Raw genomic sequence first — 144,179 nt, 5'->3', positions numbered from 1 at the left:
TATGAGAATTTTGGTAACTTTAGTAACCTTTTGGTTTTCGATATAAAATGATCGTACTTAGCGTGTGTATGAGGCTTGAGACTCATTCAGAGATCTCCCCACTAATTGGTGCAGTCATGTAGGTAAGATGTCCTTGGAAGTCAAAGGTTTACATGGAAATGATGATCTTACCGTAACTGATCTTCACAAGACCCACAGAAATTATCATCAGTAGGGCCAAAATCTTGGCATATGTAAAGATGTCTTGAACTCTTGTTCCCCATTTCACATTGACACAATTAATGAATGTTAAGGTGCCTAAAGAGAAACAAAAAAGTTGTATAATTTAAAAAAAAATTGTGTCTACATCCTGACATCCATAAGTGGTCTTCTTGAATTTTAATGGAGCACTTCTAGGTTTGGATTGCAAAGCCAAAGTGATGTGGTAATTATGGAAATAATATTACATTCAAATGATATTTTACACACTAAAAGGAACTCCTTAAAAATGACTAAATATACAGTTTCAATGCACACATGAAGATACTTTTTTTTTTTTTATTATGACTGTTCTTTGTGTTCCTAAAGATTCCATTATGCAATGCAAACTTTCAATTATTTCACTAGTGAACTGACAAGGGGTAGTGCTTAGTCTTAGTGGAGAGTCCTACGTTTCCACTATGGTTGCCAGGTGCTGAAGTCCATCTAGACTGATACCAGTCTAGGAATTGGCTGCTATAGTAGATCTGTACAGTGATGAATGAATGTAGTGTCACAAGAATCCTGTGTCATGTGTCCAGGTGTGTTGAAGCCCTGGATTAAGGTGGTACTATCACTGATCGTTATGTAGTAGTAGAGAAGGAGAGACTGGAGTACAGCTAAATGAGGCAAAATATGGTGCAGTAATAATAGGAACTTTGCTTTTCAAATATCCTATGTGTAATGATGTTTAAAAATTAGGAATACTCTTTGATCCTTTAAGCAGATGTTAGTTAACTTCAATTCATTGCATGTAACTGAAAACCCCAACATCCCAAGGATTTTAAATTAGAAAAAGGCTACACTGTGGAAAATATGTGGACAATCGTGTTATTGATGTATAGAGGGCAGTCACCCACCTGTAGAAAAGGATGGTTTAAATAACCAGTAAATCTATTATGCAGGGGTAACACTACAAACATAGCAGGACATGAGGCTACTACAGGGACCAGAAACATAGAAGGGATCCAGAGGATGGAAAAAAAGGATTGTGAAATTATAGGCTCAGGGGTTGAAAAGAACAACTTACTGTAAATGCAACAACAAAATTAAAGTGAATTTGAGGAGGAAACCTACACAAAATTAGACTGAAAATGTCAGAGCTTAGTTGCAGCTGAATGTGAAGTTCCTCTCTTTTGGTATGCTGCACAGCAGTGAGTCTCAGCACAGCAGTGATTAATAAGGAGCACAATTCCCTATAACATAAGACAGCTACAGATTAAACTTTTTATTTTCTGCTTTCCTCTGGCATCCAGCTTCATTTTTTTCTCTTAATTTCTTCTTATGTTGCTTATGATTTTAATTGATGTTTTTTAAAATATATGTAAAACTTAATGTAGAGCAGGAGTTTTGCCACCCAAGCTATCATGTTAAAGCGGAGTTCTACCCAAAAATGGAACCTCCTATTTAAGCACTCCTCGCTCCCTTACATGCCACATTTGGCATGTCATTTTTTTGGGGGGGGGGGGGGGGGGCTTCGTTAGGAGGGAGACTTCCTGTCCCACTTCCTCCTTCTGCCCAGGGTCCGCCAAGGTGATTCCTCCTTTCGCCTTAGGCGGCCCTTCCCTCTAGGCGATCTCCTGGGACACGTGACAGGTCCCAGGAGATCGCCTGTCCACTCCGGGAGCACAGCCGAAAACTGTCACGGCCGGGTGCCCAGAGTGGCAATGGAGGCGCCGGCGGAGAGGAGGGGGAGAGGAGCGACACTCTGTTCTGCCGCATCGCTGGACCATGGAACAGGTAAGTGTTTGTTTATTAAAAGTCAGCAACTATACGTTTTGTAGCTGCTGACTTTTAATAAACATAAAAAGCTTGGAATTCCGCTTTAATATGTTGTCCCTTAACCCCTTCCCGCCGAGCGTACGCAGATCTGCGTACTCGGCTTCCGGGGGGTATACCGGGATGATGCCCGCACCTGCAGGCATCATCCCGGTACCGTTTTTTACAGCGGGCGATTGGCTTTCCAGCCATAACAACCGATGCTGGTAAAAGCCGCTCGGCTGTTATGCCGGAGGAGCGGGAGGGGACGTCTCTCGCCGCTGTTACCGGTGCTCCTGCTCGATCGGGAGCACCGATTCCCTGTCCGACGCCTCCGGCTGCTGCGGAGGAACTGGAACGAAGCCGTAATCGGCTTCGTTCCAGTCTCCTCATCGTAAACACGGAAGCGACGTCATGACGTCACTTCCCGTTTACTCGGCTGCCAATGGCGCCGGTTTTAAAAAAATATCCGGTATTCAGAATCGCCGTTTTCGGCGATCTGAATACATTGAAGTGTAAAGGAGGGGTGGGGGGTCTTTTAGACCCCCGATCCCTCCATAAAGAGTACCTGTCACCACCTATTACTGTCACAAGGGATGTTTACATTTCTTGTGACAGCAATAAAAGTGATCAAATTTTTATTTATTTTTTAAAAACAATTTAGTCGTTTTAAAATAAATAAAATAAATAAAAAAATAAAAAAAAAATTTTCAAAGCACCCGCCGTCCCCGCGAGCTCGCGAAGCAAAGAAAACGCATACGGAAGTCGCGCCCGCGTATGTAAACGGTGTTCAAATCACATATGTGAGGTATCGCCGCGATCGTCAGAGCGAGAGCAATAATTCTAGCAGTAGACCTCCTCTGTAACGCTAACCTGGTAACCGTAAAAATTTTTTAAAGCGTCGCCTATTGAGATTTTTAGGTACCGTACTTTGTCGTCAATCTACAAGTGCGCGCAATTATAAAGTGTGACATGTTTGGTATCTATTTACTCGGCGTAACATTATCTTTCACATTACGCAAAAAAATTGGGCTAATTTTACTGTTTTGTTTTTTTTTTATTCATGAAAGTGTCCCTTTTCCCAAAAAGTTGCGTTTAAAACACCACTGCGCAAATACCGTGTGACATAAAATATTGCAACAATCGCCGTTTTATTCTCTAGAGCCTCTGCTAAAAAAATATATATAATGTTTGGGGGTTCCAAGTAATTTTCTAGCAAAAAATATGGATTTTAACTTGTAAACACCAAATTCCAAAAATAGGCTTAGTCATGAAAGGGTTAAATAAGAGTTTGGCTCCCTCTAGTGTCCTTTTGATGTTAATGCTGTTGGGACTTTTTTTTACAATTAATGAGAAACAGCGCTGCAAAGCATTAAAGAAAATGTAATTTAATGTTCAAGTGACTCATGTATTTAACCACTTTCAGACCGGACCATTTTGCTGGTAAATGACCAGAGGTCTTTTTACAATTTGGCACTGCGCTGCTTTAACTGGTAATTGCGCGGTCATGCAATGTTGTACCCAAACAAAATTTGCGTCCTTTTCTTCCCACAAATAGAGCTTTCTTTTGATGGTATTTGATTGCCTCTGCGATTTTTATTTTTTGCGATATAAACGTAAAAAGACCGAAAATTTTGAAAAAAAATGATATTTTCTACTTTTTGTTATTAGAAAAATCCAATAAACTCAATTTTAGTCATACATTTAGGCCAAACTGTATTCAGCCACATGTCTTTGGTAAAAAAAAAGTCAATAATTGTATATTTATTGGTTTGCGCAAAAGTTGTCACATCTACAAACTAAGGTACGTTTTCTGGAATTTACGCCGCTTTTAGTTTACGACTGCCTATCTCATTTCTTGAGGTGCTAAAATGGCAGGGCAGTACAAAACCCCCCCAAATGACCCCATTTTGGAAAGTAGACACCCTAAGGAAATTGATAAGTGGCATGTTGAGCCCATTGAATATTTTATTTTTTTGCCTCAAGCGATTGAATAATGACAAAAAATTTTATTTATTTTTTTTTTTACACAAAGTTGTCACTAAATGATATATTGCTCACACATGCTATGGGCATATGTGAAATGACACCCCAAAATAAATTCTGCTGCTTCTCCTGAGTACGGGGATACCACATATGTGGGACTTTTTGGGAGCCTAGCCGCGCACGGGGCCCCGAAAACCAAGCACCGCCTTCAGGCTTTCTAAGGGCGTAAATTTTTGATTTCACTTCTCACTACCTATTACAGTTTTGAAGGCCATAAAATGCCAAGATGGCACAAAACCCCCACAAATGACCCCATTTTAGAAAGTAGACACCCCAAGCTATTTGCTGAGAGGCATGTTGAGTCCATGGAATATTTTATATTTTGCCACAAGTTGCGGGAAAATTACAAACTTTTTTTTTTTTTTTTCACAAAGTTGTCACTAAATGATATATTGCTCACGCATGCCATGGGCATATGTGAAATGACGCCCCAAAATAAATTCTGCTGCTTCTCCTGAGTACGGGGATACCACATATGTGGGACTTTTTGGGAGCCTAGCCGCGTACGGGGCCCCGAAAACCAAGCACCGCCTTCAGGCTTTCTAAGGGCGTTACAGTTTTGAAGGCCATAAAATGCCAAGATGGCACAAACCCCCCCCAAATGACCCCATTTTGGAAAGTAGACACCCCTAAATTTAGGGGTACACTAGTGAGACTAGGTAATAAATGGCGGGTGCCCTGAAACTATAAAAAAATAACTAACCAACCAGCGTCACCTGTAACAGTTATATGGTGATCACTGGTGAAAGGGTTAACTAGGGGGCAATCAGGGGGCTTTATGCGGTAGTATATGGGGGTCCCTGGCGCTATAAAAAGCTGCGGCGAACCTAAATACCTACCTGCCTAACTAGCGTCACCTGTGACACTAATACAGCGATCAGAAAAACGATCGCTTATTAGGCTGGGTTCACACTGGAGCGATGCGGGAACGCCATGAATCCGCGGCGGGTTCCCGCATTGCATGCCTCCCGGCGGCAGTTCACACTGCCCTATGCGAACTGCTGGGAGTGTCAGTGAAATGTTAATGACACCCCCAGATCAGTTCGCATATCGCAGTGCGATCTGCAAACTCGGATCGCATGGTGTGAACACCCATGCGATCCGATTCTGCTGCGGACCAAAAAAAGGGTCCCGTGCGAGTTTGCGGCGGGTGCGACACGAATTCAGCCATACTATCTGTATGGCTGAACTCGAATCGCACAGAGATCGGATGTGATTTGCACTGCAGTGCGGTGCGAATCACATCCGTTCTCATAAACCGCTGCAATGTGAACCCAGCCTTAGTGACACTGGCGACGGGGGGTGATCACGGGGTTAAACCTTTATTGGGGGGGTTAGGGGGGTACCTTAGAACTAAAGGGGGCTAACCCTAACTGCCCTAACAGTTATTACAGTCACAAATGACACCCGCCGGGTGATCAGGGGGTTAAACCTTTATTAGGTAATAAATGGCGGGTGCCCTGAAACTATAAAAAAATAACTAACCAACCAGCGTCACCTGTAACAGTTATATGGTGATCACTGGTGAAAGGGTTAACTAGGGGGCAATCAGGGGGCTTTATGCGGTAGTATATGGGGGTCCCTGGCGCTATAAAAAGCTGCGGCGAACCTAAATACCTACCTGCCTAACTAGCGTCACCTGTGACACTAATACAGCGATCAGAAAAACGATCGCTTATTAGGCTGGGTTCACACTGGAGCGATGCGGGAACGCCACGAATCCGCGGCGGGTTCCCGCATCGCATGCCTCCCGGTGGCAGTTCACACTGCCCTATGCGAACTGCTGGGAGTGTCAGTGAAATGTTAATGACACCCCCAGATCAGTTCGCATATCGCAGTGCGATCTGCAAACTCGGATCGCATGGTGTGAACACCCATGCGATCCGATTCTGCTGCGGGCCAAAAAAAGGGTCCCGTGCGAATTTGCGGCGGGTGCGGCGGGTGCGATGCGAATTCAGCCATACTATCTGTATGGCTGAACTCGAATCGCACAGAGATCGGATGTGATTTGCACTGCAGTGCGGTGCGAATCACATTCGTTCTCATAAACCGCTGCAATGTGAACCCAGCCTTAGTGACACTGGCGACGGGGGGTGATCACGGGGTTAAACCTTTATTGGGGGGGGTTAGGGGGGTACATTAGAACTAAAGGGGGGCTAACCCTAACTGCCCTAACAGTTATTACAGTCACAAATAAAACCAATGCAAAAAAATAAAATAAATTACATTGGTGTCACTGTGACTGGGGGGCAGGGGTAATTGGGGGGGTGATCGGGGGGGTGTGAGTGTGCCTGGCATGTTCTACTGTGTAGTGTCGTGTTGGTGCAACTCATCGATCCTCTCTCCTCGGTGTCGGAACGAAAAATACCGACACGGAGGAGAGATTACATCACTTCCTCTCCTGTGTTTACATTACAGGAGAGGAAGTGATGTCACGGAGCATTTTCATTCGTCGGGAGCGATCGCGATTGGGTGGCCATGAATGAATGGCCGTCCCCTCGTCCGGGATCGCTCCCAAACGAATACCGACCGCCGCAGGCACCGGGCGGGGGCCCGATCGGGCCCCCGACCCGCGGGCAGGCAAGGACGTACATGTAAGCCCTTATGCCTGCCCGTGCCATTCTGTCGACGTACATCGTCGTGCGGCGGTCGGGAAGTGGTTAAATAAGCCTGGGAACAACCTACCCACAATGCCCAATTCACTTACCCACAAGGCCAAGCCACAGAACAGCCTGCTGGGTAAGCAAATAAAAGGGACGGGCTTGGCACGTTTTCTCTCTCTCCAGACGCCATTCAGCATACAGCAGGGGGCCTGTGTGGGGACCCAGGGCTGGGAGCGCCTGAGGCCTACAGCAGAGAGCGGATCGCCTGCCCAAGAGGGATCCTTATGAACTGCCCTGCTGATCGAGCAGGAGGATCGGTCTGTGTTTCAGAATATTCAAAGCCTGCCTGCAGTAAGGTCTGTGTGTGTGTGACAGACTGCGGCCTGGAAGGCGTGGAGCGGAATTGTTTGGCCTCGGAGGAGTTCCAGAACAAAGTCAGCTGGATCCAAAGCATCTAGAGGTTTCCTGCATTACAGTTACATCAGCCATCAGAAGGAGTGGTGCAGTGTGATGGCGCCAGCTTGGATCAGGACTGAGATACCAGGAAAGGAGCCTTGCAAGCATCTGGGCCTGTTGTTGTGAGCGGGCACCTGCCCAGATCAATATAGTGTACTGTTGCCGTGTTACTTTGTTACAGACTGCTGGTGAGATTTGTAGTCCCACAGAAGTTAATTAATCCATAGCTTGCATACAGTGGAATTATATGGTTGCCTTCCCTGTGCTATAACGTTAATGCTGCATCACAACCACTGCTAAGGATAAAGTATTACCAGTGCCTTCTGTTTTGTAAGTACACTATTATCAGCACATCACACAGTCTGCTGTCCACTTGTTTTTCCCTGTTGGATTTACAAATACTGCAGTCTAATAACTTGAGCTAGCTGAAGAAGAAGAAGACAACAGACTTTGTCATTTGCTATTGTAATGGAAATTTGTAAGTTCTGTATATAATTGTATTCTATTTTGGCCTTGGCACCCCAGATGTTTTAGAACTACATTTCCCATGATGATCAACTACACTGCAGAGTGCATGAGCATCATGGGAAATGTAGTTCCAAAACATCTGGGGTGCCAAGGTTTGCCAGCACGGGCCTAGGGTGTCAAAAATCCTTACACCAGCCCTGACGGTAAATATACAATACAGTGTGTTATTACTGTGTTTTTCTTTACCATTGGGTCTTACACTAACATTACCATACAGGTGTGCCAAAGGGGTTGAGTCTGTTCTTGGGATTTATAGGCAGAGTACAGGATTATACATTCATCAGCAGCTCCTACGGGGGTAGTGCTACATTAACAATTAACCTTTTTTCTCTGTTTTGATCTGTTAAAGGATTTGTTGTGTCCGCCCATGTGGCAGAGGCAAAAATATGATGACTCAGTTAGAGCAGGCCAATTTTGCAGCCCTTATGCAGGCTATCACAGGTTGCCAATCCACCCTCACTAATAAGATCGATACCCTGCAGCTGGAGATCGGTCTCATTAGGAAAGAGTTTGACAAGGTCCGTCATTGCCTCACAGAGAATGAGCACCAGCTGGGGGATACAGAGGATATGGTAAGATCCTTTCCACCCCCACTTCAGAATTTCTTTAATACCAGCTCTTATTGGGGTGTTGGTGACAATACCTGTGGGTAATGCATGGTCTCCCTAAATGTTTGCACAAGTGCTACGGCTGTACAGGATATACATAGACTGTGATTTTCCTCTTATGCTCTGAATGCACCTGCTCCTCCTATAACTGTACTGGACACGAGCCTCCTTGTCTTATGCTCTACTTTGAAGGAGAGGGAGAAGGGGCCAGCTGCCACTGATAACGCTTATGCTATATGCCTGTGCTTTTTGATTTTACTCTTACTCTGCTTTAGTCCTGTTGGTCTCTTTTTGACTATTTTATATGTTTCTATGCAACACTCTACCCAAGTTTGTGCTCCCAGCTTAGGCTGGGTGATATAACCTGCTACCCTCAGCTCGTTGGGAGCACCTCTTTTAGATTAGTATATCTGTACCTTGATTATACTGTTTCTACTGTCTGCTCTCTGTTCATAACCCCAGTTGGTTGATGACCACGTTAAGTTTTGAGATCCAAGCATGCCCTAGTTTAAGAGGGGGTGTGCAGGGTGGGAAGGGATGGGGGGACTGGCATGTACAAGTTTTCAAGTTTATTGTTTGAAGGAATGTGATTTATACCTTATCTATGGTGCTGCATATTGCTCTAAGTTTGTACATCAATTATTTTATACCTATGGTTGTATTTGCTTGATGTGATTCCCCAGCGTCCAGATGTCTCTTCCTTACAGAGCTTAATATTTTAACCCTTTTCTATGGCTCCCCGAGGACTCTAATTTCCTGGAATGTCAGGGGCTTAAATTCTAGAAATAAATGCTCCTTAGTATTTAATTTCATTTTGAAAATGTATCAGTCAGATATTTTCATTTTCCAGGAAATGCACCTCACTGGTAACCTGAGCCTTAAAATATCCTCGGCTGGGCCATTATTATCATACCACCTATTCTTCCAATGCTCTGGGAGTAAGTGTGCTTATATGCAAGAACCTCTCTTTCACACTCCTGGACTTACAACTGGACCCCAAAGGGAAATTTGTGGTTATTCACGCTGTTATTGCAAATGTGCTCCCGTCAGCCTCCCTTTCATTGTTAGCCAAGGTAACCCAGATTATAGCGACCTTTTCCACTGAAAATATAGTTTTGACTGGAAATTTTAACATGACACCTCCCCACTCTCTAGCTGGGCCTCTACATTTGGATTCACAGATGTTTGGAGATTAAAATATCCCCTCCTGAGTAGTTATACCTGTCACAAATCGATCTTATTTATGTCAGCAGCCCTGTTCTAGCCAAAGTACTAGAGGTCACTATACTACCCAGAGGGATATCTAATCATGTGCCTCTTTTGCTGTGCCTTATTGTGCTGCATGCCCCTACTGACTACCTGTGGCACCTGTCACGGTACTGGGTCTCAGATGACCGCATTGCACCGATTGCAGTATTGGCTCTTTGAGCTATAGGTTTGGCTCGGCGAGACTCTAAGGCTGCTCTGACCCAAGCTGAGAAGAGGGCCACTATACTGGAACCTCAATACTCTGCCGATAAGGGTAAGGCCAGGCATAGTGATCTGCAGAGTGCTGTCTGAGAGGTGAAGCTTCTCCAGGTTTCAGTTGGTAAAAAAAACAGTTGCTACACCAATTGCAATGGATTTTTGAGCAGGGTGACCGTACTGGCCGCCTGTTGGCGTGACTGTCTAGAGAGCAATCGATTATGACTTTTGTCGCCAACATTATAATTAGTGATGGACGAACGTTTCGCCCGGCGGTCGTTTCGCGGCGAATTTCCGACATTCGCGGTCCGCACGTTCGAACGCCTTTTTCCGTCGTTCGCCGCGGCGGACTTACGTGTTTAATGTATACAAGAACTTTAACCTTTGGTGACACGTTTATCATGTGATACAGGACAGCCAATTGAGACATGACAGCACATGGACACTTGTACATTCCCCCTAACCTATAAATACACCCGATCCGGTGGCCATTTTACATTCTTTCTTCTGTTACGATAGGGACAGGTTCCTGTGTGGAGTAGGGAGAGATAAACCACTAGCTATTTGGTACACAAAAGTTCTTTTCAGGACTGGTATAGGTGTTAGGTGTTGATAGGTTTGCTGTGCTGCTGATTCTTGCAGCAGCCTGAGTGTCTTTTGTTAGTTTAGAGAAAGGGAAAGGACGGTGTATGCTACAGGGACAGCCAGATTAGTCTTTCATCATCATCATCATCATCATCATCATTAGCTGTTACTATCAAGGTCCACAAAAGAGCTGTTCCAGTAACCACTAATCGTTCTCTTTTTTTGCCAATTTGTATAGGGACAGGAAGGAAGCAGTGTTGTCAGGCAGTGAGGGTAATTTTAAAGACTTGCTGTTATTATTAGTTCCACAAAGGTTCTTTTCAGGACTGGTATCAGTGGTACAGTAATAGGCTTGTACATGTATAATATTCTTTCTTCCAAATATAGAAAGGATATTATACTTGACTGCTGCCCTTCTGCTGCAGTCTGCTAAACATTCACAACTCACTTGTTCCACAAAAGTTCTTATAAGGACTGGTAACTTGGTATAGGGTGCTACGGTACATAGGCTTGAGTGCGGTACAGTCTGCTGTTCTGTAAGGACCGCTATCGGTCCACAATAGATAGGGTTGACGTGCACCACTGCTGACCGCTGCCCTATACTGCAGCAGTCCTTCAGCGGTATAGGGACTGACGTACAGTCTGCTAATCACTAACACACAACCTGCTTGTTCCACAAAAGTTCTTATAAGGACTGGTAACTTGGTATAGGGTGCTACGGTACATAGGCTTGAGTGCGGTACAGTCTGCTGTTCTGTAAGGACCGCTATCGGTCCACAATAGATAGGGTTGACGTGCACCACTGCTGACCGCTGCCCTATACTGCAGCAGTCCTTCAGCGGTATAGGGACTGACGTACAGTCTGCTAATCACTAACACACAACCTGCTTGTTCCACAAAAGTTCTTATAAGGACTGGTAACTTGGTATAGGGTGCTACGGTACATAGGCTTGAGTGCGGTACAGTCTGCTGTTCTGTAAGGACCGCTATCGGTCCACAATAGATAGGGTTGACGTGCACCACTGCTGACCGCTGCCCTATACTGCAGCAGTCCTTCAGCGGTATAGGGACTGACGTACAGTCTGCTAATCACTAACACACAACCTGCTTGTTCCACAAAAGTTCTTATAAGGACTGGTAACTTGGTATAGGGTGCTACGGTACATAGGCTTGAGTGCGGCACAGTCTGCTGTTCTGTAAGGACCGCTATCGGTCCACAATAGATAGGGTTGACGTGCACCACTGCTGACCGCTGCCCTATACTGCAGCAGTCCTTCATCGGTATAGGGACTAAGAGTTTTGTCACAGGGTCATTTAAAAAATGACAGGCAGAGGAAGAGGCAGGCCCTTCCGCAGGGGTGGTAGGGGTAGGGCAGGAGCAACAGGCTTGAGCCAAAGTGGGAAGTTGCAGAAGGTGCGTTCAATTACTTTAAAGGATGCACCAGACTTGGTTGAGTGGCTCGCTCAGCCTTACTCTTCTGCACCCTCCTCATCCTCTCGATCTGCACCCTCTTCTTCACTCTCTGCTATGTGCACCCCCAAAGACACTACCACCAACAACACGACCACCACCACCACCACCACATACCTTCCGCTTGAGTCACTGGAATTATTTTCCGATCCATATCAAGAGGACATTTCTGATGCGCAGCCACTCTTGGTATTGGATCAGGAAGAGGAGGTAGCAACAAGCGCTACTCAGCAGTCTGACGCCAGTACCCAGATCAGCCCAAGGAGGAGGTTGGTCCCCGGTGTTGCTGCCTACTCCGAGATCTCTACTTATAGCGGTGGGGAAGGTGACGTTGATGATGACGTGTCTAGTGATGTCACGTGGGTGCCCACAAGAGAGGAAGAGGAGGGGAGTTCAGAGGGAGATATGGACCAGCAGATAGGGAGGAGAAGCAGCAATGACTTACATTGCACAGCAGGGACAAAGCAGACTGCAAATGTATCAGGAGCGAGTCATCGACCATGTACGGTCACATCTGGCGCTCCCAGGACACCGGCACATGGCTCCGCAGTGTGGGCTTTTTTTAACGTGTCCGCTGCTGACAATAGCGTTGCCATCTGCAATCTTTGCAGTCAACGCGTTAGTCGCGGTAAGCCCAATACTCACCTAGGGACGACCGCCTTAAGAAGGCACATGAGCAGCCATCACCGAGCCCAGTGGGAGCAACGGAACACACAAAGCCACACTGCAGGCTCTCACCGTCCAGCCTCGTCTTCTACTTCTCCTTCTCCTCTCTCCTCACAATTGTCCTCCACTCCACCTTCCATCACGCCAAGCTCACATTTTTCTGCAAAAAGGCAGGCTTCCGTGGGCCTAATGTTTGAGCGTAAAAAAATGATGACGCCGGATAACCCTCTTGCCCAACGGTTGGCGGCTGGCTTGTCAGAACTCATAGCCCGCCAACTACTGCCATATAAACTGGTGGACTCGGAGGCCTTTCGCAAATTTGTGGCCATTGGAACACCACAATGGAAGGTCCCAGGAAGGAAGTATTTCTCAGAGAAGGGCATCCCAGAGCTATATGGCCATGTTCAGCGGCAAGTGAATGTATCTCTGGCACACAGTGTCGGTGCCAAGATACATCTGACCACAGACACGTGGTCTAGCAAACACGGGCAGGGAAGGTATATCAGTTTTACTGCCCACTGGGTGAACCTTCTGACGGCCGTCAAGCATGTAACCCGTGGCACCCGTGTAGATTTGGTTTTACCGCCACGGATTGCATGCAGGCCTGACTCTTCTTCTCCTCCTCCTACTCCATCCTCCTCCCTCTCCTCCTCAGCTGCCTCCTCCTTTTCCGCTGCTAGCGTCTCTTCCACTGCACCGCCCAAGCTCCCCAGAACCTATTCCACATGCCAGGTGAGACGTTGCCATGCCGTGCTGCGTCTGTTGTGCCTGGAAGCAAAGAGCCACACTGGCCCGGCACTCCTTTCAGCTTTGCGTTCACAGGCAGATGAGTGGCTAACACCGCTCAATTTGACAGTTGGTAAAGTGGTGTGTGACAACGGTGCCAATCTGCTTAGCGCATTGAAACAGGGCAAAATCACGCACGTGCCGTGCATGGCACACGTCTTAAACTTGGTCGTGCAGCGATTCCTTGTCAAATACCCTGGGGTCCAGGACATCTTGCGGCAGGCAAGGAAAATCTCGGCCCATTTCAGAAGATCTTACACGGCCATGGCTCGCCTTGCTGACATTCAGCGGCGACACCATCTGCCGGTCAGACGTCTTATTTGCGATTGCCCGACGCGATGGAACTCAACCTTCTATATGCTTGATAGGCTGCTCCAGCAGAAACGTGCAGTTAACGTCTACCTGTATGAACTCTGCGAAAGAAACGGTTCTGGGGAGCTGGGTTTTTTTTCACCGCGCCAGTGGCTGCTCATGCGCGACACATGCAGACTTCTGCGGCCATTTGAGGAGATCACCAAACTGGTCAGTCGCAGCCATGGCGCCATCAGTGACATGGTACCTTATGCCTTCTTTCTGGAGCGTGCATTGCGTCGTGTCATTGATCAGGCTGTGGAGGAGCAGGAGCGGGAAGATGAGGAAGTCGCAATGCTGGATGAATTCCCAGGGGGGGCTACTCTATCTGAGACAAGTCAACAACAGGAGTCTGATGAGGAGTCAGAGGAGGATGGTGCCGGGGCGGATGAGCAGGAGCAAGAAGAGCATGCTTTAAACCTTTCTGGGATCCCTGTTGTGCGAGGATGGGGAGAGGAGAATGAAGAGGACGACATTATCCTGGATGATGAGCAGGAGCCAGGCCACCACACCGCTTCCACTTTAGTGCAAATGGGGGCCTTCATGCTCCAGTGTTTTAATAGGGACCCCCGTATAAAAAGCATGAGGGTCAAGGACCAGTACTGGGTGGCAACGTACTTAGACCCCCGGTACAAACACAAAATGGCGGAAATGTTACCGCCGTCGCAGAGGGCTGTCAGAATGCAGCACTTCCAGGCCTTGCTTCGAGAAATGCTGCATTCTGCTTTTGCGTGCGCTGGCAGAGGAGCAATTCCCACTCCCAGAGAAGGATTTGCGGGTACCAATCCAACAGCGCCTGCAAGAAGAGGCCGGTTTGAAGATGTGTTGGTGACTTCGGATATGAGGTCATTCTTTCAGCCGACCCATCGACAGGTGTCATCCGGATCCAGCATCAGGGAACGCCTAGACCGTCAGGTGTCCGACTACATTGGGTTAACGGCCGATGTGGACGCTCTGAGGAGTGATGAACCCCTAGACTACTGGGTGGGCAGGCTTGACCTCTGGCCAGAGCTTGCCCAATTTGCAATCGAACTGTTGGCTTGCCCCTCATCCAGTGTCCTGTCCGAAAGGACGTTCAGCGCAGCAGGGGGGATTGTGACCGATAAGCGTACTCGCCTAGCTCACCACAGTGTTAACTACCTCACATTTCTAAAAATGAATGAGGCATGGATCTCGGAGGAATTCAACACATGTGACCAGTAGACCATGTATATGTCTATAAACTATTTTTTTAATCAAGCACACAGACCTTCTTAATTCATTTGGCTCACTTCCTTGACCCAAAAAAGCACACCGTACTATATGCCCCTACCCTCCTCTTTGAAGAGGTTGAGCGGTGTCATATTTCTACTGGGGCTGCTTATGATATCCCTGTGCTGTGCTGACTTCCTCCTGGGGGTTCTTATTATGAAGGGATCACACTATCCCTGTGCTGTGCTGACTTCCTCCTGGGGGTTCTTATTATGAGGGGATCACACCATCCCTGTGCTGTGCTGACTTCCTCCTGGGGCTGCTTACGGTGCTGCTGTCAGTGCTGTATGTCACGGTGCTGCTGTCAGCGCTGTATGTCACGGTGCTGCTGTCAGCGCTGTATGTCACGGTGCTGCTGTCAGCGCTGTATGTCACGGTGCTGCTGTCAGCGCTGTATGTCACGGTGCTGCTGTCAGCGCTGTATGTCACGGTGCTGCTGTCAGCGCTGTATGTCACGGTGCTGCTGTCAGCGCTGTATGTCACGGTGCTGCTGTCAGCGCTGTATGTCACGGTGCTGCTGTCAGCGCTGTATGTCACGGTGCTGCTGTCAGCGCTGTATGTCACGGTGCTGCTGTCAGCGCTGTATGTCACGGTGCTGCTGTCAGCGCTCTGTATTACGGTGCTGCTGTCAGATGCCTCTATCACGGTGCATGTGTCATTCCGGTATGTCACGCTGCTGGTGATCATCTCCTGCACCCTCTTCTTTGCCTACCCTGGTCCCTGACCTTCCCTCTCCTCCATTGCCTTCATTAGCTCCATAGTCCTGAATTGTTAGAACAATTTCCCAAATAAAATAAAAATGCTTGTAGTTATCGATCCCAAATTCACCTCATACATGTATTATGTCATTGTCCAGATGGTGGGACTACGTTTTACCCCCTAATAATTACCACGTGGCCGCAAATTCGACATGAAGGTTTGCAAAGTTCGCCTCCCATTGAAGTCAATGGGGCCCGCGGCGAACGTTCGGTTTCGCGAACGTTTGGGTCCGTTCGCATTTCGCTTTCGCGAAACGTCCCGTCGGAAGTTCGTCCATCACTAATTATAATATCTCAGGGAATTTCAAGCTATTACCTCTTTTATGTGGCTTGACTCCCTGGATAGCCAGGACTACACTACAGCTTTCATTATTGGAAGAGGATCTAGCTTTGCCAAATTTTAAGAAATACTATTGGGCAGCGTTAATGATCACTGTATGGTGGTGGTTTAACAGTGAACTGGGAGGCAGTGTTCCTTAGATACTTTTCAGAACTCAGTAATTTGGTGTATAGAGGCCTGAGATTTAGTACCCAGGTTACGAAGCCCATAAAGACCAGGATAGTTTGGAGACAGGTCACCGTATACCTTAATGATCCTGGCACCATGTCTCCACATACATATATACTTCTTTATCATTTAGGTTCCGTGCCAGATCCGCAGATCTGGGCTAGTTATGATATCAGAACATTGCAACACATTATGTCTGAGGAACGTCTTCTCTCATTTATAGAGATGAAGCTTCAATTTTGGTTTCTTCCCTGGATGTTCTTCAGGTATCTACAGCTTAGGCATGCTGTACAGGCACAATTTCCTGACACTGTGGTTCTTGCTACACACTCACTTGAAACTCTTCTCATAGCTAAGAATATAGACAGGACTCTGTCATCTATTTACCTCTGACTTACATGTAAAGACACTACAGAAATTACAATTGTTTCAAGCTTGGCTCTGTGATATACCAACCCTGACAGAAGAAGACTGGAGTGATAGTCTTCGACAATACATTCCACTTATGATCTTGACCAAGGACTATCCGTCATCTATACTAATGTAGACGTTATTTGCCCCAAGTGAAGGTAGTCGTGGGGAATTTTATTCACATGATATGGGCATGTTCGCTCATACAGACCTATTGGAAGGCAGTAGTGGGTTGGTGGAGTTACACTGGAAACAGATCCCTTAATCCTTCTTCTGGGCATTACTAATAACCTACCTACTAAAAAGCATACCAAACTATTTGCATTCTATGCTGCTTACTATGCTAGGAAGATTATCCTGTCCAAATGGAAAGTGCCAGATCCTTCCTTGATCTCAGCATGGGAATCTTTACAAAAATGCAACTCTGCCTTTGTACAAGTTGGCATATATGGGCTGTCCGAAGAAGTTTAACAGAATATGGTCCGCCTGGGTACAGGTTAAACATGTCACAATATAAGATAGCTAGTAAGTAACTCTGTTTTGTGATACAATGTATTTTAGGCATTCTATGTTCCATTACTCCCTCTCAATCTCATATTTGGTTATGCTTAATGTGTTTATCTGGCTCTGTCTATCCCTGCCCCCCTCAGTTTTCCCTCTTTCTGGATCTGGCCCTAGGAGCTATTATGCTGCTTTTTGCCCTAACCCCCTCCCCCCTTCTTATTTTCCACCCTTCCGAGATGGTATTATTATGTGACGGGGATAGAGGAACAGAGGGAGCCCCCATTATATACATGTTGCTGTTTTAATAAAGTATTGATAAAGAACTTTCACCAAACTAACCTATACATGAAGTTATGCGATTGCCTGTTTTTGCTCTTTTCTACTTATGTGAATTTATGTTAAAGTCTTGTCATAATGTGCACTATATTTATGTTCCCATTTACACATGTAATGTGCTGTAACTTGAATAAACATTCCTCCTGTTAAAAAATTTAAATAAAATATATAGGGTAGGTTTTCTGAATTCGTGATTACAGTGTATAAAGTATAGAACATAAAATGTGCAATAAAGGTAAATGGGGAAAAAAAACTGTATAAATGAATACTTACATACACAAGCTGCAGCTATTAATCTAACAGCTGCATATGGAGGTTCACAGAATGGGAAGATTGGCTGAACAATATAATTGGCAAATGTAATGGCAATAATTGCTTGCGTCGTAGGCTCTATGATTAATAAAGATGACCACAGTCTGATAAAGGCAGTAAATCCTCCAAATGCCTCCAGTATATAAGCATAGCTTGCTCCAGACTTTATGACAGATGTCCCAAGCTCTGCATAACACAGTGCTCCAAACATAGAAAAGATGCCCCCTAGTGTCCAGACAATCAGGGACAGTCCAAAAGATTCACTGTACATCAGAACTCCCTTTGGAGATACAAAAATCCCAGATCCAATCATGTTCCCAACTATTAAGGAAACTCCATTGAAAAGTGTGATCTCTTGTTTCATTTTCATTTTGTCCTTCTCATGATTTAGACTTTTTATGCTTTTTTTCGTTTTCTTGATTTCATTTTTTTCAACCTGCTGCTCACAGCAAAATAAAGTCCACGGCAGTGACATATTGATTTTAATCCAGGGTCAGCTTGAAATGAGAAAAGAAAGACAATAGTGATAATTAGGAGTGTCTTTAGGTACAAATAATGTAGAAAATATGTACTCTAATATGTAGCAGCATATAATCTAGCTGACTCCCACTAAAATATTTATTAACGGGACCTAGATTCACTAACCTTATCCTTCCTGTATTGGTAAACAAGTCAATTATGAATGTTATAGGATTTACAGTAGGCATCCTGTAGGTGCACTTTAGCTCAAGCCTATTTTCTCATTTATCATACAGTGGGGCTGATTTACAAACAGTTTGCGCCATGAGTTGCGGCGTACACCGATGCGCAACGGCCGTTTCTCGCATTCACAAAACATTTGCGCCTGTAACACAGCGCAATTCCCCATTTACTATCATGTTGCCGGTGCACGGGAGGCAGCGATCAGTGCGCCGCTATAGACATGGCGCACACATTATTCAACTCAACTCAGAATTAAAAGAAGGTGGAAGTGCCAATATTATGGGGGTGATGTGTGTGATGTGAGGAAGTATAGTCATAACTGTCCAAGTAACAAATATGCCCAAAATAGAATGGAAAAGTAACTTTCTGTGAACAAGCCTGCTGCGCCTGCAAATACAATTGGAACTGTGCGAGGTCAATTTATGCACTGCGCATGCGCAAGCGGCATTTGTGCTTTGGTTCACTGCGCCGGCAAAATCTTAGTAAATGTCAAGCCACGTAAATGCATTTGCATAAGTTGAACAGGCGCACCTCTCAACTTGACTTTTTTTTTTTTACGCTGGTTCACTTCTATGGTTTTTTTTTGCACACAGGTCATGTTAGCATTAAGAAAAAAAAATTAAGAAAAGAAAATGTGTGGGGGTCCCCCAAAATTCAATACCAGGCCCTTCAGGTCTGGTATGGATATTAAGGGGAACCCCACGCCAAAAAAAATGGCATGGGGGTCCCCCTCAAAATCCATACCAGACCCTTATCCGAGCATGCAATCTGGCAGGCCGCAGGAAAAGAGGGGAGGACGAGAGAGCGCCCCCCTCCTGAACCGTACCAGGCCACATGCCCTAAACTTTGGGAGGGTGCTTTGGGATACCTCCCCAAAGTAACTTGTCCCCATGTTGATGAGGACAAGGGCCTCATCCCCACAACCCTGGCCGGTGGTTGTGGGGGTCTGCGGGTGGGGGGCTTATCGGAATCTGGAAGCCCCCTTTAGCAAGGGGACCCCCAGATCCCAGCCTCCCCCCATGTGAAATGGTAAGGGGGTACAAAATTACCCCTACCATTTCACAAAAAAAGTGACAAAAATGTTAAAAATGGCAAGAGCCACTTTTTGACAAGTCCTTTATTAAAGTCTTCTTCTTTCCATCTTCTTCGAGTCTTCTTCCTTCTTCCTTTCTTCATCCTTCGGTTTCTTCCTCCATCTACTTCTTCCTTAGATCCTCTGCTTCTTGCTCCGGTGTTCTTGTCCAAGTTGCCTCTCAAAGTCACGCTGGAAGTCGTGTTGCCCCTGTGTGAATGGACTGTTAATGATATGGCATATAATCGCTGCGCTTATGTGTGCGCCGGTTCATACGCTCAATTAATAATTTATCTGGCGCACAAATTAAGGTATGAACCGGCGCAGCGCATTCATCTTAGTAAATTACCCCCTATGAGTAACTGGGCCCAGATTTTACCAATCAGTTAAAACTGTTACAGAGTCACCTAGAGTATTGTAAGGGCAGCTAGAAATGGTTAGCATAAGACCTACACTGTCTTAGACTCTGGAGTGACTTTGCTAGGTTCAAGTCTGCCTGCAGGACTTCAGTGTTCCAGGAAGGTGAACATTGCTAGAGTCTATGCAAATACTATAAAACAGGAAGGAATAGTCTCCAATAAAAAAGGAAAAATTTGTTATTTCTGTCCATTTCGTTGGAGCCCTTTTGGTGATGTACTAATGGCAATGCTGGGTGACTCCTAGATACTCCCAGTTCAAGAAAGTGGGTACTTGAGAAAGAGCTCTGTCAGGAAAAAAAGATCCATGCAAATCTTATTCTGCTCAATGGGGAATTTTTCATACCTAAAAATTTTGCTAACTGCAAAACCAAAATAGTAGTTTATCTCCTCTGTGATTGTTCCTGTTTTTATGTTGGCAAGACGAAAATGGAGCTTTGGCAAAGGGCATACCAACATGTTGTGAGTATGCGCACTTACATCCCAGAACTCCCATTGGGGAGACATGTGTCTTCCATTCATGTTTTTTTTTTGCCGAAAATCTCCTTTGTTGTCCTGGATCGGGTTCACCCCGGACAACGGGGAGCTGATTGGAATAAAACCCTCTTACAACATGAGCCATGCTGGATATTTAGGCTGAATGCCATATCTCCCCCAGGTTTGAACAAATCCATTTTTTTCAGACCATTTTTTGAGGGTTTTCCATCAGAGGCATCCGAAATTGCCATGCAAATCAATATTGGTCTATTTGATATCTGGTCTTTCTAGTTCCTTTTATCATAGGTTTCCATAATACATTTTCTCCTAAATATGTTTTGAGTTGTAATGGATAAGGATGAGCCGAACACCCCCCTGTTCGGTTCGCACCAGAACCTGCGAACAGACCTAAACTTTGTGTGAACTTTAGAACCCTATTAAAGTCTATGGGACTCGAACGTTCAAAATCTAAAGTGCTAATTTTAAAGGCTAATATGCAAGTTACTGTCCTAAAAAGTGTTTGGGGACCTGGGTCCTGCCCCAGGGGACATGGATCAATGCAAAAAAAGTTTTGAAAACTGATGTTTTTTCAGGAGCAGTGATTTTAATAATGATTAAAGTGTAACAATAAAAGTGTAATATTACTTTAAATTTCGTACTTGGGGGGTGTCTATAGTATGCCTGTGAAGGGGCGCATGTTTCCCATACTTAGAACTGTCCCCGCACAAAGTGTCATTTCTGCAGGAAAAAAAGTCTTTTAAAATCACTTGCGGCTGTGTGAATTGTCGGCTCCTGTAATACAGAGAACACTCAATGAGTGTTCTCTGTATTACGGGAGCCGACAGTTCATTCATTGATAAAAAAAAATGAAAAAAAACCTGGGGTTCTCCTAAATTCAATTACCAGGCCCTTCAGGTCTGGTATGCATATTAAGGGGAACCCCACGTCAAATAAAAAAAAAAAAATTGACGTGTGGTCCCCCTAAATATCCATACCAGACCCTTTATCCGAGCATGCAACCTGGCAGGCCGCAGGAAAAGCGGGAGGACGAGAGAGCGCCCCCCTGCTCCTGAACCGTACCAGGCCACATGCCCTCAACATTGGGAGGATGCTTTGGGGGTCTGTGACCCCTCAAAGCACCATGTCACCATGTTGATGGGGACAAGGGCTTCATCCCCACAACCCTGGCCGGTAGTTGTGGGGTCTGCGGGTGGGGGGGCTTATCAGAATGGTAAGGGGGTACTATTTCACAAAGAAAGTGTAAAAAATGGTTAAATAAGACAAACACACTTTTGATCATCTCTCCGGGGTCCAGCGATGGATGATCTGATCCAGCGACGGGTGATTTTCAGTCTAGCGCAGTCCACCCATGCATCCATCTTCTTTCTCCACAGAGGAGACACTGCGGGGATCCCAGTGCCTGACGTTTCTTATATTAGGAGGGTGTGGCCACCCATCACCTGACCTCACCCCCTCTGACGCTAGTGAGGGAAGCCAGGGGTCCCCAATGACATATGGGTGACCCCGCCCCCCTCTGATGTAATGGAAACCTGCGTTACATCAGAGGGGGGCGGGGTCACCCATACATCATTGGGGAACCCCTGGCTTCCCTCACTAGCGTCAGAGGGGGCGGAGTCAGGTGATGGGTGGCCCCGCCTTCCTAATATAAGAAACGTCAGTGTTGGGATCTTCGCAGTGTCTTCTCAGTGGAGACAGAAGACGGATGCATGGATGGACTGCGCTGGACTGAAAATCACCCGTCGCTGGATCAGATCATACATCGCTGGACCCCGGAGAGATGATCATCCATCGCTGGATAGCAAGAGTGGATTAGCACCGCTGGAATCTTTTTTTTATTTTTAATAAAGGAATTTTTCAAAAGTGTGTTTGTCTTATTTAACCATTTTTTACACTTTCTTTGTGAAATGATAGGTGTACTTTTGTACCCCCTTACCATTTCAAATGGGGGGCCGGGATCTGGGGGTCCCCTTGTTAAAGGGGGCTTCCAGATTCTGATAAGCCCCCTGCCCGCAGACCCCCAGAACCACCGGCCAGGGTTGTGGGGATGAGGTCCTTGTCCCCATCAACATGGAGACATGGTGCTTTGAGGGGTCACAGACCCCCAAAGCATCCTCCCAATGTTGAGGGCATGTGGCCTGGTACGGTTCAGGAGGGGGGGCGCTCTCTCTTTCCCCCTCTTTTCCTGCGGCCTGCCAGGTTGCGTACTCGGATAAAGGGTCTGGTATGGATTTTTAGGGGGATCCCCACGTCAATTTTGTTTTTAAATTTGATCCGGGGTTCCCCTTAATATCCATACCAGACCTGAAGGGCCTGGTAATTGAATTTAGGGGAACCCCACACTTTTAAAACATTTTTTTTTTTTATCAATGAATGAATTGTCGGCTCCCGTAATACAGAGAACACTTGCCTCCTGCTTGAGCCCATTATTTGCTTATATTAGTGGTTATAAACCTATACGTATATGTAATATATATTTTTCTAGACTAGACTGAGTCTATCATGAATTCACTCATCCCTCAGTGGCTGGGGAAGCTGGTATTCTGGTGCCTCCCCCCTGGTGTTCCATCCGAAACACAAAGCAGCAATAGGATAAGCATTTTCTTTTAACTGTTGATGCAGTTCAGTGCTGAAATTCCTCTCTACGGGTTAGTGGCTATTTACATATTTTCAACCGTAACCTTTGTTGCATATATATTACGGTTCTAATATTATCTTTTGTATTATAGATACTTTTTGACATTTATGTGCCCCTGAAAAAGATTGAGCTGCAATTTATGAATTCAAAACACATCGGACCATTATTGTCTTCTTTCAAACTGTATGGGGACTGTTTGCCCAGTCATCAATCATGTAAACTGCATGATTTTTAACTTTGTTTATGTTATTACTTTTTAACTTGTTTCAATAAAATATACCTTTTATGTACTTTGTTAGTTGTGGATGCTCTATAAAGTCCCATTCATGCCGCGTACACATGATCTTTTTTTCCCCAAAAGTCCGGACTTAGAAAGAAGTTTTGACTCAAAAATTGTCCGTCAGACTGTGAGTCCGGCGGACAATCCGGCCGTCTGTGTGCTAGTCCGCTGGACTTTTGAAATGAACGGACTTGCTTACACGGAGTAAAGACCGTTCATTTTGAACGCTGCTCCAGGTAGATGGGACTAGCGCAAGAGGTCAATGTCGCTGCCTCCATGGGCGAGATTGACACCTCGCTGGCCCCATCACCTGGTATGGACTTAAAGGGGAAACCCTACGCCGAAAAAACGGCGTGGGGGTCCCCCCAAGGTCCATATTAGACCCTTATCCGAGCACGCAGCCCGGCCGGTCAGGAAAGGGGGTGGGGACGAGCAAGCGCCCCCCCCCCTCTCCACAGCCGTACCAGGCCGCGTGCCCTCAACATGGGGGGGTGCTTTGATACCGGCCCCTCACCCTATGTGAATGAGTATTGGGGTACCATGTACCCCTACCCATTAACCTGGGGAAAAAAAGTGTAAAAAAACCACAACACATGTTTTTAAAATAATTTATTGCACAGCTCCGGTGGTCTTCTTCCGTCTTGGGGGGTCTTCTCGCGGACTCCTCTGCTATCTTCTGCTCTTTTACTAGCAGAGGAACCCGGCTTTCTTCTTCGTCGCTGCCGCCGTCCGGGGGTCTTCTTCCGACTTCGGGGGTCTTGTCCCCCTCTTTGGGGGTCTTTCCCCCCTCTTCAGTTCTTTTTGCCAGGCCTCCGCTTTCTTCTCCCAACTCTTTTACTAGCAGTGGCCCAGTCTTCTGTCGCCGCCGCCTTCTCTTCTTCCTTGAGATCTTGATTCGACGCTCTCTCTGCCCGCAATGACAGGGAGACGTTGTGCGCCGACTTATATAGGGACAAGGGGCGGGGACATCACCCGTGACGTTATGATGTCACAGTCCCATCATCCTCTGTGACTGTGACATCATAAGGGGGCGGGGTCACCATGTGACATCATCCGTTGACCCCGCCCATTGTCCCTATATAAGTTGCCGCAGAGCGCATCTCTGTCATTGCGGCCAGAGAGAGCGTTGAGTCAACATCTCAAGGAAGAAGAGAAGAAGAGAAGGCGGCGGTGGCGACAACAGAAGACCAGGCTACCGCTAGTAAAAGAGCTGGGAGAAGAAAGCGGAGGCCCGGCAAGAAGAACCGAAGAGGGGGGACAAGACCCCCGAAGTCAGAAGAAGACCCCCGGACGGCGGCGGTGACGAAGAAGAAAGCTGGGCTCCTCTGCTAGCAAAAAGAGCTAGTAAAAGAGCAGAAGATAGAGGAGGAGTCCGGCGAGAAGACCCCCCCCAAGATGGAAGAAGACCACCGGAGCTGTGTGATAAATTATTTTAAAAACATGTGTTGTGTTTTTTTTTTTACACTTTTTTCACCAGGTGAATAGGTAGGGGTACATGGTACCCCAATACTCATTCACATAGGTTGGGGAGCCGGTATCTAGGGGCCCCCTTCTTAAAGGGGGCTCCCGGATTCCGATAAGCCCCCTGCCCGCAGAGCCCGACAACCAACGGCCAGGGTTGTCGGGAAGAGGCCCTTGTCCTCATCAACATGGGGACAAGGTGCTTTGGGGAGGAGGCAGCAGGGCCCCCCCTTCCCCTCGCTCGTCCCCACCCCCTTTCCTGACTGGCCGGGCTGCGTGCTCGGATAAGGGTCTGATATGGACCTTGGGGTGGACCCCTATGCAATTTTTTTGGCGTAGGGCTTCCCCTTTAAGTCCATACCAGGTGACGGGGCCAGCGAGGTGTCAATCTTGCCCATGGAGGCGGCGACATTGACCTCCTTCACTAGTCCCATCTACCTGCAGCGCGTTTAAAATGAACTGACCTTTTTCCATGTGTGGGCAATCATTTCCAAAGTAGGCGGACTCCCTCCATAGTCAGGCGGACCTAGTCCGCCGGAAAAGTCCGGTTGCGTGTGGGCAGGTCCGCTCGTCCGGCGGATTTTCCGGTGGTTTGTCTGCCAGACTAAGTCCGTTGGATAGTCTGATTGTGTGCACGCGGCATTAGAGGGTCTGTTTTGTTTTTGAGCTCTGGCAGGAAGAACTTGAACAAGGCTTAATAGTGATATGAAGGGCAAGAAACAAGTGCAGGGAGGTGTTAAGTGGATCTGTGGCAAAAAATTATCCAGAACAGGTGATATGGCACCACTCAGTAGTATGCTGCACATGGAACAGGAGGGCAGAGTGTATTACCTAGAGTCTTGCTTTTTGTTGTGCAGAGTGTTTGGTTTGTAACTCTCTCACCAATCCTGAAATTCAGCTGTGAATATTGATGGTGAAGCAGCCCCTCATGGATCAATAGGTTGAGCTCAGGCAAGCCGATTCTGTTGGGCTGGAGATGCTGCTGCTTAGACCACACTGGAAAGCGAGTGTATGTGGGCCCAGCACTCTTGCCACGTCCTTCTGCTTCCTTCCCTCGTCTGGTGCCAAGTGCCCTGAACTTCCTCAGGCAGCCTGCTGAATATTCTTACACTCCTCCTCTCGGGCTGCATTGCTCCCTGTGAACTGTAGTTTCCCTACTATGCAGTGCCGCTTGCCGTTAACAACTCCTCTTTTTTCTATGCCTGGGTCAACCAATCCGGAGTTGGTATAGAGAATCAATAGAGGCATAGCTTCTAAACATGCTGGGACCTGTTGAGTACAGCCTGGCTGGATAATGTAGAGGGTGAATGACCAGGAACAGCTTGTTTTGTCTGGTCCCGGGGCTTCCCCAGTATATAGGGGGGAGGCTGTGCATGTTCAGTGCCGATCATCATTAGCTGTCCTTCTGCCAGATTTGTTGTCCCACAATAGCAAAGTGCATCTTTGCCTTGTGTTTGCTAGAGGGGAATCCTTGTGTCAGCTCCTGGCTACACACATTACGTCAACCATTCTCAACCATGGTTCTGTGGAACTATATGATACCTCCTGAGGTTGCCAGGGGTTCTTTGAGCAGTGAGAAAGGCAAATTGATCACCCATCTGCAATCAGCATCAATGCAATGGGACAATTTTCCACTTGTCGCCCAAGGGGCACTTCTATGCCAACCATTAAAAAGGGGAGACCCCAATTTTTTTCCCTGTCTTTGTTATTTTTCTGTTATTTTAATTTCACAATGATTATTAAAAAATCATTTTGTTGCATAGAACAAGGGGGTATAACTCTTAAAATGCATTGATTATGCTAATGTTCTTTGAGCTGTGTGCATAATAATTTCTAGCTGGGTTTCCTCACTAATACAGAATACAAATCCTATAGTGGCTGAGTGAGTATGATCAGCAAGCAAATAGCATTTATTGATAGTTTTTACTGATGTGGGTTCAACGTCATTTTAATAAATGCACCCACATTAAACTTATCTATCTATCTATCTATCTATCTATCTATCTATCTATCTATCTATCTATCTATCTATCATTCTATCTATCTATCTATTCTATTTTCTGCTCTTCTTGGTAATATAGCTGCAATGTGATCCTGCAGGTATGACTGGTACTTGGCATGTAACTCTCATGTTGCTTCACGTGCTTGCTTAACTGGACTTCACCTCCAACTGTAAACAAGTCTTCAGGTCTTTCAGGTTTAATTCCCATTGGGGGAATTTACAGTATGCCTTATTTCCAGAATATGTTTTTTTAGATTTTACTTGTCCAATTAGAATATAGATAATTGATTACATTGCTGATTTGCAATTGCTGGTATCATATAATTCATTTCTAATGATCTGATCTATTATAGTTTAGTTTCACTACTTTTAACATTTAAGAAGAACCTAATAATGTTTACCCCTGTATGGATAGAAATATGTCCTAAGCTACACAGGCGATTTTGCCTTGTTATTCACTGACACAAGTCATTCTGCAATCTCTTCCCCAGTCAGGTTCTGTGTGATCACTACACAATTGCAAAAAATATCAAACAAACATGAAGAGGTGCAGACTTTTCACTGCCCGGGAGTCTCTGCAGCCTGCGTTTACCATTATTTGTATCACAGTACAACACTCTGTCAATATCTGAATAAATACAAGTCAATTCTCTTTAGCAAGGTTTAGCTATATAGAAGACTATCAACTGGTTTACTTTAAATTACATAGTATATCTTGGTCTCTGGAGCTAATACCATTACTATATGCTAGTGGCTCTTTCGTATATATTACAACAGGGGTAGGCAACCTTTTGAGAACAGGGTGGCAAAAAATATTTTCAAAGAAATTGAGCGTGCCGATTTTATAACAAAAAAAGTCACACTCTCAATCACGAAAAGGATTTTTTATAAAGTAAATGCTGTAAACTACTCGAGCAGTAGTGAGAAATTAATATCCTGCACTCACGCCTCTGATCAGCCCCAATTCATGTACCTTCACACCTCAGATCACTGTCCCTCCTGCAAATCTGTTTCACCACTGTACCCCTCTGAACATCTGCCCCACCACTGTACCACCATTCACATCTGCCCCACTAATGTTCCCCCTTTCTCATCTACCCCACCACTGTACCTCCCTCCACATCTGCTCCACCGCCGTACCCCCATTCTCTGCTGTCTCCCCACTGAATCATCTTCTCATCTGTCCTAACACTGAACTTATCTGCTCATCTGCCCCACCACTGTAATCCACTTTCTCATCTGCCCCACCACTGTACCCCCTGCACATCTGTCCCACTTCTGTTCCTCCTGCTCATCTGTCCCACCATGGTACCTCCTTTCTCCTCTGCCCCGCCACTGTATCCCCTGTACATATGCCCCACCTCTGTACCCCCTGCTCTTCTGCCTAACCACTGAAACCCCCTGCTCATCTTTCCCACCAATGCATTTCCTTTCACATCTGCCCCATCGCTGTACCCCCTGCTCTTCTGTCCCACCGCTGAACCCCCTTCTCATCTGCCCCACAAATATACTTCCTGCGCATCTGTCTCACCTCGGTACCCCTTGCTCATCAGTCCCACTAATACATCTCCTTTCATATCTTCCCCACTGCTCTACCCCCCTGCTTTTCTGTCCCACCACCGAACCCCCTACTCATCTGTCCCAACACTGAACCCTCCTGCTCATCTGCCCAATCACTGTACCCCCTGCTCTTTTGCCCCACTGCAGGAGTCCCTTCTAATCTCTTCTGCCACTGTACCCTCCTGCTTTCATGTTCCACCTCTAAACCCCTTTTGCTCATTTTCCCCACCGCTGTTCCCTCCTGCTCATCTGCTGTACCCTCTTCTAATCTATGATATGCGTGATATGCAGAGTGGTGAAAGGAAGCAGAGATGAGATACATCTACCTGTCATGGCACACTCATCCTGCTGTTCCACCTTTCGCATCCAGCCCACGTGCTTGTATATGATGTATGTGATGTCACACACAAGCATCTGGAATGGATGCGCAATGACGAGCTCAAGTCAGAGGTATTTTCTGAAAGCAGTGGGCCTGTGTGCAGGTGCGGAGCTCAGCTGCAAAAGTTGGGTGTGATTTTCATTGCACTGAATACCGGCTGTGGCTTAAAGGGACACAGAGTGCAGGGTTCAGTGTTTCATGTGTGGTGATGTCACGATCTCCAATCCCGCCCTGCACATGTTTTGTCACAAATTACGTTGCCAGGTTGAAGTGTGTTAAAGAGCACTATAATTTAGAGAGGACTTCACACCTTGCATAGACGTTTATTCAATGTTGGACTTTATTTAGTTGATGAATATTTCATACTTGTTTATATTAGCATGGCATATGCTTTATATTTTTGTAAGTGTATGTCATGCTCTGTGCCTTTTGTGTGCTGCTGCTTCTTCTTTCACATTGTTTTGTTGTACCTTTTTGTATGGTCATTTTTTTCTGTTTTAATTTCACCCTAAACATTAGCCCCCTAATTCTTGACTCTTAAGCTGGCCATAGACAGTTACAGTAATTTATTTTTTCGTTTAGCCAAACAAGGTGGATGTAGGAATCCCTCCTACTGGAATGTTGTATTCTGACAGCAGGTCTCACTGCTGTCAGAATACATTGATCAGCGGCTGTAGCTCATTGACTGTAGCTACTGATTGAGAAAAGTTTTCCAGTATGTCCAACAATCAACTTTTGTCGAGCTGAGACGGCCACGCACACAGATCAAAAATCAGCCGGTCCCTGCTGAACTGGCCAAATTTTGATCAGTGTATAGCCAGCCTAAAACTATTCATCCAAGAACTAAGCTAATGCCTATGAATAATTAATCTCTGAAAAATGAAAACTTCTAATCATGCTCTAGGATCTTATAATCATAGCACCACAATTAGTAACCCATCCTGTAAAGCACTGTGGCCCACATTTCTGTACAGTACAGTTACAGTACTGACACCTGTGCTGATTTCCTATAGTAGTGGAGTCAATTTGATATTTTATTTAACTAAAGAATAAATAAGACTAATAAGTAAGATTGAGATTGCACTACCAGTGTACATGAACAAACAAATACACAAAACAGACGAAAAACGATAGATAGGTAGATCGATAGAGAGATAGGTAGACCGATAGATAGATAGATACATACATACATACATATAATATTACTAATGTTACAAATTATATTAACGTATTACAATCTGAATTTCAGTTTTAAAGAAGAGAAATAATTAAATACATATAATATTTAAAGACAAATGCCACCTTGTGTCTTGAGTGTTTATGATATTTTTTTTAAATTTTACAATATATGTTAAAATATGACAATCTGTATTTCAATATATTTTATAGAGCCAAAATATCATATTACAACTTTAATATAATATATATATATATAGATAGATAGATAGAAAACTTGATAGATTGATTGGATTAGATTACCGTATATACTCGAGTATAGGCCGACCCGAATATAAGCCGAGGCCCCCAATTTACCCCCAAAAAAACTGGCAAACTTATTGACTCGTGTATAAGCCGAGGGTAAGACATGCCTGTCCATCCCTGTGTGTGTGTCCGTCCATCCCTGTGTGTCCGTCCATCCCTGTGTGTCCGTCCATCCCTGTGTGTCCGTCCATCCATCCCTGTGTGTGTGTGTGTGTCCATCCATCCATCCATCCATCCATCCCTGTGTGTGTGTGTCTCCATCCATCCATCCATCCATCCCTGTGTGTGTGTGTCTCCATCCATCCGTGTGTGTGTGTGTGTGTGTGTGTGTGTGTGTGTGTGTGTGTGTGTGTGTGTGTGTGTGTGTGTGTCCAGCCTACCTGTGTCCTGAGCCTTTGTCCCGAGCCTCCGTCCCGTGCCGAGCCTCCTTGCCTCCGTGCCTCGCCGCCGTGCCTCGCCGCCATGCCTTGCCTCCGGTCCCGTCCCGTCCCGTCCCGTCCCGTGCCGTGCCGTGCCGTGCCGTCCTGTGCCTTGCCTCCGTCCCGTGCCCTCTTCGTTCGGCGGCCATTGTAAAATTCAAAAGCTGCGCCGCCGCCTTCGCCTGTGATAGGCGGAACACTGAATTTCCCAGCAGCCTGTGTTCCGCCTATCACGTACATCGTATCATCCTCGTCCGTAGTACGAGGATGATACGAAGTCCGTGATAGGCGGAACACAGGCTGCTGGGAAATTCAGTGTTCCGCCTATCACAGGCGAAGGGGGAGCCGGAGGCGCGGCTTTTGAATCAGAATGGCCGCTGTCTGTCTGCTCGACACGCTGATCGAGCGGGCAGACAGCGATGACTCGAGTATAAGCCGAGGGGGGCACTTTCAGCCTCAAAAAAGAGGCTGAAAATCTCGGCTTATACTCGAGTATATACGGTATATATATTCTATAGGAATTTAATATACAGTGCCTTGCAAAAGTATTTACCCCCCTTGGCATTTTTCATGTTTTGTTGCCTCACAACCTGGAATTAACATGGATTGTTTGAGGATTTGCATCATTTAATTTACAGAACATGCCCACAACTTTTGGGCAATTTTTTTTTTATAGTGAAGCAAACAACAAATAGGACAAAATAACAGAAAAAGTCAATGTGCATAACTATTCACCCCCCTAAAGTCAATACTTTGTAGAGCCACCTTTTGCGGCTATCATAGCTCCAAGTCACTTTGGATAAGTCTCTATGAGCTTGCCACATCTTACCACTGGGATTTTTGCCCATTCCTCCTTGCAAAACTGTTCCAGCTCCTTCAAGTTGGATGGTTTGCGCTTGTGAACACCAATCTTTAAGTCTGACCACAGATTTTCTATTGGATTAAGGTCTGGGCTTTGAATAAGCTATTCCAACACATTTACATGTTTCCCCTTAAACCATTCAAGTTTTGCTTTAGCAGTGTGTTTGGGGTCATTGTCCTGCTGGAAGATGAACCTCCGTCCTAGCCTAAAATCAAACACAGAGTGGTACAGGTTTTACTCAAGAATATTACTGTATTTAGCACCATCCATCTTTCCCTCAACTCTGACCAGTTTCCCAGTCCCGTCTGCTAGTGGGGATAGTGTTCTTTGGGTGATATGTTGGGTTTGTGCCAGACATAGCATTTTCTTTGATGGCCAAAAAGTAAAATTTTAGTCTCATCAGACCAGAGCACCTTCCTCAATACATTTTGGAAGTCTCCCACATGCTTTTTTCGCAAACTCAAAAGTGCCATTTTGTTTTTTGCTGAAAGTAATGTCTTTCTTTTGGCCACTCTGCCATAAAGCCCAACTCTATGGAGCATACGGCTTATTGTCATCCTATTTAACCACTTGCTTACTGGGCACTTAAACCCCCCTCAGTCCCAGACCAATTTTCAGCTTTCAGCGCTGATGCACTTTGAGTGACAATTGCGCGGTCATACAACACTGTACCCAAATGAAATTTTTATCATTTTTTTCCCACAAATAGAGCTTTCTTTTGGTGGTATTTAGTTACAGCTCGGAGTTTTATTTTTTGCTAAACAAACAAAAAAAGATGCAAAAAAAAAAAAAAAAAAAAATCATGTTTTAATAGTTTGTTATAAAATTTTGCAAACGGGTCATTTTTCTCCTTCATTGAAGTGCGCTGATTAGGCGGCACTGATAGGCTGCATTGGTGGGCACTGATGGGCTGCATTGGTGGGCACTGATGGGCTGCATTGGTGGGCACTGATGGGCTGCACTGGTGGGCACTGATAGGCATAGTTAAGGCGGCACTAATAGGCACAGATAAGGCGGCACCGATGGGCACAGATAAGGCGGCACTGATGGGCAAAGATGGGCACAGATAAGATGGCACGGATGGGTGGCACGGATAAGTGGCACGGATGGGTGGCACGGATGGGCACTGATAGGTACCACAGATAGATGGGACTGATGGGCACTGATAGGTGGCACTGATAGGTGGCTCTGATAGGTGGCACTGCTGGGCACTGATGGGCGGCACTGCTGGGCACTGATGGGCGGCACTGCTGGGCACTGATGGGCGGCACTGGGGTGCAGCACCTTTGAGGCAGATTGGGTGGCACTGTGGGTGGCACTGTGGGGTGGCACTGTGGGTGGCACTGTGGGTGGCACTGTGGGCACTATGGGCACTGACAGGGGGCACTGACGGGGGGCACTTACTTTTTCTTTTATTTTACTTCAGGATGGCACTGCGGGAGGCAGGTGGGCACAGGCAGGTGGCAGGTGGTCCCTTGTATTGATGGCCGTGATCGGGACTGATGTCCCGATCACGGCCGCCGGTGATCGGCTTTTTTTTTCTCTCCTCGCGCTGTCAGCGCGAGGAGGAATAATAGCCGATTACCGGCTCCGTTCTATCACATGATCAGCTGTCATTGGCTGACAGCTGATCACGTGATAAGGGGTCGGGATCGACCCCTTACACGGATCGGTGATCAGGCGAGTCTCACGGACTCGCCGATCACAGAGCGCGCCGCGCGCGCCCCTCAGGGGGCGCGCAGGCCGCTCGTAACCAGGACGACGTCAATAGACGTAGTCCTGAAAATGTAGGTCCGCGCTAATGCCGTCATTTGGCAATAGCGCGGATCTGAAGTGGTTAAAGGGGTTGTAAAGTAAAAATTTTTATTTTTTTAAAATAACAAACATGTCATACTTACCTCCACTGTGCAGCTCGTTTTGCACAGAGTGGCCCCGAACCTGCTCTTCTGGGGTCCCTCGGCGGCTGTCTCTGCTTCCTCCCGCAGGTGCTTCTCACGTTAATGCGAGCTCCCTCGCATTGGTGAGAAGCACTGCGGGCGCGCTCCCGTGATATAGCCGGCGGCTATAGCCGCTCGCTGTATCACAAGGCCCCGCCCCCCGGCACGCTGCGTCATTGGATGTGATTGACAGCAGCGCGAGCCAATGGCTGCGCTGCTTTCAATCTATCCACTCCAGCCAATCAGCGGCCAGGCTGAGCGGCGAAGAGGACGGCGGGGGCGAGCGCGGGATTTTCGAGGGGTCAGGTAAGTAAAACGGGGGGACTGGGGGCGCCGGCAGTGTGAGATGTTTTTTCCCCTTAATGCATAGAATGCATTAAGGTGAAAAAACATTTACCTTTACAACCCCTTTAAAGATAATCCAGTCTCTGCTGTGGAACTCTGAATACTTTTGCAAGGCACTGTAGATTTTAATATTACAATGTATGTTAAAATATTACAATCTGCATTTCAATACATTTTATAGAACCAAAATATCACATTATAACTCTAGTGTAGAATAGATAGATATATAGATAGATAGATAGTGTAATATACGATTTCTAATGTTACAAATTATATTCAATATTACAATCTGCATTTAAATACTATTTATAGGACCACATATCTATTTACCAATCCATTATAATGAGGTGTATAGAAAGATTTAAGAAGATGACATGGATTACACATGGATTACAGACATACTGTATATTTTGACAAACATGTAAATAGATAATGAAGCATATATGAAATAAGTAATATAATATTTTACTACATCTTTGAATTTCAGTGCATTTTATTAAACCCAAATATTGTATCAAAAATACATTACAGTGATGTCTATTGCATTTATATAAATTCAAAATGAATATATGTAAGTGAGAAGAACCTACCTTTATCGTTACTTATTCACAAATATATTCTTCTTTTACCAAACAGTGGAAGCTTCCATTGGAGAGGTAGAGGGGAGAAAGTTTGTTTAGCACAGCTTTCAAGTATCAGATGATTTGCACAGCAACAAACAGCTGAGGGTCTGCCTGATAAATGATATACCATTACCTTCTTGTCGAGAAGCCACCAGTCCTCTGGTTTATTTTAGTCCCATAGCATGTACTGTAAACTAAGCACAACGACACAAGAGAAAGACATTGGCTTCCTATTCTTAGTACATCCGCTCAGATTGTTCCTAGCTAGAGAAAGTTTATTCCTACTGCCAGACACACTGGGGCTGATTTAGTAAAGTCAAGTATCTATCACTTGGCGTAGGGATTTTCACCTAGCTTGTTGAATGTGGTGAAAATTCACTTTGCAAAGAATACTCATTCATGTGTGAGTAAAATATATATTTTTTGCTTTCACAAGATTGGATGATGGAAGTCAGCAGAGCTTTGCTTCATTCACTAGGCTAGGGGAAAATTCCCATGCAAAGTGAAAATTCCCTTGTAAAGTGAACAGTCTATTTGCCATTTGTACATAAACTTCACTATCCTAAATATGTATGTCCACCGGGACATTATGACATTATATATATATTATATTTATAGAGCATTAACAGTTTTCATTCACTGTAAAAAGTGAGGATATACAAAGGTGATAACAAATATACAACATACTTAATAAAGTAATAATAAGAACTATAGATAAAAAAGTTAAAAAAGATATATACAAAAAGTAAGAGAAGTTTGAAGTTTTGCTATAGACAATGATGTAGTGATGGGAAAATTCAGGCAAAATGGGGCAATATGCATAATATGATGTGACTCAAAGCGGTCTATTGATAAAGCAATGAATGGGACTTTGACCAAACATTTTCTGGTGTGGAAATGAATCACAATAGTTTAAACATATGCACTCAGATGATTCTCCATCCGAGAATATTAGGTGAAAATCCAATTCACTGCCTTGTAAATAGACAACAAAATGGTGCACTTTCTTCAAATGATGTGTAGTTAACAACTGATAAGCCCCGTACACACGATCAGACTTTCCGACGGGAAATGTTGGATGTGAGGTTGTTGGCGGACAATTCGACTGTATGTATGCTCCATCGGACAATTTTTGTCGGACTTTCCGCCAACAAATGTTGGCTAGCATGTTCTCAAATTTTCCGCCAACAAATGTGTGTTGTCGGACTTTCCGATCGTGTGTACACAAGTCTGTCAGAACAAAAGTCCACAGTACAAACATGTATGCTCGGAAGCGAGGACGAGCCAGAAGCGGTTGGTCTTGAAACTAGCGCTCGTAATGGAGAATTAACATTCGTGACGTGGCAAATTATGAAATCTCCAACTGCAGCGCACATTCTCTTCTTCTTTAATGGGATAATAATGAAGCTGCTTTGCTGTTGATACTGATGGAGTTATTGCAAACAGATTTTCAAAGGCTTTCTTTTTTTTTCTATTGATAGCAAGAATAATATTATTATGTTTTTTGTTTTTTTTTTATCTGTGCAAGTTACCACAAAACCATTATCCCCTAGTTTTTAACAACAAAGATATAACTATGTTGGTTTCCCTTTTACATTGGGAGTAGGCAGCTACATTTAAAAAAATACAAACTGTCATTTGAAGTAAAACACATAGCCAAGTATTATTCTCCACAATTTTTTAATTGTGCATTAAAAAAAACAAAAAAAAAAAACAATTAGACATGCTATTTGCCAATAGAACTTAACCGAAAAGTACATTCTATGCATCCAAAAATATGGAAAATTTACCAAATTATTATTATTTTTTTTACGAATTATGGTACCAAAAAAATAATGTCAAAGCAATAACTCCAAGGCCAATAATAAATAACGTGTTATCTTCTCCGATTCCGCAACATGGCTGGTTGATGACCAGCCATTCAGAAATTAACTGAAAAGCACGAAATGAAAAGCGATGAATGAAAAATGCTAAAAGAAAAGCGAGAATCAACACTCACCAAATTTCTCCTAACACGAAATTAGCAGAAGGAGCCCAAAGGGTGGTGCCAAAGAGCTCAAAAACCACGTAGTACGTCTAGTACATCACTGTGTTCATAATTGCTGGCCAACATTTGTGTGACTGTGTGTATGCAAGAGAAGTTTGAGCCAACACCCTTCAAACAAAATTCCACGTTTTTTTTGGTGGAAAGTCCGATCATGTGTACGAGGCAATACACTTCAATCTAAAGTAGAACTATAGGCAAAGCTTTTTTTATTTTCATTTTAGTGTAAGGGAAGGTCATAAAATTGTCAGTTTATTTTGTGTCCCATTGGGGAGTTTCCCTTTCACTTCCTACCCCATAGTCAAAACGGCAAATGAGATGAAATATCTGCAAATTGAGGAAATCCCTTGTGGACCCCCAGGTCACCAGAACTGGTGTCCCAATTGGAAGATTTCCCCCCTATTACCTTTCTGTGGACAACCCAAAATCCAGGATTTTTTTTCACGTTCACTTTTAGGCTCCATTGACACTTATATGACTCCAAAGTTGCACTGACTATGGGCTGCAACTTTGATGCAACTTTGGATGAGTGTGACTTGAATAAGACTTGGCTTGGACCAGTGATAATGGACAACTGTTGCACAACGCAACATTCAGGTACGACTTTCATGCAACTTCTGAGGGTTAACATTGATGTCTATGGCCCTCAAGTTGCATGAAAGTTGGACCTAAGTAGTGCATAATCTACTCTGAAGTGGCTGCAACTTTAAGTTGCACATACAGTATATGAATGGTTATTATTGGAAAATATGGGGTACAATTTGTCATGAAACTTTGATTTCCAAAGTTGCATGACAAGTCGCACAAGTGTGACTGTTGCCTAAATGATAATGGCAAACAGAACAAGTAGAGAGGGTGAAACTCTCTAAAGGGGACAGAGAAAGCTATAAAAGTGGATAGGTGTTCTAATCCATCTATACACAACTAAAAAAAAGTTTGGTTTTAGGTTTTAGTTTACTTTATTATAAAGAATATATAAAATGTTAAAGCTGAACTTCAGGCACAAACATTTTCATTTAAATATATTTCTCAATAGTCACAAGGGAAATAAATCCACTTTGTGTGTACCAAATGCACCTACAAACACAGATATTACCTTGTAAAAAAGGAGTAAAATGATCACACGATATGTGCCTAGAACAGAGCTATCGGAGGGACCCAGCAAGCCCCACGAACTACAGGCTGCCTGTTGAGAACTACAGGAGGAGGTGGAGACAAGACCAGTCACCCTGCACAAGGAGGGAGAGAGCAGTTGTGGCTGGTCTTTGTTTCTGGAAGCTCCTGCATAGAGGCAAAGTTACACATGGGATCAGTGCATAGATCTGGAAGAAATACACAAAGTAAAGGTTTAAAGTTGTTGTAAACCCTTTACAAGTAAGCCTAGATTAAGGCTTACCTGTAGGTGCTTGAAATATCTCCCAGACCTGCACGGTCTAGGAGATATTTGCAAATCGCTGTACGGCGATTTCTCCTGCGCATGCGCCAGAATTAGAAAGGGCATGTTGTGCCATTTCCAGCTTGGGTCATGCCGTTAAAGGTGGCTCCCGCGTGCATGCGCAGGAGTGATGTTACACGATTCCGGCCGGAGTTCGCTGCCTCGGAAGGAAGAGGGGTGAAGAATGGACGCTCGCTACTAGCGAGAAAGACGGGGACATCGCGGGCTTCTCCTGCAGGTAAGTAGCCCATTATGCTTTACCTTTGCAAGGAAACAAAGAGGAAGTAACACCCATCAGGGTTTACTTCCTCTTTAAGTAAGAATACACCTTGTATTTAGGCAATAGCTGTGTACCTGGAGTTCAGTTTTAACGGTTTTGTGCAGGTTGATAAATACAGAGTAAAGGAGGGGATGCAATTCCTTTTCTAGAGAATATGTTGGATCAATTTCTCTCCAATGCTTCTTATATGAACAGTAGGCTAGGAATTGGTCATGTGATTTCTAATGATTGGGATAATCAGAATTAAAACCTTATACAACCCCCAGTTTTAAGCACCTTTAATAGCTGATTTAGGCTGGGTTCACTCTATTGAGAATTGGATGTGGGTTTCTCCGCATCCAATTTGCATGTCTGGAGACTGTGACTGGCTTTCTATGGAGCCACTTCACATATCTCTGGGGCAGCTGCAGAGCGAATTGCACAAGATTCCTGTGCGTCCTCTGGTCTGTTTCAGGTCCGAATTCAGCCAAAATTGGGACCGAAATCGGACCTGAAATGGTGAAAAGGGACATCAGACCCTGCGGTGAGCCATGAACCTAGCCTTAATCACTTACTGTACTGAGTATGCAGCTTATTTATCTTTTAACCCTTGCTTAAGTTCCAGTTTTAGCTAGTACCATGACTGTTGCCCCAGGTTACCTGTTTAAGAGTGGCTCCTCTCTCTTGAAGTATCCTATGGAGCCACCTTTGCATGCAGAGACTAGAGTTGTGTCTCCCTACACTGTGTGCAATATAAGAAACACATAGCCCTGTAGCCTAGGATGGCAAGGCACTCCCCTGCTCCTTCATCTTCCTTCCCCCCCCCCTCCAATGAACAGACTGTCTGGAGACTGCAATGTCCATAACTCTTTCCTGTTCATTGAAGTTTAGGGAAGCAGCACTGAGAAAGCAGAAAGCAGCAACATTAAAACTGTGAGTGCTGGGGTAAGAATTGTACCTAATAGTTAACTGGGGAATCTTTATTTCACTGTTCTCAATGTGTTAACCCGAAAACCTGCTGAGGGTTTATTATTACTTTTAAATTGGGTAATCGACCGAGATCAGGTGACCAAAAACTTGCTAAACGGCTTCAAGTGGTTGTAAACCCTATTTATGAAAATTGAACTAAGCACATATATCTGCAGTGTTTACTTCTCTTTCTCCAAAGCTCTGAGTGTCATTTCTTTCTGGTGCTTCTTTCCTCTGTTATCAGCATGAGTCAGTTCTGACAAGTTCTCTGTAACATGAGCTAAAAATTTGTGTCAGGGAGGGAGGTTAGAGGGAGATAAACAGAGAGCTTGTCTATTCAGACTACAGCTCTGCATGTTCCTTTGCCTATGTGGAGTGGGATTGTGTCCCTTTCCTCCAATCAGATCTCACACAGTGTACAGTAAAATCAGTCTCCCCACCCACAAAGCAAGGTCCATAAAGACAAGGATGAGTGAGTTTGGGGAGGAGGAACTTGACTGTCCTGCACCTCATCCTGATAAAACACCTTTGGGATGAATAAGAGCAGGGCCTGCGAGCCAGGCCTTCTCGCCCAACATCAGTGCCTGATCTCACAAATGTGTTTCCAGAAGAATGTTTAAACATTCCCATAGACACACTTCTAAACCTTGTGGACAGTCTTCCCAGAAGAGCTGAAGCTGTTATAGCTGCAAAGGGTTGGTCAACCCAATATTGAACCCTAAGGACTAGGACTGGGATGTCATTAAAGTTCATGTGCGTGTAAAGGCAGGCATCCTAAATACTTTTGGTAATATAGTGTGGGTTCAGACTATAGACATTCAGGTATTTACATATTCCTAACAAACAGCAAATAAGCTTTCAGAGAAGTTGTCATTGACATATATAGCTACAAACACGCTGGAAAAAATGTATTCTCAAATTTCATTGCAGAAGCCCTGACATCTTCCAAGTCATTCTAATACCAGGCCAGTTCATCCTGCTCCCCCAACTCCCCAGAGAAGAAAGAATAAAGGATTGCAAGCCACAACTGTGCGAGGAGCACATAAGACAAACTGCGGAAAGAAGGACACAATTTTATTGTTTTTGCTGTAATCTTTGAAAATGAATTGCTCCATAGTGAATGCAGCTAAAAAGGTAATTTTTATTGGCTAGTTAAATTAAATCACAAAACCTTTTTTTTTTTTTTTTTTTTTTTTTTTACTTTTGGATACATTTTGGAAGGAATTGAATATCTATCTTGAAAAACAGCAGACTTGCTGGCTGGTTCACCAGATAAAAATAGAAGAAAGAAAGCCTAAAAATACGGAAACCAATGCAGCCATCACATCTAAGAATTGGCAAGATACAATATAATAAATGTTTACTGCTTTAACTTCTTGGCTTAGTTTGTAATTAAATTCTAATGGTTGTGGGGTCGGTTATGGGGTCGGTTATGGGGTCGGTTATGGGGTCGGTTATGGGGTCGGTTATGTACTAAGGGTTAATTTTGGAAGATAAGTTTAGTTAAAAGATTAGAAATTGATTATAAATATTAGTAATAGATGATTCTTAATGGGGAGACAAATAACAGAAAATTGTTATCAAATACTTATGCCCCGTACACACGAGCGGACTTTTCAACATCCAAAGTCTGACGGACTGATTCCGTCAGACTATTCGATCGTGTGTGGGCTGCAATGGACTTTTGATTCACCAAAGTCTGACGGACTTTAGAATATTGAACATGCTTCAAATTTTTCCGACGGAACTCCGCCGGACCCGGTCCCTTCGAAAAATTTGCTCGTGTGTATGCTATTCCGACAGACTAAAACCGGCGCTAGGGCAGCTATTGGCTACTGGCTATGAACTTCCTTATTCGAATCCAGTCGTACGTCATCACGTTCGAATCCGTCGGAGTTTAGTGTGATTGTGTGTGGCCAAGTCCGCTCAGCCGAAAAGTCCGTCAGAACTCTGTCGGAACTCCGGCAGAACTCCTTCGGAAGTCTCCCGTGGGAGTCTATGCCCGGAAGTGGGTGCAAATACATGTCTTAGACAGGTATCTGCACCCCCTCCCCCCTGAAAGGTGCCAACTGTGACAATGGAGGGGGGGAGGGTTCCGATGAGCGGAAGTTCCACTTTAGGGTGGAACACCGCTTTAACTGACTAGGCCCCTGTCCAAAATGTTACAGTCATCAAAACAAGAAGAGAGGGTGAACCTTCCAATGAGGACACCCGTTCTAGTAACAACTGTCCAAGCCCCTGTACACACGGTCGGAGATTCTGCCAACCAAATCCGTCGAATTTTGTCCGTCAGATTTAGTCTGACGGATTGTGTCCGAAACTGTTGCATACACACGGTCGGACTAAGTTGTCGAAAAATCCGATCTTTCAGAACGTGATGACGTAATTTCGTTACGATGGGACTAGATTCAGGCTAGTAGCCAATAGCTTTGATGTAGGAATTTGATCTGAGCATGCGTGGCACTTGGTCCGATCAAAATTCTCTACACACGATCGGATTACGTCCGACCAGTCCAGTTGGTCGGGAAATATTTCCAACATGTTGGAAAATTGGGTCCGACGGAGATTCGGACGGAATCAGTCCGATGCATACCACACACAGTCGGATTATCTGACGACGCGGTCCGATAAGACGCATTCCGACGGATTTTCCGACCGTGTGTATGCGGCATAAGTGGTTCTCTGCCCCACAAAAGGTTTTCTTTGCAAGATGTTACAAGGAAAGACTTGGTGTTCCCTTTGCAGGCAATGTAGGCTACTACTGTTTTGTTGTCAATCTTACTCAGCCCCCTTGAAGATCTTGAAAGGCTTGCAATGCTAGAAAAGGCTTTCTTTCATTCAAGATACTTGAGGAGTTTGCTCTTCACAGCGCTAAAATGGCCTTGCACTTGTTTCTTGAGATTGTGGACTCCCCAGCCCCAGAGACTGGCATCAGAATCATCCTATCTCCTGGGCTGAGAGGCATGCCTCTGAAAGAAGCACAGTGCCAAAGTCCAAAATTACATGACAAGGTAGCCAGATACCTTACTACGCCAATCCATACATGTACACCCCTTTTATACCTTTTCTTATAAAAAATGACACAGACACCTGCTGGATGTAAATGGCCTTTCCAGGCCTTTATTTAAACAATAAACCAAACTAAAACTTTTTCTTTAAAACTTCTGTAACCATTTTATTTTACCATATATTTTCTTGTAACCAAAACCAGCTCATCAGATAAACAGTTGTTGATCCCTGACGACCCCATTTCAACTTGAGCCTGTAATCCCAACTTTTTATGGCATTCGTCCCCAGCCGCCAACTTGCCTCGGGGACTTACCAATTGACCACAGACCCCCAACTTATTAGCCCGTCAGTCTGGCCAGCCGCCAGACCACCCGGGAGGACTCCATACCCATGATGGGTCCTAACTTTTCCAAAACCTAATTTGGAACAGATAAATTGCATACCAGCCGTCAAGGACCCTACCGCCACTCGTACTCATGGTCACCCCATATCCAACCAACCCTCCCCATTAACAGGGCGGGCGGGCGGGAACGTTCCTCCTGACCTGCTGCTCCAGACTGCTGACCCTCCTAGACTCACGTGCCTTCACATCAACTCTACTCCACCCCCTCTTACACCATCCTCCAATCAGGTAAGCCTTGTAACTTTCTTAACCCCTCGTACCATTCCCCTGCGTAAGCCTTGCACCCTTGTCATGTATGTCCTACGCTTACGTTGCACTACAGCTACGTACATGTCTGTTCTTGTCTGTTTTTGTTACTAGTTACCAGTTACTAGTCTGTGGCTACTGTCCAGACTTTTCCTCCTGTCATTCGCCTAATTGTGTTGCTCAGCGTTTCACTAAACAATAACCTCCCCTTATAGGAAATGTCAAAGGCTTGTGTAGAAGTTCCGCCTGCCCTCCAGTGGACGTAACCACAATGCTCTCATAGCAGTGACTGAGTGCGCCAGCATTTGTACTAGGTCTATCAAAAGCATCAACCAACAGTCAGTTCCAGTCTTTCCAGAAACTGTGCCAAAACATGTAGTTTCCAGTATTGAATGTAATGCCATTTCTGAAGTTTATATAGCGAAGTTAACTCTATTGCTGATTGGCAGGCAAAATCTGTCACTTAGATTCTGTGCAAGTCTGATGGCTAGATCACCACAATTTCTGTGTTCCAGATGTGTTTCTGCATGAGTGTTTTTGATGCATTCTTAATGCGTTTTGTCACGTTCCAGATGTGTTCCATACAGAACTAATGCAACATTCTACTTTTGTTGACTGCACTAGAATGCGCTGTACTAGTGTGAACTAGGTTATTGGAATCAAAGTTAGACACTGTCCATGCGTTCTTGATGCAGAATATAAATGCACTGGATTGTATCTGGTGTGAACAAGTCCACTTTCTCATCCATATGATCTCTGAAGGTAACTAAGTTATAAAAAGGCAAAGACACTAGCTGCCCCAGACACTAGAGGGCAGCATCCACCCTGCAGAAGTGCAGTGCATAAACATACATCAGCCATCCTATTTGGATAAAGCTTAGAGAACCTGTTATGCCCTGTACACACGGTCGGACTTTCCGACTGAAAATGTGCAATTGGATCGTGTTGTCGAAAAATCCGATTGTGTGTGGGCTCCAGCTGACTTTTTCCGTCGGAATTTCTGACACACAAAGTTTGAGAGCTGGATCTAAAATTTTCTGACAACAAAATCCGATTGTTTAAATTCCGATCGTGTGTAGATAATTCCGACGGACAAAGTGTCACGCATGCTCAGAATAAATTATGAGACAAAAGCTATTGACTGCCCTCTTTATAGTCCCATCGCACGTGGTTTATGTCACCTCGTTCTGAACGATCGGATTTTTCCACAACTTTGTGTGTATGCAAGACAAGTTTGGGCCAAAATCCGTCTGAAAAAATCTGATGGATTTTGTCATCGGAATGTCCGACCGTGTGCACACGGCATTACTGTAAATTGGTCTTCTGACAATGTCTCTGTCATCCTTCATCAATGAGCGCTTTACGCTCTATCATTGTAGGAAAAGATCATCCTTCATCAATAACTGCTTTTACGCTCTATCTTTATGGGTGTTGCTTGTGAAGCAACCTGTGCAATTTCATTGCTCTGCCACTGTAGACTGCATGCAGGCCCAAAATGTACCCTGAGCTTGGCGAGGCATTTTCTATCATGCTGGCATAAATGCATGTGCCAATTTCTTGGATCCTGTCCTTTCACAGAGTAAATGGAAACAACTCCTTTAGAGTGTATTGACCACATTCTTAATGAATTTGACAACCTGTTAGGTGTCGTCATCCTGTGATCATTGGCAGGTCTTATGTTTTTTGGAGAATTTGCGTTCAGGGTTTCTGTTTCTAACTTAATGCAAAACACATTAATTTGCATAATTTCCTTCAGCACTTATTTAAGAACCATGTCCCACGTCACCTCCTACTACCTTTGCTAATCTTCTGTGCCACTAACAGGTGTGGCAAGCTCATATTTGCACAAAATATATGGAGAAAAGCATATTACCGCTCACCAAAAAACAGGTACACTGTCTCTTTAAGAGCCAGCTGCTTTCATCCACTCACTTTCGAAGCAGCCGCAGGTGAGCCCAGACAGCACTTCCAAAGGCAGACAGCAGGCACAGTCACAGTCTGAGACAAAAACCAGTCAGACTGTCAAACCCACAGAAGTACACAGCATAGCAAGGGAGCCAGGACAGCACATCCAGAGGCAGACAGGAGACTCAGAATCTGAGGTAAGTCCTTTACCTGGCAGGACTGCAGAGAGAGAGTGAGAGAAGCCCTCCCAACTGCAGTCCTCAAAGACCATTTACACCATTGCATGCCATCTGGCAGTTCCCATCCTGTGCTGCCCATCTCCCTGTACCCTGTGACACCATTCACAGCCACTCTCAGACTGGTCAGAAGAAGGTTTGAGCAGTATGTAGAACAAGACAAGGAAGTCGATGTAGAACATCGAACCCGGTTGAAAAATTGTATACTTTCACTAGAACAAAAAAACATGTTGAATTGATACAAAAAATGTGTTCTATGTAGAAAATTGGACCAGTAAATATATAAAAACTTACTATGACAATCGGTTCTATTTTTTTTTAATATATAACATAAAAACACATATAAAATAACATTCTATATAATTCTAGAAGCCCCTACAAAGAAATATATATTGTTTACTATAAAAAAAAAAAAATGTACTAATATACATCTTTGAAAACTGTTTAAGTTAGAAATACAAATGTACAAATACCAGTCCAATCCACATATTAATAACACTGTAGATATACAGTACATCATAGGTCAAGTGAGAAAAATGTGGGTCAAAGAATATGATATAAATTTTACACAGTTAAAAACACATTCAACGGATTTCCAATATTTTGTTAAATTGACAGCAAATGTCACAGAAAAATTGACATATCTGGGCAAAGTAAAGAAGAAGCACCCGTGTTTTACATTTAGTAAACTCCAGTAACAGCAATCATGAGATATTTCTCAGCAGGACATATCATTAAAATGTTATACATTAGTGTGTCGGAAAAGGACAAGCTGAGGGAAAAGGATTAATTACCACTATGGCACGTAGCCTCCCTGCAGCTGCTTTTTCCTCCAATACTGAGTTGCTTTTCCTTGTATCACACTGTGTCTATGTTGCAGGGGGCAGCCCTATTGGCAGGACTTTGCTTCTGATGTGAGAACTGCAACCCACACTGGTAGGAGAATATTCAAAAATTGGAAAAGTGAGCTGGATGAAACATAATTCCACAGAATAAATAAAGCAGAAGCAGGAAGATCTTTTTACTGCAGGTCCTCGGATACAGCTTTTTTTTTCTTCCAGCAAACAGCACAATAGTGACATCACCAAATCATACTTCAAATCTTGTAAGTCAAGCAGTCATAGGCAGCATTTCCTTGGATGATCTCACACAGAAGACATATAGGTGTAAGGCTATAGGCACAGGAGTATCTACAGAATAGTCACACACTAGGAAATGAACTATTTTTTTAGAAGAATTCAATGGAAAAGGTATGTAGCGCTGACATGCTTGTTTATTAATATGTGTTTCCATGTAATAATCAAAAGTCTATGGACATTTCTATGGCTTAGTATTTGGCGCCATCTAGCGGCCAAATACTGGTACTGAACTTAAATGGTTATTGCTTTGAAGAAAGCACAAAAGACATATACAGGAAGTGACTGTTGTTTTGATCAGAAGGTTGACCCTTTTACCCAGGAGGCTTGATGACCTACCCATGAACACTTTCTCTGGCAGTGCATGCTGGGTAGGACATAAAAGGACCTTGAGTGGCTTTTTAGGTCTCTTGGGATCACATGGCCAGCCTGTGAGGATCTGTGTGAAGGTCCTCCCGGAGACAGGGCCCACAGCCTTTGCGGAACGCAAATCTCACTTGTTTGTGCAAGTGATCTGACGGTGCCAGAGAGATAGTGACCGGATTGGAGAGATCCAGAGACACTCGTTTGAGCATCGGAGGACCTGGCTCACCCAACGGAGCAGAACGGAGCAACGGGCCCAGCTGACGGAGAAGCAAGCTGCAGTCACCGGACCAAAGCTACTACACGGAGCTCCGATCCAGTTGGTGAGCGTGTCATGGCCCACAGTTTGTTAACTTTCACACACAGTTAGACTCATACACAGGCCTCACTGGGATTTATAGTTCCACGGAGGAGGAGCAGAGCAGCTGGCATTGAGCATGCTTGAGGCCTACCTACTCTGACATCCCACGCCTTGTAGTATAAGTACTAAAGTTATATCAGGAGAACCTTTACCTCAACTTAACCTACTTTAACCTGTGGATTACAAATCACAAGGAATTATTTTAGCTAGCAAAGACTAGAAGACCAAAGACCAAGTACTTTAAGTGAGATCTCACGCATAGCTTAAAAAGTAAGGGGAGCTCCCGGGTATTTACCTATATGTATATTGTTTGATATTGTTTATATTGAACCCCATTGTACCGTCGTCCTATGTTGGGATGAAAGCGCAATTACTGTAATCACCTCTTTGAATATTTTCACAGTAAAATACACTGTTGTTTAAGCATCCAGTTGTGTGACATACTGTTTTCTCCCAGCAGGTGGAGCCAGTGGATCCTGAGGTTATAATACAGGTACCGTGCATTGTATTATATTGTACTGTATTGTATTGCACCACAACTGTGTCAAGGGAATAGAGAGCCAAGTTAGTGGGGTGTTATTACCAGAGTGCAGGCCCAAATCAAACCAGCAGCTCCTTCGGGAGTCAGTGCTACAGGCAGGGGCATAACTATAGGGGGTGCAGCAGTCACGACCGCAACTGGGCCCTGTGCTGCAGGGGGCCCATGCAGCCCCCTCTACATATGGCCGGCAGCAGCATAGGCAGCTAGGGGTACCAGTGCACCATGCACACGGGTGGCTGGAGGTGGAGGGTGACTAGCAGAGCTCCATGTTCGACTATCGCACTGGCTGCTCTTTAGTTGTGCATTCCCCCTCATGGCCTGTGTCCTCGGCTGGCTCCTCAGAGTACCCCTTTCTTGCTCCATGCATTGCTGCGAGTCCGATGTCTGTTCTCCCCAGCCAGGGGCCCCTTCTCACGTGGGGACAGGGACCCCCATCTCCCCTGGGGACAGGGACCCCTTCTCACCTGGGGGCAGTAACTTCATCTGCTCTGGAGAAAAGGACCTCACCTCTTCTGGGGATGGGGAACCCCATCCTGCCTAGGGACAGTCCCCCAATGAGGCACCTAAAAATAAAATAAAATAATAATAAAAAAAAAAAACTACTGATGCCAGTGTTGGAACTACAGGGCTCACAAAGGTCATACCTGTGACCACGCCCTGGAGTTCCACCGCCAGACTCGGAGGGAAGGGCCCTGGCTGGGGTTCAGGGGGGCCCTTCATGGTTTCTTGAATCGGGGCCCTGAAGGTTCTAGTTACGCCACTGGCTACAGGTAAATCATTCAGGGGACTGCTTAGGCACAATTAACATTTCTAGAGATTCCATAAAACATAGCTAGCAAATCCTTAGTTTTTGTGTTCAGGTCCATGCTGCTACATTATAAATTGGGGCATATAGTAAAAAATAAAAAAATTCAGATATGGTTACCACCAAAAAAAGAGGATCTGTTTCACATTATACAAATTTCCTTTGACTCACCAAATAGCATTCATACAATTTGGTGACAGGATGATCTCTTGGGCATTTAAAGAAACCCCAGGCCCTTTAGAGACCACCACCTTATGCCGCATTCTATTTAGCCCACAATGTGCCGTAGCAAAGTGGAGCATCCTAAGCATCCTGTCACAACTCTGGAAAAGGCTGAAGGGAATTTTGTCGGTTTTCTTTCAACTTCAGCACAATAATCTTGGCAAATACTTCTCCTTGCATGTCACATGTGTCGATGAGTTTTCGAACTTTTGCACTCCTTGTGCGCTCTGATTTTACCAGCTCATAGTCTTCCTTTAGGATGATTGTGTTTGAAATGAGAGCATCCAGGCACTGGTTGAGGCAAGCCTCTGTCATCTGACTCACAATTTGATCTCGCTTGGTTAGAATCCACCTCAGGGCTGGACAGACAGTCTCTTGCTGAAGACGGGTACTCTTGACGGCTACGGATAAAGAGGAGCAAAACTAAGTGTTGTTATTACCCTGAACATTTTTCAAACATTGGGAGATTTCAGCAAAATGTCGATATTGGCAATGCATAAAACTGGTCATATAAATTTTTTTATTTTTAGCCAGCAAAAAAAAAAAAAAAAAGATTCCTTCATCCACAAACAAGGTGGATGAAGGAATTCCCCCTCACCAAAACATTGTATTCTGACAGCAGCACACCCATTACTGTCAGAATACACTGATCAGTGGCTGAAGCTGATTGGCTGCAGCCATAAGTCTGAAAATTTTCCAAAATACTTCTTTGACAGTGAATCAAACAATCAACTTCTGGTCGAAATTCAACAGGTCCCTGCTGAACTTATCAAATTTAATTTAGTATATTGCCAGCTTTAGAGTTGACAAGAAGGTGAACATAAGGTGAGTTGTTGTAGTTTCTAAGAGAGAGATGGGCATTAAATTGATTTTTAGGGTTACAGAAACTCCTATGACGTATCCTGGACCTGTTCTTGTTCTATTTAGAAAATTTAAATTCATTTAATTTAGTATTCTTTGTGTTTATTTTGGGTCTTTTTTTGTGTGCATTTGATAGTTTATTGTGTACTATCACTTTAATTGTTTTATTTTATTTTTTTGTTCTTTCTGTAAAAAAATTTAATAAATCAGAAGGAACAAAAAAATAAAAATGTAAAGTACACAAACTATCAAATACACAAAAAAGTATCCAAAAGAAAAACAAAGAATACTAAATTAAATAAACACAACTTTTCTAAATACACCATAAAAAAATAATAATAAAAAAACAAATGTATATAAAAAGATATTTGATTAAATTCCCCTTTGGAAGTTCAGTGAATTAAATTTGGCAAAATATCACTGATGGCAAAAATTGCAATTTTAGCAATTATGATAGACTGAGGGGGTAGTAATCTGTGTAAAGAGAGGCCAATAAAGAGGGAGTTGCGATAGCCAAGGTGAGAGGTAATAAGGCAGTGAATGGAAGCATTGTGGTGTAATTTGTTAAGTAGGGGCTACGTTTGGAAATGTTGCAGATGTTAAGGCAGCAAGACTTGGACAGTGTATGGATGTGGGGGCCAAAAGTATACATCAGATCCTTGAATTACACCTAGCTCCCTAGCCTGCGGAGATGGGCCTGATATGTGTGCTATTAATCTCAGTGGAGAAGATGGGGAGGGAAAGGGGGTAGAGGAAATATTATGAGCTCCGTTTTGGAAAGATTGAGTTCAAGGAAGTGGTGTCACATCTATGACTGATAGGTTAAAGTGGTTGTAAACCCTTACAAACCACTTTAACCTACAGGTAAGCCTAGATTAAGGCTTACCTGTAGGTCCAAGAAATATCTCCCAAACCTATACGGTTTAGGAGATATTTGCCCGAAGACGGGCACCGCTGTCTACGGCGCATGCACGGTAGACAGCGGCGCGCAGGTGCACTGAGCGTGGCATCCTTCGATGACGAAGATGCCGTGCAATGCTGCGTGTCTCGGCTCCCGTGCGCATGCGCGGGAGTGACGTCATCACGGCTTCGCCAAATGACAGCGGCGGAGCTGCGAGACCCCACCAAGAAGATGGATGCGCCGAACTACAGGGGACAGCGGTGACTTCGCTGGCTCCTGTGTCAGGTAAGTGACACATAATGGGCTACTATGCGATGCATAGTAGTCCATTATGCTTTGCCTTTGCAGGGAATGAAAGAGGACGTAAACTCATCAGGGTTTACTTCCTCTTTAATGAGTAAGTTAGTGATGAGTAATGTTCAGATAGTTCTTACTACCGCCATTTAAGAACCTGTGGCTTAAGACCAGCTCTGAGCTGTCGTACAGTGGTATGCCAATGCTCATTTGGAAGCTATCATGAATTTGACGGTTTCCCTCACAGAGCTGTATCCCTGGCACCAATCTGCTGTCAGAAAAATTTAGAATGTAGAAATTCTCTATCCAAAAGCTAAATGAAAACAAAGGGATTGGGGATAGTGGTAAATTTTTTACCCACTTATGGCAATGCCCAAATTTGGGAAACGATTTGGGTGGGTAAAGCCTTATTAGAAACAGAGAGATTAAATCCCTATCAGGTCTGCCTTTATTTGATTTACAGCAGTCAGCAGTTGGTGGATTTAAAAACTGCCACTACAAACTTCCCTCCAGTGTCTTTGGAGCGCTAAACCCTAAACACAAGGCGTCAGACCTGCCTGCCTTATATCTCATTGATTTCAAAGGACGCCTCCTCATACACAGCCCTCTCTCTTCATCTCCCCCTTCTTAATTTACCATTGCTTTTGCACAGGAAAATATCAGCTAACAAGATCTCTGGCAGAATCAACAGATCGTTTTTCACTTATCAAACAGCTATAACAAAACCTTTTCTTTGGTATAGTTAGAAAATAGCAAAGCAAAACTGAGCAAATAATACCTTTTATGGTTTATAACTCCTGTAGGCTGCATTGACACCTGAGCGCTTTGTAGCTTACAGCTTGAAGCTCCAACACTGGAGGAGAAAAAAACAATTATTCTCTATGGAGATGGTTCACATCTCCACTCCATGTCGCCGGAAGCCAAACGCCTGAAGCTCAAAAAAGTTCCATAGCTTTTTTTTTGTAATTCGAATCGGGCAGATTTGAGCATTTTTGGTGTGTTTTTATTCTCATAGAAATGAATGGAAATGCGCCATTCGCACATTTTTGTGTGCATTTGCACGCTTTGTCGCGCGTTTTTGTGTGCGATTTTTATATAGTAATATATGATTTTTAGTTATTTGTGTATTTATTTACATGTATTTCACATGTAAATAAATACACAAATAACTAAAAATCATCATAAATAAGTTAAATAAATTAATAATATATAACAATACATTAATAAATAATAATTACCCTCTAACCTTAAAAAATATACCCAACTCAGCATAGGGATTATGCTTAGAGTTTTTTTTTTCTTCTTTCTTTTCCCTTAGCTCCAGACAGAAGAACTGTTACTACTATTATATGGGCTCTTTCACATGGACATCTGCTTGCTCAGTGGGGATTGCTCCGTTGATCCCTGCTGAGCAGGAAGATGACAGGTCCGTCGCTGCACACTGTGCAGCGACGGACCTGTCAGAGCGCGGCTCTCCCCTATGGGAGATCGGATGACAAGGGACCGCTGAGTCCGTTGTCACACAATCCGATCCGATGACCGATGGGATAGTAGGTTTTTCCTCCGTCACACTTTTTCGGATCAGAGCAGGTCGGATGTCAGCAGACATGTCACCGCTGACCTCTATGGAGCATCCGTTCAGGTCCGCCTAAAAAACTGACAGGCGGACCTGAACGGATCGTCCGTGTGAAAATGCCTTTATGGTTTATGATAATCATCTCTAGTTTAACTGTTGATGTCCCGTTTGCCTTATCTTTTACTTGATTTCCCGTTAGATTTCAGGTTTAATAACTACTACACCCGTTTATGATTATGTACACTTATTGCAACTGTCTGATCTGTAATTCAGAATGCATACTGCTATGTCATGCTCTGTATGATACTGCTGTAACTCCTGATTATACCTTTCAATAAAAACATATAATTTTTTTTATTAAATACATTTTTTTTTTATATATATATTATTATTATTATTATTATTATTAATAATAATAAAATAACAAACTCTCAAACTCATACAAAAATACATTATTAGAAATAATAATAATAATTTATTTTGTGTCTTAGTTATTATTATTTTCTTTTTTAAGGGGTAAGGGTTCATTATTTATTTATTGCTACTTAGTATTCATTTATTGAATTTATTTATGTTTTATTTATGACTTTTATTTGTGTATTTATTTTACATTTATTTATTAATTTATTATTATTTGTATAATAATAAATAAATTAAAATAAAAAATAAATAAAATAATAATAAATAATCCTAAACCCAAATCCTAATCCTAACCCTAACCTAAACTGAACTCACACCCCTTACCCTAATGAAAAAACATTATAATAAATGAATAATAATAATAAAAAAGAAGAAATTAAAGCTAATTGAGAAGCTAAAAACGCTAAAATACCTAGCAAAAAATGATGCAACAAAGAATAGTTTTCTCTATTGGCTAATAAAAAAAATGCCAAAGCCCAAAAACGTTGCATACAAATACGCAAGTCGCACATAAAAATTTGCTCAGAGATGCTACGTTCAGGTGTGAATGCAGCCTAAGTGGTGGATGGTTGTAGGCCATGCATGCACAACTTTGAATGTTGGAATCTTTGAAGGTGGGAGGGGGCAGTGCTGTGGTTGCCAACTGGGGATAATAACAATGATCCTGAATAATAATAATAATAATAATGATCCACCAAGAAAATCCATCTTAACTGACCAACTTTACTCAACTTAGTAGTCAAGTTATGTCAGTCCACATTATAAAGCACCTACCAATTATGTGAAACAAACATATTGAACCTCAAAACATTTATCCTTAATATTCTATAGAAATAACATTAATTTGCACATACGAGATTCTGGTCTGCCAGGTGGGAGGCTAGTTAGTTGACTATATGATGGTGGTGGTAGACTCTCATTGCCTGTAAAAGAAAATATACATTATAGATATTTTTTTCCATTTCCTACTAAAAAAAATTATTTAAATTGGAGTCAAATGTGTTAAGAAAAAATTGTTGTATTCTTAGAGGCTCCAATCAGATAGATGATTAGGCTTGAGTTACTAAACTTTGCATTCAGATTCAGCAGGACTTGGTATAAGGCTCTTACCAAACTGGGCAATTAGCTTTGTCCAGTATACCGTATCTCAGAAAAGTAAGTACACCCCTCAACTTTTTGTAAATATTTTATTATATCTTTTCATGTGACAACACTGAAGAAATTACACTTTGCTACAATGTAATGTAGTGTACAGCTTGTATAACAGTGTAAGTTTGCTGTCCCTTCAAAATAACTCAACACGCAGCCATTAATGTCTAAACCACTGGCAATAAAAGTGAGTGCACCCCTAAGTGAAAAATAGCATAATTGGGCCCAAAGTGTCAATATTTTGTGTGGCTGACCCCCCACTCCTTCAACCTCTGTAGCAATGCTGGCAGCACTTATGTCAATTTTCCAAAGACAACCTCTGGATATGACGCTGAGCATGTTCGCTCAACTTCTTTGGTCAACCATGGCGAGGCCTGTTCTGAGTGGAACCTGTCTTGTTAAACCGCTGTATGGTCTTAGCCACTGTGCTGCAACTCAGTTTCAGGGTCTTGGTAATCTTCTTATAGCCTAGGCCAGTGATGGCGAACCTTGGCACTCCTGATGTTTTGAAACTACATTTCCCATGATGCTCCACTACACTGCAGAGTGCATGAGCATCATGGGAAATGTAGTTCCAAAACATCTGGGGTGCAAAGGTTCGCCATCACTGGCCTAGGCCATCTTTATGTAGAGCAACAATTCTTTTTTTCAGATCCTCAGACAGTTCTTTGCCATGAGGTGCCATATTGAACTTCCAGTGACCAGTATGAGAGAGTGAGAGCGATAACACCAAATTTAACACACCTGCTCCCCATTCACAGCTGAGACCTTGTAACACTAATGAGTCACATGACACCTTGGAAGGGAAATGGCTAATTGGGCCCAATTTGCACATATTCAGTTAGGGGTGTACTCAGTTTTGTTTCCAGCGGTTTAGACATTATTGGCATGTGAGTTATCTTGAGGGGACAGCAAATTTACACTGTTATACCAGCTGTACACTACTAATTTACATTGTAACAAAGTGTAATTTCTTCAGTGTTGTCACATGAAAAGTTATAATAAAATGTTTACAAAAATGTGAGGGGTGTACTCACTTTTGTGAGATACGGTGTATGCGGCCAGAAAACTGGCCCCGGATGTAGGCAGTTTGCATCCAGGACCAATGTATGGAACATCTGATGTGAGTGGTTACATGCAAATAGTGGTGACACCAACCACTGATTGGTACAGTGTACAGCTGCTGGCCTTGACTGTTCATACAGAATGTGAGCATGTTGCTAGATTTACTGGCAACAAGAATTGCAGATTTGTGCTAGGAGTTACCAGTATGAATGAAGCCTAAGGCCCCTCTTACACGATCGGACTACCAGTTTCTGTTTTTCCGACGGACCCGATTGGGATACCCAATGTCCTCTATGGGGAGGCAGATGTTAGCAGACATGTGTCCGCTGACTCATGCCAACTTTACATAAAACCCCAAAACTTCCATAGAACCCCAAAACATTATATATGTTTTTTTTTAGCAAAGACCCTAGAAAATACAATGGTGGTCATTGCAACTTTTTATCCCGCACGGTATTTGCGCAGCAATTTTTCGAACGCGAAAAAAATCCCCATAGGCGATGCTTTACATTTCTTTACTGGTTACATGTTTTGAGTTACAGAGGAGGTCTAGGGCCAAAATTATTGCTCTCGCTCTAACATTCGCAGCGATACCTCACATGTGTCGTTTGAACACTGTTTTCATATGTGGACTTACGAATGCGTTCGCTTCTGCATGCGAGCACATGAGGACAGGGGCGCTTTAAAAAATGTTTTTCTTTTTATTGTTCATTTTACTTTATTTATTTTAGTTTGACATCCCCCCCCAAAAAAAATTTTTTTGATCACTTTTATTCCTATTACAAGGAATGTAAACATCCCTTGTAATAGGAATATGGCATGACAGGTCCTCTTTACAGTGAGATATGGGGTCAATAAGACCCCACATCTCACCTCTAGGCTGGGAAGCCTGAAATAATAAAAAAAAAAATGGCAGAGTATTGGCAGGGTATTGGGTATTGCAGAGTATTGGCAGGGTATTGGGTATTGCAGAGTATTGGCAGAGTATTGGCAGAGTATTGGCAGGGTATTGGCAGGGTATGGCATAGTATTGCAGAGTATTGGCAGGGTATTGCAGAGTATTGGCAGGGTATTGAGGGGTTAAATTTCGGTGAGCAGCGATGTGGGCACTGCAGATGCAGCCCACAGCGCTGCTGACACCGATCTCTTCCCCCTCCACTGTACCGATGTTTGTTTACAAGTGATCGCTTGATGAGCGCGATGAGCGGCTGTTTACCGTGATGCACAGGACCCGGCGGTCACGAATGCTCTCGAGTGCACGCCCCGGGGGGCGTACGAGAGTGGAATTCTGGGAGGCCATTATTTAACGGTCTCTCAGAGTTAAACAACCACCCTGTAGCCTTCATTCAGCTATAGGCCGGTTGTTAAGTGGTTAATGGATACTGATATGCTGCACTGATGGTCAATGATAGGCTGCATGTACAGACAATGATATGCTGCACTGATGGACAATATTGAGTTGGCCCACCCTTTCCATCTATAACAGCTGCAACTCTTCTGGGAAGGCTGTCCACAAGGTTTAGAGGTGTGTCTGTCGGAATGTTTGACCATTTTTCCAGAAGCGCATTTGTCTGTGAGCTCAGGCACTGATGTGATTGAGAAGGGCTGGCTTGCTCTAATTCATCCCAAAGGTGTTCTATCGGGTTGAGGTCAGGACTCTGTGCAGGCCAGTCAAGTCCCTCCACCCCAAACCGCTCATCCATGTCTTTATGGACCTTGATTTATGCACTTGTCCAAATCATTTGGTGGAGGGGGGTTATGGTGTGGGGTTGTTTTTCAGGGGTTAGGCTTGGCCCCTTAGTTCCAGTGAAGGGAACTCTTAAGGCATCAGCACACCAAGACATTTTGGACAATTTAATGCTCTCAGCTTTGTGGGAACAGTTTGGGGATGGCCCCTTCCTGTTCCAACATGCCTGCTCACCAGTGCACAAATTGAGTGAGTTTGGGGTTGGGGAACTTGACTAGCCTGAGCAGAGTCCTGACCTCAACCCAATAGAACACCTTTGGGATCGATTAGAGTGGAGACTGAGAGCCAGGCCTTTTAATCCAACATCAGCGCCTGACCTAACAAATGCACTTCTGGAAGAATAGTCAAACATTCCCATAGACACACTCCTAAACCTTGTGGACAGCCTTCCCAGAAGAGTTGAAGCTGTTATAGCTGCAAAGGGTGGTCCAACGCAATATTGAATCGTACAGACTAAGACTGGGATGCCATTAAAGTTCATTTGCGTGTAAAGGCAGGCGTCCCAATACTTTTGCCAATATAGTGTAGGATAACATTGAGCTGCTTCCACAGCCAAAACACAACACTCCTGTAGAAGCAGTGATTTTTAAACCAGTGTGCATGAACCCTAATGCCTCGTATACATGATTGGATTGTTGGCCAACAAATCCGTGGAATTTTGTCTGAAGGGCGTTGGCTCAAACTTGTCTTGCATACACACGGTCATACAAATGTTGGCCAACAATTACGAATGTAGTGTCCTACTAGACATACTACGTGATTTTTCATCTCTTTAGCACCACCCTTTGGGCTCCTTCTGCTAATTTTGTGTTAGTAGAATTTTGGTGAGTGTTGATTCACGCTTTTCTTTTCACGTTTTTCATTTAGCGCTTTTTGCTTTTCATTTCATGCTTTTTAGTTAACGGCCGTTTGAAGTTATTGGAGTTATTGCTTTGACATTTATTTTTTTGGTTGAATAATGATTTGATTTGGTATATTTTCTATATTTTTGGATGCATATAATGTACTTTTTGGTTAAAGTTCAGTTCCCCCATTTTTTTTCCCCAGAAAACAGCACGGACCAGTGGGATAGCGCGGTGCGGGTTGTGCATGCGCAGTAGGAAGGCTTCACTTCCTGATTCCCTTACCGAGGATGGCAGCAGTACCCGACAGTCGAGGGATAGATTGGGATCGGGTGCTGACATCAATGGTGCTCTGGACAAGTAAGTGCCCATATTTTAAAAGTCAGCAGCTGCAGTATTTGTAGTCTCCCGTGTGTCTCCCAGAATACGGCGTGGGGGGGAGTGGCGTAGATACCCGCAGGTGGCTCGGGTATCTATGCCCGGAAGTGGGAACAAAATACCTGTATTAGAAAGGTATCTGCGCCCCCCTCCCCCCAAAAGGTGCCAAATGTGACACCGGAGGGGGGGGTTGGGGGGAGGAACCGAAAAGCGGAAGTTCCATTTTTGTGTGGAACTCCGTTTTAAGTTCTATTGGCAGATAGCATGTCTATTTTTTTTTTTAATGCACAATAAAAAAAAATTGTGGAGAATAATACTTGGTTATGTGTTTTACTTCAAATGACAGTTTGGGAGTAGGCAGTTACATTTTATAAAATACAATGTAAAATTAACAAGGGACACTAATATAGTTGTATCTTTGATCTTAAAAACCACAGGATAATGGTGTTGTGGTAACTTGCACAAAAAAAACAAAAAAAACCCATAATATTATTCTTGATACTGCTAGAAAGAAAAAACCTTTGAAAATTCATATGGACTTTTGTCCGACGGCCTGCACACGCTCGGAAAATGCGACAACAGACATATGTTGGCGGAAAATTTGGAAACATGCTAGCCAACATTTGTTGGCGGAAAGTCTGACAACAATTGTCTGATGGAGCATACACAATGTTGGATTTTCCTCCAAAAGCCTGACATCCAACATTTCCCGTCGGAAAATATGATCGTGTGTACGGGGCTTTAGACTTGATACCAACTTTGAGGGCAGCATAGTTATTATTATTATTATAACACTGATTGAAAAGAATTGTTAGTATAGAGCAGCCTTTCTCAACCTTTTCAACACAGAGGAACCCTTGAAATAGTTCTCCAGTCTCGAGGAACCCCTGCTAAAAATTAGAAATCTAAAACTCATGATACATTAGTGTGATGGTCAGTGAGAGGAATGGTCCTTACACTTGTGGTCATTGGGAAGAATTACCTCCTTACAGATCGCTAAAAAGATCAATGGTGTCAGTGGGAACTTATCTGAGAGGCAGAAATTGCCCAATGCTGTAGGCACCCCTAGCAACCTCTGGAGGAACCCTAGGTAGAGAATCACTAGTATAGAGGAATTAGAGAAACTATAAAAAGAAACGAAACAAGAAAATAGAAGCTGATCCAGAAGTCTAATAGGTTTTTGCAGTTTTCAGCAGAAAATAGGAGAATTAAAGAAGGAATTGGAATGTAGAAAGAACAATATTGAGATATGAGAACACAAGTCACCACTGCATTTATTACCAGGTATATAGGAGTCCCTGAACTTTGGATTTTCTTTCTTCGCACTTCGTACATATTCAGTGTTAGGAAGCCATGTTTCATTGAAGCCTAGGAAATGAAAGATGTTACCAAATACAAGCTTATATATATATTAGTTTGTAATATACTGGTGGTGTGGTGGTAACACACATAGGTGGGAGTGTTGCAGATATTAGATATTAATATAGGCATGGTCTGAAATCAATAGCAATCTTTGTTTTTTGAACATATCAAATAATAATGGTTTTGACTTTGATAAAACAGAGTGGCTTGGACTGTCTATAGAACAGCTGTATGTCAAGTAGTGATCAGTAGTATGCACTGTATGTTTGACATTTTTTTGTAACACACGTGTAGACTATTGTTACATGTGAGCAGTATGGCAATCTTATATAACATAGAAGCAGTGTCTAACAAGCTTGTGTTTGATGCTATACCGTGTACCTATATTAGAAAGTATCCTGTTCTCTTTGTATTGCTTCCTTTGTGTGAAATACTTGGTGTTAATGCCAGTCCCTCTGCTTTCCTATTAAAACTGGCCACACTAGGCAGGAGAGCACAGCCTGGTCAGTTCTCTAGCTGTGCTGGAACTCAGTCTCCTCTCCTCCAATGATCAGACTTGTGCTGACACACTCCTCCCTCTCCTGCACATCCATTTACTTGGAAGACCAGTGTCCTGCTGTTTTTTCTCCTCCCTCAGCTCTCTGAGCTCCTTATGCAGCTGAATATGTGGTCACTCATAAAAAAGGGGAACTCCATGTCCAAGAGATTTAAGGCAGTGCTGTAAAATAATGGTGGCCACACAAAATATTGACACTTTGAGCCCAATTTAGGCCTTTTTCACTTAGGGGTGTACTCCCGTTTGTTGCCAGAGGTTTAGACATTAATGGCTGTGTGTCGAGTTATTTTGAGGGGACAGCAAATTTACACTGTTATACAAGCTGTACACTCACTACTTTACATTGTAGCAAAATGTCATTTCTTCAGTGTTGTCTCATGAAAAGTTATAATAAAATATTTACAAAAATGTGAAGGGTGTACTCACTTTTGTGAGATACTGTATATGTTTATTTAAAGCTATGTGTACTCATTAACAAATGTTCATGACCTTTCGAATTTTTGCTGTTTCTACATTGATATTGATTATATTTGTTTTTGTGTAGCTACATATGCTTTATAGCTCCTGAATAAGCTGAAAATCGAAACATGTCAAGCAAGAAGCATTATAGTAGCTATTGTGTGCGTATTGTTTGTATTTACAACCATTTTATGAAATGCGGGCAACATTTGTTGTCCCTTCGCTTCTTTAAAATTTTGGATTCTAATAAAGATGTTTTTATAAAAATATTTGTACTTGTGGTACCATAAAAACCCCTTTACTTTGCCTTTTTCAATTTTTTTTTTATTTTTCTGGGATGAAGGTGCCTTTGATCTATGACTGTATATGGCATATTCAGAGTACATTAATTCGCTATTGTCACACAACTGGGTGGGCTCAGGGCGCAGTGCCCTCCCTTTTTTGAAGTTAGAGTCTCAGTGTCAGGACCTGTGTCATTGCTTGGGTCACCTGCTGGTGGCACTGTTTTTTTTATCATCAAAGGGTGTAGTTCTGATCGCCACCAGTGGGTTTCTCCCATCAGATGTACATACAGTTAATCAGCCTGCACCTGATATGGTCTGCTGGAAGTATATAAGCACCGACACTCAGGGCTTTAGTATTTTCTCTGCTAGCCCTGTCCTTGCCTCGGCCTGACCCGTTCCTGTATCTTGTTCTGAACCCTGAATCCTGATCCAGAGACCTGTCCCCTGGAACCTGCTTCCTGCTCATTTATTGACTGCTTCCAGTTCCCCTTTATCTCTTGTCCCTGTCTTGTTCTGCCTATGTGTGTTCCCTTTATTTGTATATAGTTAGTTAATGAGGTGTATTATAGGGTTTGCTGTGTTCCTTTACTTTCACTTTCTTGTTTATGATTTACTGGTGTTAGTATTTGAAGTGTGTCATTATCTTAAATATATATTTTCACTAAGCCCTTGTACACACGGTCGGACATTCCGACCACAAAATACGTCTGATTTTTTCCCACGGATTTTGTCCGAAACTGGTGTTGCATACACACGGTTGGACAAAGTTGTCTGAAAATCTGTTCATTCAGAATGTGGTGACGTTTGTTGCGTATGACGGGACCACATAGAGGCTAGTAGCCAATAGCTTTGATTCTCGTAATTTGATCTGAGCATGCGTGCCACTTTGTCTGTCAGAATTCTCTACAAACAATCGAAAAAAGTCCGATCTAATTTTTTTGTCGGAAAATTTTAGATCCTGCTCTCAAATTTCTTTCGTCTGAATTTCCGTCGGAATTTCCGATGGAAAAAGTCCGATAGAGCCCAAACACGATCAGATTTTCCGACAATATAATCCGATCGGACCTTTTCCGTTGGAATTTCTGACCGTGTGTACAGGGCATTACTCTTCATGTCCTGATTCCTTTAAGGTGCAGCCAACTGATATGATCACCAGTGCTGAGTGCCTGCATATGGCATCCCTGACACTCAGGCTCTAATCATGTGCTTAACCCCCCCCCAAAAAAAAAACACCCCATTGAAATCCATTTGTCCGGCGCCCTGCAAGTAGATGAGAGGCCGGGCGCATGGATTAGAAACTATATACAAATGTTTTGCCTTTCTTTTCTATTTTAAACTGAATGGGTTGTTGAGGTTGGGTTTACATATACTATAATCTGATTTATATGTATTGATTGCTAGCAGTCATAGCATTTAGCAAGCTTAACCACTTGCCGACTGGCTCACGCTGATATACGACAACAAAATCTGTTGCTGGATATTCTGATCGTGCGTACACAATTCCGACGCACAAAGTTCCACGCATGCTCAGAATCATACAGAAGAGCAGTGGCGGCTGGTGAAGTTTTTGGATGGGGGGGCGCCAGACCCCACCAATCATGACCCCATCCATCATGTTGGCCCCTCCCACTTCTCATAAACCACGCCCCTTATGTAATCTGAAAAAAAAAATTGGCGTGGGCTCCCCCCTCCGAGAGCATACCAGGCCCTTAGGTCTGGTATGGATTCCAAGGGGAACCCCCTACGCCGAAAAAACGGCGTGGGGGTCCCCCCAGATCCACACCAGACCCTTATCCGAGCACGCTACCCGGCCGGCCAGGAAAGGGGGTGGGGACGAGCGGGCGCCCCCCCCTTCTGAGCCGTACCAGGCCGCGTGCCCTCAACATGGGGGGGTGCCTTGGGGGAGGGGGGGCGTGCGGCCCCCCACCCCAAAGCACCTTGTCCCCATGTTGATGAGGACAAGGGCCTCTTCCCGACAACCCTGGCCGTTGGTTGTCGGGGTCTGCGGGCGGGGGGCTTATCGGAATCCGGGAGCCCCCTTTAATAAGGGGGCCCCGGATACTGGCCCCCCACCCTATGTGAATGAGTATGGGGTACAATGTACCCCTACCCATTCACCTGTGAAAAAAAGTACAAAAAAAACACAACACAGGGTTAAAATATTTTATTGCACAGCTCCGGGGGTCTTCCGTCTTCGGGGGTCTTCTCGCCGGACTCCTCCGCTATCTTCTTGTAGCTCTTTTGCTAGCGGAGGAGCCCGGCTTTCTTCCTCGCCGCCGGCCTCTTCTTCCGACTTCGGGGCGCTTGTCCCCCTCTTCGGTTCTTCTGCCGGGCCACCGCGCCTTCTTATAGCTCTTTTACAGGCGGTGGCCCGGTCTTCTGTCGCCGCCGCCGCCGCCCGCTCTTCTTCTTCTCCAGGAGATGTTGACTCGACGATCTCTCCGGCCGGAATGCCAGGGACGCGCTGCGCTGCCACTTATATAGGGACAATGGGGCGGTGTCACATGGGTTGATGTCACATGGGTTGGTCACATGGGTTGATGTCACATGGTGACCCCGCCCCCTTACGATGTCACAGTCCCAGAGGATGCTGGGACTGTCGCCATGTAACATCAACCCATGTGACATCAACCCATGTGACACCGCCCAATTGTCCCTATATAAGTGGCAGCGCAGCGAGTCCCTGGCATTGCGGCCGGAGAGATCGTCGAGTCAACATCTCCTGGAGAAGAAGAAGAAGAAGAAGAAGAAGAACGGGCGGTGGCAGCGGCGGAGACAGAAGACCGGGCCACCGCCTGTAAAAGAGCTATAAGAAGGCGCGGTGGCCCGGCAGAAGAACCGAAGAGGGGGGACAAGACCCCCGAAGTCGGAAGAAGAGGCCGGCGGCGAGGAAGAAAGCCGGGCTCCTCCGCTAGCAAAAAAGCTACAAGAAGATAGCGGAGGAGTCCGGCGAGAAGACCCCCGAAGACGGAAGACCCCCGGAGCTGTGCAATAAAATATTTTAACCCTGTGTTGTGTTTTTTTTTGTACTTTTTTTCACAGGTGAATGGGTAGGGGTACATTGTACCCCATACTCATTCACATAGGGTGGGGGGCCGGTATCCGGGGCCCCCTTATTAAAGGGGGCTCCCAGATTCCGATAAGCCCCCCGCCCGCAGACCCCGACAACCAACGGCCAGGGTTGTCGGGAAGAGGCCCTTGTCCTCATCAACATGGGGACAAGGTGCTTTGGGGTGGGGGGGCCGCACGCCCCCCATCCCCCAAGGCACCCCCCCCATGTTGAGGGCACGCGGCCTGGTACGGCTCAGGAGGTGGGGGGCCGCCCGCTCGTCCCCACCCCCTTTCCTGGCCGGCCAGGTAGCGTGCTCGGATAAGGGTCTGGTGTGGATCTGGGGGGACCCCCACGCAGTTTTTTCGGCGTAGGGGATTCCCCTTGGAATCCATACCAGACCAAAGGGCCTGGTATGCTCTCGGAGGGGGAACCCACGTCAAATTTTTTTTCAGAAATTTGCCGTGGAGTTCCCCCTTCAGAGCTCATTCTCTGATTGGCCACGGTAAAAGTCGCCTGGCCTGGGGAAACCTTTCTGGCTGTGGAAGCTTTTTTTCCATTCATTCAGCTAAATGCATGAACATTCTCAACAAAGTAGAAACTAGAAAGCCTTTATGCGGTGACTCACCTCCTGCCTCACTGTCTTGCAGCTCCGCTCGGGCTGAGGAACGGAGCTGCCGACGTCACTTCCGGGTTTCGTGAAGCAGCCGAAAGCCGGAAGTGACCTGCCTGTCTAAGAATGACAATGCTCCCGCCCGTAGAATCACAGTGATTTTATGGGCGGAAGCTAGTCAGCGTTCTGCAGTGCGCCGCAAGGCGGGTTTTTAACCCGCAAATGAAGCGCCATGGATGCAATCTTGTGATTGCATCGACGTGGCGCTTCTCATAGTGCACTGTGACCGGTGCCACAGTACACTATGTTAAATGACATTTTTTTTTTTTAAAATGTCTTAAAGGGCCGTTTTTTTTTTTAACTTTTTTTTTTTTACACCTAGGGGGAGGGGGGCGGCGCCCGGGCGCCCCCTATGGGCGGGCCGTCACTGCAGAAGAGCCACACTGGCTATTGAACTTAAAATTTCTCAGCTCGTCCTACACGACACTGCGTTCTTGACGTTTGCAATTTCCGACCAACTTTGTGTGACCGTGTGTATGCAAGACAAGTTTGAGCCTTCTAGGAATGTCCGATCATGTGTACGGGGCATAAGACTTGTAGTAACATTTTTTTAGTCATTGTAATACTAATACTAATTTTAAAATAAGATACATACCTTCACTAGGAGTTGGTGGTTTAGGAATAAAACCAATTGAAGCAGACATGTTGCCCTGGGTATACATAACAGAAACAATGAGGTCAGTGACAAAGTATTAATACTCCTTTACAAAGTTTAACTAGTGTTTCCAAGTTATAGTTACAGTGGTATTGCAGTTGCAGCTATTTTCAAAAACCACAGCAATGAAAACTACCTGAACGCTTTTGTCTATGACAACCAGGTAGAAGGTTTCATCTTTAAAATGAAGAAAAGAATCTGGTTTCCACTCTATTTTGTTACAGTATTATTTGCTTTCTTTTTTGTTAATCAGTCCCATTCCCACTATGGAAGGACTGCTAACAGAAGTCCACTAAATCACAGCATGCACACCAAAGTGCCTTATGCTGTAGTCACCAAGTCACCTGCATCCCTGAGATTAACCAGCAACATATTGCAGCAAAAGGTATCCCACACCAGAGACTTCAAAAAAATCTTTGTGCAAAAAAAAATAAAATAAAAAAACAAACAAAAACAAAAAAAACTCATAAATAACTAAGCCCACACTAGCTCTATTTTTCAAGCCAAACTCAAAATGACAGATTTTGTGATGTGCTGCTAATTTTTGATAAGAAAATAAAAAGGTTCTTTTTACACAAAGTACTTTTTGAAGTCCTTGGTGCAGGACACCTTTTTACTGCAATATGTACTGCCAACAGAAGTAAATGACCCTGGTCTAGAGCAGTTCAGATCATTTGTTTAAATTGTTATTATTTTTATTTGTATTATTATTATGCTGAGCACATTAGGGACTAGGGCTGCATTACATATATGATTAAAGAGAGCTCACAGGGATAAAAAAAAAAGTATGGGCATTGCCATTGCTGACTGTTGGTGCAGGATCTGGGACTTACATGCTGATCATTGCCTACTGAGTCACTGACCTGGAAAAAGTACACAAGGTAGAATATGAGAAATTTAGATGTGTAAATAGTTATTCTAGGCCAGGGGTCTCCAAACTTTCAAAACAAAGGGCAAGTTTACTGTCGTTCAGACTTTAGGGGTGGGTGGGGGCAGATTGTAACCAGTGGAAGGAATATTGCTCCATTGTTGCTGTCAGTGGGAGGAATAGTGCCCCATTGTTGGTGTCAGTGGTAGGGATAGTACCCTATTATTTGGTATCAGTGGCAGGAATTATGCCTCATTGATGGAGTTAGTGGCAGGAATAATGCATCAAAGGCAGGATAAATGCAAGAAAATCTGGCCCCTGGGCCACAGTTTGGAGGCCACTGTTCTAGGCCATTGATTTACTAGGTAATGAATCCAGGGTCATGATTGGAGCCCCATAGCTTGCACCTTCCAAGATAATTCTACATTTCTTACAGGTATACAGCCAATATTTTCTTTATTTAATTTTGGATAGAGAGGGAAATGGTAAAAATCCCTGTAAGTTAATTTTTTGCTGTCTGTGTCCTGTTGGGGTGATTTGTCTTCATTTATTTTCTGTCCCAGAAATACAAATAAGAAGTGAGAGGGAATCTCCCGAAGTGAGGGTATTCCCCTCTTAGACAGTTGTTACTAGAACAGTTGTCCTCATTGGAAGGTTCACTCTCTCTTCTTGTTTTGATGACTGTAACATTTTGGACATTTCATCATTCTCTGTCAATTGTTCGCATAGTCCCCAGGACAAACAGAAAGAATGCATCTCCATTGCAAGGCCACACACAGCAATAAAAACCTCATAAACTGAAAAGGCAAGCACCCCATAATATTGTTTATTGAGGGTTAAAAAAAAAAAAACAGGAAACAGGTGACAAAGAAAAATTGCCAAAAACATGTTCCTCCACTAACGTTTCAGGGCTTCAGATGACCCCTTTCGAAAGGTGCGTATATCTGAGCAACCTTGAATGAAAATCTCCCTAGAGTGCTACAACCACAGATTTTTTAGATACAAAATGGTACATGTATCATAAAGATTGAACCAAACACCTGCTTTCTGAAGAATATAAATCCACATATTTAGGACTTTTAACCCTTGTACACACGGTCGGACATTCCGACAACAAAATCCGTCGGATTTTGTCTGACGGATTTTGTCCGAAACTTGTGTTGCATACACACGGTCGGACAAAGTTGTCGGAAAATCCGATCGTACGTAACGTGATGACGTTTAGCTACGACGGGACTACGTTCAGGCTAGTAGCCAATAGCTTTGGTCTAGGAATTTGATCTGAGCATGCGTGGCACTCTGTCAGATCGGATTGGATCATGTCGGAAAGTTATATAGCTCAGCTCTAAAACTTTGTCCGTCGGATATATTCCGATGGAAACAGTCCGATGGAGCCCACACACAGTCGGATTATCCGACAACACGGTCCGATCTGACATTTTCCGTCGAAATGTCCGACCGTGTGTACAAGGGCTGAGACATTATTTTCATTAGATAGTATCATAAAGATGGTCAAATATGTTTGGATTTTTGCACATGTCTAATCCATTAGCTCTGCACACAAAATGTCTACTTACAGATGTAGATGTTCATCAGCTACAAAAAAGAATTTCAACCCCATTGTTTGATAATAGTGCAACTATATAATTTTCATGTCAGGAAGGAGAGCAGAAGAATTGTGTAGTTTGGACAATCAGTATGAACATTTTCTGTCTCATGATAAAGATATTCATAACCCAGGCAAATACAAAATTAAATCGTAGTTCAATTTATGAGGGTAAACTATCTAGAGACATAGGATGAACTTACAGATGGTATAGGCAATACAGAAAAATTTGAAGAAGTTCTCCAGTCAGATGGAATATTGCATCTTGCCTAAAAAAATAATTTGACATTTTTGTTGTTTTGGGTTTTACATTTTAAGGTTAACATAATATAAGCCAATTTCATATTTTATGATAAAATCATATAAACAAAGCATTTGTTTGCAGAGTATTAGATCTTGGACTGTGAAAAAGTGTGTGTTTTTTGTTCCCAGTTTTAAATGTATGTACCTTTAGCTGTTGTCCCAGACCACGGTATGGAATAGGTAGTATCTAACTATAAGTCAATACTTTCACATAACATACACTTTGGGTTACAGTTATAAAAAATTTGCAGAGCTATTCATCCTGAGAAACTGCATGTGCATTCATTGTGTGCGAATGCCAGAAAAATAAAATGTTACTAGGCAATTTCAGGATAAGGTCATCCAGTGCCTAGAGGGAACGTGCCCCCCTTCTTTATGTGGTGAATGACAATCTTCTCCATGCCCAAAAAACACACCCGATCATCATAAATATGTATAAAATTCAGAGGTCAGGATTGGATAAATTACAAAGTGCAGGAGTATACAGAGTACAGGGATCAGGAGTGGATAACGTAAACACAGTGCAGGGGTAAGGAGTAAATAATATACAATCTGCTGGGGTCAAGAATGGGTAAAGTACACAGTGCAGGGATCAGGGGTATATACACCCTGACTTGCTCAACTAAGTTCCGGCCTGGCTGTCTGGCCTCAATGTTGGCCTGGTTTTAGGATGCAGGAGCAATATTCAGAGGTCAGTAAGATAAAGGGCAGTGTACAGAGGTCAGTAGTATGTAGGGCAGTGTACAGAGGTCTGTATTTGGGAGCATAAGTACAGGAGTCAGCAGTTAGGGCAGATTATAGGGGTCAGCAGAGCAGAGGGTAGTGCATGGGGTTAGTAGGCCAGTATTAGGTGTCAGTAGGCCAGTGGATGGTTTCAGTAGGACAGTGGATGGGTTCAGTAGGCCAGTGGACTGTGTCAGTAGGCCAGTGAACAGTGTCGGCAAAGCAGTGAGCCATGTCAGAAGAGCAGTGGACAGTGACAACAGGGCAGTGAAAGATGTCAGTAGGGCAGTAAACAGTGTCAGTAGAGCCGTGGATGTGTCAGGGCAGTGGATGGTGTCAGTAGAGCAGTAGATGGTGTTGATAACTCTGTGGAAGGTGTCAGTAGGGCAGTGAACATGTCAGGGCAGTGGATGGTGTCGGTAGGGCAGTGGAAGGTGTCAAGAATACGTATCGGCCTAAACTGAGGAAATTTTATTTTATTTTATATACTTTTGGGGGATATTTATTAAAGCAAAATGTAAAAAAAAAGCGTTTTTTTCAAAATTGTTGCTCTTTTTTTGTTTATAGCGCAAAAAATAAAAACCACAGGGGTGATCAAATACCACCAAAAGAAAGCTCTATTTGTAGGAAAAGAAGGACGCCAATTTTATTTGGGAGCCACGTCGCTCGACCACGCAATTGTCAGTTAAAGCGACGCAGTGCCGAATCGCAAAAAGTGCTCTCGTCAGGAAGGGGATAAATCCTTCTGGGGCTGAAGTGGTTAATTAGGTTGTATCTTGTATTGTACGTAAGTGGTTAATAGTCCCTGAGTCAGTTTAGTTGTGGCTGGGGGCCTTTGATTGGGTGGCAGATATAACCGGTTAATCATGAGTATAAAGACCTTAGACTGGGCAAATGCTGAGGTTGGTTTATTTATTATGCATTGACAGTATTATATGCATTAAACGTGTTTGTTGTATTTAATGGTTTGTAATAAAAGACTGCTATGGCCATTCGACTCCAAATAAAATGTGTCATCTGGTCATTTTGGAAGGGTGTGTTTAATATTTTATAGATAATCAAAGCCTCTGCATTCTGTAGGTCCCTCAGTCATGTATAAATACTTACCTCACTCCAAGCCTCAGTAGGCTCCCTCTAGCATTGGTACTGGTACCCTGTAGCTCTTTTGTAAGGTGCGACTAGTTGTGGTCACACTACTGATTACTGATTTTGTTGGTATTTGCACACAATAAATGAACATGCAGTTTACATGCAGGCTCACATGATGAATAGCTCTGCTGTTTTTTTTTTTTTTTATATATAAATACACCCCTTAAAAAAAAAAAAAAAGCTACTTACTCTCTTTATCTGCAGTATTCCTTCCAGAATTGAAACACTATCATAATTTCTAATCACAGGCTCAAGGTCCAACAAACATTCTAGTGTCAAAAACAAAACAGAATTAACATTAAAGCATAACTGTTCACCAATCACCCCCATCCTTCCTCCTTCCCCATAGCAGCCAATGAAGAATGGGCTTTTGTTCACACCTGGTACTACTTACTCAGGAAAGCTGGTCTGTCATTGGGATCAGAGGCCCAGCCACTCTGCATTAATGATAGAAATACATCTCGGTGAGGCATGTCTGCAGGAATGCTCTCCTCACTTATGTCTGGCCGTGAACCTTTGGATACACTGAACATGATCTGCATTGGGGTTGTAGCACCTGATAAAATAATCACAGTAATCATAATCATTTTGTTAATAAAACTGAAAATGCCCTCCCAGTGGAGGTGCCAGGCGGGTACATGCTAAAGCACCCCTAAAAAAAAACTCAGAGTACCCCCAATCAGCAGCCACCATAGTCAGAGTCTACATTAATGTTTTCCTATAATCTATCCTAACTAAATTTCATTGGCACTTGGCAGCATTGGCATAGGGGAATTAGACTTAACTGTGTGTCTTGCAGCATCCTATAGAGCAACTCTTACATACAGGGAGTATAGCAGAGTCTCCCTACACCGTGCATATCAGTAGAAACACACAGCCCTATAGCCTTGGATGGCAAGGCACTCCCCTCCTTCTCTCTCTACCTTCTTCAAGCTAACAGACTAACGAGACTGCACTGTCCACTGTTAATTCTTTCCATTGAAAACTGGAAATTCAGTGTACCAGCAGTAACAGACGAGGTACCAGAGCATTGACAGATGTAAACTGCAGCTGCTGGGGTAAGAACTTTAACAAATAGTTTGCTGAGAATGTTTGTTTTAGCCCCGGTTCACACATATGCGATGCGGGGGAACCAGCGCGTTTCCAGTGCCCGTTCCTTGCATGGAGTTCACACTACCCTCTGCAAACCGGCGCGGGTGTCAATACAAAGTTAATGACACCCCCAGATTGGTCCGCAGATCGCAGTGCAAATTGTGGATTCGAAAAAGAAATTGGATCGCATGGGTGTGAACACCCATGCGATCCAATTCCAGTGCAGGGGAAAAAAAGGTTCCTGCACTATTTCCATGCAAATCCAATGCGAGTTCAGCCTTTCAACAATATGGCTGAACTCGCATTGCACAGACATCGCATGTGATCTGCACAGCAATGTGGTGCGAATCACATGTGCTGTCTGATTGCATACGTGTGAGCCCAGGCTTAGTGTGCTCAATATGTTACACTAAAATTCTGAGGTTTCAATACTACTTTGATGGAGTACATAATGAAACAATTATGCATAACAATTATGTCTTAGCTCTGACTTTCATAAATCAACTAAAAACAAACCAATTTAATAATTTTGCATAGTAAAAGGTCTGTGCAGTCTGCAAGGCAAAAAAAGGGCAATAATTACATTACCTTCATATGGCTGTTTCCTCGAGAGAACTTCCCACATAATAATAGCATAGCTGAAATAGGGAAAAAAACATATGCATCAATTATACAGTAAGTAACAACGAAACATGTCATAACCTGTTGGGTTACGGCAGAAGTGTGAAATCAACGTCCCACACATGCTGAGTGACAGAAAAACGTGAAGGAGGCCTCAATGAGCCCCTTCAGAATATTTCATTTAATGGCCCCTTCCCCCGCTCTCCATCCTGAAACATCCCCTGCAGCAGCTATCGGCAAAGGAGAGACAGGGGGAGCCAGGAAGCAGAGGAAATTGTCAATACAGGGAGGGGTTTAGGGTGTGCCCTAGCACCCCCAGCACACCCTGTGAAAAGGCCTATGACTCCAGTACTCCAGACTGGTGTACATTCCTTGCCTTATGTATACAAAACCCATGCAAACACTAATGTACTGTATGTATGCAACAGGTTAAAGCTGAAGTTTATTTTTTATTTTTTTTGTTGAATACAGCACCAAAGACATTTGTTATGTGTAATGGTATGTATCCCATTACCTGCAGGCAGCTGTCTCTGGTACAAATATTTCCTGCTTTGTATCCTTTTTCTATATTTGTGCTGTGGATTACATGGAGTCAGGGCAGACCCCTAGCTTGAACTGCACCCTCAGTGGAACACAACGTTAGTTACCGTATTTATCGGCGTATGACACGCACTTTTTTAAAATCATAGGAAAATCGTGAGTGCGTGTTATACGCCGATCCCCCGCTGATTGTCAGCTTCTCTGCCAAACTCGGAAAGCCGCCGAGCACGGCCAAAAATAGCCGAAAGCTGCCGAGAATGGCCGAGAGCTACCGAGCGCATCTGAGATACACAGGACATCCGCTCTGTATCTCGGCGGCGCCATTTTTAAAAAGGCAAGCCTGCAAAAGATACTGACAAGGCTGCAAATTCCCGGGATTAGGACATTTGTCCCGAATTAATTGTGTCCCGGGAAATGTCCCGGGAAATTCGGTTTGTCCTGGGAAATAGAATTTCCCATTTTTTTGCTGCCGCCGCTAGAGTTCCGCAGCCGGCGGAGACAATGTCTCCGCCGGCCACCATTTTTAAGAAGACCAGAAGCTGGTCTTCAATAGAGAGCATTGCTGTGGCGCCGCATCTGATATAAGGAGGGACTCTGCTGGGGGCACCTGATGGCATCTGGTGGCAGGCAACGTGGCTAGTGACACGCTCATGGCTCCCACTGATTCTGCATTATGGTGAGTTGAATGATTTCATTTCATATTACAATGTAATAATAGAAATAATGCGCTTCAATCATCCTGACACCATAAAAATCATGGCGTCGGGATGATTGAAGTGCTAACACCAGGTATTTGGAGTATCTTTATCTGCTGATTGTCAAACTCTGGAAAACACATTGCTATTGTGGTGTAGGATCGGGTGGCTGCTGTCCCTCCATCCCTCCACCCTCCCTCTCCCCCTTTCCCTCTCCATCCTGCATTCATCTCAGACACTAGCCACACCCCTTTGAGCCACGCCCACTATTTTACGTAAACCACACCCCTATTTTGCAGCGGTGCACACTTTATCCTTTTCCTAGGCCACACCTATAACTGCATGCCCCGCCCCCTAATTATAACACAACTCCGCCTACTGCCAAAAAAGTGTCCCGAAATGTTTTTTTACAATGTTGGCAATAGGGATGAGCCGAACACCCCCCGGTTCGGTTCGTACCAGAACTTTCGAACGGACCCCACGTTCGTTACGAACGTTAGAACCCCATTGAAGTCTATGGGACTCGAACGTTCGAAATGAAAAGTGCTAATTTTAACGGCTAATATGCAAGATACTGTCCTAAAAAGGGTTTGGGGACCTGGCTCCTGCCCCAGGGGACATGGGTCAATGCCTAAAATGTTTTTAAAAATGGCAGTTTTGGCGGGAGCACTGATTTTAATGACGATTAAAGTGAAAAAAAAAAAGTGAAATATTCCTGTAAATATGGTGCCTGGGGGGTGTCTGTAGTATGCCTGTGAAGTGCCACGTGTTTCCCGTGTTTAGAACAGTCCCTGCACAAAATGACATTTAACGGAAATAACACCATTTAAAACTGCTTGCGGTTTTAATGTTATATCTGGTTCCTGCAATATGGTTGAAAATCATTGAGAAAAATGGCATGGGTAGCCCTCCCTGCCCATTACCAGCCTATTTGGGTCTTGTACGCATATTAAGGGGAATCCCGTACCCATATTAAAAAAAGGAAATGCGTGTGGCCCCCAGGCCCTATATACTCAGAACAGCAGTATACAGGCGGTGCAAACAAGACAGGGACTGTGTAGGTTTGTTGTGTTAAGTTGAATCTGTTTGTAATTTTCAACTGGTACATTTTTAAAGTGTAGCTCCAGTCCAAAAAACAATTTTTAAGCTTTTTGGAAAACATAGGGAAGGGTTATCACCCCTGTATAATTTGTTTTGTCGTCCATCTTTTTTCATCTCACTTGCTGTTGTCTCCTTCCGTTTGCAAGTAGGAGATGTTTGTAAGTTGGATGTTTGAAAGTAGGGGCCTGCCCTATATGCTCTGCAGAAATGGCGGAACAAGGTGTTGGTTTTGCCACAACATTGTAAGCCCTCAAAGTGACTCTTGGTGGGCGCTGGAGCGCCCTGCTGTGAACGATTATATCAAGAATTGTAATTACATGCCATTGTTGAACAGTGGTAGAAAAATTGACCTTTGGTGGTTGTGGTGCTGGTGCCACAACACTATAAGTCCTCACCGTTACTCTGGGTGGGCACAGGAAGGGGCCCTCCTGTGAAATATTATATCAAGAATTGTAATTGCATGTCCCTGTTAAACAGGGGCAGAAAAATTTGGCCTTAGGCACTGCTGCTGGTGCCACCACACTGCAACCTCTTCCATATACTCTAGTTTTATTGCAGGAATTAGCCCTGCTGCAAAGCATTGCATCAAAAATTGTACCTAAACGCCCCTGTTAAACAGGGGCAGAAAAATTGGGCCTTAGGCACTGGTGCTGGTGCCAGCACACTGCAACCTCTGCCATATACTCTAGTTTTATTGCAGGAATTAGCCCTGTTGCAAAGCATTGCATCAAAAATTGTACTTAAACGCACCTGTTAAACAGGGGCAGAAAAATTGGGCTGATGGCATCAACCAGAACCAGAAATGTTCTTCCAACATATCAGCGGAGAAGGAAGAGGATAGACAATCAACATAACAGGACAGTCACTCAGCATCAGCATAGGCAGTCTTGAAGGGATGTGGTATTTCAAAAAAAATTATTCTGTTACATCAGCTTCTGGTAGCTGTGGGTGATCCAAGACTGATTCATCTTGATGAAGGTCAGTCGATCAACTGATTCGGTGGACAGGCGCACCCTGTGATCGGTAACAAAGCCACCAGCAACACTGAAGGTGCGTTCCGAAAGAACGCTGGATGCAGGACAGGCCAGTAGCTCAATTGCATACTGTGCAAGCTCTGGCCAGTGATCCATCCTCAAGACCCAGTAAGCCAGAGGATTTTCGGTGGGAAAGGTGTCCAAGTCTGACCTTGCCCCTAGGTATTCCTGCACCTTGTAAATCAGACGCTGGCGATGGGTGCTGGAACCGATCATACCTTGGGGCTGCGGACTAAAAAATTGTCTGAAAGCATCAGTCAGACGGCCACCTTCTCCACCGCTCCTTCTGACCGATGCCTCAGCAACACGTTGTCCAGGAACAGGAGTTTGTAACCTTCCAGTCTCTTGGAACGCGTTGCACAGACCTTTCTGCAAGGCCTCCCGGAGATGTCTCATCCTCTGCTCCCTCTGCGATGGCAAGATAAGGTCGGCAACCTTACCCTTGTACCGTGGATCAAGGAGAGTGGCCAGCCAGTAATGGTCCCTCTCCTTGATCCGAAGAATACGAGGATCCTTCTGCAGGCTTTGCAGGATCAGGGAGGCCATGCAGCGTAGGTTAGCTGAGGCATTCGGTCCAGAGTCCTCTGGGTCACTAAGGGCAACATGATCCACAGCTACCTCCTCCCAGCCACGTATAAGTCCACGTGTTTCTTGGGACTGTAAATCATCCCTACAAGACTGCTGCTGCTGCTGCTGCTGCTGATGCTGAGTGCCAGCCTCCACCTCCATGCTGACACAATCATCCTCCTCCTCCTCTTCCTCCTCCTCATCCTCTTCCTGTGTGATGGGTGGCACAGCAGGAACACTGTCTGGATAAAGGGGGCCTTGAGAGGCAAGGAAGTCCTCCTCTTCCTGCCTCTGTTCTGCCTCAAGTGCCCTGTCCATTATTCCACGCAGCGTATGCTCCAAGAGGTGGACAAGAGGTACAGTGTCACTGATGCATGCACTGTCACTGCTCACCATCCTTGTGGCCTCCTCAAATGGTGACAGGACAGTGCATGCATCCCTGATCATGCCCCACTGGCGTGGTGAGAAAAAACCGAGCTCCCCTGACCCTGTCCTGGTGCCGTAGTCGCACAGGTACTCATTGATGGCCCTCTGCTGCGTGCGCAGCCGCTGCAGCATGGCCAATGTTGAGTTCCATCTGGTGGGCATGTCACATATAAGGCGGTTCTTGGGCAGGTTCAACTCCTTTTGGAGCTCAGCCAGCCGAGCACAGGCATTAAATGATCGGCGGAAATGCACACAGACTTTCCTGGCCTGCTTCAGGACATCCTGTAAGCCGGGGTACCTGCCCAAGAACCGCTGCACCACCAGGTTAAGGACGTGAGCTACACAGGACACATGAGTCAGTTGTCCCTGTCGGAGGGCGGAGAGGAGGTTGGTGCCATTGTCGCAAACCACCATTCCTGGCTTAAGCTGGCGTGGCGTCAACCACCTCTCGGCCTGCCCCTGCAGAGCTGACAAAACATCCGCCCCAGTGTGGCTCCTGTCCCCCAAACAAACCAGCGCAAGCACGGCATGGCATTGTTTTGCCTGCGTACTTGCGTAGCCCCTGGAACGCCTACGGAGCACCGCTGGTTCTGAGGACAGAGCACTGGAAGAGGCCATGGAGGAAGAAGAAGAGGAGGGGGTGGAGGAGAGAGGTGTGTCACAACCAATAGTAGCATTTTGGAGGCGTGGTGGCGGAACAACCTCCAACACTACTGCACCTTGTCCTGCATCCTTCCCAGCAGCCAGAAGAGTGACCCAATGGGCCGTGAAAGACAGGTAACGTCCCTGTCCATGCCTGCTGGACCATGTGTCAGCGGTAATATGCACCTTACCGCTGACCGCCCTGTCCAGCGAGGCAAGGACATTGCCTTCCACATAGTTTCATAGTTTCATAGTTTCATAGTTAGTAAGGTTGAATAAAGACATCAGTCCATCCAGTTCAACCTGAGTGAGTATCTACAATTGTCCCTATCCCTCTACATTGCACACTCACATCAGTCCCTACCCTCAAAGAGCCAACAATCCAAGGTCCCCATTCATATACTAGGGCCAATTTTTTGGACAGAAGCCAATTAACCTACCTGCATGTCTTTGGAGTGTGGGAGGAAACCGGAGTACCCGGAGGAAACCCACGCAGACACAGGGAGAACATGCAAACTCCAGGCAGGTAGTGTCGTGGTTGGGATTTGAACCAGCGACCCTTCTTACTGCTAGGTGAGAGTGCTAACCACTACACCACTGTGCTGCCGGTAGAGAGCCGGAATCGCCTTCCGTGAGAAAAAGTGGCGTTTGGGGACCTGCCACTGAGGAACCGCACATTGTACAAACTCACGGAAGGGGGCCGAGTCTACCAACTGAAAAGGCAGCAGTTGAAGTGCTAGCAATTTAGCCAAGCTAGCATTCAACCGCTGGGCATGTGGATGGCTGGGAGTAAACTTCTTCCGCCGGTCCAGCAGCTGGGGCAGGGACATTTGCCTGCTATAATCGGACGTGGGTGTACCGCTAGCAGAGTTCCCGGAAGCACTTGGCTGTGACACACCTAATTCTACACCTTCATTCCTCTCAGAGCAGGTTTCAGAGAGGACTGAAGGTCTAGTGGGGTTGGAGATGCCAGCTGATGAGGAGCAAGGAGAGGTCCGCTTTGTTCTTTGGTGTGGGTCTTTGAGGTACGCTTGACAACGAGCTGCATGGCAGGTCAACATATGTCTGGTCAAGCATGTGGTGCCCAAGCGGCTGATGTTTTGGCCACGTGAGATACGCTTGAGACATATGTTGCAAATAGCAGCGGTGCGATCTGATGCACTCATCTCAAAAAAGGCCCACACCAAAGAACTTTTAGAATAACGCGCAGAAGCAGCGCTCTGCACAGGCGGAGCTCTGCGGTGTGATTCAGTCGGTGTGCTGCCCTTAAGCTGGCCCCCGGAGGGCATCCTGCCTCGTTGGACATGTGCCTCCTCCTCCTCCTCCTCCTCCCTCCTTCCAGGCACCCACGTGGAGTCAGTGCCCTCATCATCCCCTCCCTCTTCATCGCTGTAGCAAACCTGGCAGTATGCTGCAGCTTGTGGAACATGACTGCCAGATTGCTGTCCTTCTTGAGCATCCCCTCTCTCTGCGCTCACGCTACTGCCTTCCTCTAGCTGAGTGTCATCATCAGAGCCCACAAAACACTGGGCATCCTCCTGGAGCATGTACCCAACACTGTGCTCAAAGAGTTCAGGAGACTCCTCAGGAGGACGTGGTGGGTCTAGGGAAGGAGTCACTGATGATGACATTGAGAGGAGGGAAGACGATGCGTTGGCAGCTGCTTTGCTACTACCCTGAGACTGGGTGAGAGAGGATGAGGAGGATGAAGAGGGCTTGGTCATCCACTCTACCAAGTTGTTGGCATGTTGCGGTTCAACATGTCCAGCTGCCGAAAAGAAGGACAAGCATGTCCCATGGCCACGTGCTGATGACAATGCACCGCGTCCACGACCAGCACTGTTGTCTCTAGACACAGAGCCTGCTTGCCCTCTTTTATCGGCTCGCGCCTGTCTGTCTCTCCTTGCTGGCCTTCCAGACATGGTAATGGCCTGAAGGGAGTTGGGTAAAACAGCAGTTGGGTAGTTTATATTGTGCTGGAGGCACACAACACCCACTAACTCCTGCAGATGCCTTTTTTATAGAACACCAGAGATAAAGGGGTATATACAGATGTATACTGTGCTGTGCTGGAGGCACACACAACTTCCAATAACTCCTGCAGATGGCAAGTGGGCTCAAATAGAGAACAGCTATGTAGGTGGATATAGCGGTATGTACTGGGTACAGAGCACGCAGACAGCACGCACTATCTCCTAACACTACTGACTGCAAGCTCTATTATTAAAGATAGATCACTAGCTATAAAGGTGGGTTGAATATAGCGGTGTATACTGCGGTAAGGGCACGCAGACAATAACCAGAGAACAGCAGAGATAAAGGGGTATATACAGATGTATACTGTGCTGTGCTGGAGGCACACACAACTTCCAATAACTCCTGCAGATGGCAATTGGGCTCAAATAGAGAACAGCTATGTAGGTGGATATAGCGGTATGTACTGGGTACAGAGCACGCAGACAGCACGCACTATCTCCTAACACTACTGACTGCAAGCTCTATTATTAAAGATAGATCACTAGCTATATAGGTGAGGTGAATATAGCGGTGTATACTGCGGTCAGGGCACGCAGACAATAACCAGAGAACAGCAGAGATAAAGGGGTAAATACAGATGTATACTGTGCTGTGCTGGAGGCACACACAACTTCCAATAACTCCTGCAGATGGCAATTGGGCTCAAATAGAGAACAGCTATGTAGGTGGATATAGCGGTATGTACTGGGTACAGAGCACGCAGACAGCACGCACTATCTCCTAACACTACTGACTGCAAGCTCTATTATTAAAGATAGATCACTAGCTATATAGGTGAGGTGAATATAGCGGTGTATACTGCGGTCAGGGCACGCAGACAATAACCACTACACAACAGCAAGATAGAAACTCAGCCGAAAACGATCGGTGTGTACTGTGTTGAAGGTACACAGAACACCCATTGCTTCAGACGCCAACACACTACACGAGGCCGCCGCAATGGCGGCCTTATATAGTGTGGGGCGTGCACTACACAGCCTGAGCTATGATTGGCCACAGGCATCCTGCCTGTGGCCAATCATGGCTCTCCTCGCTGCTGGCGCTGCAATTGGCCAAGCATGCGGGGTCACAGTGCATGCTTGGCCAATCATGAGCCAGCAATGCACTGCGCCATCGCAGTGCATTGTGGGCCGTGAGCGCCATGCGAATTTTGACGCGAACGGACCAAGTGTTCGGATTTCGCCGAACGGACGAACAGCCAATGTTTGAGTCGAACGTACGTTCGACTCGAACACGAAGCTCATCCCTAGTTGGCAACTATGCAATGCAAGGCTGCAAATGACTGACAAGGCTGCAATGCAAGTCTACAAATGACTGACAAGGCTGCAATGCAAGGCTGCAAATGACTGACAAGGCTGCAATGCAAGGCTGCAAATGACTGACACGGCTGCATTAATGGGCATTTAAGTTTTTTTTCCTTAAACTTCCCTCCTAAAAGTTTTTTTCTTTAAAATTCCCTCCTAAACTTGGGGTGCGTGTTATACGCCAATAAAGTAAGTAAGGCTAGGTTCACACTGCTGTATGGAGCGGCTCACAGGAGGGATCCTGTGTTCTCTGTTCATCGTTTCAGGTCTGAATTTGGACCTGAAACGGACCAGAAGACTCACAGGACTTTGCAATTCGCTCCGGAGATGTCATGCGAATTGTGTGAACCCAGCCTAAAACCTTTATCCCAAAGGAAAAAAAAACTGTTACTGTGACTGCTTATAAATTATTAGATGGAGTTACATGTGTTAGCCCACGTACACACGGTCGGAGATTTTGCCAACCAAATCCGTCGGATTTTGTCCGACGGATTGTGTCCGAAACTGTTGCATACACGCGGTCGGGCCAAGTTGTCTGATTTAGCGGTTGCCAAGAACGCGGTGACATAATTTCCTTACGATGGGACTATGTTCAGGCTAGTAGCCAATAGCTTTGATGTAGGAATTTGATCTGAGCATGCGTGGCACTTGGTCCGATCAAAATTCGCTACACATGATCGGAGTATGTCTGACCGGCCCAGTTGGTCGGGAAATATTTCCAACATGTTGGAAAATTGGGTCCGACGGATATTCCGACGGAATCAGTCTGATGCATACCACACACAGTCGGATTATCTGACGACATGGTCCGATAAGACGCATTCCGACGGATTCTCCGACCGTGTGTACGCGGCATTAGTGTGTTTAAATCTGCTAAGTGTGTTACTGGCAAGATGACCCCCTGTCAGAACACAGCTCAGCGTGGGAGATCGCTATACTAACTTCACATAGTTTAGTACAGTGGCTCAGACCGGAGCTGACAGTTTTTTTTGTTCAACCCAGGAAAAAAAATGAATAGTGTATATTCGGATTAATACTTGCTTGCTTAGTGTTCTTTTATTCTGTGTAATGCAAAAGCATTGAAGGGAATGTAGCGTTTGCCCTGTATCCAGCTCTCATAATGCAGAACGCAGTCTGTATTTCATATAGGCTGATAGCCATACCTGTACATATCATGCTTAACGCTCCCTCTGCTGGTATTGATGTTGGGCTCATACATTTCAGGGGGCATGTAAATAATAGTTCCTCCAGCTGGTTTGTGATCACTGAAAGACTGTGACAGCATGCGCCATTTTGAAAGCCCAAAGTCAGCAATCTAGAACAAAATAACAAAGCACAGTCAACACATTTCTAATACACGTTTGTACTATGCAATAGTTTCAGAAGATCCCTTATATATTCAATGGTCTGTATTATATCTTCAATCTTTGATGGAAATGCAGCCTCATTGGATGCTATTGAATACAAAAAGTTTGAGCCTATACTCGTTGAACAATGGAATACCTGGGGTAAGTAGAATGCTTATTGTCACCTCTCAAAAATTATTACACATTCAGTGATAAATTATATGTGGTGTGTTAAGCTTTGAGCCTGGGTTCACATCTCTGTGCAGAGCGGCTCACAGCAAGGGTCCGGTGCGTCCCTGTTCACCGTTTCAGGTCCAATTTTGGTCCAAATTTTGGGCTGAATTTGGACCTGAAATGGACCAGAAGATGCACGGGACCCCTGTGCAATCCGCTTCGCAGCCGTCCCAGGGATGCGTGAAATGGCTCCATTGAGAACAGGCTCCTGACATGCGAATTGGATGTGGTGAAACCCGCATCCAATTTGCTATGGTGTGAACCTAGCCTTTAAGGAGTGTCTATCAGTGTTGTCACCGGCGCCATAGTGTCTCATTGTTTTTCCAAAAAAGATGTAAATTTAAGTTTTTGGGGGACATGTGGGAGAATTGTAGTGTTGCAAAGGCTGCTAACCACTTCAGCCCTGGAAGCTTTTAACCCCTTCCCAGAGCACTTTTTGGGATTCGGCACTGCGCCGTTTTAACTGATTGCGCGGTCATGCGACGTTGTACCCAAACAAAATTGACATCTTTTTTTTCCTCACAAATAGAGCTTTCCTTTGGTGGTTGATCGCCTCTGCAGTTTTTATTTTTTGCGCTATATACAAAAAAATAGCATCAATTTTGAAAACGCAATATCTTTTACTTTTTGCTATAATAAATATCCCCCCAAAATATATAAAAAAAACAATTTTTTTCCTTTGTTTAGGCCGATATGTATTCTTCTACATATTTTTGGTAAAAAAAAAAAAAAAAATCGTATATTGATTGGTTTGCACAAACTTTATAGCGTCTACAACATTTTACATTTTTATTACATTTTTTTTTATTAGTAATGCCGCCGATTTGCAATTTTTTTTGGAACTGCGTCATTATGGAGGACACACCGGACATTTTTTACACTATTTTGGGGTCATTTATACAGCGATCGATGCTATAAAAATGCATTGATTACTGTGTAAATGACACTGGCAGTGAAGGGGTTAACTACTAGGGGGCAGTGAAGGGGTTAAGTGTGTCCTAGGGAGTGATTCTAACTGTTAGGGGGCTGGAATTCAACACACAGGACAGTGATCACAGCGATGAGATTCTTATGCCGCGTACACACGATCTGAATTCTCATCGGAAAAAGCTCTGATGGTTTTCCCGACAGAATTCCGACGGAATTCGGCTCAAGCTGTCTTGCCTACACACAGTCACATAAAATTCCGATCATTTATAACGTGGTGACGTACAACATGACGTGACTAGAAAAAGGAAGTTCAATACCCAGTAGCCAATAGCTTCTGTCTCGTAGTTGAATCTGAGCATGTGTGATTTTTGGCGTGTCAGAATTGCATACACATGATCGGAATTACCGATAGAAAGTTTTTCCGTTGGGAAAATTGAGAACATGATATCGAATTTTGGCTGGCGGAAATTCGGACAGCTAAATTCCGATGGAGCATACACACGGTCGCATTTTCCGATGAAAAGCTCTCATCTGTCTTTTTCTGGCCGGAATTCCGATCGTGTGTACACGGCATTAGGCTTTTAGGAGAGGGCGGTTGAGGGAGGTTGAACCTCAGCAGCTCCTAAACCAGTGATGGCGAACCTTGGCACTCCAGATGTTTTGGAACTACATTTCCCATGATGCTCATGCACTCTGCGGTGTAGTTGAGCATCATGGGAAATGTAGTTCCAAAACATCTGGGGTGCCAAGGTTCGCCATCACTGTCCTAAACCATCCTAAAGCCTATGTGTACATGAACACAGGCTTTTATGGAGCTTATATGGAGTTGAGTTTAGCTTAGTTTAGTTTTGGCTAAAAAATGACAAAAGCTCCTAAACCCAAGTTTAGCTGCTAGTGTACATGAAGCCTTAGGGGGATTTCCTCTCACTTCCTGTTGTGTTAATGGGAAAGAACATGTAGTGAAATCTTCCCAATGAGACAAAGAAAGCAAAAAAGTAACCAAAACATATTCTGATGTGATATAATATATATGACACCCATACAAACTTCCTTCTCCTTTCTAAATAAAAGAGAAATCTTACAATGAATAGTAAAATCCCCCAGTGCCATAATGAGGGATTGAAGAAGGCATCTGGTATTACCTCCTAGAAGGCTGAAAATAGCACAATCATATGTGTTTGATATTCTGCTTGCTTAATCTTGTGACCATCGCTTATCAGGCCATTATGGCTATCATAATGAATGTTGGAGATCTATTGCCTCAGCAGTGGACATTTGTCTCAGTGGAGGACACTTTTGAGAATTTGCTGAAGGACATTTAAAATCTCAGTCTAGACTAGAGAATATGTTTGAAATGTATTATACCTATAGACCTGAGATAAGTATCTCCCAAACAGCAAACTCTAGAAACCATTTCATATCTGTAGTACTTTCAGATGCCACCGACTGCCCTTTTTGTGGCCCTAGGGAACCTCAGTCTATTGATACTGTTCCCTTTCAAGCCTCAGAGCTGTTAGGCCAGGACTTCCCCTACCTGCGGGGACATGAATAATGGACAAATGATGGACAAGGCTTTTGCATTGTTTAAATACTCACATTTGTACACAGTGACATTACCTTAACATGAAACTCATCGTCTAGCAAGATATTTGGAGTCTTTAGGTCATGGTGCAGCAATGGGGGAGACAAATTGTGTAGAAAATTGACTCCTAGTGCAATTTCATATAGAATACGAAACCTTAACGGCCATACAATTTCTATTGATGGGCTTTCCTATAAAAAATAATACAAATCATCACAAACAATAATACTGTGTTACAACCATGCATTTAGTATTACAGCGTTATTCCAAAGCCCACCACCTCCCCCCAAAATGTTTCATTTTGGACAGAGTAGGGAGGGCTAAAATCCCTGCCATGTTTTTGCTTCTGTCTGGGACCCCGCTGTTGAGATTTTCCTTTCCTTCCTTTCCCTGTGATGCCTGTACAGGAAATAAGAGGATGTGTTCACCAGAAGTTTTAAACATTCCCCGCTCTACTAAGAATGTGTTTTTGTTGTAATCTGCATCACCGTGGGAGAGATTTTACAACAGTTCCTGTTCTGACAGCAAGTGTCAGGAAATCTCCCCAGTAGAGGCAGGGAAAAATTAAAACCTGACTCCAACCCTTCTCTGCACTATCCCAAAATATAAAAAAAAAAAATCACTTTAAAGTATAACTAAAGGCAAAAATGTGTTTTTTATTTTTGGATACAGTGCAGCTGAATTAGAACACTTGTCAGTTTTTATTGCTGGCTGTGCCCCCTTAGGAGATTCACCTTCTCTATTTGTCCTGTTTACCATTATCATTGAAAGTGAAAGTAAAAAAACAATCACATTTTGGATTGACCCCAGAAAGGTAATAGAGAGGAAATCTTCTAATGGGGACACTAGTTCTGCTGATCTTGGGGTCCCCAAGGAATGCCCTCAATTTTCAGGGATTTCCTCTAACTTTCTGTGACTATGGGGCAAGAAGTAAAAGGAAATCTCTGCAATGGGATTGCATAAAAAAACAAACAATCTGGTAGGGGTTATAACCCTCCCTTGATATTACCACAACGGTCTAGGAAGTGCAAAATTTCAGTAAGAAATACACTAAAGTGAATTTTAGGGCAAGCAAACACAATAAACTACCCACATTTTTAGTAAAATATAAAAGACGAGGTTGCACCGACCCAACATGTCAAACCTTAAAGTTGTAAAGTCAGCATAGAAATCCTAGTAATCTACTCTGTTAAAGGATAATATAATGTGCAAAATACCTTATTTACAGCACCGCTGGGCGCTCACGTGATCTGCTGACACTCTCCTTTCCCACGCCGAGCACTACAGTGGGATTTAGCGTTGAAAATAGCGCCTGCAAAATGCCCTAAAACAGCTGCTCCATTGACTCCAGTGTGAAAGCACAAGGGCTTTCACACTGGAGCAGTGCGCTGGCAGGGCATCAGAAAAAGTCCTACCCGCAACTTCTTAGAAGCAGTGAAGGAGCGGTGAACTTACCGCTCCTGCACCGCTCCTCCCCATTGAAATCAATGGGGCAGTGCTGCGATATCGCCAGTAAAATGCGGCTCCGATTTAACCCCTTTTCGGCTGCTAGTGGGGGGTTAAAACCGCCCCACTAGCAGCCGAATAGCACTGCTATAAAGGCGGTAAAATGGCGCTAAAAATAGCACCACTTTACCACTGACGCCGGGGTGGCTTGGTGTGGAAGGGGTCTTATAAACAGACCCTTGTAAGAGAAAGTGTCACCTTAACAGAAAAAGATGTACTTACCTCATGTAGCAGCTGGTTGAGTGATCCATTGGGCATGTATTCTGTCACTATGCCAATATTGTCCTCCTCATAACAAATTCCCAGGATTGGAAGAATATAGCTAAATCGGGCTTTGTGCAAAATTTCTGCTTCTTTGAAGATCTTGTTTCTGTCACTGCAAAAAAATAAGGAAAACATTTAAAAATAACAAATTTATATTTTACTCCTATTAGCTGATATTTCAGGCAATTTTCCTGGCTAAGGCCGCGTACACACGCGGGGACTGTTCGCCCAACTTTGTCCGTCAAACAGTTTCAGCGGACAGTCCGCTCAAAATTAGCATGGACGGACTTGCCCACACACGACGAACGAACAGTCCGCTGAAACCGTGCACGATGACGTGAACGGCACGTAGGACGGGACTAGAAAACGACGTCCTATACACTGCAATGCAAACTTCGGCGTGTAAATCCTTTCTGAGCATGCGCGGAACTTAGTTTGACGAACAAGCCTACACACGAGGGGACTGTTCGCTGAAACAAAGTTTCAGCGGACAGTTTTTCGGAATTTCCGAAAAACTTTGTTCAGCAGACTGTTCGCTGAAACTGTCCGCTGAAAGCCCACACACGAGCGGACTGTCCGCCGAAACACTGTTCAGCGGACAAAGTTGAGCGAACAGTCCCCGCGTGTGTACGCGGCCTAAATTAACACAACGTGGCTATGCACGATCTGCAGCTAAACTGACCCCACTGAAGCATTTTCAGAAAAAAACAACTACACTTCCTATGCGCTTGTACAAACGGTCGGAAATTTCGACCACAAAATCCGTCTGATTTTTTCCCCATTGGTGAGTCCTGGTGACAATTGTCACTGGGAATGAAAGGAAAAATACAACATTTTGAGCTGACATTAGAACAGGAATAGAGGGTGAATTTTCCAGTGGGGACAGACAGGCCATTTCACTTTGGAGAGATTTACTCTCACTTCCTGATGACTCTACAGCAGGGGTCTTTAAACTTTCTAAACAAAGCAATAGATTACTTCAGACTTTAGGGGGCCCGGACATTGGCGTCAGTGAGAGGAATCATACCCAATCACTGGTAGTGGGAGGAATCGCACACCATTGTTGGGGTCAGTGGGAGGATTAGTGCCCTATTGTTGGTTTCAGTGGGAGAAATAGTATCCCATCAATCGTGTCAGTGGGATGATTAGTGCCCCATCCTTGGTGTCAGTGGGAGGATTAGTGCCCCATCCTTGGTGTCAGTGGGAGGATTAGTGCCCCATCCTTGGTGTCAGTGGGAGGATTAGTGCCCCATCTTTGGTGTCAGTAGGAAGAATAGTACCCAATCAATGGTGTAAGTGGGAGGAATAGTGCCCCATCATTGGTGCCAGTGGGAGGAATAGTGTCCTATTGTTGGTGTCAGTGGGAGAAATAGTACCCCATTGTTGGTGTCAGTGGGAGGAATAGTGTCCTATTGTTGGTGTCAGTGGGAGAAATAGTACCCCATTGTTGGTGTCAGTGGGAGAAATAGTACCCCATTGTTGGTGTCAGTGGGAGGAATAGTGTCCTATTGTTGGTGTCAGTGGGAGGAATAGTGTCTTATTGTAGGTATCAGTGGGAGGAATAGTGTCAGGGAAATAGGCGCAATCTCACGAGGTACGTTCGTGTTAGCGCGCGTCGGCGCCTACGGAAGCGCAAAGTAGTTTCAAGACGAACGACCGATGTTACGTCTAACCAGGCGGGCATACGCGGTGATGTTACGAATACACAATGTACTCGACGTAGCCGTACGATCGCCCCGACGCGCTCACGACGTGACCTGGGTACCTCGCCTATTTAAACGTTCGCCTGACAGTGCCGCATCGCTGGATTATCGTCAGCTCTCCTGTGAACCTGTACCCGTGTTTCCTGTTATCCGACCTCCTGTGTACCGACCCGGCTTGCTTGACCTACTCCTGTTATTCTCCTGGCTCTGACTCCTGGCTTGTACCCGACGTTCCTGGTCTGCTTCCTGCACCCGATCCCGGCTTGTCTTGACCACTCTCTGGACTTCCGCTGCCCACTCTCGGACTTCCTAGCACGGTTGCCCTTAGAGACTTGCTTACCCGGTACCTGACCTCTGCTGCTGCTACCTGGCAACCTGTGCTACTGTGGGCACTGCATCCCTGTGTCAACTTCAGGGTTGTGCTGCACTCGGCCGCAAGGGGAGCCCTCTCAGCATCTCGGCCTCGCTCCTGACCATGACAAATAGTGTCCTATTGTTGGTGTCAGTGGGAAGAATAAATGTCCTATTGTTGGTGTCAGTGGGAGGAATAGTGCCTTGTATCAGTGAGAGGAACACTGCCCCAAGGCTGGATAAAGGCAAGCAAAAGTTCTTAGTTTAAAGACCACTGCTCAACAGTACAGAAAGTGAACTCTTTCCCGAAGGAACACAAATGGAAAAAAAAAAGACTAAGGCCACATACACACGACCGGACTTTCCGGCAGACTAGGTCTGACTATTTTCCTAACTGACTTTTCAGCGGAGTTCCCACGGACTTCTGAATGAACGGATTTGGCCACACACGAATGGACTAAGTCCATTCGAAAGTCCGTTCATTTCGAACGTGATGTTTTTTCTAGGTCTGTCTGATTTTTAGAACGAAAAACGATCGGATTAGCCCACACAGGATCGGATTGTCCGACGGACTGATCCCGTCGGACCTAGTCTGCTGGAAAGTCCGGTCTGGTCCGGTCGTGTGTACGCAGCATTATAGGGATTTACAACATTATCTACTTTATACAAAATAGAAACAAAAGCATTGATTTTAGACCTCATTTATGGTTATATTTGAATGGTCAAGAAATAATTGCAATTTGTTTATTTCTAGCAAGGAGATTCTATAACAAATCACAAGGTTTGAAAAAAAAAAATATTTTTTTTTGAGCTTGGCTGACTGAAGAGCCTTAGGTCTGTCTCAGCGGGGATGTTAGACCTCTGCATTGAGACCACTTTAACCACACAAAGAACAAAAGTACTTATCTTCAGTATGTTAGCATGGGATATGCTTTTTTACTTAGGCTGTGGCTTTCTTCTGAAGAAGACAAGCTGTAACACTTTTAATGCACTTGGTATGTATTTAGCTTATTTAAACAGGAAATTCATGTATGCTTTAGGAATGTCTCTAGAGATAGAAAAACTGATTATTTACAAATATATAAAAACCTTATCCAGACACCCAGATTTATTTTATTTCTCTGACCACACCCTGCTTTAAGATCGTTGAGAGTCAGTGGGTAGGCATGCGTAACTTTGTTACGAATCAAAATTTAGATTACATTTTTGTGAATCTCTAAATCACAATAGTAAAGAATTTAAAAAAATCTGAAATAAATTATTAGAAAACAACAAAATGTATTTGCCCTTTTGGTAATGTTTGCAGCATCCGGCATAAGGTTACAACATAATGAATGATCCGAATTGATTCAGATCCATTTTGTTTTTATGTTGCATTAACATAAATGTGAAATAAGATGATGATTCCAAATTGTGTTTGGGTTGGATGGAGGTGGATCCATCGGAATTTCTGAATCATAGCATAATAATCAATCTGAAAATTAATCTTGTTCTATTTGTTATGTTATGATTCTGAGATTCTGATGGATCCACCTCCATACAACCGATCCAAACACCATCCAACCTCCATCCAACCTCCATCCAACCTCCATCCAACCTCCATGCAACCTCCATGCAAACTCCATCCAACCTCCATCCAACCTCCATCCAACCCATCCAAACTCCATCCAACCCATCCAAACTCCACCCAACCTCCATCCAACCTCCATCCAACCCATCCAACCTCCATCCAACCTCCATCCAACCTCCATCCAACCTCCATCCAACTCATCCAACCCATCCAAACTCCATCCAACCTCCATCCAACCTCCATCCAACCCATCCAAACTCCATTGAACCTCCATCCAACCCATCCAACCTCCATCCAAACTCCATCCAACCTCCATCCAACCCATCCAAACTCCATCCAACCTCCATCCAACCCAGAGTGCATAAGTAATCTCCCGAAATAACAAATGAACAAGTTAAAAGGAATATAGCTAATCTTCAAAAATAACTTCTGAAATACAAATTGATTCGGAACAACGAATATGCAAAACTAATCCGAATATACAAAATTAATTCCAAAAATGAATCGTTCTATTGTAACAAATATGACGAAACAAATGATTAACTTAACAAATTAATCTGAAACAAAACAAATGTTTCTATCATGCACATCTCTGCCAGTGGGAGCATTGCTGTGTCTGTTCCCACCCCCAACAGTGACAGCTGACAGGCTGAGAAGGTGTGGCCAAACACACCTCTAATTTTTTTCTGCATGCGCGGTGGCTGTTGTGGGCATGAAGATCTCAAAAGTATTTTTTACACAAAAAGTATTTCTATGTAAAGATTGTCTACTGGTTCTGTTTGTATGGTTTGCCAGAAATCATTTTCATAGACAGTATCAAAGTTGAATATATAAATACACAGGCCACAACTATATACTGTTTTTATTGTCAATAACCAGATATGAATATCATTTATGGGAAAATAAAGAAGTCAGTATACTAATCAGTTTTGGATTAGTCAACAAAATAGCGTTTCTCAACACTGGACAAGTCATAGGCGCCCTTTAGTAGGTAGAGCACTGGAGATTTCAATCTTGCTGCTACTAAGATACGTCACTCGAATGGAAAAAAATGACTTCCTAAGGAGTGAGCTGCACAAGTAGCATCTCTGTGTGATCAATCGCTTATTATTTGAGTAATGTGAGACTGATCACATCACTACCACATGTACTGTACTTTTCTCCATCTGTTTAACCACCAATTACTAATGCCTATTAGCATTATTTAGCTACTAAAAATGTCCTCTGTAGTTCTCTAGCCTAATGTGATCACCATCAGTAAATGGTTACATCAAAACTCAAAAAATCACAAGATAAGAACAAAAAGCCCAAATAAAAGGTAAAATAAAATCTGTATTTGCTGCAATATTTTTCACTTCAGTCTGCTCACATAACCTATAACAAAAACATCTTTGCCATTCTGAAGCTTCCCTCCAACCAATTTGCATATTATTTTATATATGCTGTGATTCTGTACTTACCAAATTTGTGGCACAAATCTCCCTCCACTGTGTCTGGCTGCAGTCATATCTGTTTTTTTATTTTTTTTTATTATTATTATTATTCATTCCCATTGTTAGGCACATTTAAAGTCCCATTTGTTGTATAGACGGGGATTTCTGCTCTAAGGTGCAATTTTTTTGTTTACCCCCCCCCTATTATTTTCTTCTCTGAAAATACACAGCGGGCAACTAAGGGACTGTTATCTATTGTGGGGGACCTTTGGAGGAGTCTGTGCACAATTAACTTTTATTTGGCAGGAATTTAAATAGTGTCATTTGTTTCTTTCTAAATGTTCCCCTCAAAATGCATACCAGACACTTGGTAAGCCTTGTATGGATGTTAAGAATGTACCTTGTGCAAAAAAGCAAACATTTTAAACGTGTGAGGTCTGATTAAAACCCACCTTTAATCCGAACATGCAGCCTGACAAGACCACACTCTCCTGAACCACACCAGGACACATGCCCTCAACATGGGGGGTGCTTTGCCAGTCCCCCCAGCAAAGTGACATATGCCCATGTGGATAAGGACTATGGCCTCTTCCCCACAACTGTGGCCAGTAGTTATGGGGGTCTACAGGTAGGGGGCCTATTGGAATCTGGAAGCCCCCTTTATTAATAACGGGGTCCCCAGAAAACTGGCCCCCTACCCTATGTGAATAAGTATGGGGTAAAAAAATTGTCACCTAGAAATAAAGGACCCCCCCCCCCAAATGTTTGACAAGTCCTTATTAACCAGTTGCCGACCGCCGCACGCCGATGTACGTCGGTAGAATGGCACGGGCAGGCATAAGGACATACATGTACGTCCCTTGCCTCCCGCGGGTCGGGGGCCCGATCGGGCCCCCGCCCGGTGCCTGCGGCGGTCGGTTTTCGTCCGGGAGCGATCCGGGACCAGGGGGCGGCCATTCATTCATGGCCACCCCCTCGCGATCGCTCCCGACGAATAGAAATCCCCGGTGACATCACTTCCTCTCCTGTAATGTAAACACAGGAGAGGAAGTGATGTATTCTCTCCTCCGTGTCGGTATTTTTCGTTCCGACACGGAGGAGAGCGGATCGGTGAGTTGCACCAACACTCTACACACACAGTAGAACATGCCAGGCACACTCACACCCCCCCTTTACCCCCCGATCACCCCCCCAATTACCCCTGCCCCCCAGTCACAGTGACACCAATGTCATTTTTTTTTTTTTTTTTGCATTGGTGTCATTTGTGACTGTAATAACTGTTAGGGCAGTTAGAGTTAGCCCCCTTTAGTTCTAATGTACCCCCCTAACCCCCCCAATAAAGGTTTAACCCCGTGATCACCCCCCGTCGCCAGTGTCACTAAGGCTGGGTTCACATTGCAGCGGTTTATGAGAACGAATGTGATTCGCACCGCACTGCAGTGCAAATCACATCCGATCTCTGTGCGATTCGAGTTCAGCCATTCGCCGCACCCGCCGCAAATTCGCACGGGACCCTTTTTTTGGCCCGCAGCAGAATCGGATCGCATGGGTGTTCACACCATGCGATCCGAGTTTGCAGATCGCACTGCGATATGCGAACTGATCTGGGGGTGTCAGTAACATTTCACTGACACTCCCAGCAGTTCGCATAGGGCAGTGTGAACTGCCGCCGGGAGGCATGCGATGCGGGAACCCGCCGCGGATTCGCGGCGTTTCCGCATCGCTCCAGTGTGAACCCAGCCTAATAAGCGATCATTTTTCTGATCGCCGTATTAGTGTCACAGGTGACGCTAGTTAGGCAGGTAGGTATTTAGGTTCGCCGCAGCTTTTTATAGCGCCAGGGACCCCCATATACTACCGCATAAAGCCCCCTGATTGCCCCCTAGTTAACCCTTTCACCAGTGATCACCATATAACTGTTACAGGTGACGCTGGTTGGTTAGTTATTTTTTTTATAGTTTCAGGGCACCCGCCATTTATTACCTAATAAAGGTTTAACCCCCTGATCACCCGGCGGGTGTCATTTGTGACTAATAACTGTTAGGGCAGTTAGGGTTAGCCCCCTTTAGTTCTAAGGTACCCCCCTAACCCCCCCAATAAAGGTTTAACCCCGTGATCACCCCCGGTCGCCAGTGTCACTAAGGCTGGGTTCACATTGCAGCGGTTTATGAGAACGGATGTGATTCGCACCGCACTGCAGTGCAAATCACATCCGATCTCTGTGCGATTCGAGTTCAGCCATTCGCCGCACCCGCCGCAAATTCGCACGGGACCCTTTTTTTGGCCCGCAGCAGAATCGGATCGCATGGGTGTTCACACCATGCGATCCGAGTTTGCAGATCGCACTGTGATATGCGAACTGATCTGGGGGTGTCAGTAACATTTCACTGACACTCCCAGCAGTTCGCATAGGGCAGTGTGAACTGCCGCCGGGAGGCATGCGATGCGGGAACCCGCCGCGCATTCGTGGCGTTCCCGCATCGCTCCAGTGTGAACCCAGCCTAATAAGCGATCGTTTTTCTGATCGCTGTATTAGTGTCACAGGTGACGCTAGTTAGGCAGGTAGGTATTTAGGTTCGCTGCAGCTTTTTATAGCGCCAGGGACCCCCATATACTACCGCATAAAGCCCCCTAATTGCCCCCTAGTTAACCCTTTCACCAGTGATCACCATATAACTGTTACAGGTGACGCTGGTTGGTTAGTTATTTTTTTATAGTTTCAGGGCACCCGCCATTTATTACCTAGTCTCACTAGTGTACCCCTAAATTTAGGGGTGTCTACTTTCCAAAATGGGGTCATTTGGGGGGGGTTTGTGCCATCTTGGCATTTTATGGCCTTCAAAACTGTAACGCCCTTAGAAAGCCTGAAGGCGGTGCTTGGTTTTCGGGGCCCCGTACGCGGCTAGGCTCCCAAAAAGTCCCACATATGTGGTATCCCCGTACTCAGGAGAAGCAGCAGAATTTATTTTGGGGTGTCATTTCACATATGCCCATGGCATGCATGAGCAATATATCATTTAGTGACAACTTTGTTAAAAAAAAAAAAAAAGTTTGTAATTTTCCCGCAACTTGTGGCAAAATATAAAATATTCCATGAACTCAACATGCCTCTCAGCAAATAGCTTGGGGTGTCTACTTTCTAAAATGGGGTCATTTGTGGGGGTTTTGTGCCATCTTGGCATTTTATGGCCTTCAAAACTGTAATAGGTAGTGAGAAGTGAACTCAAAAATTTACGCCCTTAGAAAGCCTGAAGGCGGTGCTTGGTTTTCGGGGCCCCGTACGCGGCTAGGCTCCCAAAAAGTCCCACATATGTGGTATCCCCATACTCAGGAGAAGCAGCAGAATTTATTTTGGGGTGTCATTTCACATACGCCCATAGCATGTGTGAGCAATATATCATTTAGTGACAACTTTGTGTAAAAAAAAAAAAAAAAATTTTTTTTTGTCATTATTCAATCGCTTGAGGCAAAAAAATAAAATATTCAATGGGCTCAACATGCCTCTTATCAATTTCCTTAGGGGGTCTACTTTCCAAAATGGGGTCATTTGGGGGGGTTTTGTACTGCCCTGCCATTTTAGCACCTCAAGAAATGAGATAGGCAGTCGTAAACTAAAAGCTGCGTAAATTCCAGAAAACGTACCTTAGTTTGTAGATGTGACAACTTTTGCGCAAACCAATAAATATACAATTATTGACTTTTTTTTACCAAAGACATGTGGCTGAATACATTTTGGCCTAAATGTATGACTAAAATTGAGTTTATTGGATTTTTCTAATAACAAAAAGTAGAAAATATCATTTTTTTTCAAAATTTGCGGTCTTTTTACGTTTATATCGCAAAAAATAAAAATCGCAGAGGCAATCAAATACCATCAAAAGAAAGCTCTATTTGTGGGAAGAAAAGGACGCAAATTTTGTTTGGGTACAACATTGCATGACCGCGCAATTACCAGTTAAAGCAGCGCAGTGCCAAAGTGTAAAAAGACCTCTGGTCATTTAACAGCAAAATGGTCCGGTCTGAAAGTGGTTAAGAAAAAATAAAAGTCCCCAAAAAATGTTCCTCGTTGTAAATCTATCAACAATCATAATGCTTGCTGATCGACCTGATTCTGTTGGTATGCATAGTCCAATGACAGCTCTCCAGGGTACCATCAGCTAAAAAAAGGAAGGAGAGGGGATAGTGGTGATCTATTTGGGCAGAGATGGTACTGCTGCTCATGGGCGTCCGCAGAACTTTTTCCAAGGGGGGGCATCATTTCAAGGCCACTCATGCTCCGCCCCTTTTCGACAATCTCATGAAAATCTTTACACTGGTAATACATATGTGTTATATAACAGATAATTCATCTTCACTTTGTATTGGAAGTGACTCTGGCGGCTGTGTTCCATGCCCATATAGCCTAGAGAATGTACATCTTTTTACATTGCAATACATCTGTTGTGGCCATATTTTGATCTCATACTGTCACTGTATAGGCTGTTTTCATCAAGATAAAAATATGGCCACAACAGATGTATTGCAATGTAAAAAGATGTACATTCTCTAGGCTATATGGGCCTGGTACGCAGCCACCTGAGTAACCTTGCGGACGCCCATGCTTTCAAAAACCAGCCCTGGAAAAAATTTCATACCAGCCTCACAGCATTATTATACCAGCCCAACAGCATAACGTCATTATTTTCTTGTTCATGAAAGGGAAAAACCATACATTTTAAAGAACATTTGATGAAGAGAGTATTAGATATAGATATGAAATCACATAGGGCTTTATATATATATATATATATATATATATATATATATATATATATATATTCAAATTCCAGTTAATAGTGGTAAGTGATCAATCATCAAGGGGGACCCCAGAAACTCTGAACGTGGGGGGGGGAACCACCTTCTGCAGAAAGAATACTCTAAGGTAAGGGGGGTGGGTTACTAATATAAGGAGGAAACCCTTTATGTCAGTGCCCCTTACATTATCGTATTCACTCCCCCCTTACATCAGTGACCCCCGACTGGCCTGGCGGTGCTTTCACTGACCTCCTCTCAGGTGCACTGTGCAGGGCTCAGTCAGTCGGCTCCAGCTTGGAGGTTTTATCCTATAGTCTCCTATCCACAGTCCACACAAGTCTGACTTCTCCCATGACCCCCATCCCGGCGGTTCTCCCACTTTTGACTCCTCTCCAGACTCCCTCAGAGACTTCAGACATGCTACAGGAGATGGACAGAGACTGCAGACTTGATGCAAGAGCTCAATGCAGCCTCACCAGTGCCCATAAAATTCAGCCTCACTGTGCCCACCAAATGCAGCCTCACTGTGCCCATCAAATGCAGCCTCACTGTGCCCATCAAATGCAGCCTCACTGTGCCCACCAAATGCAGCCTCACTGTGCCCACCAAATGCAGCCTCACTGTGTCCATCAAATGCAGCCTCACCGTGTCTATAAAATGCAGCTTTACTGTGCCGTGAATGCAGTCTCACTGTGCACATCATTGCAGCCCCTCCTGTGCCCCATGTCCCAGTCTGCAGTCCCTGTCTGTGGGAAGGTGTGTTGTTTATGCTCGGTACAGTACCTTGCATGCCAGCAGGATATCCATGACGGCCAGCAGCAGGCAGGGTCTGTTCTCGTTTTGGATGGGGACGGTGCTCCTTCCAGAGGATCTGTCTGCTGTGAGATGGAGTGGTCCCTGGCCACCTGCACCTTCAGCCGTCCTCATTTTCTGGCCCCAGTCTGCCTGCCCTCTGGTCCTGGGGAAGTGGAGTGAAGTGGAGAGCACTGAGTGGGAGTTGGAGAGAAGGGGGAGCAAAGAGTTGGAGAGAAGGGGGAGCAAAGAGTACTGGCGGGGTTGGAGAACACATGGGTGGGGGCAAAGAGTGAGGGGGAGTGGAGATCACAGGGGTGGGGAGCGGAGAGCGCTTGGGGGGGCCAACAAGAACAGGGGTAGAGAGCACGGTAGGCTGAGAGCACTGGGGGGGCTAAGAGTGTGGGGTGGTGAAGAGCACTGGGGGGGGGGGAACAAAGAGCAGGGGTGAGTGGAGAGCAATGGGGGGGAGCTTGAGAGCACCAGTGGGGGCCAGAAAGAACAGGGGTGGAAAGCACAGGGGACTGGAGAGCACTATGGGGGGTGGAGAGCACATGGGTGGGCGCAAAATGCAGGGGGAGAGGAGAGTACAGGGGTGGGGAGTGGAGGGTGCTAAGGGGGAGCCAAAAAGGACGGGGGACTGGAGAGCACGGAGGGTAGAGAGCACTAGGGGGGGGCTGGAGAGCACCAGGGGGGCAGATAGAACAGGGGTGGGGAGTAAGGAGGGCTGGAGAGCACTGGGGTGGGGGCTAGAGAGTGATGGAGAGAGCTGAAGAGCACTGGGGGGGGGGGGAAAGAACAGGGGGGGAGCATTGGGGGGAGGGGAGAGCACTGGAGGGGAAAGAACAGGGGGAGAGAGGAGAGCACTGGGGGAGAGCACTGGGGGGAGTGGAGGGCACGGGGGGGGGGGAGAGCACTGGGGGGAGTGGAGGGCACGGGGGGGGAGAGCACTGGGGGGAACAGGGGCGGAGAGCACTGGGGATGGTGGCTAGAGAAGGATGGGGAGAGCTGGAGAGCAGCAAGAACAGGGGAGGAGAAAACTGGGGGGGGGGGGGGCAGGAGAGTGTGGTGGTGGTGGAGGAGAGCACTGTGGGGGGGGGGGGGGCAGGAGAGTGTGGTGGTGGAGGAGAGCACTGTGGGGGGGGGGGGGGGGGCAGGAAAGTGTGGTGGTGGAGGAGAGCACTGGAGGGGGTGGCAGGAGAGTGTGGTGGTGATGGAGACCACTGGGGGGGGGCAGGAGAGTGTGGCGGTGGAGAAGAGCACTGGGGGGAGGCAGGAGAGTGTGGTGGTGGAGGAGAGCACTGGAGGGGGTGGCAGGAGAGTGTGGTGGTGGAGGAGAGCACTGGAGGGGGTGGCAGGAGAGTGTGGTGGTGGAGGAGAGCACTGGAGGGGGTGGCAGGAGAGTGTGGTGGTGGAGGAGAGCACTGGAGGGGGTGGCAGGAGAGTGTGGTGGTGGAGGAGACCACTGGGGGGGGGGAGGAGAGTGCGGTGGTGGAGGAGAGCACTGGGGGGGCAGGAGAGTGCAGTGGTGGAAGAGAAGAGCACTGGGGGGGGGGGGCAGGAGAGTGCGGTGGTGGAAGAGAGCACAGTGGTGGAAGAGAGCATGGGGGCAGGAGAGTGCGGTGGTGGAGGAGAGCACTGGGGGGGGCAGGAGAGTGCGGTGGTGGAGGAGAGCACTGGGGGGGGCAGGAGAGTGTGGTGGTGGAGGAGAGCACTGGGGGGGCAGGAGAGTGCGGTGGTGGAGGAGAGCACTGGGGGGGCAGGAGAGTGCGGTGGTGGAAGAGAAGAGCACTGGGGGGGGGCAGGAGAGTGCGGTGGTGGAGGAGAGCACAGTGGTGGAAGAGAGCATGGGGGCAGGAGAGTGCGGTGGTGGAGGAGAGCACTGGGGGGGCAGGAGAGTGCGGTGGTGGAGGAGAGCACTGGGGGTGGCAGGAGAGTGCGGTGGTGGAGGAGAGCACTGGGGGGGCAGGAGAGTGCGGTGGTGGAGGAGAGCACTGGGGGGGCAGGAGAGTGCGGTGGTGGAAGAGAAGAGCACTGGGGGGGGGGCAGGAGAGTGCGGTGGTGGAGGAGAGCATGGGGGGGCAGGAGAGTGCAGTGGTGGAGGAGAGCACTGGGGGGGCAGGAGAGTGCGGTGGTGGAAGAGAAGAGCACTGGGGGGGGGCAGGAGAGTGCGGTGGTGGAGGAGAGCACTGGGGGGGCAGGAGAGTGCGGTGGTGGAAGAGAGCACTGGGGGGGGCAGGAGAGTGTGGTGGTGGAGAGCACGGGGGGCAGGAGAGTGCGGTGGTGGAGGAGAGCACTGGGGGGGGGCAGGAGAGTGTGGTGGAGGAGAGCACGGGGGGCAGGAGAGTGCAGTGGTGGAGGAGAGCACTGGGGGGGTCAGGAGAGTGCGGTGGTGGAGGAGAGCACTGGGGGGGGCAGGAGAGTGCGGTGGTGGAAGAGAAGAGCACTGGGGGGGGCAGGAGAGTGCGGTGGTGGAGGAGAGCACTGGGGGGGCAGGAGAGTGCGGTGGTGGAAGAGAGCACTGGGGGGGGGGCAGGAGAGTGTGGTGGTGGAGGAGAGCACGGGGGGCAGGAGAGTGCGGTGGTGGAGGAGAGCACTGGGGGGGGCAGGAGAGTGCAGTGGTGGAGGAGAGCACTGGGGGGGTCAGGAGAGTGCGGTGGTGGAGGAGAGCACTGGGGGGGCAGGAGAGTGCGGTGATGGAAGAGAAGAGCACTGGGGGGGGCAGGAGAGTGCGGTGGTGGAGGAGAGCACTGGGGGGGGCAGGAGAGTGCGGTGGTGGAGGAGAGCACTGGGGGGGCAGGAGAGTGCGGTGGTGGAAGAGAAGAGCACTGGGGGGGGGGCAGGAGAGTGCGGTGGTGGAAGAGAGCACGGGGGGCAGGAGAGTGTGGTGGTGGAGGAGAGCACGGGGGGCAGGAGAGTGCGGTGGTGGAGGAGAGGAGCACTGGGGGGGGCAGGAGAGTGAGGTGGTGGAGGAGAGGAGCACTGGGGGGGGCAGGAGAGTGAGGTGGTGGAGGAGAGGAGCACTGGGGGGGGGGGGCAGGAGAGTGAGGTGGTGGAGGAGAGGAGGACTGGGGGGGCAGGAGAGTGCGGTGGTGGAGGAGAGGAGCACTGGGGGGGCAGGAGAGTGCGGTGGTGGAGGAGAGGAGCACTGGGGGGATCAGGAGAGTGCGGTGGTGGAAGAGAAGAGCGGGGGGGGGCAGGAGAGTGCGGTGGTGGAAGAGAGCACGGGGGGGCAGGAGAGTGTGGTGGTGGAGGAGAGCACGGGGGGGCAGGAGAGTGTGGTGGTGGAGGAGAGCACGGGGGGGGGCAGGAGAGTGTGGTGGTGGAGGAGAGCACGGGGGGGGCAGGAGAGTGTGGTGGTGGAGGAGAGCACGGGGGGGGCAGGAGAGTGTGGTGGTGGAGGAGAGCACGGGGGCAGGAGAGTGCGGTGGTGGAGGAGAGCACGGGGGGCAGGAGAGTGCGGTGGTGGAGGAGAGCACGGGGGCAGGAGAGTGCGGTGGTGGAGGAGAGGAGCACTGGGGGGGGCAGGAGAGTGCGGTGGTGGAGGAGAGGAGCACTGGGGGGGGGGGGGGCAGGAGAGTGCAGTGGTGGAAGAGAGCACTGGGGGGGGGGGGGGTCAGGAGAGTGTGGTGGTGGAAGAGAGCACTGGGGGGGGGGCAGGAGAGTGAGGTGGTGGAGGAGAGGAGCACTGGGGGGGGCAGGAGAGTGCGGTGGTGGAGGAGAGGAGGACTGGGGGGGCAGGAGAGTGCGGTGGTGGAGGAGAGGAGCACTGGGGGGATCAGGAGAGTGCGGTGGTGGAAGAGAAGAGCGGGGGGGGGCAGGAGAGTGCGGTGGTGGAGGAGAGGAGCACTGGGGGGGGGGGCAGGAGAGTGCAGTGGTGGAAGAGAGCACTGGGGGGGGGGGGTCAGGAGAGTGTGGTGTTGGAAGAGAGCACTGGGGGGGGGGGGGTCAGGAGAGTGTGGTGGTGGAGGAGAGCACGGGGGTCAGGAGAGTGCGGTGGTGGAAGAGAAGAGCAGGGGGGGGGCAGGAGAGTGCGGTGGTGGAGGAGAGCACTGGGGGGGGGGGGGGGTCAGGAGAGTGTGGTGGTGGAGGAGAGCACGGGGGTCAGGAGAGTGCGGTGGTGGAAGAGAAGAGCAGGGGGGGGGGCAGGAGAGTGCGGTGGTGGAGGAGAGCACGGGGGTCAGGAGAGTGCGGTGGTGGAAGAGAAGAGCAGGGGGGGGGCAGGAGAGTGCGGTGGTGGAGGAGAGGAGCACTGGGGGGGGGGGGGGCAGGAGAGTGCAGTGGTGGAAGAGAGCACTGGGGGGGGGGGGTCAGGAGAGTGTGGTGGTGGAAGAGAGCACTAGGGGTCAGGAGAGTGTGGTGGTGGAGGAGAGCACGGGGGTCAGGAGAGTGCGGTGGTGGAAGAGAAGAGCAGGGGGGGGGGGTCAGGAGAGTGCGGTGGTGGAAGAGAAGAGCAGGGGGGGGGCAGGAGAGTGCGGTGGTGGAGGAGAGCACGGGGGTCAGGAGAGTGCGGTGGTGGAAGAGAAGAGCAGGGGGGGGGGGCAGGAGAGTGCGGTGGTGGAGGAGAGCACTGGGGGGGGGGTCAGGAGAGTGCGGTGGTGGAGGAGAGCACGGGGGTCAGGAGAGTGCGGTGGTGGAAGAGAAGAGCAGGGGGGGGGCAGGAGAGTGCGGTGGTGGAGGAGAGCACTGGGGGGGGGGGGTCAGGAGAGTGCGGTGGTGGAGGAGAGCACTGGGGGGGGGGGTCAGGAGAGTGCGGTGGTGGAGGAGAGCACGGGGGTCAGGAGAGTGCGGTGGTGGAGGAGAGCACTGGGGGGGGGGGGGTCAGGAGAGTGCGGTGGTGGAGGAGAGCACGGGGGTCAGGAGAGTGCGGTGGTGGAGGAGAGCACTGGGGGGGGGGTCAGGAGAGTGCGGTGGTGGAGGAGAGCACGGGGGTCAGGAGAGTGCGGTGGTGGAAGAGAAGAGCAGGGGGGGGGGGGGCAGGAGAGTGCGGTGGTGGAGGAGAGCACTGGGGGGGGGGGGGTCAGGAGAGTGTGGTGGTGGAGGAGAGCACGGGGGTCAGGAGAGTGCGGTGGTGGAAGAGAAGAGCAGGGGGGGGGCAGGAGAGTGCGGTGGTGGAGGAGAGCACTGCAGCCCCCCTCCCCCCCTCGATCCTCCTATCCAGGCACTGTAGCACGGATCATGGGCATCTACTCCTGTGTATCACAGCGCTGGATGGCTGTGTTCGGCGGCCGCTCTGTAACACAGTCCCGCCCCCCCCCCAGACCGGCTCATGTGATAGGCGGAGCGTTGATTCTCTCTACTATCACACGAGATGGTCTGGGGGGGGGCGGGACTGTGTTACAGAGCGGCCGCCGAACCCAGCCATCCAGCGCTGTGATACACAGGAGAGAGCGGACTCAGAAAAAAAAATAATGCAGCATGGCAGCGGCGGCGGCAGTGGCAACACCTTGGGGATTCCAGGGGGGGGCACTTGACCCCCCTTGCCCCCTGCTGCGGACGCCCATGTGCTGCTATACCCACCCCTGTAAACATGTGGCCAGGGATTCCCAGTGACGTCAGCAGTTCCTAGGGATGCAGCGAGTGCAAGCACCCCCTGCTGCCTTAGCATTCAGTGACAGCGGGATGGTTTTATATATAGAAGTAGTAGAAATATTGCTTCTATACATGATGTTCTGCTTCTGCCCAACAGGGGGCTAAATGAGCTAAACTATTAGCTCATACCTAGTGGTCAGTGTTATCCAACCCATTTCCTGTGAGCCCAGGTCTTCCTGGATCACCCTAGCCTGTGACTGCTCAGTGAAAGGAAAAGTAGCACAGTGATAAGAATGTGTCTCGGTCACTCTGCTTTGTCCTCCTATCAGTATGCTTTTTGTGCACAAACTTATTGGCTCCTTTTACTACGTCTTCCTTTTATATTCTAGCCCTGCTGTGCAAGGACTGCTAAAGACTAATACTAGATCAAATTCAGATAATACACTGTTTGTATTAAAAAATGCATTTAACCACTTACATACAACACTGTACCCAAATGAAATTTTTATCATTTTTTTCCCACAAATAGAGCTTTCTTTTGGTGGTATTTAGTTACAGCTCGGAGTTTTATTTTTTGCTAAACAAACAAAAAAAGATGCAAAAAAAAAAAAAAAAAAATCATGTTTTAATAGTTTGTTATAAAATTTTGCAAACGGGTCATTTTTCTCCTTCATTGAAGTGCGCTGATTAGGCGGCACTGATAGGCTGCATTGGTGGGCACTGATGGGCTGCATTGGTGGGCACTGATGGGCTGCATTGGTGGGCACTGATGGGCTGCATTGGTGGGCACTGATAGGCATAGTTAAGGCGGCACTAATAGGCACAGATAAGGCGGCACCGATGGGCACAGATAAGGCGGCACTGATGGGCAAAGATGGGCACAGATAAGATGGCACGGATGGGTGGCACGGATAAGTGGCACGGATGGGTGGCACGGATGGGCACTGATAGGTACCACAGATAGATGGGACTGATGAGCACTGATAGGTGGCACTGATAGGTGGCTCTGATAGGTGGCACTGCTGGGCACTGATGGGCGGCACTGCTGGGCACTGATGGGCGGCACTGCTGGGCACTGATGGGCGGCACTGGGGTGCAGCACCTTTGAGGCAGATTTTGGGTGGCACTGTGGGTGGCACTGCTGGGTGGCACTGTGGGTGGCACTGTGGGCACTGCTGGGTGGCACTGTGGGCACTGCTGGGTGGCACTGTGGGCACTATGGGCACTGCTGGGTGGCACTGACAGGGGGGCACTTACTTTATTTCAGGATGGCACTGCGGGTGGCAGGTGGGCACTGGCAGGGGGCAGGTGTCCGCTTGAATTGCTGGCCGTGATCGGGACTGATGTCCCGAACACGGCCGCCGGCGATCGGCTTTTTTTTTTTCTCCTCGCGCTGTCAGCGCGAGGAGGAATACTAGCCAATTACCGGCTCCGTTTTATCACATGATCAGCTGTCATTGGCTGACAGCTGATCACGTGATAAGGGGTCGGGATCGACCCCTTACACGGATCGGTGATCAGGTGAGTCTCACGGACTCGCCGATCACAGAGCGCGCCACGCGCGCCCCTCAGGGGGCGCGCAGGCCGCTCGTAACCGGGACGACGTCAATAGACGTAGTCCCGGCAATCTAGGTCCGCGCTAATGCCGTCATTCGGCAATAGCGCGGATCCCAAGTGGTTAATAACATTAATTATATATATTATTGTACAGATTACAGAGCTGCAATTATTTGTCTTTTTTATCTGCCTTGAGTTCAGCTTCAATAAATTGTAGTAGCAAGAGATTAAAATTGCTAATATATAGTTAAACATTAGCTTAGCCCTTATTGTTTTCAACACACTGGATTTCACAAAGCAAGACTCATCTGTTGAATCATGTACACAAGTAATGTAATAATTTAATAATAAAAAAACCTTCAGTACTCATAAGATATGGGTATTCCCCTTCAAAAGAGTCGAGGAAGTAAAAAAGAATAGATGTAATGTTTAAGAAATCAGCGTTATATGCATATGACAATTTACTGAGACTTTATGAAAGACAAAATAACAAAAATAATCAGTTGTTTTTTAGTAGGTAAAATTTGCCTATCATATTATTGTTGTCCGTAACTCCATAACTACTTCAATACCGGGTACTTAAGCCCCCCTCCTGCTCAGGCCATTTTTCAGCTTTCAGTGCTGTCACACTTTGAATGACAATTGCGCGGTCATGCTACACTGTAACCATGTGAATTTTTTATCATTTTCTTCACACAAATAGAGCTTTTTTTGGGTGGTATTTAATCACTTCTGGGTTTTTCACTTTTTCCTAAAAAAAAAAAGGCAGAAAATTTTGAAAAAAATAAAAGTTTTTCTTAGTTTCTGTCAGTAAATTTTGTAAATAAGTAATTTTTCTCCTTCACTGATGGGCACTGATGAGGTGGCACTTATGGACACTGATGAGGCAGCACTTATGGGCACTGATAGGTGGCACTGGTGGGCACAGATAGGTGGCACTGGTGGGCACAGATAGGCGGCACTGATGGGCATTGATGGGTGGTATTGATGGGCAGCAGTGATAGGTATTGATGGCAGCAGTGGTGGGCAGCATTGATAGCCAGCACTGACTGGCATCACTAATGAGTACTGATTGCTGGCACTGGTGGGCACTCACTGCTGGCACTGGTGGGCACACTGCTGGCACTGGTGGGCACTCACTTCTGGCACTGTGGGTGCTTTATTGTAATCAGGGCACTGATTATCAGTGCCCTGATTACATGCCTAGATGTCCTCTCCGAGGAGATGCCGCTGATCGGCTCACCTCTCTACGCACCTTGCTCACCTCTCTCCTTGCCTCACACTGTCAGTGTGAGGCAAGGAGTGCCGATTACTGGCATCTCCGTGTTTATATGTGACTGGCTGTGATTGGACATAGCCTATCACATGGTTAAAAAAGCCGTGGGCAGAGATCTGGGTCGCAGGTGTCCCCCGGGGGGGGGGCGTGTGAGAGCCATCATATGATGTCCACCCAGAATGAGAACCACACCACCCCACCATCTTTTGACGGTGGGCGGGCAGCAAGTGGTTAAAGTGACACTAAGCCTAGGTTCACATTGAAGCAATTTGTCATGCGATTTTAGAGATCAAATTGCATGACAAGTCGCAGCCTATTGGAGGCAATGGCACTGTTCCAATCGGAGCGACACCGATTTTGCGGCGCCACACCAATTCACAAAAGTTGTTCCTGTACTACTTTTGCCAATTTGCATGAAGTCACACAGATGTCTATATCAAGTAGCACCTGAAATTGCGCTGGCCTTGCAAAAAGTAGCATCAATGTAAACATACTATATATATATATATATTAGTATCTCACAAAAGTGAGTACACCCTTCACGTTTTTATAAATATTTTTATTATATTTTTTCATGTGACAACACTGAAGAAATGACACTTCGCTACAATGTAAAGTAGTGAGTGTACAGCTTGTATAACAGTGTAAATTTGCTGTCTCCTCAAAATAACTCAATACCCAGCCATTAATGTCCAAACCGCTGGCAACAAATGTGAGTACACCCCTAAGTCCAAATTGGGCCCAATTAGGCATTTTTCCTCCCCAGTGTCATGTGTCTCATTAGTGTTACAAGGTCTCAGGTGTGAATGGGGAGCAGGTGTGTTAAATTTGGTGTTACCGCTCTCACTCTCTCACACTGGTCACTGGAAGTTCAACATGGCACCTCATGGCATAGAACTCTCTGAAAAAAAGAATTGTTGCTCTACATAAAGATGGCTTAGGCTATAAGAAAATTGCCAAGACCCTGAAACTGAGCTGCAGTATGGTGGCCAAAACCATACAGCGGTTCAAAAGGACAGGTTATGCTCAGAACAGGCCTCGCCATGGTCGGCCAAAGAAGTTGAATGCACGTGCTCAGTGTCATATCCAGACGTTGTCTTTGGGAAATAGATGTATGAGTGCTGCCATCATTGCTGCAGAGGTTGAAGGGGTGGTGGGGGGGGGGGGTCAGCCTGTCAGTGCTCAGACCATACGTCACACACTGCATCAAATTGGTCTGCATGGCTGTTGTCCCAGAAGGAAGCCTCTTCTAAAGATGATGCACAAGAAAGCCCACAAACAGTTTGCTGAAGAGAAGCAGATTAAGGACATGGATTACAGGAACCATGTCCTGTGGTCTGATGAGACCAAGTTAAACTTATTTGGTTCAGAAGGTGACTAGCGTGTGTGGCAGCAACCAGGTGAGAAGTACAAAGGCAAGTGTGTCTTGCCTACAGTCAAGCATGGTGGTGGGAGTGTCATGGTCTGGGGCTGCATGAGTGCTGCCGACACTGGGGAGCTACAGTTCATTGAGGGAACCATGAATGCCAACATGTACTGTGACATACTGAAGCAGAACATGATCCCCTCCCTTTGGAGACTGGGCCGCAGGGCAGTATTCCAACATCACAATGACCCCAAACACAACTGCCTTGCTAGGGAAGCTGAGGTTAAAGGTGATGGACTGGCCAAGCATGCCTCCAGACCTAAACCCTATTGAGCATCTGTGGGAAATCCTCAAATGGAAGGTGGAGGAGCACAAGGTCTCTAACATCCACCAGCTCGTCATGAAGGAGTGGAAGAGGACTCCAGTGGCAACCTGTGAAGCTCTGGTGAACTTCATGCCCAAGAGGGTTAAGGTAGTGCTGGAAAATAATGGGACCACACAAAATATTGACACTTTGGATCCAATTTGGACATTTTGAATTAGGGGTGTACTCACTTTTGTTGCCAGCGGTTTAGACATTAATGGCTGGGTATTGAGTTATTTTGAGGGGACAGCAAATTGACACTGTTATACAAGCTACATTGTAGCAAAGTGTCACTTCAGTGTTGTCACATAGATATAGATAAAGATATAAAGATATAATAAAACTATATAGTAAAAACTATAGTATGCTTCGTGCACTATAATTCTCATACTCTGCAGTGCCTAGTCCATTCCAATAGCGAGCAAGAGACCTACATTCCTACATAAAATGGGACCGTGGAGAATGCAAAAATTAATACTGCCTTAGCCAAACTATTGTGTTGCCACTGAGGGATTATACCTCCACTAGCGAGTTCTTCTCCTCCTTTTTCTTCCACTCCCCACCACTTCCTCTCATATTGTAAGAAAGTTCCAGTGCAACCTCCTGACCAGTCACCGGCCCTAATCAGATGTTCTTGTTTTTCTGTTTCCACCAGACCCCTGCAGCCCTCCCACCTCTGAGCCCTCTAACAGCCTGCTCCTGAACTCCCAATAACCTACTCCTAAGCCCACAAAAGCCTGCTCCTAAATTCTCTAACAGCCTGCTCCTGAGCCCCCAACAGCCTGCTCCTGAGCCCCACAAAGGTTTGCTCCTGAGCCTTCTAAAAGCCTCCTCCTGAGCCCTTACAGCAGGGTTTCTCAACCAGGGTTCCTCCAGTGGTTGCTAGGGGTTCCTCAAGCAATGAGCAATTTCTGCCTATCAGATAAGTTCCCACTGACACCATTGATCTTTTTCGCTATCTTTAAGGAGGTAATTCTTCCCAAACACCACAAGTGTAAGGAGCATTCTTCCCACTGAGCATCGCACTAATGTACCATTAGTTGTGGATATAGTAATTTTCAGCAGGGGTTCCCTGAGAGCAGAATGTAATTTCAAGGGTTCCTCTGTATTGAAAAAGTTGAGAAACACTGCCTTACAGCCTTCTGCTGAACTCTCAATAGCCTCCCCCTGAGTCCTTTAACAGCCTCCCCCTGAGCCCGCTATCAGCCTCCTTCTGAGCCTTCTAACAGCCTGCTCCTAAGTCCCAGAACAGCCTGTTCCTAAGTCCCAGAACAGCCTGCTCCTAAGTCCCAGAACAGCCTGCTCCTAAGTCCCAGAACAGCCTGCTCCTAAGTCCCAGAACAGCCTGCTCCTAAGTCCCAGAACAGCCTGCTCCTAAGCCCCAGAACAGCCTGCTCCTAAGTCCCAGAACAGCCTGCTCCTAAGTCCCAGAACAGCCTGCTCCTAAGTCCCAGAACAGCCTGCTCCTAAGTCCCAGAACAGCCTGCTCCTAAGTCCCAGAACAGCCTGCTCCTAAGCCCCAGAACAGCCTGCTCCTAAGTCCCAGAACAGCCTGCTCCTAAGTCCCAGAACAGCCTGCTCCTAAGTCCCAGAACAGCCTGCTCCTAAGCCCCAGAACAGCCTGCTCCTAAGTCCCAGAACAGCCTGCTCCTAAGTCCCAGAACAGCCTGCTCCTAAGTCCCAGAACAGCCTGCTCCTGAGCTCAACCATTTCTGTTCTGGAAAGTGTGGCTGCTCCATACAGTCATGTTACAGAGCCTAGAAGCTGTTAGATTTAGGGATCACCTCTCCTCCATACACAACTCCCTCTTCCCCTATTGATATTTCTACCAGCCAGTCTGGATGATTTAAAGGAGCTCTCTCTCCCCACACAGAACTTGCCCCACTTCCTGCTCACATAGCTGGAGATACAACCCACAGGGATGGCAGACTGTAAACAGCTTCTCTGCTGCTACAGCTGTTTCCTTCCCAGCCTGCATATTGAGCTCTGAAGGGTTACACAGTATAGTCGGGGCTCAGAGGACAGGCAGGCTGAGGAGGACAAGTCTTAAAGAGGAAGTAAACCCTTCCAAACAACTTGGACCTATAGGTAAGCCTAGATTAAGGCTTACCTGTAGGTCCAAGCAATATCTCCTAAACCTATATGGTTTAGGAGATATTTGCCCGAAAATGGGCACCGCTGTCTACGGCGCATGCGCCGGAGACAGCGGCGCGCAGGCGCACTAAATGCGGCAAATCCAAGAATGGATTTGCCAAATTTGTCGACTCCCGTGCGCATGCGCGGGAGTGACGTCATCGCGGCTTCGCCGTATGACAGCAACGGAGCTGCGAGGCGCGACTCCCGTGCGCATGCGCGGGAGTGACGTCATCGCGGTTGCGCCGCTGTCATTGGTCGGAGCTGCGAGACGCCACCAGCAAGATGGACGCGGCGGACTACAGGGATCAGCGGCGACTTCGCTGGCTCCTGTGTCAGGTAAGTGACACATAATGAGCTACTATGCGATGCATAGTAGTCCATTATGCTTTACCTTTGCAGGGAAAAAAAGAGGAAGTAAACCCATCAGGGTTTACTTCCTCTTTAAACAGCAGCAGAAAAGCTGTTAGGAACTCTGTCAGAATCTCTGCTGTGTGAGAAGGGAAAGGGGTGAGATTTGTGCAGCAAGGGAGTGTTTCTATCAATATTCAGGCTGGCTGGCAGCATTTCTGTGCTGCTGGTTAGTACAGCCCATCTTGCAGTAGACATGTGTAGAGTGAAATATTTTGTTTTGGAATTTCGTTTTTTTGTCCGAAAAATAAATTTATTTAGTTACTCCCAAAATTCGTTTTTATTTAGTTTTTCGTTCAAAAATTGCATTTGTCCGAAAATCCACATGAATTACGGTCGAATCTGTCTTTGAAGGCTTATGGTGTCTGTCGAATGTATAAAGAAGATTCGACGAAGCTGCTAAACTCTATATAGCATACTTCATGTGAACTTTAGAACCCTATTAAAGTCTATGGGACTCCAACGTTCAAAATCTAAAGTGCTAATTTTAAAGGCTAATATGCAAGTTACTGTCCTAAAAAGTGTTTGGGGACCCGGGTCCTGCCCCAGGGGACATGTATCAATGCAAAAAAAAGTTTAAAAAATGGCAAATTTTTCGGGAGCAGTGATTTTAATAATGATTAAAGTGAAACAATAAAAGTGTAATATTCCTTTAAATTTCGTACCTGGGGGTATCTATAGTATGCCTGTGAAGGGGCGCATGTTTCCCGTGCTTAGAACTGTCCCTGCACAAAGTGTCATTTCTGCAGGAAAAAAAGTCCTTTAAAATCACTCGTGGCTATAATGAATTGGCGGCTCCCGTAATACAGAGAACACTCATTCAAAGTCATTGATAAAAAAATAAATAAAGCGTGGGGGTTCCCCCAAATTCAATTACCAGGCCCTTCAGGTCTGGTATGGATATTAAGGGGAACTCCGCGTCAAATTAAAAAAATTTTTTTTACGTGGGGTCCCCCTAAAAATCCATACCAGGCCCTTTATCCGAGCACGCAACCTGGCAGGCCGCAGGAAAAGAGGGGGGAGTGAGAGAGCGCCCCCCCCCCCTCCTGAACCGTACCAGGCCACATGCCCTCAACATTGAGAGGATGCTTTGGGGCTCCTCCCAAAGTACCATATCCCCATGTTGATGGGGACAAGGGCCTCATCCCCACAACCCTGGCCGGTGGTTGTGGGGGTCTGCGGGCGGGGGGCTTATCAGAATCTGGAAGCCCCCTTTAACAAGGGGACCCCCAGATCCCGGCCCCCCGTTTGAAATGGTAAGGGGGTACAAAAGTACCCCTACCATTTCACAAAGAAAGTGTAAAAAATAGTTAAATAAGATAAACACACTTTTGAAAAAGTCCTTTATTAAAAATAAAAAAAAATAAAAAAAAGATTCCAGCGGTGGTAATCCACTCTTGCTATCCAGCGACGGATGATCATCTTTCTGGGGTCCAGCGATGGCTGATCAGATCCAGCGCAGCGATCCATCCATCTTCTGTCTCCACGGATTAGACACTGCGGGATCTCGGCGGCCTGACGTTCCTTATATGCGGAGGGTGGGGCCACCCGTCACCTGACCCCCGCCCCCCTCTGACGCAAATGAGGAAGCCGTGCTTCCCCAATGACGTATGGGTGACCCCGCCCCCCCTCTGATGTAACGCAGGTTTCCTTTACATCAGAGGGGAGCGGGGTCACACATACGTCATTGGGGAAGCCCGGCTTCTCCATTTGCGTCAGAGGGGGGCGGGGTCAGGTGATGGGTGGCACCGCCCTCCGCATACAAGAAACGTCAGGCCGCCGGGATCCCGCAGTGTCTCCTCCGTGGAGACAGAAGATGGATGGATTCGCTGCGCTGGATCAGATCAGCCATCGTTGGACCCCGGAGAGATGATCATCCTTCGCTGGATAGCAAGAGTGAATTACCACCACTGGAATGTTTTTTTATTTTTTTTATTTTTTTTAATAAAGGACTTTTTCAAAAGTGTGTTTGTCTTATTTAACTATTTTTTAAACTTTCTTTGTGAAATGGCAGGGGTACTTTTGTACCCCCTTACTATTTCAAAAAGGGGGGGCAGGATCTGGGGGTCCCCTTCTTAAAGGGGGCTTCCAGATTCTGATAAGCCTCCCGCCTGCAGACCCCCACAACCACCGGCCAGGGTTGTGGGGACAAGGCCCTTGTCCCCATCAACATGAGGACATGGTGCTTTGAGGGGACCCCAAAGCATCCTCCCAATGTTGAGGGCATGTGGCCTGGTACGGTTCAGGAGGGGGGGTGCTCTCTCCCCCCCCTTTTTCCTGCGGCCTGCCAGGTTGCATGCTCCATGCTCGGATAAAGGGTCTGGTATGGATTTTTAGGGGGACCCCCACGTAAAAAATTTTTTACATTTGACGCGGAGTTCCCCTTAATATCCAAACCAGACCTGAAGGGCTTTTTTAAAAAAAAAATTTTTATCAATGACTTTCAATGAGTGTTCTCTGTATTACGGGAGCTGACAATTCATTATAGCCACGAGTGATTTTAAAAGACTTTTTTTCCTGCAGAAATGACACTTTGTGAAGGGACAATTCTATGCACGGGAAACATGCACCCCTTCACAAGCATACTATAGACACCCCCCAGGTATGAATTTTAAAGGAATATTACACTTTTATTATTTCACTTTAATCATTATTAAAATCACTGCTCCCGAAAAAACTGCAGTTTTTAAAACTTTTTTTTGCATTGATACATGTCCCCTGGGGCAGGACCCAGGTCCCCAGACACTTTTTAGGACAGTAACTTGCATATTAGCCTTTAAAATTGGCACTTTAGAATTTTTTCTCTCTGTCGAATGTCGAATATTTTCTCTCTGTTGAATATTTTCTCTATATAATCTTGGACTAATAGAGGTAAGGTTAGGCACATTCGACCACAGGTTCAATAGACACAGATTGTTATCGTCAGAGTCACGTCGAATCTCCTATTCTATATCGAACTGTCGTAACAACGAAAATGAAAATAAAGCATTTATTCATGTCGGATCTTTCGTTTTTCGGATTCTGCACTTTCGTTATTGTTTGTCAAAACGAAAACGAAAATACCTGAAATTCGGACGAAAATGCATTCGGACGAAAACGAATGCACATGTCTATCTTGCAGTACACTTAACCTCCATCCTACAATGTCAGTGCTCCCTGCAACCTTCCTGCTTTCCCCCAACACCCCTGTGATGTCAGCCATTTCACCCCTTCCCCACTATCACCCAATATCCCACCTGAAATCTCAGGAGCCACTGATGTGGGGGATTCCTCCATCTACCTTGTGTGGCTGGCTGAAAAACAAAAAAAGTTAGTCATATTTAACCAGCTTTAAATACAGGTGCCCCCGCACTTCCAGGTCTTTAGAGACTAGAGCACCTGATGGTGGCACTGTGGTTCCTAAACCTGAAGGGTGTATCTTCAATAACTACCACTGGGTGTGTCCTAGAAGCCAGCAGGTTCCAGCAAATAAATTTCACATAATGCTGCCTACTGGGAGGGTATTTAGCTCTACCACAAGTGTCACAGTGGCTATACACTCTGTGCTGCTGGTCCTTGTACCAATCATCCTAACCCTGCTTCCTGTGTACCTCAACCTTGTCTTTCTGATCCTGCACCTTGGGCCTGTTTCCTGCATTCCTTGCTCACTTTACCAGTCATCCTGATCTTGCTCAATGTACCCGATTCCTGTGGACCTCATCACTGTCCTCATCACTGTCCTCCTGATGCTGCTGCCCATGTGCCTGATCTACTTTCTAAGCCTTATCCTTTTTATAACCGCTGTTCCCTGTTCCTCCCAACTGACCATGCCTCACCTGATTCCTCCTGCTTCTTGTATATGGCTCTGTTAGTCATTAGATAGATGTTTTCAGATCTTAGCCCCAACCCAAAAGAACAAATCTGCCAGGAAGCTGTCACTATACTTGGCCAGTCATCTGGGGCCAATGCATTTCTACGGAAGCAGCTGTATGTATGCACACCCCTTGTTTATGTATGGCTGCAAAGTGGGGTCACAAATGATTGGCCCACTACAGGTGACAGATTCATGGTGGGCTTGCTCATATGGGTTTGGACATGGATCCAAACACACCCAAGCTCATCCCTAGTTCTCTTGTATATAGCTCAATTAGTTCATAATTCGTTTTGTAGTTTACAGTTCATGTGTGTTTCATTGGTGTTGTACAGTATTTAGCTGCTTGTCGGCACTTGTGTGTGTTGTTAATAAATCTTGCTACTTCACCTAGTTCTGAGTCTGGTCCTCTTTGTATAGACTCATATATCTGGTCACACCTGCTCTGCAGGATATCAGCACAAGGTATTCTAACATAACGCAGAGGCCAGAAATCACCAGATTGGCTGCACAGGGCAACAGGGCAATGCAGAGTTGATTGCGTACACTTAATTTAGGCCATTTGCACATGGAAGTAAAAAGTTTTTTTACTGATTTCAAATTAGATGCATTGTTGTTTATGGAAAAATGCACACAGCTGAGTAAAGATCAGTAACACAAGAATGAGTATAGAGCTGTAAAACAAAACTAGAACATTTTACATTTGAGTGTAGTAATTTACGCATCTGTAAGCATGTTTATGCGAGTATAAATGATATATATTACAATACTGGCAATGAAGAAGAATTCTGCTCATCTATACGCACCTTTACGCGTCTATGTGCGTGTTTATGAGAGGTCTTTAGTGAACATTTTACTCAAGATCTGTCAACAATATCCTGAGCATAAACATCTGTATATTATTATGCCATAACTGGCCTTATTGGTTTTTTCAAGATTCGTCCAGGTGAGGTACTATATTGTGTTAGCATCAGAAAAAAACTGAATATTGCCACCAGGTATTGTAGGATTTGACTAGTGAGCAGCTGCTGGAATATATTTGGCTCAGACTTTTGATCAGGTCAACTTTTCATTTACTGATGTTCAGCTATGGATTCAAATCTGTTCATAGTACCATAGTAGGCAAGGTCGAATAAAGACAATAGTCCATCCAGTTCAACCTGCGTAGGTGCCAGTGTCTATTTGCCATATCCCTGTATGCTGTGTTCCTTAAGATGCACATCTAAGAGTCTCCTAAAACTATCAATACTCTCTGCAGCCACCACCAATTGTGGAAGAGAGTTCCACATCCCTATTGCCCTGACAGTAAAAATCCTCTTCGCAGTTTAAGGTTAAACTGCTTCTCTTCCAATTTCAATGTGTGGCCCTGTGTACTCTTACACTCCTTGTGACTGAATAGTTTTTACCTATGTTGGGATCGCCAGGGAGGTTTTTGTAAATCGCTATCATGTCCCCTCTCAAACGTCTTTTCTCCAGCGAGAATAAATGTTTGCAGTCTTTCCTCATAATTGAGGTCCTCCAGTCCCCTGTTGGACATGGCTTTCTCTGGTAATAAAAACCTCATATACACTGGACATTTAGCCTTGGTTTATTCGACTCTGGCATTTAGGTGCAAGCAAAAGGCACAGAAGCTCCATCCGGCCCCACTGCCAGGTGCCTGTTAATCCCTATGAGAGACTGAAAGCTGTTGCGAATGGATGGGGCTAGGCAGTGCACTGCGTGCTACTAATGTTTATGGCAGTATGTGCCTAGGGACAAATCCCATTACACAGGCAGTCTTCCCTGGACATATACTTTTCTAAGTTCAGTACATTTCAGTGCTACTCCAAAAAGGATAAACAAATGGCTCTTTACACTGTATGGTAATAACTAACCTAGTGAATAAAGCCCAATGATGACAATTTTTCACCTTCCAATGCAGTGTTGGTAACCTACCAGACATTTACTGACACGAAACACACAATTTACTGGCACGGCCAAGTTTTTACTGGCATTTCCAAAAGTTGCAAAATTACAGTTTTAAGTGCAAATTTCAGTATTTGGGCTACAAACAAATACAATATGCAATTAGAATGTGATTAAAGGTAGATATCAAAGCAAAACATATATTTCCCATTTTATTTTTGATTAAGCGTAAGTAAGTAGCTCAGAGACAAGAGGGCTCAGGAGGGCAAGAAATGGGCAGGCACATACTCAATAACTCTCACAGTGACACTGACAGCAGTGTGCAGCAGCACAGATGATGACACCTCACCGATATAACATGTCCCCTCCTGAGTCACAGTGACTCTCTCTCCATGCCAGGTGGTCCCTTCATTCCACTCCACTCCAAACAGCACTGACAGTCCTGCTCCTGGCTTGCCTTGCCCCCATCCTGGAGATCCACACACGAGGCTCCAGCCGCTCTGCTTCCTTGTGCCATGACATCACACAACACGCTCAGGCACCACATCTGTCAGACCCACCCCCTGCCCAAACACACTGTAGCAGTCACTCGAATGGTCTCGGCTAGCTCTGGACCGGAACTGCACATTTTTTATTGGCGATCATTTCCTGTCACTTGCATTTACTGGCAGGAGAAAAGTGCCAGTTTTTTACTGGCTCCCAGTAAAAATACTAATGGTTGGCAACATGAATTCAGTGTATCTAAGGTTGTGTCTTTGGTGTGGTTACTGGTGAATGATGAACCCTATTCTTTCAAACACTATTCGGCATATTCTTGAGGGGCCCTGTTGGACTGTACTAATTTGGTTAATTTTCTTGTTAGACGAGGAAATGTAATTTAGGTTTTGTTCTATTTTGAGCCTGATCTGACATGTCAGACACAATTTTCATCATTCCATCTACGTATCTAGATTTTGGTCTCCCTGAGATTCTCATGGTTGTTACCCATAGTTAGCACTGCTGTAAATCCAGATCGTACGATTTTCATTTAATCAGTACAGTTTTTGTCCGAAAATACAATGCAAATACACTACAACACATGACATCACTTTCAATTTTTTATTCTGCTGTACGAGAATTTTCGTTACTTTAGTAAACTCTTCAATTTATTTCACTTCTAGAGGAAAGTGATCAGACTGATTTGATAGACTGTATCGACGTGGAGGACTTTCTCCAGGTATGTGGCCAGTATTCCGAACCATTTTCCTCCTCGGCCCTCTATTCAAAAAAAAAAAATCTGATTGCTTTCCTCCTCCCAGCACCAAGCCCAATGTGGCAACCTTTCTTAAACTTGTATCCAGAGACATTGAGAAATTACCCATTCATTCCCATTGCAAAAAGAACTTGACATCGGGTGAACTATTAAACCATCAGATAAGGGTGGAAATATTGTGGTGATGGATAACCAACAATATGTGGTTATGTGCAAATTTTTTTTTAGACAAACCAGATTGGTATAGACCCATTTCATCTAGACTTGTGGACAGATTCAATACTCTTTTTTTATGAGTTTGTTGATAATGCTTTTGCGAATAGTATCATTCCAAAAAAGACTACATACGCATGGATTTCCCCAAGATCCCCACTCTCTACTCCCTCCCTAAGGCCCACAAAAGCCTCAGTAATCCACCTGGGAGACCCATTGTCGCTGGCAATGGGGCCCTGATGGAAAATCTGAGTTGCCTTATTAATGAACACTTGAGACCACACGTACTCTGCATCTGTTCATATATCAAAGACACCATACATTTTTTGAAAATTCTTGACAATTTGTGTATACCTACACATTCATACATTGACGTTGAGGCCTTATAGAGTTCCATCCCCACGATTTAGGCCTGGCTGCCATCATACATGTTCTCCCCCTCCTCCTCCCCACTAAGGTAAGCCACCGACAGGACTGCACGTTGCTCAGCTAGCTTACCTTAGGCTAGGCTGAACTCCATCCTCCACTGCAGACTGTCTCCACTCCTCCCCCTCCCAGCATCTTCTGGGAGGAACTTGGATAAGGAGCACTGGGAGGGTACAAGTAACTTCACTCAGTCAGATCATCGGAGACTCTCGATCTTGGCCAGCTCCGGCTGGGAATTGCACATGTGACATGTGCAGTCGAGCCGAGAGCATCACTGGCTGAAAGTGGATATTTTCACTGGCAGGCATTTCATTTTACAGACTTTTACGGGCCCCAAAAATATGTAAATTTTTTACGGGCTGCCCATAAAAACACGGGCGGTTGACAACACTGTTACAGACAAACCTCATTGTACCATGGAAGATCAAAATGAAATATCCATAGTGCTCTCTGTATAAACTCAGTAGATTTTATTTAAATCCAAAAGTAAAACTACTCACCTTTGAAACACTGTGATCCCAGTGGTATGAATGAAATTATTTGTTGCAAGCTGCAAGCATGTCTCACAGAGACTGAGTGGAAGGTGGTGGCTGCTGATGTGTTCAGGTCCTCCTGCACGCGTAATATCCCAGTGGGCAAGACTTCATTAGCGGTGTTTGGAGACACGTACAGCAGCCCTATTATAAATCACCTGATTGCCAGACATGCGCAATAGGGCTCTAAACAGTGTTGATAGCCATACAGACATAATTACTGAGCTCAGCATAGCAAGCCAGTCAAAGCCCTGTCAGAAGTGGACATACAGGGCAGAGACCAACCTACCGGCCGTGCAGGCTCCATCCCTGGCAAATACAAATGAAAGGGGAGAAATATATATCGTAACAATTTATGATCAACAATTTCAGTAGTGCTCAAATTGTTACGGATGATATAAAAAACTCACCATTTGCATAATGTATAAAAAGATAAAACACATTAAAACTAAAAAGCGTCAGAGCAACCAACCTCCACTTTACAGTGTATATTAATATTTAAAATTCTAAAAGATTTCAAAAACCCATTTATAGAACCACACAAAGAAATTTGTTTCTATAATTAGACACTTAATTCATGTATATAAAAACTCACACATAAAAAATTCATATATAAAAAGTTTCACATATAAAAAATCCATTTAAAAATATTCCCATGAAAAATCTTTTCTATGCAAAAAATTCATATAAAAATCACATGACCTAAAATTCAATTAGCGATCCGAAATATAACAATTTAAGTCAAACTCTACATTTAGACAAACAAGATAACTCTACATTTAAACACATAGGCACTGCCACCTTAGTTTCATATACCCAGTATGAGTCGTGACGGCTAAGTTGTCGGATAAAATTACCCCCCTCCAGTGCTTCTTAACTCTCTCAACACCTCAAAATTTGAGATGTCTGGGGTCACTATTGTGAAACAATTTAAAATGCTTAGAAATGTTATGGGTTATGAGTCCTTTCTTAATATTATTAACATGTTTACCAATTCTGACTTGTAACGGTATGGAAGTTCTACCTACGTATTGCAAGCCACACTCGTATTCCAACATATATACAACTCCTGTGGTCAACTCTTTGATTTTATAAGTCTTGTTCATAGCAGCTGCCACAAAATCCTTTCTTTGCTTCATATTACCTCGCCTGCCTACAGGCTGGAAATCGCCCGCACGCATAGAAGCCAGTCAGAAAGGAAAAGAGCCTATTCTCTACTTGAGTAGGGGGGTCAATTACCCCTGGCGCTAATCTGTCCCTAAGCGTGGGTGCCTTTCTGTACATGAACTGAGGCCTTTCGGGAAGGACTGGACCCAAAATCCTGTCCTGCTTTAATATAGGCCAATGCCTCTGGATGATTTTTTCGAACTTCTTATATTGGATGTTGTAGTCCAGAACCATCTTCTTATTAGTAGAAGTATTTGCATTCTTACGTGATATGCTGGAAACCAAAATCTTTCTATCCATTTTTCTTACCATTTCCACCTCCTTCTCAAGGCCTAATCTATCATACCCTTTCTCCTGGAATCGAGTTGACAGAACCTGAGACAACCTGAGAAAATCTTCCTCTGAGGTGCAGTTCAGTCGTAGATGAATAAACTGCCCTCTGGGTATGTTACACAGCCATTTGGTATGATGACAACTCCCTAATGGAATGAAAGAATTCTGGTCCGTCGGCTTAAAATGATTGATCATCTTAAAAATATAATTTTATTTAAAAATTTCTAGATCAAGAAAGACTGTCCGCTCAGTACTAATATTCCAAGATAAAATAATATTTTTATTGTTGGCATTTATTTAAAAAAACTCTAAACCAGATCTTTCGCTCCCTCCCAAATCATAATTAAATCATCAATATACCTATGGTAACATACTAGCTCAGGGCACACATTGTTCCTCCCAGTGGGTCATAAATAAATTGGCCACACTGGGAGCAAACCGAGCCCCCATTGCAACTCCCCTAGTCTGTAGGAAGCACTGCCTATTGTACCAAAAGTAATTTCTCGACAGACAAAAACTCAGACAACTCAAAATAAATTTCTTATGTTTCCTCAGGAGGTCAGATGACAAAAAAGCCCATCTGATCGAAGAAAAAGCGCCTTCATGACTAATAATAGTATACAGTGAACTGACATTCGCTGTGATTAGGAAACTTGCTGAGGAGGCTTTAAGGTTCTCAAGAATCTTAATGATATGGTTGGTATCTTTTAAGAATGCCTCAGTGTTAATCACCATGGGTTGGAGGAAAGTGTAAATGTATTGACCCATTCTAGATGAGACTGAGTCAAAAACCATTGACAATCGGTCTCCCTGGTGGATTAACAGTATCCTTATGCATTTTGGGCAAAAAGTAAATTAGGGGGTTCTGCAAAACAGGGGGTCTAAAAATAGAGCCTCCTTTTATTGAGCTCCCCTACTTGTTTCCCCTTTTCGATCAGGACATGCAACTCCTCTTTAAATTTAAACATTGGGTTCTTAGATATTATACTATACCTATTATTATCTCTGAGTAAATTTTCTATCTCATTCCTATAGTATGCATTACTTAGAATGACAAATCCTCCTCCCTTATCTGCTGGTCGGATTACTAGGTCCTTTTTGGTTTCCAATAGCTCAATGCCCCTTTTGATATAAAAGGGGTCATTAGCCTTTCGGACTACCAGTCTTTCAAGGTCCTTAGCCACCATGTTTTTAACCACTTCCCACCCGGCCAATGCACATATACGGCCGGGTGGGAGCCGTCTACTTCTGATAGGACGTTCAGGAACGTCCTTCAGAAGGAGGGGGATCACGCGCGTGTGTGCCCGCGCAGCGGCGTGATCCCGATGTGCTCGTGTCACCCCGACACGGCGCATCTCAGATCGGCAGGAGGGCTCTGTGATTGGCCCTCCTGATCACATGACGACCGTGTCCAATCACGGCCGTCATGTGATGTAAACAAACAGCCGGTTGCTAGGCAATCGGCTCCTCCTCTCCTCACACAGAAGTCATCGCTGAGGAGAGGAGAGCAGATCGCTGCAGCCGGCTGGTGATCAGTGAGTGTGAGCTGTTTTTACAGCTTTTTACTAACTGATCACCAGTCTAGTGTAAACACAAATCACCACACAGTGTAAACACACATGTCACCACAATACACATGTCACCACACATGTCCCCAAAACACACATGTCCCCAAATAATAAAAAGTGATGTCCCCAAATAAAAAAACACATGTCCCCCACATATGTCCCACTAAAATCACATGTTCCAATGATTATCTGCACACATATGTATGTGATCACCTGCACACATCTGTACATGATCATTTGCGTACATATGTCCGTGATCACACAAACCAATTATTATACACTTAAAGCGGAGGTCCACCCTAAAGTGGACCTTCCGCTCATTGGAATCCCCCCCCCCTCCGGCGCCACAATTGGCACCTTTCAGGGGGGAGGGGGGGTGCAGGTACCTGTACAGTACAGGTATCTGCACCCACTTCCGGGATAGCTCTCTGCGGAAAGGGGCGTAGATTACGCCCCTTTCCGAAAGTCCCCCGCTGCCTGCTGGGAAACACACAGATCCCAGAGGCAGCGGGTCCATCCTTATTGCACAGCGCGACTCGCGCATGCGCAGTAGGGAACCGGGAAATGAAGCCGAAAGGCTCCACTTCCTGATTCCCATACCCAAGATGGCGGCGGCAGCACCTGAGAGGATCGAGAGATCGGCTTCGGGTGCCGACATCGCAGGCGCGCTGGACAGGTAAGTGTCACTATTTTAAAAGTCAGCAGCTGCAGTATTTGTAGCTGCTGGCTTTTAAAAAAAAAAAAAAACGCGGACTCCCGCTTTAACGGAATTTTTTTTTCCAAAAACATGTAGCAGAATACATTTTGGCTTAAATTTATGACAAAATTTGATTTTATTGGATTTCTTTTAAAATAGAAAAAAGAAAATATTGGGTTTTTTTTTCAAATTTACGCTTTTTTGCGCTTATAACGCAAAAAATAAAAAAAGGAGTCGTGAATAAATACCACCAAAATAAAGCTCTATTTGTGCGAACAAAATGATAAAAATTTAATTTGGGTACAGTGTAGCATGACCGCGCAATTGTCATTGAAAGTGCGAGAGCGATGAAAGCTGAAAATTGGGCTGGGAAGGAAGGGGGCGAAAGTGCCCTGTATTGTAGTGGTTAACAACATCAATGTGTTTAGTATCCACATTTGGAGAATTAAAAATTGACCTATTACGAAGGTTCGAATGTATACCTTCAGATGTTTGAGAAATCCTAACTGATGAACTAAAGGAGTTAGAAATAAAGCATTTCTTAATATTGAGGCCCTAATGTATTTCTGTATACTAATATATGTTTGAAATTTGTTTAAGTTATGTGTGGGGGCAAACTTTAAACCTCTATCCAATACCCGAATTTCATTGTCGGTTAAAGGTCCCACTAAGATTATATAATTCTGTGCCTATCCTCTTGTTCTTTTGAACTCTCCTGCCCCCTCTCCTTCCTCTCTGAGTTTTCTTTTTCATTACTGGCCATTGTCGTTGAAGCTGTGTTGTGGTGGGGGGAGGCTCCCCTGCCATCCCCCTGGGTTGGGAGGCATGGATGGAGCGCCCCTGCCCATTCCTCTCAGGGGTCCCCGAAAATCCCCTCCCTTTGGGGACCTTGATATTGTAATGTGGAGAATCAGTTATAGGTGGGAAATCTATAGTATCTTAGTATACGAATCTTGGAAATCTGGTGCATGTTGGTAATTATTCTGAAAAGAGGAACCCTCATGATAATCATCAAGGGTGCGAGCCCCCCCCCCCCCCTTACCTCTCCCCCTTCGATTTTTACCTCTTATTATGGACAACGTAATAATGTCCATCTCCTGGTGATGTACCTACTTCATCATAAGTGTATGTAACATTTCCTATGGGGGTAGGTAATGGTGTATTAAAATCCCCTGGATTAGTCAGGACTGGCTGATTGGAGATCATGGTTGGATCAACTGAGCTCATTTGCCATTTGTACATGTTCTCTTTATCAAAAAGTCCCTAATACATTTTTTTCTTTTTCTTATTCTGTGTATCACGATCCCATTTGACTATCTATTTTTTAATTCAGTAGATAATTTAGGAAATTCATCAGTATCTTTATGTGGCTCTATTAAATTGTTTAGCTCACAAATCAGGATCTCTAAGGATTTCATTTTCCTCTGTTTATGTAACAATAAAAATTCCATTAATTGCAGACCTTTTTTAGTAAAGATTTCCCCCCATTCCTTCATGGACTGATCATCCATGAGTCCATCATTGGGGGGCACATCCCATCTAAGACATCTAGGAATAAGTTTAGCTGAAATATATTGTTCAAATGATATGATATCCCACCAAGCTTTCACCTTTTTTCTCAAAAACATGTCCAAGTTTTCTGAAGGTATGTACCAGTTCATTAGTTTGTTCGGTTTGCTAGAAAATATATCCCCTATTATAATTTCTCTTTTTTCTAAATATTGGAATACCTCCATAGTATTGCAGCCGGATTGTGGTAAATTGGAATTGCAATCAAAAATAAATAGTGATCAATCGGCGCAAACAAATATCCTAACCTAAAAAGAGGCTATAACACTCAAGGTCAAAAATACAAATCCTCAGTAAACTTTTAAAAGTTTCTGACATCGCTCTGACTGGCTTTCTTTGCTGAGCTCAGTAATTATGTTCGTATGGCGATCAACACCGTTTTGAGTGCTACTGCGCATGTCTGGCAATCGGGTGCCTTATAAAAGCGATGTTGTACGTGTCTCCAAACACCACTGATGAAGTCCCGTCCACTGAGATGATACGCGTCTCTTTGAGACATGCTTGCAGCTAGCAGCAAACAATTTCATTCTTAGCACTGGGATCACAGTGCTTCACTTGTGAGTAGTTTTACTGTTGGATTTAAATAAAATGTAGTGTTTTTATACAGAGAGCACTATGGATATCTCATTTTGATCTTACATGGTACAACCAGGTTTGTCTGTAACAACATTGATTGGGAGATCTGATGAGCGATTTGGAGTAGTAAAGAAGTGAATGGGTAATATGAGCTGGGTCTCTGGAAAACATCTTTACCTCTTTAACAACTTTTGTAGACCTGTTAGACCAGTAGGTCCACTGTGCAAGGTGAGCGGCCTGTATTTCTGTCGGTGGTGGTATTTTCACGAATCTGCACCAGATCGAAAAGCATCTTTACCAGCACAAGTGTTCACAGCTGAGGACTTTATCTGCCTTACTCCCTATTTTACTCATTTATATGCATGGACTTTCTCCCTGAAGTTTTTTAATTCATACATTCATTAATCCTTAGCGATTTAGTTTAGTTCTTTTTTCAACCTGACTAACTATGATACTATGATAATGTCTCTTCTAGTTAGTCTGTGGCAGTTTTGGTGGTGTCATCTTCCTCCTCCTTCTTATTGTTCTTAAATATCAGCATCTGTTCTTTCTAGTCAAGCTGATGACATGTTGCTAGGCAACAGGTAACCAAAAATGAATAATTGAAGATTTGTGTATATGTAGAATACTGTATTGCCTACAGCTTTTATGTTACCTTGCTTTGATGTCAGATCTGCAGGAGATACTGATGATAGATATTCTCAACAGGCTTTGTTGGATTTTCTGGTGGTATCTGCCTCACAAACCTCTGAAGGAGGCCAACATTTCCAACTTATATGTTGTAAACTAATACTGGGGCAGAGGAGCTGGCCATAGAGATTCATCAAAGGAAAGTTGTTGCCTTGGAACTGGTATGTGGGCAAGAAGCCATGAAATACCAGAGAAGATGAAGAACCAGTTCATCAGAGGCTTATGTGGTAGCCAGTTTTCTTCATGACAGATGTCCTTTATAAAGCAATGTTCACAACTCTTCTGCTGTACTGAATTCCCAAACAGTGGAATCATCCCTGCAGTTCTCTCTTATGGACTACAGAACACCTCCCCTTCTTCCTAAGACTCAGGATTTCACTGTAACAGGGGCAGAGTTGTCAGCTCAAAAGGAAAGTTAGGATCTCACTTCTGGCAGGATTTCCAGGATTTCTTCAGGATGTCATTTCCTTAGCTTTGCCCCCTCCCTCCTTGAACATCATAGACCTCTCCTCTTCTAGGAGTGTCTTAAAGTGGATGTAAACCCAAAAATGTATTTATTTATTTTTGTCTGGTACAATATAGAGCAGTGTTTCTCAACTCCAGTCCTCAAGGTGCCCCAACAGGTCATGTTTCCAGGATTTCCCTCAGATGAAACGGCTGTGGCAATTACTAAGGAAGTAAAACTGATCAAATCACCTGTGAAAATAATGGAAAGCCTGAAAACATGACCTGTTGGAGTGCCTTGAGGACTGGAGTTGAGAAACCCTGATATAGAATATGGGATTTCAGATCAACTGTGCCCAGTCTTGCCACAAAATGTTAATCCAGCTATGCGCAATCCTCATATTTTTTTTCAGTGAAATAAAACGGACAAACTGTGAAATCTTTGTCAGTTCTTCCCCCTTGCTGTGATTGACAGGTAATTTACATATCTCGTGCACTAGCCTAAGACATGCATTATTTTTTAATTCCCACCCCCACTCATTTCTTTATCAGCTCTGCAAGGATTGGCTGTTCTACACCTCAGTATGATTTGGCATGCTGAAGTCATGTTGGAACTTTTCTGGGTTTTGACTGGATGTTAGTGATCATAGAAGAAGTTCAGTGTAAGAAATATACATGAGAAAATGCATGTTGATAAGGGGAGTGTAGAGGTGGGCGGGGAGTCTACTGACATCATGACTCCACCCACTTAGCCCTGGAAAACAGACCCACCCAAAAAATCTGCAGTTTTTCGGGTCTCATAGCATACAAAGGGGAGACATTTGACAGATAAGTATACATGCAGGAGGCATGTATATCCTTCTAGATAACCAATATTGCAGTAGTTTAGAAAGGATGAGAGTGGGTTTACATCAACTTTAAGTATTGTTTGTGCAGGGTCCTCCACATCTGCCTTACATAAGCCTTTATATAGCTGTCAGGGGAGAAGTAATGGCAATACTATAGAGCAGTCTTCTCCAAACTGACATCCATGTGTCATATTCAGAACTTTGCTTGCCTTCATCTGGCCCTTGGGACACTATTCCTCCCACTGACACTAACAACGGGGTTCTATTCCTCCCACTAACACTGATGGGCCACTGTTCCTCCAGTTGCCACCAATGTAGGATGACCACGTGTCCCAGATTGCCCAGAATTTTCCTTGAATTCATATTTGTGTCCCGGGCACACAGCCACACTAATAAATGGCTCGGACAGGGGCAGATCTGCTTGGCTCGGGCCGGCCAGGTCGGCTTGGCTTGGACAGGTCCATTCTGCTCCAGCGGGTAGAATGTCCGCTCCACTCAGACAAGCTACACAAGCCGCCTTCCCCAGTCATCTCTATGGAGGGCTCCGTGTGCCGCGCTGCACGCTGGGAAGTGTAGTTTCCAGCGAAGCCCCGCTGACATGGCGGATAGAAGGCGCGGAGGGGGCGCTGGCCTCATCCCAGGACAGCGGGGAGGAAGAGGAGTCCGGCAGGCAGAGCACAGGCTTCAGGGAACAGCCTACTAGGAAGGAAGAAGTGAGAACTGAGAGGTCGGGAGACAGTCAGAGGCAAGTCAGTATGTGTAAGTGTCCCCTGTGCATCCCACTGTCCCCCTGTCCATCCCACAGTCCCCCTGTGCATCCCACTGTACATCTCACTGTCCCCCTGTCCATCCCACTGTCCCCCTGTGTATCCCACGGTCCCCCTGTGCAATGTCAAAAATCATCTTTTTTTTGGGGGGGGGGGGGGGTCTCCCTGAATGGCGGTTTGGAAATGTGGTCACCTTACACCAATGGTGGGTGGGAGCACTATTCCTCCCTATAACAGTAATGAAGGCACAATACTCCTTCCATCATGTCATCAATGATAGGGTGCTATTCCTTCCACCAATACTAATAACTGGGCCTTAGGCCGCGTACACACGGGCGGATTGTCTGCCCAACTTAGTCCGCTGAACCGTGTTTCAGCGGACAATCCGCTCGTGTGTGGGCTTCAGCGGACTTTTTCAGCGGACAGTCTGACGGACTAAGTCTTTCGGAATTTCCGTAATTTTGTCCGTCCAAACTTGGTTTCAGCGGACAGTTCGCTCGTGTGTAGGCAATTTGGACGGACTAAGTATGGCGCATGCTCAGAAAGGATTTACACGCCGAAGGTTGCATTGCAGTGTATTGGACGTCGAATTTCTAGTCCCGTCGTACGTGCCGTACACGTCATCGTGCAAGCTTTCGGCGGACTGTCTGCTCATCGTGTGTGGTCAAGTCTGTTCATTCAAAAGTTGAACGGACTGTCTGTCGGATTGTCTGACGAACTTAGTTGGGCAGACAATCCGCCCGTGTGTACGCGGCCTTAGGGTTAACCTAATTTCCTGCATGTTTTACTGAGCTCTGCCTCTCTCCCTGCACTGTTAATAAAAGGGGGGGGCTCTGCCCAGACAGGCACAGTCTGCATGGGAAGAGACACAGACAAGAGCCAGCATGTATTTTCCAGCCACTTCACAGAGCTGCTGCAGCTGCCAGAGAGAGCCTCGTCTGCCTCTAGGAGCCTTCCACATGTAATGGGATTGCTAGGACCTGCAGTCCACGCTGCTAGTTGCTAGACCAGTTACGGACATTTTCCTGTGCAGGTACGCTGGGGCAGCCACAAGCCTGAGTTAGGCACTCAGGACATTAGGGAAAGACTGTGCACTTTGGAACTGTTTTGGAACTGTTATGCTGAGAGTTTTCAGAAAAGCTTTTGAAACCTTGTCCTTGGATGGTCTAAAGTTACTAAAGGAGTATATGTAAGTAATCAGCACACAAAGTCTACAGCTTGGATCAATTGAAACACATTGTGGTATGGAGACAGCAGTGCAAGAGTTAATGCGGTACAGAAAACCCAGAGGGTCAGGAGGTTAACCAGGCAGTCTTCTATTTCATTACTCTGAGTCTGGAGAGTGGGGTCTCAACATCCGCTATTGATCATAAGTTGGCAGGTTTGGCCTTCTGCTTTAAACTACAAGGCTGCAGGGACTAGACTAAGGAATTTTTGGTTAAGCAGGCAGTCAAGGGGTACTGGAGAGACCAGAAACGCAGGGATGGGAGTTGCCCAGTTTCCTTTTCCATGTTACAGGACCTGTTTATTCACTTAAGTTCACTTTGTAGTTCTGTGTATGAGTGTTCATTATTTCGGGCAGAACTTGCCTTCTTTGGGGCGTTAAGGGTGGGTGAGTTAGACAGCCCTTCCAAAGGGGCTCACGAGGGCCTGCTGGTGCATGAAGTGGCTTGTTCATGGGATTTGGTTAGCTTATTGGTACAGAGGTCCAAAACCGACTAGAGCGGGAAGGGCATGCAAATTGTTGTGTTTCGCATTCCGTATTCCCTCATCTATCCAGTAGGGGCAATGGAATCCTTTCTTTCAGTACGTCCGGGATTGCGGGATTCCTTCCTGGTACATTTGGATGGGTCTGCATTGTCCCGTTTTCAGTTCATAGAACTATTCTGTAAGCGTCTAAAGGTTACAACCCTACGGACTATGCCTCCCACTTCTTTCTCATCGGGGCAGCCACAGAGGCTGCTCGGGTGGGTTTGGATGACGAGGCGGTTTAAGCTCTACATTCACCCTCATTTGCTGCAAGATTAGGGCCATTTCAGGGGTTTCTGTTTGTGTGTCTGATTGTGCTGTTACGTGTTTTGTTTGTTTCCTTTTTTCAGAGAGGTCAGCTTGGTGTGAATTCTGGGTCATTCATACGTATTTTGGGGGGCCACATGAGCAGATGTACGGCCTAACGGTAGGCAGCTGGGCATCCCTAGACAGGAAGCTCAGGTTCGGTGGATTTGCTGTGGAGCAGGGTGGTCCCAGAGGTACATCACTTCTCTAGTCTTGATAGCGCCCGTGACATTTTGGTGCTGCACGTGGGTGGCAATGATCTGGGGGTCAAGTCAATGCGTGAGCTTATACGCAACATGAAATTTGACTTCCTGCGTCTACGTACATCATTCCCTGGGATGCTGATAGTGTGGTCCGATATGGTGGGTAGGACATCTTGGCATTGGGCTTGGACGGTTAAAAAAGGTTGACAAGGCCAGCGTAAAAGTTAATAAAGAGATGGGTAAATTTGTAGCTCGCAATGGGGGTTTGACGGTACAGCATAGGGAGCTAGAAGTGGATACCTGGTGGTATCTTCGGAGTAATGGGGTGCACCTTAAGGCTGTAGGCATTGCTCTGTGGTCCCTGGGGTGGCAGGAAGGAATCCAGAGGGCATTAAGGGTAAGGCTTTACCCCTTATGTGCTGTGGCAGTGGTGGGTCTTTGGAGAAGGAGAAAAAGTCTGGAAGATAAAAATGGTTGGGACCCATCTGTGGTATGGGGTTCTTGGTTTCATTCCAGTTAACGTGGGGTTTAACTAGAAATAGGTAAAATGTAGGTCACTGCTGATGAGGAGTATCATCTCTGAGTCGGTGTTTTGCTACTGAAGGCCTAAGTTGATGAAAAGTTTGTCACAGTGACCAGGTTGTGTATTGTTGCCCTGAAAGACCCCCAAGATTTAGTCTAACAATTTCGGCTGATGGTTATGTTTAAATGTTATTTGTTTGAAGATATGTGTTTTGTTAAATAAAAGGCTGCTATGGCCATTTTACTACAAAAGATCTTTATCGTGTCTTTTATCGGATAATTGGGGGTTGGAGGTTGGAGGTTATGGTCTAGCAGGTTTGGGCAATGCTAGAGGTTATCTGTCCTTCACATGTCATGTGTATCCACAGGTTAAAAAAAACAAAAACTCATCTATGGTCAGCTTTACCTGCCTGTTTACTGTCTTCTGTGGAATGTACACAAAGCTGCACATGCACAATTCAGTTTACATTCAGGGCATGCTGTCTTGGTGTCAAGATGCATGAACTCTTGTGCATGCATGGAAGTTACCTCACCACATGCCAGCCAACCAAGATGACTACAGATAAGATACAGCACCCAGAAAAAGCTGGGGGGAAGATGCTGGTGCTGGCATTGGACGTCATAGTTGTCGGATTCTTGTAGAGGAGATAAGTATTTGTGCACTTTGCTTCCACTGTAAATAAGCAAATCAATTTAAATGAATTCTCTGTAGAGGTATTTTGAGAACCCTCTGACAGACATAACAGGCACCATGCTCTCTCTGGAATTTTATGAATTTCATGTAAATTCTGCTTTGTCCTTTTAGAGCACATAGTCTCAAAGTCATCCTAAAGTGTTTTGGTTGCTGTCTGTGTCTCCATTGGAGAGATTTCTCAGTACTTCCTGTGCCAGTGACACTTTTCGCTAGGATAGCAACTGAGATCTTCTCAGACAATAAAAAATAAACCTGAAGAAAGAGGAGCGAGGGATGAAAGCTTCACTCCACTAATCTCATCTGTGTTCAGAAAATATTTTTATTTTGGTTCAGTAAAAATAACCATTTTAACCAGCTGTTATAATATCTGTTCCAGTTTGAACCTAGCTGATGAAGTCCAGCTAGAACAGGCATTTGATAGATTTGTTCAGATGTTTTTATTTGTCCTGAAACCGTTCAAACTTTTTCCAATCCACTCCATTTCAGCCCTGATGAAGAGGGCCAAATGGAGCCCCAGAAATGTATTGGCTGTTTTTACTGAGCCTAAATATAAATATGTTCTATACACTAATCATTGAAGTGGCATTTCCATCCTGACTATTCTGATTCTCTGATTCCTTGAGGTCTACCTTGAGGGCCCTTAAAGTCTTTTTTTTTTTTTTTTTTAGATAAAAATAACAAACATGTTATACTTACTTACCTGTCCTGCACCATTGGTTTTCCACAAAGCAGCCCTGATCCTCCTCTTCTCAGGTCCCTCTTCGCTGTTCCTGGCCCCTCCCTCCTCTTGAGTACCCCCACAACAAGCAGCTTGCTATAGGGGTGCCCATCCAGACACAGAACCGTGGCCACCTTTCTCTCCGCATTGGCTGACTGACTTTAATTGACAGCAGCGGGAGCCAATGGTGCCACCGTGGCTGTCTCAGCCAATGAGGAGAGTCCAGGGCAGCCGAGACACTCCTGCAACACCGCTGGATCTAGATAGGGCTCAGGTATGTAATATGGAGGCTAAAGGGGGCTGCTGCACACAGAAGGTTTTCTTTTTCTTAATGCATAGAATGCATTAAAAGAGAAGTATGGGTTTTCATTTTTTTTTATATTCATACTTACCTCGGTGGATGGAGCATCAGATTGATGCTGCAGTTGTCCCCCGCACTGAGAACCAAGCCACTGAACACTGCCAGTGGCTTGGTTCTCACTCCTCCCCGAGCAGTGAGATGCTGCCAGTCAGTCAGCATCTCTCCTGCTCTGATCCCTCATGCTCATTGGAGCAATGAGCTTTGGAGGGGCAGGGAGAAGCCGCCTCAGCGGCTCGATAAGACTGCCATCAATCAAGGCAGCTGGCAGATTCAGACTTGGGAAGTCGGGATAACGTGCTGCCTCGACTGATGGCAGTGATGTCAGCGGAGAGCAGACTTCAGATCGCTCTCCGCTGAAAATTAGTCACAGGAGTGCAAAACAAATTGTACTGCTGTGACCCAGAGGAGAAGCCCAACCTAAAAAGCTCAGGTTGGACTTCTCTTTTACGATAAAAAACCTTCTGCCTTCACAACCACTTTAAGAGCTAGGGAGCTGCCTACAGATCCACACGGCCTTATTAAAATACTTACCAATAACTTAAGCATATGTTATTATTAAAATTTCCCTCAGCTGCACGGAAATTCATTCCACCCTTTAGTACAGGTAATGCTGAAGTTCACAATAATAATTTTTTTTTTATAAATGGGATTTTCATTCTTGAACAACTGTTTCCCTGCATAGTTATTACATTTTGTTTTACTTGCACTTCCCTTTTAGATTACAAGCTCCTGCGAACAGGGCCCTTTTAAATCTCTGTTCTTAAATTGTATTGTAAAGTTACTGTCGCACTGCTCAAACTGTTGGTGCTATATAAATACTGTATAATTATAATAATGAAATGGTGCACATAACTGAATAATCTATAAATCCCCTTTATGTGTCTGGTCCGATCACCTGCTAATCTGTGAACAAATCTCCTACCAAAACTGAAGTAGAACAGAATGGATGCGACATCTGTGTCCACTCAGTTTTTTTCTGCAGCACCTTTTCTAGACCTATATTAGATCTATGAGCAGCTAAATGTAAATGAACTTGCATCCCATCAGACTACCTTCTGTTTGTCACGTTTAGGTCTTTAAAAAATGGAAAGGATGCAGACCTTTTCCATTTTATTTCAGGACCTGGACGTAATTGGATGTAAACAGATGCACATCTGTTTACAATTGACTGCCCATAGACTTACATATTTCCAATCATGATCATTCAGGTCGTAAAAAGCAGAACAGGACCTTTTCTATTTTTTCCTGGACCTGGAAGCTCTTGGAGGTAATCAGTTGTAATTAGACACAGATCTGTTTACAACCGCCTGCCCGTAGACTAAGGCCGGCCATACATGGGTCGAATTCTGAAAGAATTTTCTTTCGAAAATCTTTTCTAAGAATTTTCGTTTGAATTTCGTACCATTGGACGATTTTCATGCAGCCATTGAATTTGAGTGATTAGGCACGTTCGAAATTTTTTGAAAAACAAATGATTTTCTAATCAATGATGGGAGAATAGTTTCAGAAATATAATTGAAAAAGAAATGCGCATGAGCACAAGAAAAGAAAATTCCCGGAAATAAAAGTTCCCAGCCACGAAAATTCTTTTCTGTAGCAAAATGAGGTGAAATTGAAGGCTTGGCTGGTCAAATTTAAAAATCACTGGTGGCACCATTGCATCACAAAATGCACAAAATTTCTGATTTTTTAAAGAAAATTCAGTCAGAATTCGACCCATATATGACCTGCATTAAGCACTACTGCATTACATAGGTCGAATTTCGAAAGAATTTTATTTTGAAAATCTTATCTAAGAATTTTTGTTTGGCCCCTTTCACACATGCGGACAGTATGTCCGTATTTCATCCATCCGTTTGCGGATGAAATACGGACATACATGCATCCCTATGGGATAGCGGGTGTCTGCGGATGAACATCCGCAGACACCCACTATTGTCCGCCTCCGCTACTGTCCGATTCTGCAGACGGAGGAAAATGCTATTTTCCTGACACCTTCATGGCAGCACACACTGGGTTGTGACTCCGCCCCCACAACCTGACAGGATTGGATTAACTATAAATTTGAAGGGGAGACACCCTGCTGCATTCTATTTTTTATCCTCACCTGACAGGTTGGACGGACGGAGTTTTCCTGTTACAGATGAATAAGCCTCTACCGCATTCACCCCAGCAGGTTCAAGCCTCTCCTGTTTGGAAGTCCCTCCTGTACAGTCTCTAAAGGAGCTTCTATGGAGGGAACCCCCGCTCTGGTGGTCTCAAGGGGCTACTGGATTTCTGGCATTACCAAAGCTTTAAAGAAGCTTTTTTACCTTTGTAGTGGACTCCCCCTCTTCCTTTGCTTATTAATTCCTCTTATTTAAATAATATCCATCTTTTATTCCTATAGTAAGTGGTGGTTTATATTCCCTTTTTTTCTCTACCTTTGGGATTGCTGTCTCGTCTGCAGAGCAGATCGGATGAACACGGACAGACGGTCCGTGCTCATCTGATCCCATAGAGGAGAGCGGAGAGCTGACAGGGCGGTCCCTGCACAGTGTGCGGAGACCGCCCTGTCCGCCGCCGGCTCAGCGGGGACAACGAAGCGATCCGCCCCGTGTGAAAGGGGCCTTTGAGTTTCGCACCTTAATTGGCTGCAGCAACAGCCAGTTTTCATGCGGCCATCGAATTTGAGTGGTTGGGCATGTTTAGAATTTTTTGAAAAAACAAACGATTTTCTAATCAACGATGGGAGAATCATGCAAGAGATACAATCGAAGAAGAAATGAGCATGAATGCTAGAAAAGAAAATTCCTGAAAAGAAAAGAAAATTCCCGGACACAAAAAGTATTTTCTGTAGCAACATGAGGAGAAATTGAAGGCTTGATTGGTCAAATTTCGAAATCAATGGTGGCACCATCGGATCATGAAATGCACAAAATTCCTGATTTTTGAAAGCAAATTTGTTCAGAAACCAATCCATATATGGCCAGCATTAGGCTGTATTCATACTATATGCAGTGACAGAAGTTTTACCGCATGGTGATACGTCCCTCACCGCAGGGACACAAGGAAACAATTGCTTCTTATGTGTCCCATTCGCATTGCAGCGTACCGTGCCGAATTGTGCTGCAATGTACAGCAACACATTTGCCATATGTTTTGTACACTTCAAATAAAGTTTGTACAAAAAAAAGGAGTCATGTGATGCACTGAATCAATCACCACACTGCCCCCTACCTAGGGTTGCCGCCTCATCCCTTTAAACCCGAACACATAAAAATTCACAGGCTCTAAGGCTAATTTAAAGTAGCTAAGGCACCAAGTGAGTTTCATCACCACCTTAATCAGCCTCAGAACCTGTGTAATTAATATGTGTTCGGTTTTAAAGGGGTGAGATGCCCTGCCTTTACCGCAGCTGGTAACTGAGACCTGCTGGAGTGGCATTCGAAAAATCTACCAGTGTATGTCCAGATTAAACCAAACTTTTGGCTTTGTAACGTCTTCAATCTCTACAGAAATGTATATGGTGTGACACTCACCTTTCCACTAGATGACGCTCTGTTGGGAAGAACTTCACAGCTACCTGTATTCTCCAGTCAGAATGAAGGGCCCGGTATACAGTTCCATACGCCCCCTTGTTGATGAAGTTTAGATCTGTTAGTTTGGTGTTAGAGATGAATTGAAGGTTGCTACTGATGTTGGCGGTCTGCAGGTACAAGTTGTCCTGTTGACATTGTGCAGGAGAGGAACACCCAGTCTCCTGACTGCTCGTACTGGTGTTCATCTTGAGTCGCCACTCTTATCCCAAAAATGGAGAATTGTGATATTCCAGTGTGTGAAAACGTTGTAGCCCTGACTGTGAAATAAAAGAAATGTCTTCCTGGAATACGTAGAAGCCACACTGCCCCCACCCTCTCTGGCCCTCAGCACTATCCAGTCCTTAACTGGCGAAACTGAAAGAAGAAAAAGCACAGATCCTGCAGTTCCTGTTTTACCACCCACTTGTCTCATACCTCACATGTAAATGATCAGGGAAGAAGACTGCAAATAACGTATTATTCAAAAAAAAAAATAATCCTGTCAGGGGTTTATATTATTAGTCATCTTTCTGTAGCAGTTAAAACAGAGAAAGAGCTTTTTTTTTTTTTGGAGCTTTCTGTAGGTACAATGACCAAGGTTCAATGTCATTCCACCTTCAGAAAACAAACATGGTTTCTGTGAGCAGTGATGTCACCGGCTCCTCAGGTAATCCCCTGTCAGGACAGAATGTTTCATGCATGCAAGGCCGTGTTTATTTGTGAAAGGGAAAAACAGTAAGAAATCCCCAGATTAGGCAAGGCTTCTGAAATAATTTGAGAAAGTCTGTCAACCTTTTCTGTTAAGTTTTTAATGTTCCCAGGTCTAGTAGTAGTCAGGCTTAGTTTTCACCTGCGATTGGGGGGGGGGGGGGCACGTTTTACCCTTTATAAAAGTCATGGTAGACTAGTAGGTAAATCAAGCTGCATCTGTGAACTTCAAGAGCTGGCAAATTGCATTCTGCTAAATGTGATTGGCCAACTCTAGAGCTGACCAATCACTTACAGGGCTCTCAAAGGGGCACCCCCCCGATAGCATTGCCGGCGGCACCTGGGGTGGTTCCCGGGCTCTCCCGCTCCACCAGGTAGCCCAGGATGGCCGAAAACTGCTTCCCCCAGGAGTGCAGGAGAAACTCAGGGAACGGATCCCTCCTGTAACTAATGTGTGCCGTCACTTCTGGGGTCACTACTACTCTGGGGTCGCTACTGTAGCCGAGTATGCAGCTATCAAGACATGACATATGTTTGATTAGTTCCACTGGAGAGCAGAGGAGACATTGAGGGACTAGTATACACCCCCCCCCCCCCCCCCGCCACATCTCCATAAAACTACCTGCCCATGCTATCACATAAGGGGTTTGTTAGCCCCCTTGTTATAGCAATAAAGTAAAAAAATAAATAAAAAAATCTAAAATGTAAATATATATATATATATATATATATATATATATATATATATATATATATATATATATATATATATATATAAAAGCACCCCTGCCACCCCCATATAAAATTTGCAGCATAAGGCAAGCACATGTACACTCCCAGGTCACTTAATTTGGTACACCTGTTCAATTGCTTGGTAACATATATTGCTAATCAGCCAATCACATGGCAGCAACTCAATGCATTTAGAATGGTGAAGAAAGGGGATTTAGGCTGGATTCACACCTATGCATTTTTGGTGCTTTTTGCATTTTGCAGATTTGCACTACAGTCCATTTAAAATGGTTTCCTATGGAGCACGTTCTGTAGTGCAAATCTGCAAAATGCAAAAAGCACAAAAAATACATAGGTGTGAATCCAGCCTCAGATTACTTTGAATGTGTCTTGGCTGTTAGTGGCAGACGGGCTGGTCTGAGTATTTCAAAAACTGCCAATCTACTGGGATTTTCATGCATAACCATCTCTAGGGTTTACATAAAGTGATCCGAAAAAGAGGAAATATCCAGTGAGTTGTGCGAGGAGGAAAATGCCTTGTTGAGGTCAGAGGAGAATGGCCAGACCGGTTTGAGATGATAGAAAGGCAACACTACTTCTAATAACCATTTGTTACAACCAAGGTATGCAGAATACCATCTCTGAACACATAACACATCGAACCTTGAAGTAGATGGGCTACAGCAGCAGAAGACCATGCCAGGTGTCACTCCTGGCTGCTAGGAACAGGAAACTAGGCTAAAATTCACACAGGCTCAAAATTGCACAATAGAAGATTGGAAAAACATTCCCTGGTCCGATGAGTTTTGATTTCAGCCACGACATTCAGATGGTAGGGTCAGAATTTGCCATAATCATGAAAGCATGGATCCATCCTGCCTTGTATCAACGGTTCAGGCTGGTGGTGGTGGAGGTGATGTAATGGTGCGGGGGATATTTTTGTGGCACACATTGGGCCCCTTCGTACCAACTGAGTATCGTTTAAACACCACAGCCTACCTAAATCTTGTTGCTGACCATGTCCATCCCATTATGACTACAGTGTACATATATTCAGCAGGATAATGCACCATGTCACAAAGCTCAAATCATCTCACCACTGGCTTCTTGAACATGACAATGATGTCACTGTACTCCAATGGCCTCTATTGGATCTCAATCCAATAGAACACCTTTGGGATGTGGTGGAGCGGGAGATTCCTATCATGGATGTGCAGCTGACAAATCTCCAGCAACTGCGAGATGCTATCATGTCAATATGGATCGAAATCTGAGGAATGTTTCCAACACCTTGTTGAATCTCTGCCACAAAGAATTACGGCATTTCTGAAGGCAAAAGGGGGTCCGACGTGATAATAGCAAAGTGTACCTAATATAGTGGCCGGTGAGTGTATTGCTGCGTACACACGACTGGACTTTTCGACGGACTAGGTCTGACGGTCTTCCCGCCGGACTTTTGGCGGACTTCCAACAGACTTTCTGAATGAACGGAATTGGCCACACACAATCACACCAAAGTCCGACGGATTTAAACGTGATGACGTACGACTGGACGAGAATAAGGAAGTTCGTCCGTCCGACTAGCATGCAGACCAACGTATTTTTCGACTGGATTCGAGTCCGTCAGAAAGATTTGAAACATGTTCTAAATCTAAAGCCGTCTGATTTTTAGACAGCAATGGTCCGATGAAGCCCACACACGATCGAATTGTCCGGCAGATTCGTTTCGTCAGACCTAGTCCATCGAAAAGTCTGGTCGTGTGTCACGGTATTAGTCTACATCAATTGAGCCATACATGTGAGGTATTGTACATTGGAGTGAGAGCAATAATTCTGCTGTTATAGTTTACTGTTAATTTTTAACTGATGACCTGTAAAGGCTTTTAAAGGGGTGGGCCAGCTGACAACATTTTTTTTTTTTTAAAGTCAGCAGCTACAAACACTGTAGCTGCTGACTTAATAAGCACACTTACCTGTCCAGGGTGCCCGCGATGTACGCCACCCGAGGCCGACCCGTCCCTTGGGTCTCGGGTCCCGGGCGCTGCCATTCTATCTAAGGGAAGCAGGCAGTGGAGCCTTGAGGCTTCACTGCCCGTTTCCTAATACGCAAACGCGAGTCGCACAGCGCTTTGTGAATGGGGCGTGCTGTGTTCTGGGACGCACAGTTCCCAGAACACACCGTACCCCATTCCCCAGAAGATGACGCATGGAGGAGAGAAGACTGAAGATCACCGCGGAGTAGGAAGAGGCAGATTAGGACGATCTGCCTAGCAACAGGCATTTCTGGTAAGTTTAAAAAAAATATTTTCTTTTCATTTTTTTTTTTTCAGATTTTTTTTGCATTTTAATGTACTTTTTGTTTTTCAGGGTGGCCCTCCACTTTAACACTTGACATGCTTGGTATATATTTACTCACAACCCTATCTTTTGTATTTAACAGAAAATAGGCATATTGTGTTTGTTTGCATTAAAATCTATTTTAGGTTATTTTTTCCTGAAAATATGCATATTAACCACTTGCCGACCAGCGCACAACGATGTACGTCGACAGAATGGCACGGGCAGGCAAATGGGCGTACATGTACGTCCCTTTAAATTTGCCGCCCTGCACTCCCGCGCTGGTCGGGACCTCCGTGAGTCCGGTCGCGGGACCCGCGGACTCGATCGCCGCGGGCATCCCCGCGATCGTCTCACGGAGCGGCCGAATGGAGAAGTGCCGTTGTAAACAACATTTCTCCATTCTGCCTAGCAACTAGTGACGCTGATCTCTGCTCCATGTGATTGGAGCAGAGATCAGTGTTCACTAAATGAAAGCCCAACCCCCCCACAGTTAGTAACACACCCCTAGGAACACTTAACCCCTACACTGCCACCCACTGGTTAACCCCTTCACTGTCAGTGTCATTTACACAGGAATCACTGCATTTATATAGCAGTGATTACTGTATAAATGACAATGGTCCCAAAAATGTGTCAAAAATGTCCGATGTGTCCGCCATAATGTCACAGTCACAATAAAAATCGCTGATCGCCGCCATTACTAGTAAAAAAAAAAAAAAAAAAAAATTATTAATAAAAATGCCATAAAACTATCCCCTATTTTGTAAACGCTATAACTTTTGCGCAAACCAATCAATAATCGCTTATTGCGATTTTTTTTACCAAAAATATGTAGAAGAATACGTATCGGCCTAAACTGAGGGAAAAAAAAAGTTTTTTTATATATTTTTGGGCGATATCTATTATAACAAAAAGTAAAAAAGAATGCGTTTTTTTCAAAATTGTCGCTCTATTTTTGTTTATAGCGCAAAAAATAAAAACCGCAGGGGTGATCAAATACCACCAAAAGAAATCTCTATTTGTGGGAAAAAAAGGACGTCAATTTTGTTTGGGAGCCACATCGCACGACCGTGCAATTGTCAGTTAAAGCGACGCAGTGCCGAATCGCAAAAAGTGGTCTGGTCTTTGACCAGCAAATTGGTCCGGTCTGAAAGTGGTTAAATAACATATTAACCCAGATGTACGTCGGCACAATGGCACAGGCAGGCAAATGGGCATACAGGTACGTCCCTTTAAATTTGCCACCTTTCGGGCGCGCGCCCACAGCGGAAGTGTGCCCACAGGTCCCGGAAACTCAGTGTTCTCTGGCAGCCCGCAATTGCGGTGTGGAGAGGTAGAATGGGGACGTGCCTATGTAAACAAGGTGTTTTCCCATTCTGCCTTGTGTTATGACAGAGATCTACTGCTCCCTGCGATCGGGAGCGGTGATCAGTGTCATGTCCTAGGTAGCGTCTCCCCCCACAGTTAGAATGACTCCCTAGGACACACTTAAATCCCTTTATCGCCCCCTAGTGGTTAAACCTTCCCTACCAGTGTCATTTACACAATCAGTGCATTTTGATAGCACTGCTCGCCGTATAAATGACAATGGTCCCAAAATAGTGTCAAAAATGTGCGATGTGTCTGCCATAATGTCACAGTCACGATAAAATTTGCAGATTGCCGCCATTACTAATAACAAAAATTATAATAAAAATGCCATAAATCTATCCCCTATTTTGTAGGCACAAGCCAATCAATATAAGCTTATTTGGATTTTTTTTTTGTTACCAAATATATGTAGAAGAATACATATCTGCCTAAACTGAAGAAAAAAACGTTTTTTTATATATTTTTGGGGGATATTTATTATAGCAAAAAGTAAAAAATATTGTGTTTTTTTTTTTTTTCTAAATTTTCGCTCTTTTTTTGTTTATAGCACAAAAAATAAAAATCACTAAAAGAAAGCTCTATTTGTGGGAAAAAAAAGGACATCACTTTTGTTTGGGTACTGCGTCGCACGGCAATTGTCCATTTAAAGCGACGCAGTGCCGAATCGCAAAAAGTGCTCTGGTCAGGAAGAGGGTAAAATCTTCCGGGGCTGAAGTGATTAAATTCCAACTACCACCATTTTATTTTCCAGGGTCTCTGCTTTCAGACAATACATACATTTTGGAGGGTTTAATCCCTAGTAAAAAGCCAGATGTGTCAAAGCAACACTAAGCACGTTTACCATTTCCAAAAAACGTCGTGTGGTGTTGGGCAACAGCATCCGCATCTGAAATCACACTACTGTGTATGGGAATTAAAAGATATCCTTATTTTTAAAAACTGACCCATACACATCCACTTCTTAACAGTCCTGTCATTTTTTTTTTTAATGAAATTCTTTCTAAAGGCCCGTACACACGGTCGGACTTTTTGACAACAAACATGCAAATTAGCTGTTTTGGAGCAACATCCGACTGTGTGTACGCTCCATCGGACAAACTTTTTCTGTTTTCATCGGACTTTTGTTGGCTGTGCGAACGGACAAACTTTCTGGCAACAAAAGTCCGATGGAGCAAAGTCCGACCGTGTGTACGCAAAAGCATTGGACTTTTGTACAAGGTACAAACACGCATGCTCAGAACCTATGCAAACAATCAGACTACAATACAGAAGTTGACCAAAGGTGGCGCTGGAGTCATTGAACGTCCTCTTTTGAAGTGGCGTCAGTACGTTGTGATGTCACTACGTTCGTGTTTGTTGTCAAAAAGTCAGACCGTGTGTATGCAATACAAACTTGTGGGCCACGCCCTTTGTACAAAAGTCCACGGGAAAGTTTGTACAAAGTCCGATCGTGTGTATGGGGCTTTACTGTGTTTTCTGCCTCCTTGCAACATCCTCCGTCAGCTCCCAAACCTCTCCTTCCCCCCCCCCCCCCCACTTCAGTTTGTTTGGAACACGCAGTGCACGTTAGCTATGCACTTCTCTATGCACAGTACATAGTCACTGGTCTATCTCGGAAGTGAGTGAGAGAAGTTTGCTACTTTCTTTCATACAATGAGACCAGGAAGAACAAACGTAACCACCATCTAACAGGAAGTCAGATCACAGTAAAAAAAAAAAAAAGAAGGAATTTGGAGCTATGGGGAGGCTGAGAGCAATAGACAGAAGGTACTTTTTTGAGTCAAGAATACTACGCAAACTTGATTGGAATTTTTTTGTTTTTACATCAGAGTTTAGTGTCATTTTAAGCTTCAAAGGCAGCCAGACAAAGGTGTACTCATGATTCAGCTGGAAATCTTAGGGCGTCTGTACTCTGGATGGAGGAGCAACGGAGTCACCTTTGGACAGCAGCATGATCAATCTAGGGAGTAGGTAGTGCAAAGCTCCCAACTGTCCCTGATTTCGAGGGACTGTCCCTGATTTGGAACAAAGTCCCTCTCCCTCTATCCCTCTTTCATCATTATTTGTCCCTCATTTAGGTCTGATCTATATAGTTGTATATAAAATGCACTTTTTATCTTCAAAAAAGTGTTTCCCAGTGATAAACCTTTCCTCCAGTTTCTGAATGGCTGCATTTGTACATTTCAAAAGCCAATATAAAGGAATAGTAACGTAATAGTATATGACAATAAATAACACCAACAAATCACCATAATAAATATAAAATCATACTCCTGAATGAACATGTGATTAAATAAATGTGTAATACCTGATAAATATGTGATAATAATAATACATCCTAAAATAAAAGAAATAAAGTAATTATATCAAAAGTCCAGTGAATGATGTGAAAATGGTGATTTAATCAAATTCTTCTGTGCAAACAGAAACAGCAGTGCTTGTGAACCTCCACCACACAACATATGCACTTACCAGAGGGTAAGCTATACAGGGCCTGTAGTATTAAATCTGTGGTGTCAAATCAACCTCCAGACATCCATGGCAGGAATAAGCTGTGGTTAAAATGAGGACAAGCCAAATGATCCAAACTCAAAGGGCAGACCAGTAAGCAGTAATCCCGATCCCAATGAAAAAGGAAAACTCACCAAAACTTAGCGATCGCAGGGATCAGGCCTGACTCTGCGATCGCTGCAGTTATGTGTTTAGTGTTTTGTAAGTGACAGTGATCGATCGATACTGCACTTGGGTGGGCTGGGCGGAGGGGCAAAACGCAGGTGCCAGCAGGTATCTGGGCTGATCCCGCTAACAATGCGTTTTTTTGGAACCCTAAACTGCTGGGGACGCTAGTATAGATCTGATCAGATCAGATATTGATCTGTTCAGATTCTATACCACTACGGGAGGTGTATGCTTTGCGCGTGGGTGTTAGCGGTACTGGCACTAACCTAGCGCTGCCTGGGGCGACGCAGACCCTGACCCTAAAACCTAATTGATATCACCCGCCGGGTGATCAGGGGGTTAAACCTTTATTGGGTAATAAATGGTGGGTGCCCTGATGCTATAAAAAGCAAACTAACCAGAGTCACCCGTAACACTTATACGGTGATCACTGGTGAAAGGGTTAACTAGGGGCAATCAGGGGGTTCAAATTTTTATTAGGTAGTATATGGGGGTCCCTGGCGCTATATAAAAACCTGACGGGGAACCTAAATAACTAACTGGCTAACCAGCGTCACCAGTGACACTTATACTGTGATCGCTGGTGAAAGGGTTAACCAGGGTCAATCAGGGGGTTAAAACCATTATTGGGTAGTATATCGGGGTACCTAGCGCTATAAAAACCTGGCGGTGAACCTAAAAAATAACTAGCTACCTAGCGACAATAGCGACACTAATGCAGAGATCAGAAAAATGATCGCTTAGTGACACTGGCAAAAGGGGGTGAAAGGGTTAACTAGGGGCAATCAGGGGGTTAAAACCATTATTGGGTAGTATATCGGGGTACCTAGCGCTATAAAAACCTGGCGGTGAACCTAAAAAAATAACTAGCTACCTAGCGACACTAATGCAGCGATCAGAAAAATGATCGCTTAGTGACACTGGCAAAAGGGGGTGAAAGGGTTAACTCTAGGGGCAATCAGGGGGTTAAAACCATTATTGGGTAGTATATTGGGGTACCTAGCGCTATAAAAACCTGGCGGTGAACCTAAAAAAATAACTAGCTACCTAGCGACAATAGCGACACTAATGCAGAGATCAGAAAAATGATCGCTTAGTGACACTGGCAAAATGGGGTGAAAGGGTTAACTCTAGGGGCAATCAGGGGGTTAAAACCATTATTGGGTAGTATATCAGGGTACCTAGCGCTATAAAAACCTGGCGGTGAACCTAAAAAAATAACTAGCTACCTAGCGACAATAGTGACACTAATGCAGCAATCAGAAAAATGATCGCTTAGTGACACTGGCAAAAGGGGGTGAAAGGGTTAACTAGGGGCAATCAGGGGGTTAAAACCATTATTGGGTAGTATATCGGGGTACCTAGCGCTATAAAAACCTGGCAGTGAACCTAAAAAAATAACTAGCTACCTAGCGACAATAGCGACACTAATGCAGAGATCAGAAAAATGATCGCTTATGTATACCTATGTGTACCTATGTGTCAGTGTAGTGTTTTGGTGCACTTACTTTTTGTCTTCTCCTCGTAGTCCGGTCAAAAAGACCGCCCCGAGGAGAATGACATCACTTCCTCCCTGCCTGTGTATACAATACACAGTGGGAGGAAGCTCGCCATTGGCCAGGAGCGATCCAGAGGGGGTGGCCAGAAACCAACGGCCATCCCCTCATCATGGATCGCTCCTGCAGCGAAGCGGACCGCCGTATCCAGCGGGAGGGGGTCCGTTCGGACCCCCCACCCGCTGGAAGGCAGGCACGTACATGTACGTGCTTGTGCCTGCCTGTGCCATTGTAATGACGTACATTGGCAATACGGCGGTCCTTAAGTGGTTAATTTTAGACTAATTATCCACGTGCCTTTAAAAGTCCAATCAATTAGTTCTTCCTTTTTTTCCTTGTCCTCATTTTAACTAGAGCTGATTCCTGCCATGGATGTTTGGAGGTTGATTGGACGCCACAGATTTAATACTACAGGCCCTGTATAGTTTACCCTCTGGTAAGTGCATATGTTGTGTGGTGGAGGTTCACAAGCACTGCTGTTTCTGTTTGCACAGAAGAATTTGATTAAGTCACCATTTTCACTTCATTCACTGGACTTTTGATATAATTACTTTATTTCTTTTATTTTAGGATTTATTATTATCACATATTTATCACGTATTACACATTTATTTAATCACATGTTCATTCATGAGTATGATTTTATATTTATTATGGTGATTTTTTTGGTGTTACGGTATTTATTGTCATATACTATTACATTATTTTAGTTTAACTTTATGCGCAGCTATATTCTATGTTTTGGTTATAGTGTTTGTAGATATCTTACAAATTTGAGCTGCAGCTATATTTTTTGTGATTTATTTATTTAGTTTTTAGCATGGTATCTAACCCTTTTTTTCTATAAAGGAATAGTAGTGATTAAAAAAAAAAATTCTAAATCTTTTTGTATAATTCTTCTTTAAGGGGGCGTGACAGGGGGTGTGCCCTATACCTGTCTACATTTGCTAATAGGTGTCCCTCGTTCCTGGGTAGTGTTAAGACCCATACACACGATCAGACTTTTTGACAACAATGATCTGACGGACCTGTTTTCTCGGACAATCCGACCGTGTGTATGCTTTCGTTTTTTTAACGGACAAATGTTCGCTGTGCATGCTCTCAAACTTTCCAGCAACAAATGTCCAATGGAAGATAATCCGATCGTGTGTACACAAGTCCATAGTAGAAGCTGCCCAAAGGGTGGCGGTAAAGGGCTGCAAACCCACGTGATTTGGCGAAAGTTGGCTGAAAATGTTCTGCCGTGTGTATGCAGAACAAGTTCACGGCCAACACATTTCAGACCAAAATCCACGGAAAATCCGATGGAAGTCCGATCGTGATGTCACTCGGTGACCCTGCCCCTTATGACGGCACAGTCATAGCATGGCCCGTGTGTGGGCAAGTCAGTTCATTTGGAACTCCGTTTTAACTCTGTCCAAAGTCCGTTGGGAAGACCGTCGGAACTAGTCTGCCGGAAAGTCCGGTCAGTTT

General features: G+C 45.2%; 2 protein-coding genes across 3 annotated transcripts in view; both read right to left on the bottom strand.

Moving 5' to 3' along the window:
- The window catches only part of LOC143997396 (Y+L amino acid transporter 2-like), a 67,305-nt gene extending 32,836 nt beyond the window's left edge, over window positions 1-34,469 (bottom strand). The window contains exons 1-3 of the mRNA XM_077492992.1: window positions 34,280-34,469; window positions 17,601-18,136; window positions 172-297 (exon numbers count right to left, since the gene is read on the bottom strand). Coding sequence (XP_077349118.1) covers window positions 172-297; window positions 17,601-18,114 — 640 coding nt within the window. The 5' untranslated portion in view covers window positions 18,115-18,136; window positions 34,280-34,469. The remainder of the gene's footprint in view (window positions 1-171; window positions 298-17,600; window positions 18,137-34,279) is intronic.
- A 10,651-nt stretch (window positions 34,470-45,120) lies between these two features.
- On the bottom strand, window positions 45,121-133,825 carry RIPK2 (receptor interacting serine/threonine kinase 2). Of its 2 annotated transcripts, XM_077492990.1 has the most exons (12): window positions 133,282-133,823; window positions 85,046-85,199; window positions 83,353-83,508; window positions 80,389-80,540; window positions 70,847-70,896; window positions 69,561-69,722; window positions 69,356-69,435; window positions 67,195-67,260; window positions 64,458-64,512; window positions 58,761-58,847; window positions 53,153-53,221; window positions 45,121-48,647 (listed from the first exon to the last, which is right to left on the bottom strand). In XM_077492990.1, exons 1-12 carry the CDS (start codon window positions 133,524-133,526, stop codon window positions 48,340-48,342), a joined length of 1,584 nt encoding a protein of 527 aa, XP_077349116.1. In that variant the 5' UTR covers window positions 133,527-133,823; the 3' UTR covers window positions 45,121-48,339. The 2 variants fall into 2 exon arrangements, with proteins under 2 accessions (XP_077349116.1, XP_077349117.1); XM_077492991.1 differs by lacking the exon at window positions 67,195-67,260 and having other exon boundaries at window positions 133,282-133,825.
- Between the last annotated feature and the right edge of the window lie 10,354 nt (window positions 133,826-144,179).

Source organism: Lithobates pipiens, unplaced genomic scaffold (assembly GCF_037356315.1).
Source record: "Lithobates pipiens isolate NorthernLeopardFrog02 unplaced genomic scaffold, aLitPip1_a1.2 Scaffold_19, whole genome shotgun sequence".
NCBI classification, from domain to species: Eukaryota; Metazoa; Chordata; class Amphibia; order Anura; family Ranidae; genus Lithobates; species Lithobates pipiens.
The sequence above is the reverse complement of the archived record's forward strand: the minus strand, read 5'-3'. Positions and strand labels throughout refer to the sequence as shown.

Excerpts from the sequence above, each read along its gene's own strand:
- RIPK2 (XM_077492990.1), bottom strand. The coding sequence starts at position 133,526 with ATGAACACCAGTACGAGCAGTCAGGAGACTGGGTGTTCCTCTCCTGCA. Across the intron at positions 69,723-70,846 it reads GAGGAAACAGCCATATGAAG|GTGCTACAACCCCAATGCAG; the intron begins GTAATGTAATTA and ends TTATTTTATCAG. Across the intron at positions 64,513-67,194 it reads CTGTATTGCCTATACCATCT|GGCAACATGTCTGCTTCAAT; the intron begins GTAAGTTCATCC and ends ATGTATACCCAG.